We start from the raw sequence: 119,918 nt of genomic DNA, 5'->3' as shown, positions 1-119,918 counted from the left end.
AATGAGAAAGAATTAGTTGTTGAATTGCTGCCATCTGCAGTTCCTAGGGAGACTGGAAGCCTTCTGCTGGTGAATGCATTTTGCCTCATCCAAAGGGCACAGAGCAGCAGGGGCTTCTTGTGCCTGGGTACAGTCTTCTCAATCTCTCTTTGGCTCATTTTTTTCCACCAGGTCCCAAAACAAGAACTAAATGGAAGTTTATCCTTCCATTTCCACTCTCCTACAGAGCCACCTACCTAACAGTCCATAAAATGAGGGCAGAAATTCTAGCCCACAGACTCAGCAGTGTTTCTGAAGCTCAGGCATGCTGTGATGTGTGACACTTGATGTTGAGATTCCCCCTGGCGTCAGATCTTACAAAATCCACCATAAGCATAATTATGGGCTCACTAAGACAATTCCCAGGACGACCAGAGCCCAGGGGCATTTGGTATAAGTGGTTTCCCAAGGAATAGTCTTCTTAATCAGCAAATAATATCCTTAATTCAGCAAATCTTGTCTGTTCTCTGAATGTCTCATACCCTGAGGAAGATTTATCAAAGCAGATCATTGTTTCTTTTCTAAATGGATTCAGACAGATTGTACATTTCACTTCAGGTATGGAGTTCTGTCAAAATAGCACTCCTACCTGCTACCTCAAGATGAATTTAGCAGCTAATCATCCCACATGACCTTTAGTTAACCCAAAGGCTTTTGGTTCTGGCTCTTATCCCTGGCTCCCGCCCTGCGGTAAACTGAAGTCACACAACAATTCTTTATCTGCTCCGCTCTTCTTCTACTAGTAAACTGATGAAACTTGACTTGTTGAGGACATTACACAAAAATGAGGATACACAGAATTATATGACCATACAAATTGATTACTGTGATTGTGTTCCCTCAGCATCTGGTATTGATATTTGTCAGTAAATGTCAAACCCTACAGAAGTTGTATGGTTTCCTATCCTTTCGTGTACATTGTAGAAGCGCATTAATTTGTTGAATGAGACACCCTATTAATAACAGACAGATGGCCTGGTCATAGAATTATTTTAGCATGTGAGTGAGCAACCATCCAAGACCAAAACTGACATACTTATTTTTTGATGCTGTGTCATTTGTAGTATTCAACTGCATTTACTCCTTTTGTGGCAAACGGATCATTCTCCATGCTGAAGTCTTAAAGACAAAGTGCAATCACTTCTTTTCATGCTCTACAACTTCTTTTCCCTGCTCTGTTTCCTTAAATCTATTCTTGCTGGCCCAAGATGCAATGGTATGCAGAGGAAGATGAAAAGCAGTTTGCAGTAACTAGTTTTTAAATTTGGCCTTGCCAAAAGGAAGGAAAAGACATAGCAAAATGCCATAAGACCAAGCAAAATTAAATCATACAGGCCCAAAGTGCTCCTGGCCCTACAGGTTGGACTAGATCTGGGTAGAAAGGAAAAGTATGTTTCAACAGAGAAGAAATAATCTCTGTACACAGAAAGGATAGTCTATGATCAACAGCAGGTCAGTAAATTGCAGAGCAAGAGCAAGCTCAGAGAACCAATACTTCAAATATTGCAAAAAAAAGTGTTTTAACAGCACCTTCTTACTTCTTTCTTCTTTCAACTTCTTTCTTCTTTCAATCAGCACAATTTATTCATTAATTTTTACGGAAATACTTGCTAATTACTATGCAAAACTGTCACAGCTACTCGCTAAGGATTTCTTTTGAAGATGGTAGACCATATGAATGTTATGGTCTATGTACCTCGTTTCATTACTAGTCTATTGCACATGAAAAAAAGACTTCCATTCCTTGTTTTGACTACAGTTTCGTCTTGTTTCTCTTGCTGAACTCACAGATTTATCTTCAGTTTTTAAATAAGACTATATGATGGCCCAAGCTCCTAGTACTCAAATGAGCTGTGAATTGCTTCTTAACTTCTCTCTCCATATTCTTTCCTTCATCGCCTCTCAAAAAACATAAACATTATTCAAACCCTAGCAAACATGGTGTGGTGAAAATGATTCTCCTGCACACACAAATGTATGGGAAGAAACAGTGAGACAGAGGAACTTGGTGGGGTACCTCCCAGGACATTTATCATGGAGGACTGTGCTGGCTTGGGCATCTGCACAGCTGTTAACTTAAGACTCTTCTAGTGATGCCAGGATGAGCCTTTCCAAGATGTCCATATCAAAATGAAGATTTGCTGAATTTTGTTCTAAGTGTTAGAAGTCTGATGATACTGGAGTTCTTTCACAACTGGAAATTGCACTTTGAGACACAGTGATGTGTTAAGTGGCACAGTGCACTCCACTGCAAAGGCCAGCATGTGAGACTGTGCTAGGCAGAAAAGGCATTTCAGAACTGATTGCTCACAAATAGAATATTTGTGTGTTTGAAAAAGCACAGAGCTTTGTGGATGCAGTAATTCACAAACTTATAGAATATGCTGAGTTGGAAGGGACCCATCAGGATCATTCTGTCCAGCTCCTGGCCCTGCACACCACCATCCCCAGGAGAATTGTCCAAACCTTTCTTGAACACAAGCTTGGTGCTGTGACCACTTCCCTGGGAGCCTGTTCCAGTGCCCTCTGGGTGAAGAGCTTTTTCTGATAATGCAACCTAAATCTCTCCTGACTCAGCTTCATGCCATTTCCTCATTTCCTGTCACTGGTCATGACAGTCAAGAGATCAGTGCCGGCCCCTTCACTTTGAGGATGTTGAGGTCTCCCCTCAGTCTCCTGCAGGCTGAAGAGAACAAGTGACCTCCAGCTGCTTCACCTTCAGACCCTTCACCAGTTTCATTGCCACCCTTTGAGCATTCTAGAAAAGCTCAATGTCTTTTTTATATTATGTCACCCAGAACAGCCCCCAGCACTCGAGGTGAGGCTGCCCCAGAGCAGAGCAGGACAATCCCCTCCCTTGCCTGGCTGCGATGCTGAGCCTGATGCACCCCAGCACACGGGTGGCCCTTCTGGCTGCCAGGCACTGCTGGCTCATGTTCAGTCAGGACCCCCAGGTCCCCTTCCATGGAGCTACTCTCCAGCCTCTAATTCCAACAGGGTTACCATGTCCCAGGCACAGAATCAGGCACTTTCCCTCATTGAACTTCATATAGGGGATGCCTGTCCAGCCCTCTCATTTGTCCAGGTTTCTCTGCAAGGCCTCTGAGGGAGTAGACAGCTTTCCCAATTTAGTGTTTGCTTTTGTTGTGGTTCATGTTTGTTTTAGTTTATTGTTTAATGGTTTGTTCTGTTGTACCCCTATGTTCTCCCCAAAGTTGGTTCACCCCTGATTTGTACCATCCCTCAAAGCTGTCCCTCATGCCTTTCTCCGCCCTTTGTTTCCAGCTTCTTCCCTTGCCTGTCAAGGCAACCCAGTCCCTTTTTCCAGAACCTTCTCTGTCACTCTCCCCTTGGGCCAATCCCTGATCATGACACCCTCTGGAATTCCCCTAAACCTGGACACCCCATTGGCCCATGTGACCTACCCTCTCCTCCCATGAGTCCTGATGGGTCCCAAACCAGGGATGTATTCCCCTCACTCTGCCCCTGAAGATACCCCGTTGGATGATTGTTTGTAACCACCCCCTAAATCGAGACTGATTAAAAAGCTGTGCAGAATGGTGCTTGGGGCTCTCTTACCTTACTCCCTTTACTGGTAATAAACTCTTCCCTGTGGAACCTCAAGAGAAGGGCCTCCTCCTTTCTCCACCACCCGCTCCCTGTCACTGTCTCTGTCTGCACTGGAAAGCAAGTGGCTCTTCAGGTTCAGCCGTGGGCAGACCCCAAGCCCTGCCTGTTCCCCACTCCTGGTGCAGCGCCAGAGCTCTAAGAGCTAGCCCAGGCTCCAGTGGGCCCGTGTGAAGTGTTGTTGGCAAACTTACTTAGTATCCCTTCCAGTCTTGTGTCCAGGTCATTTGTGAAGCTGTTGAAGAGCACAGGGCTGAGGCTGGAGCCCTGTGGAACCCCACCAGTGACAGGTCACCAGTCTGATGTCACCCCATTGACTGACCCATGAGCCAGTTGCTCACCCATCATGTGATGTGTTCACCCCGGTGTGTGCTGGATGTTTTGTCCAGAAGGATGCTGTGAGAGCCAGTATGGAAAGCTTTACTGGAACCCAAAAAGATTACATTACCCAGCTTCCCTTGGTCAGGTAGGTGGGTTATGTTTCTGTAGAAGGAAATCAGGTTCAACAAGCCGGACTTTCCCCTCATGAAGCTGTGCTGGCTGTGACTGATGACTGGGTCATCCTCCAAGTGTTTTTCAGTACTCCTAGAATAATCTTTTCCACAATTTTACCTGACAGTGAAGTAAGACTTCACTGTAGTTTCAGGAGGTTCCTTCTTTTCCTTCTTGAAAACCATGATAATGTTCACCAACTTCCAATCATCTGGACCTCTCCAAATTCCCAAGACTACTAAAAATCCATGGAGAGAGGCTTTGTGATGACATCAACTAGCTCTTTGAGGATTCCTGGATGAATCTCATCAGGCCCCACAGATTTGCAGGGATCCAGATGGAAAAGATCCTGCACAAGTTCAGGTTCAAAAGGAAATGGATCTTTCTCACAGTCATGGTCCTCCAGCTCAGGGCACTGAAACCCCCTTGGGTGTCCATCATCCCTGGCCCATTATCTGTGCTAAAGACAGGGCAAAGAATGCATTTAACACCTCTGCCTTGCCCCTGTCCCTGTTCATGAGGTGACCTTGCTCATCCTGTAACAGGCTGATTACACTACCTTTTGCAATTAATACATTGGAATAGACTGTTTTTATTGTCCCCATTTCTGGCCAGCTTCCACTCCAGTTGAGCTTTGGCTGCATATTTTCTCACTACAGTGGGAAGCAGCATCTCTGCATTCTCCCCATGTTACCTGACCTTACTTCCTGGGCATATACCTTACTTTTTGCCTTATTTCCGAGAGAAGATGCCTCCTCAGCCAAGCTGGCCTCCTGCCTCACCTGCCTGACTTCCAACATTTAGGAATTGCCTGTTACTGTGCCCCTAGGTGATGTTTAAAAAGTGACCAGCACTGATGGACCCCAGCATCTGCCTAAACATTTTCCCAGAGGATTTTACTGTCTAGTTCCTTGAACAGTCTGCTCTCCTCATGTCCAGAGCTGAGGTTTTGCTGGGATTTTCTCTCATATCAATGAAGATTTTAACCACTTTGTGGTCACTGTGGCCAAGATGGAGCCAATCTCCATGCATGAGATCCTCTCTGTTTACAAACAGAGGTCAAGGAGGGAATCTTTTCCAGCTGGCTCCCTTTGCTTCTGTAAAGCTCTTACAAGCTTTTTAAGAATGTTATGACCTGGGTTGTACCGGGTGTGTGATGGCTCCCAGTGTATTTCTGGCAAGTTGAACTCCCCTATAAAGACAAGGGCAGTTGATTTGGAAGTGTATCCTAGTTCCTCAAAGAACCACAGATAAGGGAAGATCCTTATGCTGTTAAATAAATACATCTACACCTACCAAGGTTAGCAAAGGCCAGAATTAGACAAAAACTGCAGCAATGCCACTGCTCCTGAAAAGCCAAGCCTGTCTATTGCACATATAAGACTTTTCTTCAGCATGCTGTCATTCCTGAATCAGTTGATAAGCACTGTGAGCATGCAAATTACAAATTTGCAAGGCAAATCAATTGCAAGGAAATACCACATCTAGAAGTCAGATGGTTATGTGCACTGCAGTGTGAGAAGGAGGGTTACAGCAGACACACCAGACAGACAAACTAGAGCTGTCAGCTGTAGTTGAAAGCAAGAAAGGAAAACAGAACCACAAAAGAGTACACAGGATGAGGTATCTGGTGGCAGTGATATGATTTACTAGAAGTTAGCAACAGAAATTGTCAGGTAATTAATGAGAATGCCAGGAGACTCCCAAGGAGTGGTAACACAGGATTCTGAGCAAAGACAGACACTGCACAGGCTGAGGAAGAGACTGAAATGCTGTGACACAAAGGTGGGGAGCAGAGACCAGATGAGGAGAGAGAAGCAGGGCAATTCGGCTCTTAGGCTAGGACTGGTCATGGCCAAACTACTGATGATGCTGGAAGCTGCTCTGCAATATACTCGTGCAAAAAATGTGACTTTGCAAGTATCTGAGCTCAAAGGTATCAAAGATTGATACCTTTCTCTTTTCCAGCATCTCCCAAATATAAAAGGTATGTGTGTGAACCTGCATAAGGATTCTCAAAAGTATGAATTAATCTTCAAATGTGTCTGAGTACCTAGAACACCTGCTATAGATGCAGCTATTAAATGTCCTATGTTAATGTAAACCTCTTAAAAAACTACATCTGTCAACTTAGTTTACATTATCTTAAAACCAAAATCACACAATTCCTTTTTTTTTTTTTTCCCCTTTCTTTTTGGTTTTGTTTTACTACCAGTTTCTTGTGTGACCCTGGCTAATGAAACCATTATAATTCAGGATGTATCACCTACTACTGTCAGGGCACTGCAAGTGTAACACATCTCTTCTGCTGATTCACAGTGCAAACAGTATGCCTAAGAAGCACCTTCATCCCTGCAAAGTTTCTTCTGGCTAAGTAAGTAAGATCTTTAGAGCACAGGGCTTTGAGTAAGTTCAATTCTCACACCCTCAGAAATATGGTACAGCATTTCAGATTAGTTTCTGAGGCTCTTTCACCATAAGAATAAAGAAAAAGTTGTGTGCTACAGTTAAGGTGGCAAAACACCTACAACACAAGTGTCTGTTGCCAGTAACATTTCAATTTGCATAATGATGCACAGAAATACGCCCAGTAATAAAAGAAAACCATACACTTCTCAAAGAAAGAACAGGACAAAATTGTGTAAGTGTACATCATACATTTATTACTGAACAACTCTCTCAACTCCAAAATTGGGCACAGGGATTAAAAATAAAAATTCATTGCACTACCTAGTAAAGCATTACTAGTAACTCTCATAAAAAATGTACAAATTTTGTTAAAAATTTATCAAGCCTTCAAATGATTTGGTTACAGATATTTATAATACATTTAAAACTACATGTTAAATGATACAATAGCATATGATTTAAAGAAAACACAACAAAATATGATTCCAACAAAAACCATAAGCTTTCATAATAATTAGCAAGTCTGAAACACAAGTAGCAAAATGAGGTAACAATGTACCAAAGGAAAAAACCACAGCTTTTACAAAGGCCCAAAGATAACTCAGTAGAAACTGTTTTCTACAATTAAGATTAAAACAGTTGGTAAGTCTCATCCCAAGTATTATGCATTGTATTAAGAGCTGTGAAGTCACATTCAAGAGCCTTTACAAAATGACGTACAACACATGGCCTTACTTCTTTTTCTAAAGAAAGCCAAAAAATGAGACACTGGAATTATCTGTAGGCCTTGATATCCACCAAAATGTCAAATTAAATTGACAGTTTATGCAAAAAAACACAGCAGTGCCAATATGATAAAGCAAACATATTGGAGGTTGTATATTTTTGTTTTTTTGGAGAAGAAAAGAGTAACTGGATGGCAGAAAGGCAATGAACATAAAGAAGTGTTGCTGAATTCAGGTGCTGTCAGGCACCACGGCAGCTGTGCATAATACATGGCAGTTAAGAGCTGAACATAAATCCCCTGCCCTTGACAGCCACCACAGAAGATGTGGTTGAAGCCTGTCTGAGCTGATTCAAAACATTAAGCATGTGTGCTCTTTGTACACACTGACCATGAGAAGCCAAGTCCCCATTCATCCAAGCAAACCGAAGAACCATTCCAGAAGAGATGAGCCATAAGAGTGCAACAATTAATTGCAGGATTTTACCAACTTAGACTCTCCATCTCCTAGACCCCCCATCGTCTCACTGTATTTTAGTGGGGGAAAAGGGACATTTCTCCTGTTCCAGAAAGAGAACTACTTTCCCTCAGCTTCAGAAGTATGTGTCTTGTTCACTTGTATCAAGTTTAGAAAAAGTACCCTCTTTCTATGCTTTGAACTGAATACTAAACACAGAAATGTTAGTCATGTTTAAATCTGTACATGGATTCTTTTTCTTTTGCAGTTATATAAAAGAGGCTAAGTTTTGTAAGACATACGTGGCATATGCTTTTTAAACATGATTTTATTTGTTAAAAAAATAAATTTTATTACATGTAATTTAACCTGCTAGGTGCTGTTGTGAAAAGCCTATTCTTTAACTCCACTGGAAGAGAGGAAAAAGAAATTATAGTATTTTGAAGTGGAAATAACAGCATTTTTGTTTATTTAGTGTTCCTAAGTAAGGACAGGTACAGAAGCATCACTGTTTTTGAGAACCACCTGCATAACTAAACAGAGGGAAAAACATTTGAAACAGGGCAAAATTGTGCTTTTATTTAGCTGCACCAAGAGCTGTGACTGGTCTGTAAAATCTTCAAAGAGGAAAACCAGCTTGGAGAACCTCTAACACTGAAATTTTAACTGATACTAAAGCACAGCAGCATACAAAAGCATCAGAAATTATAAAGAATAAACTTAAAGCTGAGACTGGCAGCAAGTTGTAGCAATACTGGTAATTGTGCCACTTGTGCTGCAACTGCAACCAAAGAAATGACACTGAATTTATGAGAAGAGTTTCCTTGCAAAAAGTGCATCCTTTTAATAACTGTGGCATATGCAGACCTAAGTATTTTGCTAGAACACATCACAGACGTTAACAGTGTGAACATTACAAAAAAAGTTCATTTTTTTTCATAGCCCAAATAAAACATTATTCAGAGCACTTGAATAGACATTATCCCCTTTCTTCACAGCACTGTTCTGGAAAGTATTCCAAATTTCTCCTCTAGTGGAGCACTCTGGAAACTTGATTGCAAAAACCTAGGAGTTCCTTCTTCCTATTACACTTATCATGAAATAAGGAAGGGAAAGAAGCAGCATCAGGGCAACTGAGTTCTGCAGGTTATGACCAAAACCTACCTCCTCTTGTGATAGGGTGAAAGAAATATGAAATTCTACTTCTCTGAGAAAACGCTAGAAATGCATTTTATTCATGAAGTCGCAGGAATAAAATTGTAACTTTTTACAAGTTATTTTAGTTACATACCAACTTCCTTGCAGATGACAAAGAATGAAAAGCCAGTGTTTATAAGCTAAAAGATTATGTATTTAGCAAGTACAATGGGCAAAAGTTAAGAGCTTTTCCAAAAGACCAGGACACCCTCAGTGTACTTCCTGCTTCCTTTCATGAAAGAAATACATAACTGGTAAACCCAGGTAGAAAAATTTAAAAGGAAAACAGAAAAACATTGACATATTTCAGCAATTGAAAACATTAATATTGCTAAATGTGATATTGTGACTCTAAATTGATAAAATAACTTGTAAATCAGCCATTTAAAAATCTAGACTTTGTAACATATGATAAAACCCCCAAGGTTACTCATGTATGAAGAATCAATGCATTCTTTAGTGGTACACACTTAAAGCCTCCAGTGAAGGGGAAGCATAACAGCTGTTTGAATAGTAGTAGGTAGAAAGGTCTTTACACCTGTAAGTACGTTGGGGACAAAATACTAAATGTCTGTAATTGCTGCACCCATTGCATTCAGTGTGCAACTGCAAACACAAGGGAAGGAACCAGTGTACAGTACTAGTACTGTTTAAATAACACACAAGATTATACATTGCAGCATAATTATTACTACACACATACGTTCTCAGTACATGCTGGTATATAGGTTCTCAAACACGCAGGCACACCCAGTCACAAGCACGCTTCACTCATCCTCTCTCAGGCAAAAACACACTCATACCATTCATCCCCACTCACAGTATCTGAAGGCTCTATATAAGGTAGATTGCTATATTGTTTGGAGCTACCACTTTTTTTTTCTTTTTCTTTTATATAAAAGCACATGCTAAAAGATCACATCCACAGTAATCTCGCAGCAATACTTGGAATGATCACACGAAACCCAGGGAATGTTAGTGCACACACAAAATTAAGCTAAAAAAAAAAAATCTTTGGAGTTCCAATCACACTTGTTAGTATAACAATCCCGTAACTGTGAAGACTAGTTATAAGCTTTATAATTGATTAAGTCACACAGTGCAAAGTAAGGTCCATTGACCCTTTTGTGTAAAGGGTAGGCTGGAAGCCACATGGGTAGCTAAGTTCAATAGAGAGTTCATATATACATGTGACCAGAAACACCCAAACCAGATTTGTGCTCTTAGATTGGTCATTCTGAATCACGATGCACTTCTGAAGCATCAGCTCTACAAATTGGGCAGGTGCGATTTGCCTGTAAAACCAGAAAAACAAAACAGGGTTAACCAGACTGACAAATACATTGTTAAAGTAATGTGTACCTGACACTGACATCTGTGACTGCTGAACAGCAATTCAAGAGAAGACAGAATGTGCTTATGTCTTTTCTTGTTTTGTTATGTTTGAATGGTGTGGTGAGTTTGCAAATTCAAAATTACATTTACCAAAAAATAATTGTGCCTTTTACCTTTAAAGCCAAAACAAGACAACAAATAAGGCTCTAGCTAAGTGATGGTGGTTTCATTAAAGCAGATTCACAATTAAGAGTGTATTGCAGTCAGATGGATATAACTAACAACCTGTACTGTACGATGAAGAGAAAACCACCAAAACAAACTGAGACACCTTCGGCTCAAATAAACATTTTGTGTGAGAATGTCATATTGTCACAAACTGTACTGATAAGGAATAACACCATACTTCGTTCATTTGGTTATCATCACAGAAAAACATCAGACAGACTTGCTCAAAGCTGAAAGCAAACAGGGGGAAAAGGGAGGGGCTTTTAGTAAAGGGGAAGGGGAATGAAATAAAGAAAGAAAAGATGACCCGACCAAGCAGATATTCAAGTAACACACCTCAGCAGGCTTATATTTAGCTCTTTAGTAAAGTACATATTGAAAATATGTCCTGTGACTCATTTATTTTTCTAGCTTCCTTAAAAAGTAAGGCAGATAAGAAGTAATGATCCTTAAGCTACTGTGAAAGTATTTCTGCCTTCTCATTCCCCTTTTCAAACAGTGGCTACTTTCATTTTAGCAAGCAATGAGAAAAAGGCCCAGAAAAATATATAACACCTATGAGTCAATACTTCCCTTGCAAAGGGAAGAGTGAAGAGAGCTCTTCCCTGTAACAAATTTCTATTTCATAGTTACCAAAACTGCAAGACCAACTACTGTACTCCAAGTCTTCTAAGGCAACCAGATTTTTCAATGAAAATACAAGTGAAGAGTATCAAGAAGCATGACTCTGTAGGCCAGAATTCAGAATTCTTTGTCGAATATTTTAAATAAAAAAAATAACCAATCCTATGAAAGTACTGTGTTATTTTTTACTGAAAAGCATTATTCAGTAATGGAAATTAAAGTTACAGTATATTTTTTCCTGTCCGTTTTCCTGCTGCCAACTGTTAGCACTGTCCATAAATTTTATTGCTTTGTAATTTTTGTAAATCATGGATTGGACTATCAATTAAACTTATATTTCTTGCTTTTTCACTAGCAGTTTCAAAATGTCCTTAGTCAGTCATTTAATTTCATTTAATGTGCCTGATTCTAAATATAGCCTGGCTGATATAATGTTTAAAATAAAAAGGCATGTTCTAAACATGGAGTTCAGTGCATTAATGAATCAAACCTATTTGCTTAGGTTGGTACTGAAGTAACAACCACTTGCACTACAGAACAGCATTCAGTAGGAGTAACTTCCTGACAGGAATTGCAGACATAGACCTACTCTGCCAGGATAACATGAATACTCATGGACACCAAACCACTGCTTTTAAAGTAACTTTTCAAGATTCTACATGAATATCTGCTTTAAATTTAGTTACATTCTTGTCTTTCATTAAATTAATTTCCCCCTCCTGGCACTTTATATGACACTTTGACACCAAAAGAGGAGTGAGTAGGACATAACATTGTAATATGATCTTCTAACTTGCCACTCTTCCAGGCAGAATTAATTTTGTGCTGTAACTATAGAGTGCTGCACAATTAATTGATTTTTTAAAAATATTCTATAGAAATTTATAGTTAAAGTGAACTGCATTTAGAATAATGAAACTATAGGGCTACTAGAATCCTCTAAAAACCACTGCACTGCTTTGGTGTTAGTCTATCAGAAATAAGTTGAAGTATAGTTACAGTTTATCTTTTCTTATATATAATACAGCATTTCCTAGTAGGTTAAATATAAGGGCAGGTTGTCCTCTTAACATTGTTCTCAACCCTCAAGGTGAAGATAGATCATGGTGTCAAGTACTCTTTTGGAATTATGATTTTTATTGTATAGAAGAACACATTTCTCATGTGTTCATACATGACTAGAGGATATAGGGTAAGAAGGAGCCAAATACTGTGAAACATGGGAACTAGGAATACTACAAAAAGTGAAAGGATAACCTCTCTCCTTTTAATTATTTTGTTTCCTCCACTGTGTTATATCTTCTCTTGTTATGTCTTTAAGTTTGCTTAAATAGGAAAGTATTTTAGCTGAAGTGGGCAACTTAATGCACTGTTATAGAACATGTCATCTTACTTGCTCGCCACCTAAAAAGATAGTGTTGTCACATATTCCATGCATACAAGCCACTATCTAAAAATGTTTTAGACAGTTTTTTTACTTTGCCATCATCACCAACAGGCAACCCAAGAGTATTTTTAAAGTACTCAGATTGAATCACTAATCTTTTACTTGTATCTTTCACTGAAGTGGCATATGATGGAGCTTAAAAAAAATTAATTTGACTCCACAGTTCTAGAAATAGTCCTAGATAACAAATACACTCTTCAAAGAAATTAAATTAAATCAGTAAAAAATAGTGACTAACTGATAATATTTTTCTTTGTCTACTTCATGGAATAACATTACAAGTATTGAAAGATAGAATTTTAACTTTCCCTTGTAGAATTTATGATGTTGGCTGGATGATGTGAATTAGGCAGATGTGGACATAATTACACAATCAAGATACATTAAACAAAGCTCTCAAAGTCATAAACAAATGGACAGAAGCAAAACTAAAGCACAAAATATTTTCCAGTTATTATCACTTCCAGATATTAGCTTCTTAACTGTAACCAAGTTTGGACAGAGGCAGTAACTAAAACAGACTGGTGGTACAGATAATTTGTTACAGCTTCCAAAGCAAAATAGTCTTTATTTGCAAATATCATCTTCATACCACTGCAACTGAGCCCACATGGTATAAAAGTATTGTCTTAGCGAACTTACACTAGAATGGTTTAAAGTTCTCTATCTTATTTTGCACTCAGGTCTGCAACTTCTATTAGGTTTAACTGCACCCCTCTACATTTTGATTGCATATCTTGCACCTCATTCTAAGGACAACCTTTAGAAAATACTACAGGTGAAGATCTGTTAGAAAATGCAGATTCTATGATGGGACAGGAACATCAGCAAAACTATTTCACTACTAGAACAATACACTACGATTATGAAAACAGACTAAACTAAAATCTTTGCAGTTCCAAATTCTATTGCCATTTTCAATTGAAAGGACTAACCCTTTAACTTTTAAAGTAACATACTGAGTCCAAAAGAGACTAGCTCCACATGCTTGTCTAACTCCTGAGTGGGATGTCAGGTAAGGAAAGAGCAATAAGATAAACATGTATGATACTTTCCTGACATGTTCCTCTAACTTCCAGAAATCTGCAGATCAGGGGTTCTATGGATCAGAGATATATATTTTTTTTTGCATTAACAGCCTGGAATGAACTGTCTTTAAAAAAATCCACATAATAAACCTATAGCATCCACTATCACACAAGCTATGTCAAGTGACATTTTCTTTTTTTTTTTCTTTCTTTCCATAAAGTGGAGAGAATACCATCCCTGGATTCTCACTGTCCCCACCACAACTGACTTACAGAGTTTCATGCAATGAAAGACTGACACATATAGTGTGGATGCTGATTGAGAAGAGAAGGGGAACACTGAAGAACACCACTTTGATACATACAGACTCTAGTCTTAATTTGTACTAAGTGAATAAAACTTCATACATCTAGCAGAGAAAAACTAATAATATTATGTGGAGTGTGTGCATGCTGCCTCTTAGTATGACAAAAAAAACAACCAGGTGTTTTGATTACTCTTGCTCATTTTTGTGCACATATGTGAATTCAAACACTTTTGAACCATTTATACCAAAAAAGTAAGAGCATTACAAACAGTTACACTGACCCTAGATTTTGTAGGAGCTTTAGACTTAGACTACTATGGGTACTGTAGCTAAAGGGCAATTTGACATCCCATTTTTTCAAATCCTTCTCATTATTCTTGGTATCTTCTTAGGAAAAAAAATACTGTCAATAGTGACTTGATTTTTTTCATTCTCTGCACTGCATAATTTAGCACTTGCCTAAGATATGATGCCATATTTATCATGCCATAAAGGCAAGGGAGTTTTATTTCTTTTTCCAAAACAACAAACACCATCTGTAATTTTCTAGGGACCATATCAAGAGAGGATCACTGCAGTTTCCAATGTTCCACATGACAGACTAAATGGATTAAAGCTGAATAGAATAAAATAGTCAAAAAACTGAGGCAAGATCGGAATCAATACCTTGCTAGCAGTAGATCTGGCTCAATGTAGCCTGTAGAAATGTCTGCCATAATCTACTTGTATTTCTTGTTCTTCTCACCTTCTGCACAGCTGCTATTTAATAAGTACTCTTCCTGGCTGGTCCTGACTCTTGAGCCTTTCTATTTTGCTCAAATCCTCTTGGATGGGTAAATTATTTTGTAAAACTGTAGCTTCTATTTGTATATATCACATTTATTTATATATACATACACATAAATGTACATATGTAACCCACTTTATTTGCCCCAGAAACCAACATTAACAGCAAAGTGGGGAAGGAAATCTGTTGGTACTCATTCTTGCTATGTAAAACAGTTGAAGCCACCATCATCACCAAACTCTGTATCATATCTCCTATATTATTTACTTTTTCTCAAGTCTTCTTTAATGTGTAATACTCAAATGCACAGTTACTGTTTTAAGCAAATGGAAGACAGTAAGAGCTGTCAATGGAACAACTGTATTCATATTAATTTTCCACTGTGCCAAATATTATGAAGAAACAGTCTTCATCAATTATTAGAATAATATAATACCTAGGCAGTGATTCCATTCTGCTGGCTTCTTAAGTATCAGAAACACAAAACAAGATGAAATTAAGCATAACAGCAAAATATCCCCACTCTCTCCTACAAAACTACATAATCAATTTCATCTAAGATAGGATTATATTTTCTTACCTTCAGCCATTTATCAACACACTTGGCATGGAACTCGTGGTTACAGGGTAAGACTCTAAGTAGCTGCCTTGACTCAAAATCACACATGCACACCACACATCTAAAAAAGACAATGAAGTTCAAATGTATCTGGTATATAAGAACAACAAATACGCATTCCATATAAAACCTTAGAGGTATGATTGCAACACAGTAGCTATTTTATTCCTTCAGTAGCTACAGTGATCTACATCTGACAATGGAAACTGAGAACTGACTGAGGGATTCTACGGGTGTTTTCTTTTTTTTTTTTAATTTACTGTGCTTTCACATCACAAATCAGGTATTCTTGCTCTTCTACCTTGCTGTGACTGCAAGTTAAAGAAATTAAAATCAGGCCACCTAAATTATGGAACCTTGAAAGAGATCACTGTATACTTACAATGTCTGTTCTGACTGGTGATTGTTTGGATTGAATCTGTAGGATGGAAGCTGCTCAATGTCAGCTTTTGTTAATCCCCGTGGTTTGGCTTCTCCCAGACGTTCTGCCAAATTCAGCAGTGCCTGCAAAACATGGAAATCAGACATATAAAAATTCACTGATCAATCAGGCTCTGTTTCCATTAGTGTTGGGCACTACCATCACATCTGACTACAACAGCTGCTAGCACAAAACACCCTGCTATCAATAAATGTTTAGAACCTTAGTTCTCCCACACAATACAAGCTCCTTAGAAAGTCTTTCAGAGCTTAACCGTCCTTGTAATGATGTAAGATATTTTCTCTGGGATTTCAAAACCCACCCTCCCAAGAGGATGTGGTTTTGAAATCCCATCCCAGAGGGATTGAGATTCATCCAAGAACCCAATTTTCAATTAGTCCTGTGACTGAATAAATAATTCACTTCTGAGGGATCACCTCACCCTGCTATGAAATTAACAGTGCTGGTAATTGTCAGAAAGAAACTGTCAACTAATTTCCTTCATTAGAATATGTGAATTTGGTCTTGTGAGAGAAACCATAAATTTAATGGGACAGTTTATGATTCCCATTCTGTGTCTTGGGCTAGTTGAATTAAAATATGGAGACTTTAGCCTCAATCTGGAAAACAAATACATATCATCAAACTTTAGGCGCTATTTTGGCTGCTCATTTTTATGTTAATTTTCTGTAAGTCAACGATTGCAACTAAAATCCTTTCATATATATAATTTGAAATCTGTCATGTATTTAACTCACACTCCTTCATGAGGGGCATAGGAAACAACATCAGTGTAACAGACAATCAACTGAGGAAAAAGATACCATGAAAGCTGCAAATGGTATTGATTTCTTACACTACTGAACCTAGGGCCCAAATTCTCAGAAGAGACTGCTGTTTCTGAATCACCACAGAAGTTATTAAAGAAGCACTCATTGTTAAACTGAAGATGTGCAACTACACAGATATCTTAATGAGAGCACAGGCAAAGAGATGCAAAAGTCAGGGTTAACAATGACTAACTCAAGAGAAATCAAATGGAATCCATTAGCTTCAGAACCAGCAAAGAAACAACAGTCGGAACAGCCCCATAATTATCTAGGATATTGAAGAGGGTTCTGCATCTCTAGATGTGAATTACCATCCCCTCCAGAGGGCGAGATGAAAAGGCAGTAAGGTAATTTTATAAATATGTTTAGATTAATTATTCCTATGATATTAAAACTACTCTGAAAGTTACACTCATAAAACCAGTAACTTACCCTTTTCTTTTGAAAGTGCTTCACTTCTGTTTGGTATTTAAAATCAATTAAATTTTGAAAGGAGAAGAGTAGCATGGAGAACATAAAAGTTGAACAATTTAATGATTACTAGCCTGGAAAGGTGAAATCTGAGAGAAACAGACAAGAAAGAAAGCTAAACGCTTCTAATATTCAGTATTACAAAAAAAATCTGAAAGGACCATTTTTGGATTCTGTCTTCATAGTCACTACATTTATTTGAAAAGCAAAACCAGGATTAAAAGCAAAATATAATAAAAATGTTATCTATTGCTTGAGCTAACATCTGTTCTTTAAAGACAGTTGTAGTTCACACACCAACCTCATAGTTTTCTACCTCTCCATCTTCCACATCCAACTCAAAGCTGAAAGCTGGTCCAACTGCCGGTGGCACTGGGAGCATTGATCTACCATGAGAGCAAACAAGGATAAGATTCAGCATCTTGCTGAAGGAAAGCACAGAAACATCTGGCAGAGGTAAAGTAACCTTTCTGATGCCTCTCAAATCAACATGTTCTCAGAACTGGCAAAAATGTTGTGTTTGAAGTCAAGACCAGACATTTGAAGTGAAAGAGTCACAGAAAAATGCTTTTTTTGCTAACTTACTGATATTGGGAGTGCTTTTTAACTGCATGCGTGCTTTGCTTGACGCTTTTAACCAAGCTCAGCTTTATTACAAAAACGCATCTCTTTTAATTATCACAGACTATGGAGACCTAAAACTGACAAAAAATTGACATTCTGCTTTTAAATATGCTTTATTTCCTTAAGTGGATAAAAGACCATCAAAGAGGAATACTAAGTCCATTTAGATCTCCAACATAAAAGTCTTGCAACTTCTGCAAGCCTAAACCACAAAAGTGAAGATAAATAGGATTTGTACCAGACAAACCCATCCTGAAGGCAAGCACAAATGCACTTTCTCATGTACTGTGATGTTGGTAAAAGCAGAATCCCTTCAGACTGAGAGATCAGAGAGATGTTTTTCTGGTTGTATATTCAGTAAGTCTTTTTACCCCTCCCTCAAGGTAGTACAATGGGTCAAAACTTCATCCACAGACATGGAAATCACAAATTCAAAGCACTAATATAGTAGAATCAGGAATTACTATGCCACATCATGTCCTCAATGAATAGGCAAGAAGCTATGACACTACTCAGATTACAAGACGAAAAGTTGAACAACTTTGCTGAATCAGATTTCTGGAGCCATTCTCATGCCACGTTTGACATTGCACAGAGAGAATCTACAGATCTGGTGCGAGTGCTTGATTATTTCCTTGTCAGTGTCACCTCTGCCACCAGAAACTTAATCTTTTTTTTCCAAACATTTAATTCTTACTTCCAATACAGAACACAGAAGACTAATACATGTCATAGACCTAAACTCTCTTCCAGAGTCTACCATAACACACTACAGATAATTCCTAAATGTTAATTGTCTCACATCTTTTCCAGAAACAGCTACTCAGAGGCAGAACAGAAATGTGACAGCTGTGACAGAGTAGCACTCAAGCCAATAAAGAACAATAAATCACAGAAGTCCCCACTCTTGTGTTTTACAATCAAGAACCAAACCAAATTAATTTATTCCATAAATGAAGACTCCTATAACTTGATCCTACAGTGTAACTATGCCTCTGTAAGAGTATCATAGAACTATGATTTAAAATCTGTTGAAGATTTTACCAAGAGTTCAGAAACAAGAGGCTGCTGCACCTCAAAATACCTACAAAACTACATTGGACGAAACTGTTCACTTAAATCTTTTCTTGCTCAGTGGTGTTGGTTATTAAAAGTAGGCTGAAAAGTTTACACATAAATCAAAGTTTTCCTCTGGTCTCTGGTAGAGTCCAACCATAAAAAGTGCCAAGATGCTTTCTGACTTCTTAATAGCCTACATGGAAGCAAACAAATGTACTTTTCACTTACAGCACATAAGGTAATAGGCTGGGATGATAAGGGTGTGGTGGTATTGGCTGCTGTGATCGGTATCTGCTGCGCCCTGTGAGTCTTCGAGGCATAAAAGGTGGATAAGGCTGCAAGAAAGAAGAAAATAAGCTTCAACTCCAACCTGCAGAACTGGAACTTGTGTCCAGTTCTGGGCTCCCCAGCACAAGACAGACCTGGACATACTGGGGAGAGTCCAACAAAGGTCACTAAGATGGGACTGAAGGATTTCATGTGTGCAAGAAGGCTGAAACAGCTGAGCCTGTTCAGCCTGGAGAAGAGAGGGCTCGTTGGGGGGATCCTGTCAATGTATCTAAATACCTGAAAGGAGGGTGCAAAGAAGGCAGAGCCAGGCTCTTTTCAGTGGTGCCCAGTGGCAGGACCAGAGACACTGGGCACAGACTGAAACACAGGAGGCTCCGTGTGAACATCAGGAAACACTTTACTCTGAGGGTCGCTGAGTACTGACACAGGTTGCTGAGGGAGATGGTGGAGTCTGCCTTCCTGGAGATGCTCAAAAGCTGGCTGGACATAGTCCTGGACACCCAGTTTTAGGTGGCCCTGCTTGACCAGATGACCTGCCTTCCAACCTTATCCAGCCTGTAAGCATATCATTCTACATTTTCTATTCTTAATCAATAATGAAATAATGACATTCAGTTTCAATAAAGCATTATTTAAAAAATTTTGCCTCTGCTAAAATCCAACAGAATCTCAGCCTCAATTTGAAATTACTATTCCCATCTATAATATACAATCATATCAATTAATGTGAAAAAGTGGTAATATACAACAAAAATCCCTACAAGTTTTTGTGTGTTTAGTCTACAGTCAGTACAGTTTGGGAAACAGGACATGAATTGCTGAAGCTCTTCTAAATATAAAAAGCTCAGGTGCTAAGGGCTGTGCATAAGCAGTTGAGTAAAGAAGCCCTTAAAAAACTCTTTAAAAATGAGAATTTTAAAAAAATCTCTTTTAAAAATATATAACTTTTAAGCAGTGGTATATACTTATATTTAGGCTTAAAGGCTTGAAGCTTTTCAGGTGCATGTAGAAGCTTTAATCAGTACAACTTCTGCAGCTGAACCACACACAGAGAGGCACTCGAGCCCAAAGTTTCCATGCATTCATTCTATGGATAAATCAGGGCACTTTTTGTCATCTTTTACTAAAATCTTTTACTAAAAACTGGTTTTGTATTTTCTACAATTAATGTTTTTGAATTTTTTCAAAATTCATGTATCCCTATTAAATTCATATTTGAGGGCCTTAAGACTTTTTTTTTGAAACAAAGAACACTCTAAGCCTTTACAAACACATTTGTCTTTCTTAATGTTTGAAATTTGAAAGCACAAGAGCCCAGCACTCCCAATGATTAACCTAAAATCCCCTAATTTTAAAACAGAAACATTATAATTAGGTAGCCATGGTCATACATAAAATTAATGTATGAATATGAACATATGAATATAAGAACAATACAAAAGAGCCAGGTTCCTTTTGGTTGGAGTCTCAAACTAGACATACGAAATATTAATTTTACTGCTTTGTGAATTCTACAATCCGAAAACATATTTAGAAACTATTGTGTTCACTGAATGAAGAAGAATCAGAAATGCATCTATTCCATTCTAATGTCAATGCAAATAAAGCTTTGTAAAAATGTAGTATTACTTTATAAAAGGTCACACGGTTACTTGCAATATGTCTCTATTCTACTCCTTCGCAATAAACAACACAGAGTTGAAGCATCAGTGAGGACAAATGCTACGATCTGCAGAAAATGGTAACTATGTTTCCTATCTGATTTAACAACCAAACTCAAAAATTAAAAGGTCTGACTCCAAGCAAAACATGTATGATTAATTAATTAATCTAACAAGCACACTGAATAAAATACAAACAGTTTATAGAAACTTTCAAGTGTCCTGGACTTCAGAGTGTCTCATAGTGCATGAAGACTTCATTGAAAATCTGTACACCTTTAGATTAGGAGAAGTTGATCACTTTTTGAAATGGTGGGCATTTACTTGAACCTTTATGAAAACTGCAAGCAACCATTTGATTAGGTTCTGTGATTTCAAGAAGAATAATTGAAGACAAAGTATCTGTAGATTCTGCAGCTGCAGGGCCTAAAATTTAATAAGTATTTAAAATTTAAATAACAATATGGCCCATAAACCACTGACAACTTGATGAATGTGTCAGACAATAAAAATTTCAGCACCTAAACTTGGGATCTAGCTATTTCTCCCAGCACCACACAGGCAGGAGAGGTGGTATTTTGGATTTTTTAAAGAAGTGATCCACACAAAACCACAACAACAAAACCATGACAAATCTCAAGACTAGTATAATTGCAAATTGAAGTACAAGACAAAGATCCTAGAAGTAGCACCACTGGACACACCAAAGAAGCACATGATTCAAGAAAATTCAACATAGACTTTATCCTGCACCCCTTTTAATTTTATTTTGTACTGCTGCAGTTGAACTACCTGTTGATCCCCTGAAAGCTGAGTTAAATCAGGCTTTAGAACGTGGCTATCTTTATAATATATGGTGTAGTCTAAATTATGGAAGCACTCTACAACTGCTTAAACAGAACTGTTTTTAAAGCATTCTGGCTTTCCTGAGCTGTGCAAACTCAACATATGATGAAGAATTAACTAAAAGTGGTAACAATTTTTCTGAACTGTACTAACCTATACCTGCAGTAGAAATCCTGGACTATGTGAAGACATGGAAAGTTTTCTAAGTAAATGCTGCTGCACTCTGCAGATAATGTTACTGGAAATAATTTGCTGGTCTCATTAAATTACTCTTAACTTGATTAACTTAGGCTTAAAGAGAATACCAAAATATACAGCTATTCCAATAATGGAATATGATTGCAAAAGCATGACTTTTCAACAAAATGTACTACAGAATAAAGATCAAGAATGTCAATACAGTGTGAAAGAGAATGTAGCATAGAAAACAATACTTACTACCCCAAATGACACCTCCTGGTGTAATGGATCATGGGCTAAGAATTGAAGAGGAGCTGAGGGAGGCAACGTTGGTGGATGGGCTGAGGGAGGGTATGTAAAACCTCCTACAGGAAGATGTTCTCCAAGCAATTCTACATCATTTTCTATCCTTTGAAGTGGCTACAAAAAAAACAGAGATAGTCTTTGTTGCAATAACAGGGATGAAATTTTCTCCCGAATAAAGAACTGCAGTCCCAGCTGTATATTCTGTGCTGCCATGATCAATTTAATAGTAACTCTGTGAGCAATTCCTAGGTCATTAATACTACCCAAAATAGCAAAGACAACACTACACATTTGATATAAATTCACCTTTTCCAGCTAGCCATGCTTATAGGCCAGGAATTTATGCGATCTAGCAAATATAGGAGTGGCTGTAATTTCCTGTATCTTGCATTTTTCAGGACAAATATTTGTTCTCCTTCTTGCCAGGCTGCTCTCACTGTATAACAATGCGAGAGAAAAAAATAAACAACCATAGACAAGAACTGAAATTGTGCCAGAAAAACTGAAAAGTGGAGGGGAATCATGGTGGTTCCAGCAGATGAAACTGATAATGATATCCAGAAAGCAAGCAGATGCTTTCCTAGGAGGGTCATGCAAGCAGTGCTAACAAGCAGTCCTGAAGTTTCAGAAGCACGGGATTCCAGATTGGTTTTGTTGCTGGTCAAATCTAGTTAAAATGCCCAAGAAACAACTAGGAATTCTTACTGTTTCACAAACACACCATTCTGTTATTGATACTGAATTTCACCATTTCAAGAAATTCAGCTAAGAAAGCCACCTTGTGGAACCAAAGGAATTTACTATTTTTCTGCTATATAGAACAAAATATTCTTAAATCACTATGATGCAAGCTTTTTGGCAAAGCTGAAAGCAGACAGGCAAGCCTTGTTAAAAATCTAAGTAAGCAACTCAAGGTAAAACCTGAGTCCATAAATTTTCTAAAGCTAAGTCTCGCAAAGATTTCTACCACAAAGAACCATTTTGTTAGGATGATGGAAACTGTTCTCCCATCGCTGTAATGAGGTGATTACAATCCTATCCGCACCAGAGTCATGGCATGAAGGAGTCTCATCAATGTTTGCAATAATAAAGCTATATCCTATTTCTGTGTTACTGAAATATCTGTATCTTCTACTCACCGGGGCAAACAAATGGATAAGTACTCAGATAACCACACAGAAAGAGTGGCAGGCCAGAACTGTAAACCTGATTTCCCTCTAAATCCAAAACAGGGTCACATTTTTTCCATGTCTGCATAGTCCATTTCATGAACCCAAATCTGCTTAAGCAACATCAGTAATTTTCGTAAGTGTAAAGAAAATGTCCTAGGGAAAGGACTGGTTATTTAAAAATTAATCATGAAGTAATGCAAAAGAAACTAAAATAAAAGCAACATTGTGCTTTTTTCTCTGCTAAGCTTTTCTGAGATGCCTACTACGCTCTCACAACCTCCTCTGGATTCTAGTCTGCTTCCTGGGAAAGAAATATCTAATGGTGAAGGAATTACCCATCTTTCTGAGAGAAGTAAAAGCATATGGACAAACAGCACAGGCAATGACGAAACCTGAAGTGAAACTCTGAACTTCAGAAGTATTTTTTCATCTTCACACCAAGCGGCTACAATTTGAAAGAAAATCCTTGTCTCCTCAATCAGGTATCAGTACTATGTGCCCATCCAGCCCACCAGTTCTACTGAGAGTGGGGTAAGAAGCATTACTTACCGACCGTGACTGTTGTGCTTGGAAAGGAACAAATTGTCCTGGAGGAGGTAAGTGAGGAGGGTGGTGTGTAGAGATATGAGGAGGATGCAAAAGGAATGGGTCACTAGAAATGAGGGGTGGAAATGCTGCATATGGGACAGGTAGGTGCTGGACTGAGCAGGCCTGAAGCATCTGAAATACAATGAAAACAATACATTTTTGTGACACAAACATTACCTACACAATGTTCCATATTCTATGTATTTATTATGGAAAGATATAATTGTAACAGAACAGTTCTTTACCCTTGTTGAAAAAACCTCCAAAATACACATAAATAAGATTTCATTCAAATACCCAAGGAACAGCGATTACTACAGAACAGGCTCTTGGAAGTCGCATAGTACAATATCTGCTAGGTGCTCATGGGATCGCCAGAAGACTGGATTTTCCATACTCCAGGACCAGACAAGCTCCTAAGTGATGAACAGATACAGCTATCCTAGTAATTTTATTTTCCCCACATATCATCATCAAAACAACATGCCAAAGCAATGGTCTTGTAAGCACTATAAGCTCTAGATGCAGATGAGGGAATCAGCTGTCAGACTGTGCCTAAAAACCTGTTGCCTCATATACTATGAATAATTCACATGTCTGCTTTCTTTTGCACTTTTGGGTGAATCCTATGCTCTGAAAGCAGCTCCCTAGTGACAGATACTACAGAAAATAGCTCTTTTTCTCTCCTCCTTTAAATACCTGACAAAAAAGCAACTTTCAGCATTAACATTTGAACAATAAAATGCTGAAAGCACAGCAGGGAAACAGGAAGGTACTTTGTGGCATTGTTCAGTTTTACTTCCACCTTTATATATGGAGGAGCAAGGAACCTGTAATCTCCTTTTTATTGCACTTTGAACTGTTATGAGAATGCCAGGCATTTCTTTTACACTTTTAACAATTACAACAACATTTAATTAAGATATTCATTATCAAATCTTGAAAAATCACCCAGTTTTGATCTCTCACTTTTTTTTTTTATTAGTCATATCACACAGCAAACATTTACATATTGACTCTAATAGCATAAAATGGTAAAAGGAATTAATTTAAAATTAGATTTCAGTAGCGGAGGTGAAACTATCATCTCAATTTGCTGTGATCCTGACCAAACATAAACCTCCAAATGCACCAGAATACTAGTAGATTAATTTGATCCAACTACTATTTTTAATTTAAATGCTGACTATACTTTTCCCTCAGTTACTACATCATTTTTCTAAAAAATAAATACCATAAACAAATGTTTCTATGCTTTTAATAACCTTTTTTTTAAAATTGAAAACTGTCCTCTGAAATAGCTGAAGATAAATTTGCACATAGAACATCTCACAGTCTTCTTCAAAACATGAGATTCTTTGGGAAACACTGAAATACGATTCTACATGGTAGAGATTACCATAGCTCCTATACAGCTTTGCAAATGTTTGATTTGTGCTATGCCCATGTCACTTTTTAAAGCTAGAGCAAATGAGGTGACTCTAACTTCAAAGCAGAAAGAACTGAAAATTACCTTTTTATTCATTCAAGCTTTAGAAAACTTCTTCAGTTTGAACATATTGTAGAATGACCTGGGTTGGAAGGCACCTTAAAGATAATTTTGTTCCAAACCCCCTGCCATGGGCAGGGACACCATTCATTAGACGTGGTTGCTCAAAGTTTCATCCAACCTGGCCTTGAACACTTTCAAGGATGTGGCATCCATAACTTTTCTGGGCAACCTGTTCCAGTGCCATACCATCCTCACAGTAAAGAGCTTTTTTTTCCTGACATATAATTTAAACCTACTCTTTTTCAGTTTAAAGCCATTCTGCATCTTGCTCTGTCACTACATGCCTTTGTAAGAAGTCTTAGTCCACCATACTTTTAGGTTGCCTTCAAGTATCTGAATTAGGGTACCCCAAAGCCTTCTCTTTTCCAGGCTGAACAAACCAAATTCTTTCAGCCTTTCCCCACAGGAGAGGTGCCATCTTAGTGGCCCTCCTCTGGACTCACTCCAGCAGTTCCATGTCCTCCCTGTGCTGGGAGCCCAGAGCTGGATGCAGGTTCCAGGTGGGCTCTCCCCAGAGCAGAGCAGAGGGGCAGAATCCCCTCCCTGCCCTGCTGCCCACGCTGCTCTGGATGCAGCCCAGGACACGTTTGGCTCTCTGGGCTGGGAGTGCCCATGGCTGGCTCATGTCCAGCCTCTCACCCACCAGCACCCCCAAGTCCTTCTCACAGGGCTGCTCTCCATCTGCTCATGCCCAGCCTGTGTTGGTACAATCCAGGTGCAGCACTTTGTGGTTGGTCTTGTTACACCCCATGAGATTTCATACAGGCCCATTTCTCAAGCTTGTCTATGTCCCTCTGGATGCCATCGTGGTCTCTGAAGAACTTTTAAAACTGATAAAGGTGTTTAATAAATGCCATTTGTTTATTTCATAGTGACACATGCAGTGAGATAGACAAATTTCCCAGTTTCCTTCTGTCACTATGAAATGACAAAAGGAAACTGGGAAATTCACAGATGTAGCTGGGAAGCAAAGTGACATGCTGGAGGGCACGTGCTACCTTGAGATGTATTTTTATAGGCTGGAGAAATTGGCTGACAGGAACTATTTAAAGTTCCAAGGTAAATGTGAAGTCTGGCGCTGGACAAGAGTAACTCCATGGATCAGGACACTCTGAGACTAATTGGTTGCAGTCAGATTTGCAGCAAAAAAGTGAAGTTGTCGTGGACACATACATAATACCCATAGTGTTCTTACCCAAAAAGGCCTATGGCATGCATGGCTAAGAAAGCAACTGGTGAAACTAGTAAAGTGATTCTGCTCTTCCATTCAGAAACTGTAACATTTATCTCAATTCCTGGGCCCAGTTTTGGGCATGTCAGTGCCAAATACAATGACAACATGATGATCAGGTCTTAGTGAAAGTCATGATGACCAGTGACTTGGAGAGAACTGCATAAAAGAGGTGGCAGAACTAGACTTGTTCTTCTTTAAAAAGAGAAAAGTAAGCCAATACCTTACCCCTGTGTCTAACTACTTCCTGAGAGTGGACAGGAAGAATCCAAGACCTCCTCAAGAAGCAAAGTGAAAGAGCACAAGACCAATGGGACCAAGATGCAACAAAGAAAACTCAACCAGACATCCAGAGGAAGTTCTTCATCACAAGGACAGTCAAACACTGAAGCAGAAACTTACAGGTTCTGTGAAATCTCCATACTTGGAAGCTCGTACTGCAGCAGGTGACCACCAGACAACCTCCAGAGTCCTCTCTTAACTTAAAACTATTCCTCAATTTTATGCTTTAACAGAAGAATACATAAAGTCTGCCTGCTGATGCTACAGAAACCTACCTGTTTATATTCATTTGTACTGGATCTATTCTCTCAATACACTTGATTAACTGTTGTACATTGAAAACAAAAACCAGAGCTTTACTCCTATATGTATTAAAAGGAAAACTGCATTGTTGAATTAGAAAACTTTTTATGAATTACACAGGTAATATATCTATTCAAAGCATAGGGTAAGATTATTAGTATGCGTTGGATGGATTTCCCTAATTTTCAGATTTTTCTCTGTTGTTTCTTAGGATATGTTCCTTCTTTCCTTGCTGAATTTACTAAGAATTGTTCCAGTCTCTGGGTAGATACTTATTCTGAGATTGCTTTGTTCCACTACCACCACCACTAAACAGAAGAAAAAGCCTGTCTCTCATGCTGCCTCAGGGAAATACATCAGCTTATGTAACAGATTTTCACCAATTTGACAGGAAAGGAACTGATTCTCACAAATAATCCAGACTTGCCAGTATCATGCTGCAGACCTTGTTGCCTCTGATGGGGATAAATGGTACCTGGGCATGATAAACACAAACTATCCTTACTCTTCAATGGGCAGCCTAAAGAAATAGATGGGTCATATCAAGGGTTTTGTTTCAGTGCAACACAGGCTTACTCTTTTCACAGAAAGCACCACAGCAAAGTTACACACTGCTGGCAGAGACCAACATTATACCAACATCAAAAGTCTACACTAGACGCTGTATATTGTACTGCATATGACATTTTAGATTTGTACTAGAAAAACAGACTGAAGCTGATGTAGTTAGAGAGACCTACTTACTGGGGGAGGCACACTGCAAACTGGAAGGTGCTGGCCACTGAAAACCACTGAGCAACCTGGGACCTGCTGCGTGCTGCAGGCTGGAATGTGCTGGCCTGTGCAAAGTGGTATCCCATGTGGAGCCACAGTTGTCACTGTGTATGAAACAGGAACTGTGCCCTGATGGATCTGCAGCAAAAGGAAAAGAAAATGTATTTAATAACTTACTGTAAAGTCTTAACACTCTTGTACAGCACAATAAGACAAGCTTTTATTTACACATCAGAAAAATAATACATTCACAAAGGAAGTGTAATAGGAGGTGCATGGTTGTAATTTCTGTTCATTAAAATGTTTTAATCAATGGAATGTTATTTACTGATAAAATTCAGAATTTCTGGGCAAGAGGGAGCTCTCAGCTTAACATGTTAAAACTTCAGTCGCACCTCAGTCACTCAGAAGCATGTCAGACCATTAAACCTGCCTACCCTCCCTTCTCTCCCCAAGTTAATTATGAAATTAACCTTCTTATGAAATAAGAAGGTGGTAACTCCCACATAAAAAGCTAATCTACCAGCAGCTCAAGAATTTTCTCAGTTCTGAAGGGACTGATTCAGTACTAATTCAAGAGATTTGTATCTTTAAACAACAAAACAATTTTCCAGATTTTCTTTCTTCCTAAGAGACCACTCTCTTGATTCATTTTCAAGCCAGCATTTAAGCTAAATTCCTAACTTAACTAACAGAACAGCTAACTAGAAAGCTGAAAAGGAGAAGTTAACAAGACTAAGAGGCAGCAGACCCTAACTGTCCAGACTCATATTAGGAAACCACATAACCAAATTTTCCAACTAGTGGCAATCCATAAAATTTAATCATCAAACCAAGATCCAAAGGTAATCTGCACCTAGAAACCACATGGGATGTTTGTTTGTTTGAAATTTTGTTGGATTCTTATAACACTGAACGATCTTTTAATATTTTCATGCTCTAATAAAACTGAAAAGGTTTAAGAGTCAGGAAGCACAGATTAATTGAAAGTATTTCAAAGTACTCTCTTCCTTCATGATCAGGCAAAATAGAACCTTCTTATTTAAAACAGAACAAGAACAGCTCCTCATGAAGGTGAGAAGGAGCAAAGAGAGCTAAACTATCAAACTGGTAGTGTACAGCCAAATAAAGAAACCAAAATAGAACACAGATCACTGAACACAGGTTAAAATCTCAAACATCAATAACGACAGAAACCAGGTTCAGGAAAGACACTGAACGTGAACCAATTCTGGCTCTGCTATGAAAAGCTGGGCCTAAGTGCAATGCTATATGTGATCCTGGAATGTTTGTTGCTCATAATAATAATAAAGAAATCACTTCTCAAAATGTTCATGCCCCTAATTGGAAAGTAGCACCATGGAAGACTTCAGTCAGTCTGGAAATACATCTAATCACAGATGGTGTTTGGCAGTGGAATGGAAAACTGTTCAGCCAGACTTGTAATGAGCTTACAACATAAAGCAAGAGCATTTTCAGACCTCCAGCAGAAGAACTCCTAAAAATATAAGTTTGTGAGATGCTAGAATGGCACTGGCACCTATCCTTTCACTTGGTCCCAAATGCAAATACTTCCCTGCTGAGAACTGCTCTGCACACATAGTGTGACACACTAGCGCTATGCATCTGCACTGAATGCCAACCAGCTTTTAAGCACAGATGTTACAGCTGCATTCTGTGCATGTGCAGCTCCCGATGTGGACATCTTGGATCTACTCGCAGCTATGTAGCAAGCAGTGTTCTTGTGCTAGGGCCTCTTAATTTAGTAGACAACAACAAAGGTTACCTCAACAGGATAACAGAACCGTTTAGGCTGGAAAAGACCACTGAGCTGCTCAAGTCCAACCATTAACTCAGCACTGCCACCCCTAAATCATGTCTGTAATTGCCACACCTACATGTCTTTGAAATACCACCAGGCATGGTGACTCCACCACCTCCCTGGGAAGCCAGATCCAATGCTTGACCACCCTTTCAGTAATTTTTTGTAATATCCAGTCTACACTACCATTGTCCAACTTCCTCCTGTCCTGTCACTTGTTACTTGGGAAACCAATGCCCAGGTTACAACCTCCGTTCAGGTACTTTTAGAGATTGGTAAAGTCTTCCCAGAGCCTCCTTTTCTCCAGGGTAAACACACAGCTCCCTCAGCAACTCCTCATATGATCTGTGCTCCAGATCCTTCACCAGTTCCACTGCTCTTCCAAGGACATGCTCCATCAATGCAATGTCCCTATTGTAGTGAGAGGCCCAAAACCTCTTTTACAGGTTCTCAATTACAGAATTCTATACAAAGTGCTGTCGCGGAGAGGAATTATTTACTTTCTGGACCAACTTGAATATAACTTTTTCATATAATTTAAGGAGGAGTTGATTAGGCTTGGAGAGTTGATTTAGTTATGCAACAAAACTATTGTGATTCCTGCTGCTACATAGACAACCAACTATAGGCATTGTAATTCTACCTCTAAATAATACATTCTAACCGTATTATTTTGTGACTCCTAAGCTAAGGTGAAGCCTTTCATGTGAAATAGAATACATAATTAATAAGTATCATACTACATCTTTCTTGCAAGAAACTAATTACAAAAGCAAAATAACTGCATTTCAAAGGTTTGAGACAGAGACGTAGAGAAATATGCCAATTTATGTACTGACAAATTGTTAAGTATGAATTGTTAAGTATCAATCTTCTTTATTAAAAGTGTGAATGTTGGAGTTTATTTTTTTCACTGCCTACTGCAATGCTTCATACACATAATATTCAACAAAAACCACCACTCTGTAAGAAGTCAAACAGAAATTAGTGCTCTGTGACTTTCATTGTCAACCATGAAACGAAATGATTTGGTGAGGAGAGGGATCTTGAAGATGGTGGGAAAACCCCCTAAAACCAAACACCACCTCTCGAACAGCCTTCTCATTGTGCTGTAAAAATTTTACCTGATCATGAATGTCAACCATCACTGCATTCTGCTGTGGTGGGTGAGCAGCTGGGTGCAACATACGAGGAGATACATTCGGTGGGCGAAAAGCTCGAGGCTCTTCTATTGCTTGCTGCTGTCCATAGGAGAGATGGTGATAGTTTTCATCCTGGCTAATAGAATTATGTCTAGACAAACGATCTCTCCTTGTTCTCTGACGTCGAACCGGAGGACTGGAAATGCATTAAAAAAATTAGAGGTTACATAAATGACATAAATCCTTCTTACTAACTAAAACCTCAAGAAAATCAAATATCCAGGAATTTTTTGAACTGGAAAATTTTACTAGAACAAGTTTAGTAGATTGGAATAATTTTTTTTTTGCTGACAGAACTTCTAGAATCCTTATAAATGACACTTTTTTCAGTATGGAAATGCTTAGCAAAGCATAACTTAGTGCTGTTAGGGAAACCAAGAGGAGAACTGCAATGTAAATATTACCTTATTAAAAAAATAACACTTGGATTGCCACAGCAGTACTCAAAAGTCAAGACAGCAATCTTCATGATATTCCCATGCCTTTATTCTATCTAAGTAAAAATCCTTCATTAAATAAACAGATTTCCCCAGGGTCTATGTTTCAACCACACCACATATTGATTGCTTGCTTAGTGACAGCAGACAAAACAGCAAACTTCTTTGAAGAAACAAATTAATTTTTCAGCTCTCACATAATCACACTGCATAACTTGAGTGCATTCTAAAATTCTCTCCAGGAGGTCCCACAAAATTATGATTGTGGAATTGTTTCTTTTCCAGAGTGGAGAACTTCTGTAGACAGACTTAGACCACAGCACATACCTGTTAGAGCAACCAATCTACAGGTGCAGGATTTGATTATGTATTCTTACATAATTGTGCACAAGTTCTGAGTAGAGCTGCAACTATCTTGAGCTAAAAGTTCTAGAAATCAAAGACCACTGGCTCAGGTTCAGCACCCAGAAAATGATGCACACAGATATGATAAACTCACTATGACAAGTTTTGAACAAGTCATTTCTCATTTATTTGGAAAGGGGAAAGCACTGAGAGCACAAAATGATCTTGCAGTACTTTCAGCACATGCCTTCCAATCTCCACCACACACTCAAGTTACAGGTCCCAGAAGCAACAGCATATTAAAGCCACATAGGGTGAAATGGTTTCCAATTTATGAAACAGGCTAAAGGACCTAAACTGCAGAGAAGAGACAAAAAGAATCTGTGACCATTACTAGAACATGTCCTCTCCAACTGCATGGAACAGAATTTCTGCTATTATGAAATAAAAATCATATCAACCTGCAACCTGTTGGCAAATCCCACATACTTCTCAGGCTGAGTCCAACTTTTGTGCTGCATGAAACCGACACACTCGGGGAAAGTGAGACCACATCAACAGCTACCCAGATGCAACTGTAAGCATATGATACAATGTCTCAAGCCACTCTTTTCCTACCCTACCTCACAAAGATTTTTGACACTATTGCCTCTCTTAGAACTGAAACAAATGGTAATTCTCAACAGGTCAGGCAGAAGGCCTAAGGCCAGGCTGTAACACAGCAAAGAAAAAAACAAATTTTAAAATGCATAACCACCTTTATTTTTATAAACAACCAAGGCAGAACATACAAACTGTGTTTTCTTCTAACCACTGAGAAACCTAAACTTTAGTTCTTACTAGTGTATTTTAAACCCAGTTTTCTTTCCTGAAGTGTCTGCTGCATGCTGCATTGCTTTATTACTAATATGGTATAACTGCTACATTCTCCTTAGGTAAAACTGCATATATAATTTCTAATCATGGAACTAGTAATGCAGAAGATGTTCTACTGCTTGGAGTACTCAGTTGTTTTGAATTTGCTATATCCCGCTATGAAACAGAAATGGTCTGAATAATTTAACATAAAAATACCTATGTGAGGATTTTTCTTTGGAAAAGCTCCAAAAATAGAGAAAAGTTACAAAAGATAGCGCAGCTGCTTCAGAAGAACAAAATTCTCTTAAGTGCCACCAGCACTTAGACAAGGTGGCTTCTTAGACAAGGTAGTAGTTCTCATAAAACTAGTCTTGCCTCTGTCTTAGTTAAAAGGCCTGGCTTTACTTTTCCATGAACCCAGAATTATGAAAAAGCCAAAAAAGGCTGGCAAAAATTCTGGAGTATCTTTTAAAATTAATGAATATGTAGCATTCTCTGGAAAAAAGCAAAGCTGTATTTTTTTCCTGTGCAGAATTATAAATATACTATCCTTTCAGTCAGCAAAATTCAGAATATCTGGATACATGGCTTTATTAGCTTCTGAATTATTGGAAATTACTTCAGAATAATTGTCAAGACATGGGTCTAAACTATTAATAAACTTCAGTAATGAATTTGGGCTTGAAGTCTTTAAAAACAGCCACAAAAAATCCTCTGTTACTACATGCACACTACAAACATGGCAAATGCCAGGTTAAAACAAAGAGACAGGATGAAAATCATTAAAAAGTTGTAGGAATTCCTACCCTCAGGTAAGAACAGCCATCAAAAGGTACCCATAACTGCAGAGTTAGTATGTGCAGAACTTAGTATTTGTAACAAGGGTAATTTCTTTGCAGTAAGACATTCTTGAATCCCTTTAGTTCAGAATTACATTCAAGACAAGGAGGAAAGGAAGCACAGATGAAAGGTAAGGCACAGCAATGGTACAGTTACCCCCATTTCACAATGACCGATAAATTGGAATGGCCTTCTCTGTTTCACACCGGCATGCATTATGCTCTTACATTCGTAGTTTAGCTGTACTATATATAAGTATCTAGACAAAAATAATCTTTCTGCAAATTCACACCAGAAGGCTATCTTTATTAATGCAGTATTTGTTTGCTTACACGAATCAGAATAAAAAACCACAACAAATCGGGGCACTCTTGTGTTAGGCACAGTACAAAATCGGTGTTACCAAGAGGAAAGGTCAAAATAGCAAGGTAGGTAATAAAAAAAAACAAAACTCCAGGTAATAAAAATACCCAAGACAGACTGTCCTGATCAACAGGAGTCAACTGGTAGGATAAAGGAGTTAATGCTGATGATACTAGGGCAGTGATGTCCACACTAGACACACTTCAAAGGTTTTGCCTGCACTTGCCCTAGCCTGCTTCCTTGAGCTCAGTGACCATTTGCTGCTGGAGTTCACCTTTCATCTTATCTTAAACCTGAAAGCCTGCCAAACTCTGAAACCATTCTGCAATGAGAAGAGAAAACAAAGCAGGGAAAACAAAAAAAATTGCTTCAAAAGCATAAGCATAACCTCACCTAAAGCATTAATAACAGATGCACTCATAATGATCTTAAAGATGCAAGCTTTTGATCTATGAGAATGGCTATTAGTTCTGGTATGACTCCAGAGCACTCTTAAGACTCAGAAAGACTCCTGCAAAACAAGAAACATGTATGTATTGTTCTCCCTAAAAACGCTGGTTGTAGAAGAAACTAGGTGCACTGTTATTGTGGAACTGACCTGAAGCTAGCTCAAATGCAACACTGCACCCAAACTAAAAAATGAACTGACCCAAGTGCAGGGAAACAAACTACTGATACATTCAGGTGTCTCTGATTAGAGCAAAATCTTGTGTTATTACCCAGGAGCAGGTGAGCTGGCTCTAGAAAGAGTAATGTTTGTGTTCATAAAGCTGCAGCCAACCTAACAGTTCCTGTCAGACTGAAGACGGCTTGGCAATGAGGTGTCTCCCTCTTTGCAAGTGGCTTACTTGCAAAAAGCCACAGGCTACTACTTCATTAGCACTTGACTGCATCTGAACAGGAAGACACTTGTCCTGTGCATATTCAGCCCTTACACATTTCCGCTCTTATCCTTCATCCCATGGTATATCCAAACTGTCTAGATTCTGCTGTCTAGCATTCAGCCAGACAACTAGACAGATAGTTAGTTAAGCACTATCTTAAGTTAGTTAAGCACTGTTTAACTCTGCAGATGTTAATGAACACTGCAAAGAAATTTGTGTAAGCTGACTGGACACCAAACAAAAATGACTGAATACACATAAGCTAGGCATCTCAGCTCAAAACATTTGAGGTCAAGATCATTTTGTGGGCCAAATGCCCCTAACAGAGCATCCTTGTACCAAACTATATGAAAGGTCTGATCTTCTGTCTTCACAACAACCCTTTTAAGTTCACAATTTAATCTCTTTCCTAAGTCTGACAAGCTGCATTGAGAGCTGCACATTTTACATGCCACTGACTGAGGGTTTTCAAATTCATGAAGTTGAAGCAAAGATACAAAAATAGCATGCTTTAAGCTCTCTCCTGCTGCAAAACTACTGGGTGACCATTGTTGACAAATTTGATTTGTGGAATCTGAAGAAAACTAGCTAAATAGATCTTAAGCCTAAATTTAATATTAATGAAAAAGGGCAGACATGTTTGGTTTTTTTTTTTAGTACAAACCAAGCTAAAATATTTCTTAGAAGCCAACAGAGACAGTGTGTTTTAGCTTGCATAAGATGACTCAGTATATTTGAATGTGAGGCAATGAAAGCTTCTGTTTTGGATAATTTAACTAGAATAGCAAAAAAAATCTGTGAGTTCATATTTTGCTAGAGTGTCATCCATCCAGGTCCCAGTTCCAATTTCTCTCTTCCATGACCACTAGAACTTATTCCAAAATCTCTGCTTTGAGAAGTTAATGAGCCACAAGCTAAAACCAACATGAAAATCTAATTACTACTACATGTGAATCACTCACCTCAGCAAACATGTGACACTATGCTAACCTTCTCATCTCCCCAGCTGGTGTCTCTAATCTTTATTTTGATTGGTTTTAAGTACAATAATAATTGTGACTGTAGTGAAAATGATGGTATTACATGAGCAATTCTTAACACCTTTAAAAGTACCCTGATGAGAAACATTTTTCCTTGCACTTTTCTACATTTTTTTTACCTCAGCACAGAGTAATAGAGAATTATGTTCATAATAAAAAACGTTTGGAGCACTCTTTTCCTCAAGCGGACTTTTCAGGTAAGAAGATGCACAAGCCTGAAATACTTCCAGTAGCCTTTTAGTCACAACTGCATTATATTACAGCTCAAAGGAAATGTTAGCATGTTTACCATGTGTAATCTAGTCAGTGTACCCAAAACACACTTTCCTTGAGCTAAACTCAGAAAGAATAAGAACTTTTTTCCCAAGCTACCCAGCTTGCTTACCTCCTCCTGTTTCGTGCAGGTGTGTTGCATCGTTCCCCTGAGAAGTGGTGTTGGTTGGGTCGAGCCAAAGGAGGTTGCCTGTTTGATGTCATCTCCCATGGTCGCATTGGTGGTGATGGGGCTGGTGATGCTGCTGTGTAGTCAAAGACGGAATGGGAAAGGCGTTGTCGCTTGGGACTAGGACTGTCTTCGCTCTATGCCAGTGCAAAGAAAACAAAAACAAAACAAAAACAAAACCAACCTCCAGATGAGTGAATTGCAAACCATACTTCAGTATTGCTTTGCACCTAGCATTACAAGTGACTCCTTGAAAATTGAAGACATCATGAAATTTAGCACCTACAAGCATTCATCTTTATATTTTGTTTATAAATGCTGATTTTTTTTATGGTTCCCTAACCTCTAGAAAAATTAAATTCCAACATCCATGCAAAATCAAAACTCTATCAGTAAAGAGTAACATGAAGAAAGTAAACTATCATCTATTTTACATTCCTCCTGCAATAGCACTTACAGGCTACAGAAGCATGGGAAGATGTATAAACACACTCTTCACAGCAATGGAATCAGTAAGCAGCTGGTATACAGAGCTTACTCTCTGCACTGGACCTCCTTCCTATCAGGTCTGTACCTAGCTAATCTGACATTTGCTCTGTACTGCAGCCTATTTTACTTCTGCTAACTCAGCACAGAGATGCTTCATCCTTCTAGTTATTCCTGTAATCATAACCATTCATACACCTAACCTGAAAAAAAAATTATCAATCTCCAGTTAAAACTTAATTTTAACTCCACAAGGCCTATTCCTTCATAGTGCCTGAAATTTCCAGGGCTGATGCGAAGGTCATTCACCTCCAAGCAATGTTTTCCCAGTTGGCTACGAACACAACTTCCACTGTGTGTCCATGCTATTGAACAGAGCTGTCATTCTTTTCAGAAGCTCCCACCAATGCCTATGAAGCCAGCATAAAATGCAATAAACATCCCTCCCCTCCAACTCACTATTCTGCCAAAATTAAAATACATCATGCTGTTAATAGACACGACAACTGCAAATACAGAAAACTACACATCAAACTGCAGAGATCAGCAACTGAACAAAAAACTAAAACCACATGAACTACCAGTGGAACTACCCTTGAGTCCAAGCATCACGTGAACTTCTCTGTCAGAATTCCTAGTGCAAGCAAACTTCTAGTATTTAGTTGGCCTCTAGCTTGTCCAGTCACTCCACCACTTCTGTTTTAGTCCATCACTGCACTATTTCAATCACATCTGCATGTAATTGCAGATAGCTGAAGCAGAGAAAACAACTTGCCTGCAATGGCTTTGTGTTCCAGAACTGCCCTCTCACCCTAGATTGTTAGAGGCCTCACTTCACACTTATCTGCAGACTGGATTCTGGACCTCTCCTGCCTCTTAGCTTTATAAGAGCATTTTGTTTTCTGAACAGTATTTAGTTGCTTCTTGGTAGGTTTCCATCAACATACAGTTTATACTCCAGCATTCTTTGCAGTGCAAGGACACTCCTTTAAGAATGAGAAGTTTTGTTCAAGTGTTCAAGAGACAAAAGGTATTTTTCCTCTCTTTGACTTGTGGCCATTTTTTACAAAATTTTAGAGTTTTTCAGTCTCTTGTCTTCAAATACTTTAACACAGATTGTAGTTTTTCCCTACTGTATCTTATCTAAAACAGTCACCTTCCTTAGAGAACTATCTGGATAACCCATGCATCTGCTTGTTGCTCAATCTCTTTTGAACTCCTTAACCAACTGCACTTTAATTTTTTAGAGAAAAGTAGGTTAAAAGGCAGGTATGCACCTGATAGTTCATGACAGTAGATGTCCAGGTAAAGGGTGACTCTTCCAGAAGGTTGCTAACCCTGAGAAGCTCAACACCAAAAAAAAATACAACTGGAAGAGATACCCAGTAAGTGCCTTGAGAGCACGGCTTCTGTGAAAACACATATTTTATCAGATTTCAGAGAACACTGCCAAAGGACAAATTTTACAGCAAATGTGCTACAAGAGTGAGAGAAGGATGATTTGTGGTCCAACTTCTTCACCATGATGACTAAGTCTATTCAAAGAGAAAGACAGGTAATAAAAGTGCTGGTAAATTAGGTATGCTGGGATTTTGTGAGTGCAGAAGAAAATGGCAAATGGAGGAAGAAAAAAAAGTGGATTTAGTGAAGCTGGCAGAAAACAAAATCTTGAAAGAATACAATAACCACTTCTATCCTAATACAATCTATACGTGCCGCTGGCTGGGGATCTCTCACTGGTACTGCCCTAATTTAAATGTGACACCCTTCCCAAGCATTAACACTAATATACCCTGCCCCATAGAAAGACGGCTCCTCTATTATTATTTTTTTTTCCTTTTGCATCATGAGTGCAACACTTCAAACACTGTGGAGATGTAAACTGCTAAGCAGTTGCCTTCATCACCACTCCAGATTACTAACGCTCACAGATATTTCAAACTCTCTAAGTGCTAACTGCCCTCTGCAGTAAGCAACAGTAATTTTACTCAAAATTGTTTCCCATTAGAACGAAAATAAAGGTAAAATAATTTTTTGGAACTACATGTACAGAGATTTAAAATGTAATTGTGTCTTTTTCTGTACTGAAAAAGAAGTAACCTAAAGCTAAGCTCAACTTATTTGCAAACAGATTCTATAAAAACCGCAATATAGACCTAATTAATTGAAGATCCCATGTTTTGTCTTAGATTTTATTAAGAAACCAATTCTCATGTGGTAATTGTATCAATACTAGCATGCATGAAAGTACAAGGAGCTAATAAAAGACACATATCCTGTATAATTTTGTTTTCATATTATTTTCAATCAGCGTGTGGAATAACTATATATTGACAGTATTTCAGACAGTTGTTTCAGCCTACCTTATTATTATTCACCACTAAGTTTAGTAGTTTATTTGTGGAATATACGACACTTTCCAAAATGACAAGTCTCCAAATCCCAAATGGCTCTTATTATTGTTTTTTGTTCGTACTCAAAATATTTCCTGGCACCATTCCTAATTTTTTCAACCATACAGTATACAGGGTCCAACATGCAACAAGAACAGACTGATGGCAGTTATCAAGAACATTCTACCTAGCATTTAACTAACAAGATAAACTCACTGCCCTTCTTTAAAATACACTGAACCAAAAGAGCATGAAGAACAGGAATATAGATTACTTCGTATTTAAAGAAAGCAGTACCAGGACAAAATCATCAAACTTTTACTAGTAAAAGAAGCAGCAAGACCACTAAAATACACAATCCCATCCCTAAAAGTGGGCATTCCACTGACATTCCCAAAAGTTATCATTTCACTGACATACGTAGTATAGTTGTCTCATACTCATCTGTGCACCCCATAAACTCTCATTACTGTAATGGTACTAAAGGTGAATACAGAGTTTGCCTGTTTGTAAAACACTGTTTAAAAGTGTTCGTTCTGGTTCTGTATAGGTTTATTGCAGTAATGTTTTATCTGAAAGCTTTTCCATTTTATTTGGGGAAAAACAAGGTATTTTCACCAAGGCAACACCCTTTGAGGTGTGTTTTTGCCACTGTCCTTTTCCAGTAAAATTATAAATACTGCAGCCACACACTGATTATTAACCATCACAGAATGGAATTATTAGCAAAGCCATTACTGCAAATATCTGAAAATAATTTTCCTCTCCAACTCCTATATATTTCTATTTACTGGTCCTGCAAAACACAAGAAACTAGTCCATACCCTCCATCTCAAATTCAGAGAATAAACTACATCTATCCTGTAGCCCACAAAAACACCTGTATTTTAAAAGCAAACTAATACTTCAGGAATATTCTCATGCATAGCCCATAGAAGGCTTTACATAAGGATAATCTGATGGGCATGCCCCATAAAACCCTACCACAGGCTGACCAGGAATCATCAGCTGCATGTTTTCTCTTCATGACTGCATACTGAAAAGGAAAGTATTTTTACCCATGACACTGAAGCCCTAAGTTTTAGCTTTAATATTTTTCAGATTCTGTGCTGCCTAGGTGTGTAGTTCTGAGCTTCATATCAAGTGTTGGCAAGCTCTCTTCACAGAGTAGGTAGACAAAACAATTCTTTTTCTAGCTTGGGACCAAGGACAACCATTAACAAGTTTATGCCCAAGAGCATAAACAAGGGTGAATTGTAGAGAGAAAACAAGAAGAATGGGACTTCATAATCTGAAGGTATAATTGGGCAATTAACCCCAATATGCAAACAGACCAAAATTTAAGGAAGTATGGGACCTTGTAACTGGTCATCCGTTTGGTGATCAGTCTGGGTTTATCTTGGATGTAGCCCTGGCCAGGCTCTTACACTGCCCAAGGTGTATTCTTTATAACTTTTAACATATACCTACTTTATTGTTTAACTCTGTCTAGCCTCTGTTCTAGGTCAGCTTTCTCAAGGCATCAATACAAGTTGGTAAACATCAACATTTATAAGCATTTTCAAATTTAACTATAGGCATCTAATAAACTGAGTATTCTGCATATCCTATCTGCTCCAACAATTCTAACAACTGTAATATGAATTACATTTCAACACTTCGGTTAGTCTGATGGTACCTACAGTAACAGTAAGTTCTTGGGCTGAACAGACAGTTACATCCAAATGCAGTGGCTTGTTCATAATCCAAGACCAAACTAATCCTAAGTACATTTTTTGGCCAAGGTCGAATAAGCTCTGCCCACAACCCTAAAACCAAGGCAAGGGAAATCACTTATGTGACAGATGAAGCCATTTCAGGCCAGATGGCTTTGTAAGCATTACTGTCTTCTTCCATCTCTTCCACAGAAACAAGAAGCTCCAGAAGTTTAACTTTGGTGTGGCATTACAACGCAGAGTTTACAAGCTCACGCAACTCCCCTGTAGCTGTCACTGTAGATACAAATTCTGTAGGAAACCAACAAAATAATTCAGATAGCTACAGTCCCTCCAGCTCCTGCCACCAAGAACCTCACTCACTTCTACCACTGGCAATGCAGACCTGGCTGTTGCCAACATCTCCAGAGGGATTCCAGCTGCTGGCCTAGTTTCTACTCAAGCTGGTCTCACCTAGCCCCTGCAGCACTCACACACATGGTACAGAAAGTGAAATTACACAGAGAGGCAGTTAAGAAGAGATCTAATAAAACAGGACAGACTGCAGAGGTCAGGCACAGGGCTCAGCCAAACAACAGTAAAGACTAGCCACAGTTCATCTGTATCGGCCCTTTTTCTGTCTGGCCTCATTTTGTCCCTTTTCCAACTCCCTTCCCTTGCAAATCACCTTTTCAGATGGTATAGTCTCACTGACCTGCCCCAATATCCTAGACTCTCAGGTTCGCATCCTGATAAATCACAGAACCCTTGTTTGTGCACACACAAGGTTTTGTTTCTTATGTTTGTCTCCATTAAGTCTGCTTGGCAGGTTTGTGACTCTCTCCATAAGCTGTTTACGACTCTCTCCTTTCTCTCATAGTGCCATGCAATGAGGTCTACAATCAAATAATCTCACTGAATTAAACATGGCTACATTCCACATACCCTCTTCAATTAGTGACTGATCAGGTTTGGTCCTTTTATCTACCTCCCTTATTTTTTGGTTCAAGAGATTTGTGCCAAAAAACGTTCCTATTTATTACTCCTTTTCTTTTTATCCCCTTATGGCATTCAAATGTTCCTTGACCAGACACAACTTACACGAGCTGATGGGTCTCTCCTTCCATGTTCCCTTACAGACCACAAAACTCTTTCATGAACAATACAGAGCACAACTGTAATCACTTGGTCAGTCCAGGAAGAGTGAAATAAAGATTACTTCTGAAAACAGTAAAAACTAAGAATATGGGAATAAACAACAGCCCTTCACCCTCGCCCTAAACAGGAATATTTAATGAAAATCAAAGGGTTGGTGTAGGGGACGAGATGAATTTGTTATGGTAAATCAGGAAAGTTTGTCTCTTCCATCCAGGTATGCAAAGTCCAAAGGACGTTTTATCTTTTTTCCATGATAACCCAGGATAGTTTACACACCCCTATCTGTATGTACTTCAATACACGACAGATGCCAGCTGCAGATCTTGGAATTCAGAGAGCAGCACATGCACTCATCAGCCAGGTCCCTAATGAGCAAAACAGGACACTGCATATTCATTGTGTACTAATAAGCACAGGTTTTATCATCCTTCCCTGCTGTGCTTTCCCTTGAGCTTCACTCCAAATCAGGTCCCCATTCGATAAGCAGTGGTGTCCCAGGGCTTCCACAGTGGTGACTCAGCTCTCATGAAAGCGAAAGCTTTCACATGCTCATTGTCCTGCCTTGTTCCTGAAGGATCCACATCTACATTTGGTATAACAGTGAGGGGGGGGAAAAAAGAATAGGATGAAAAAGTGGCATCTTATTAACTTGTAAGCTGGCAGATGAAAAAAAACTCTTGCGGATCATGAAGTTTGACATTACCTTTTAATATATTCTTAAAATTCTAGCTTTAAAAAAAAACAGAAAGGAGCAACTATAAGAAACAACGGTGGGGCAGGAAATTAAAAGCCCTGTGCCACAAAACCGGCAAAAATTAACAGATTTTATGAAAAAGTGGACTACTTCCAAGCCTAACTGGTGTGCTTTTTTTCAAGACAAAATAAACAAGGATTATCCAGTTGGACTTAAAGCTGCACGACAAAGGACCTGTCCGCGTATGAAGATTTGCCGGCAGAATCATACTGTAATGACACACGTCTTTCACTGGCAAAAGCTCTTTAGAGGAACTTCAGCCGACAAAATAAACACCAGGAATAAGAATCTTTTGCTAGTATAATTGGATTTGCCCAAAGTATTTTGCTGGCTTAGCTGCATTGGCCAACACAGTGATATTTATCATTCTGGCAACTGTGTGCCAGTCCAATTAGAGCATGTAACACTGCTCGTTCAACTTCTGCAGGGTAGCGAGCATTCAGAACCCTTGCTTCAACTCACCACCATTCACATAACCATTATACCTCTTTTCATGAATAAGAGAACATCTGAACAGATACAGTGACCTCTCCAGTAAGAAATGCAAACTGTTACAGCTGTTGATGATGAGAACAATCTTGGTATAACACAGTCATGAAGTCAAGGTAAATGGGTACATGGTGAGAAAATAAAAATTCTAATATTGATGTCCATGCATCTAATACTGACACCCTGCATCTGCCAAGCACTAGACAGAAATCCTAGAATGTAAAAAATGCTTCATGTGTTTGGGTTTTTTTAATAATTCAAATTTTACCTAAAAACCTCATTATAAGTAAGTAATATTCAGAGCAATTTTTTTTCTAGTTAAGCTTTTATTTCAGAGTTGTGACCAGGATAAAACTTGGAAACTTGATTGACTGGGCACATGCTAGACAACTTCTTGATGAAAGATCAGTAAGGAAAATCTGAATTTGGTCTAATAAAAAGTTGGCAAAGAAATGCAGACCTTCCCAAATCTGCAAACGGTTTCAATAAAAGCAGATGACTGAAAGGAAGGCCAAAATGAGCCAACTCTTGCAGAAGTCCTAGGGGACAGCATCTGGAGGACTGTGTGCAGTTCTGGGCTCCCCACCACAAGAGAAACACTGACATACTGGAGACACCACTAAAGGGTCAAAGAGATGATGAAGCGCCTAGAGCACCCTTTGTGCAAAAAAAAGGCTGAGACAGCCTTGGACTGACTGATGAGCTTAGAAAAGAGAAGGCTCAGGGCTACCTCATCAGAGACATCGCAGGCTCCATGTGAACATGAGTAACTTGACTAAGCACCAGCACAGGTTTCATGGAGGCTGTGGAGCCTCTCTCCCTGGATCATCTCAAAAGCCATGGTCCTCGGCACTTAGCTCTACCTAAACCTGTTTCAGTAGAAGAGCTCGACCAGATGACCTCCAGAAGTCCCTTCCAACTCCAGCCGCTGTGATTCGGCAGATGCTAAACCAAAGGCTTTTGGAAGCCTTTTTCCTGTGAAAGAAGCAAAGTGCAACTCATGTGGGACTTCAGGGTACTTCAAGATGTACCCTTGAGGTGTGAAGTATTCCTGTATCTACAGTTCCCCACTGAACACTAGATACATGTGAGTATTCAAAAAGGAAGATAATTTCTTTCTGCACTTCAGAACTTTTTTCTTAATTTTTTGTCTTAATTCTCACACTCTCAAGAATTAAGAAAATGAATCTGTAACTAACACTTGGGATGAAAATTCCACAGAGAACAAAAACACTAAGCATGACACTGTTTCCTATAGCCACAGCAAAATCTAAAAAAAAAAAAAAAAAAAAAAGGCAATTAAAAAACTTCATGCTCCTGGTGATATTTCTGTTGATTTATGAAGAAAGTATATCAGTTTGGACAGAACAGTGCTTAGCAAGGCACATCATTCTGAAATGAAGCCTACAATATTTTCTTTAACTTGCTTCTGAGTATGTGGTAAGAAGAAAACTAGCACTACACCTTAAAATGGAAACCAAAGTTCAATAGCCATGTGTCAGGCTGCTGGTACAAAATCTTCTGTAGCAGTTTTATATATATATCAGGTTTCTAAGTAATTTTTCTGAATTAAAGAGCCCTTCTGAGAGTGGAACAGCAGAACTTTCCACAATATTTAGTAAAAGGAACACAATTTGTGAAACAAGAGCAACGTTACCAGATGCGGTAAAAAGAAGTGCAAATTCATCTCTTTTTTTTTGTCTTTCAAGGCTATGATGGTATGTATAAATTATAGCTGTAACAACTGTACCAAGAACATGCCTCAGTAATCTTTCTGGCCATCCATAATTCATTTCTGGCTAACAAGATTAATTCATTATTTACTGACAGTGGGCACAAAAGCCAATTTGTTCTTCAGCAATCAGAACTGACAAGGAATACTTCATGCAAAGTTTATCTGTGAAGATCTGAGGCATGCAATAGCAAACCACATAGCAATCTACAGAACTGTTTAAAAAAAAAAAAACAGGTGACTGAAAGAAAGGCCAAAATGAGATAATTCTTGCAAAAGTCCTAGGAGATAGCATCTGGAGTACTGTGTGCAGTTCTGGGCTCCTACTAAAAAAAAAAAAAGAAACACTGACACACAGGACAGCCAATAAAGACTTGCTTTACTTATGGTCAAAACACCATTAATAAGCTGCATTTTTGATTTGTTGCTTATTCTACATCAGACTGACACTTCTGTGTTTTTCCAGTGTTTTCTCCATTTTTTCTCTGAAATGCATTTCTCACTTAAGTGAGTATTTAGGATATACAAAAATCAACATTAAGAGACAACTACATCTGAACTGCTGAAGTTTCACACAGTAAGTACTTGAAACAGCCCTAAGAATTTGATTATTAGATACTGAATTTTCATTCCAAACACTGGAATATTACTTTGCTGCACATGAATTTAAAACACACAAAGGCATTAGAAAAATGTAAAAATATTAGCATCATATTTAGCACTACAGAACTAAACAGCATTAAAAAAAAGTGTTTTAATATGACGACATGTTTCTCATATTCAAGCCCTCTTGCTCATACAAAATGGACAGTAAAACCCATATATCACAACTGTAGCACCTCCTTTTCTAACAGTGAAGCAGGTTTAAGGAATGAGGCAGCACATAACCATCTCAAAGATCTTCAAATATTAAATTTAATTAGTATTTGTAACTGCTTGCAGTACTTGCTGCATGCAAACAATCCTTTGAAATATGAAAAGGTTTTGCAATCATCTTTTGCAGGAATGAATCAAAGCACTTTAAATGCTCCAAACTCACAAAGATGTTAGCAAGTATTTATTTTTGTATCACATCATCGTATTTCTTCTGAATGGGAATCTTTAACTCTCAATCCAAAAATACCAACCAAATGTCAATATGGGAGGAAACCTCAGCTACACCTCCCTATTGTATAAAATCCAATTGCTGGAAGAATATTAAATTTACCTTAAAATCTCAATTTATGGTTGCAGTTTTCAACTTTGTCAGTGATACGTGTGCTAGAAAATGGAAAAAAAATTGTGCTATTTCTGCAGATGTTCCGTGCAATTAGTATGTACTATGATAGCAAACATTTCAAGCTTTCTTAAAACTGAAAATTGAAAGAGTTATGTAACAAACAGTACTGGTATCCAAAAAGACTTTAAAAAAATATTTTCCATTGATAATTTCTATCAGTCAATCTCCAAAATGCCTACTAAGATCTGAGGTAAAGTGTCCATGTTTTGACATCTGCACCATCTTACACAATACAGAAAGTGTTATTTCAGGTGATGATGTTAAAATCTTTCTCTGGGCCTCCACAGAGTCCTGATCCACTCTTGCATATGTAAGCAGAAGACAAATTTTATACTACAGAATTACACATCATTATCATCATCATCACTATCATTTTCCTATATATAAAGCTGAAACACATAAAACTTTGCACATGTACCATTAAAATGTATTCATTGCTGTAAAATAATTTCTTTAAATGTCATAAAATGTGCTGAAATTGACATACTTAAAATAAATGCCAGGGCAAGAGTGAAGTGGGGAAATCAAGACAAGGTGCTCAGGTATAGGCACATCTGAAAGAGATCACCTTTTCAATTTTAAACACAATTCTGCTCTTCCTGCTTTGAAGGGACCAGGGATCTGAAGAGAATCTGGCTCAAAATTGCTTAATAGCCAAGTCTACTCTACACATAGTTTGCATATTCAGTGTGTATTCACTAATGATTTTGCCATTTAGACATGTGAAATTAACAATACAGGTATCTCAGTGGAGACAGGTTAATTAGGACGTTCATTACAAGTTAAAAAACCAAAATCATATCTTTCCACTTTTAAGATTTTTCCCTATATTAAACTACAGATATATAGATGCACACTGGTATGCACACACATATATGAAACACAGCATAAGTAAATGGACAAGCTATCACTTGAGCACCGAAGACCAACACCTTTTATTTGTTTTAATGGATGTTATGCTGACCATATTTGTTGACATAGTATCAAAAGAAGAACATCCAAACATTTACACCAATGGTAACATTACTCACACTATTATAACTGACATTTGCAATAGGCACAACGATCAGTCAGCATTTGAAATCTGTTCCTAGTGAGAGGACTAATGGCATAATAACTCAACCTCTATTGCGACAACACATATTTACACTTGCCTGCCTTCACTGTTGCTTGTCATCACAATACTGACCTGCATTACAGGAAGATGGAAGTATCTGGTCAGCACACCATACTGTTAAAAATTTCTGTGCGTAATGTAGTTTATGTGTTCTCAGTTCATACCACAATTTTCTCTCTACGTTGCTTCAGTCTCTCTCTATTGTTAGAAATTTGAAGCCCCAACAAATACTCTTCATCTGTTTTAGAAACTACACAATGAATCCACAAAACCCTACCTACCTAATCAGTACAAGCAAACTGTCACGTTAACAACAGAATGCTCTTCAATATACTCACATTGGTATTAGGGGGGGAAAAAAAATCAAAAAACCAAGAGAAGCAATTCTTAAAGGATACAGCTTAGAAGAGTTGTATTTAAACACAGGCTTGAAAATTCAAAGGTCAAGATACTTAATTATAAGAATAAGGCATGCTAAGTTCAACCTTCCTCAAATTCCTTTCTCTATGGGGAGACGCCAGTGAGCAAGGGAGAAAACACATCCCAAATGGCGCAAAGCACAACTACAACCCTTGTCCTTAACGGTCACAGCAACCTCCAACACCAAACCTCTCACCCTGCGCATCAGTTCTGACCTTCTATTTATGATGTTTAATTTATTATTTCCTTATTCTACAGAAATTTACACACAAAAGCAAATTTTCACAGGTGAAATAAATACCAAGGCTTAACTCTGCCCTTCACACAGTTTAGGACAAGTAAACTCTTCATCACCTATGGCTGGACACAGCGGGTCACCACGCACAATGTGATAATATTTTGTTAAACTTTTTTAAAAAATTAATTTATTTACACTACAGAATGTTGATACACAGCAGAAATAGCCCCAATAACAGCACAGTCTCCAGGTCATGGCAGCTCATGACTTAGAGAGATGTCCTCTTTCCTTGGTAAAGAACGGGCTGAATGGCCCGGCCTAGAAAATCGTGGTGAATGGAATTATATCCAGCTGGTGTCTGGTGACAAGTGGTGTTCCACAGGACTCAGTACTGGGGCCAGACCTGCATAACATCTCTATTAACAAACTGGACAAGGCGATCAAATGACTCCTCAGTGAGTTTGCAGAGGACATTAAGTTGGGCAGAAGTTGACCTGCTGTAGGGTAAGAAGGCTCTGCGGATGTATCTGGACAGGATGTACCAAAGGTCAAAGGATGCACTGAGGTCAAAGTTCACAAGGTCAAGTGGTGGGTCCTGCCCTTGCATCACAACAACCCCATGCAGTTCCTAAGGCTGGGACAGCGTCTGGAAAGTGCCCAGCAAAAAAGGATCTGGGGCTGCTGGCTGACAAACACTGAACACAAGCCAGGAGTATGCCCAGGTGGTCAAGAAAGCCAGTGGCACCTAGCCTGTGTCATCAATAGTGCGGCCAGCAGGACTTGGCACTGGTGAGGGCACATCTCGAGTGCTGTGTCCAGTTCTGGGCCCCTCACAACAAGACGGTTCCAGCACTGAGGTGCTGGAACATGGTGGGTCTGGAGCAGAAGTCTTATGAGGAGTGGCTGAAGAGGCTGGGGTTGTTTAACCTGAAGGAAAGGAGACTCAGAGGAGACCTTGTCTCTCTCCACAGCTACCTGAAAAAACAGGCAGCAGCAAGGTGGCAGTTGATCTGTTTTCCAAGTGACAAGAAGAAATGACCTCAGCTTGCAACAGAAATGGCTTAAATCAGGTATTAGGAAAATTTTCCTCACAAAAAGGATTGTCAAGCATTGGAACAGGCAAGGGAAGCAGTTGAGTCACCATCTCTGGAGGCAATAAAAAGACAGACATAGGGAGGTCATTTAGTGCTAGACTTGACAGTACGAGGTTAATGGCTGGACTTGATCATCTATCTTATGGGTCCTTTTCAATCTAAATGATTCTTTTACTCTTTTCAAAGCTCATCCGATTTAGACAATGTGCTACATAATAGAGTCTACTTGATTTAAATATATACACATAATTTAGTTTTTATTAACAGCTTGGATAAATTAGTAAGACTTGCTTTAAAAAGCTTAGGGGGAAAAAAACGTTCTTCTCTAGAGCTCCGATTTATACACACCTTTTACTCTTAGTAGCTTGCAGAACTTCCTTTTTTACATGTGTCAGACCCAGTAAAGGCCCTGTAAACATATTAACTACTGCAGCAGTGGCTGGTTCCTCTGCCCCTGCAAAACACACATGTTGGGAGGCTGCCATCAAACAGGTCATGTAATGGGTAAAGAATTCACTCCTCAATATAAGCAACAAATTATTTGAGATGACAAAACCAAGAAAGAATTGGCATTTTCTGCTAAATTAACAAGGAACACAGGAGGAAACACTGCAGGTTCTCAACTTCAAAAAAGCAGACCCAAAGAATACAAGAACTATACTAGGTCTCTGTATTTTAATTTGAGAAAAAGTACTCTGGCTGTTCTCCGATACAGTAAGGAAATTAAATAAAAGAGGAAGAAAGCATCACATATGATCTGTAACCTATGCTCAGTAGAGCTTCACATACAAAATGACTAAATGCCTATTGGTCTTATCAGGTCCTTTGTGCCCGTCTCTGAATGTTTTTCTCAAAGCCACTTGGAATTCACTTGCCTTCCAAATGCTATTTTAAATGAATTTTCTAGTCTTTTATGTCTCCCATCTCTTCATTTCCCATCTTGCTTTGTATTCAGTTCTGATGTTTTACCAAGACACAAACATAGAAGACAGATCAAAAATGCTCTCCCCTCAGTATTTGCAAACAAAACATTCTTGCAAGAGATTAATTTCCAAGACTTAGATTTTCAAAATGAGGTTTATCAAAAATATTCAGCACACCACAAATTTTTTAAAGAACAGTCCCAACAGGTCATCTAATAAGGTCACCTGAATAAGGAAGAAAAGTCCCCAATTTTTGTCTAAAATTCATCTCCTAAAGCTTTCAGGAAGACTGACAGAGCATCTGCTCAGCAGCGCCATAAATTGTGCGATGAATGTTCCCATCCCTTCTCACACAATTTACAGTTACTGCACTGTGACAAAAAAAATAAATACCCACTTCCGTCAGAAATAAACAAAGCTGGCAAAGACAGACCACAAGGCTAAGGTAAGAGGTTCTGTAGAGAGAATGTACCTGACTTAATGCAATTTCTGAATTTTTTTAGAATGGAGGTGTTCACAGATTTTGCAAAGGAACAAAACTGCAAGACTGACGAGATGAAACAGCTACTTAAACAGAAAGTAAGCAAAGCAGAGCCTATGTAATGGTGCTCACATGAAGCACTGGTTATTTTTTGTAGTAACTGAGGTACTAGCGGGAAATACAAAAAAAAGCAAAGTTATCAAAAATAAACAAGAAGATAAAAAATTCTAAGACAGCAAACCCAGAATGTATTTACTGAGAACCAGGAACTGCATACATTAAAGGAAGAATGTCCCTATTTTCGTGAGAGGAGAAAAGCAAATCAGCCTTTCTACAGCTACAATGCCAACAGAAGACAGTAGCAAGTCAGACGTCTGCTGCTTACCTACTTTTCTAGCAGGTGAGGTACAGTTCCAATGCAATCTGGTTGGAAGGCAAACAGCAAAACACTCGAGGTGTAAAAGGGCTTCTTTTCTCTTTTCCCCCCTCCCAGTGCTTTTAAAGGGCAGCTGTTGCTGCCCTTTAATAGCATGCACTGCTATTAAAGGCCAAAACCAGCACCAGTTTTCAATGTTCTGACAAAGGCATCAGTAGAGGGCACCAAAAAGCAAAACAAGTTTCCTGATCTTTAAAGAACTTATTAAAAGAGGAATCTACCCACTCCCATGCGAAGCTGAAGAGTAAAAAATATTAAAACCATCCTGTTAAATCACAGATGTCATCATGTTCTGCCCACAGCAGAATTTAAATATTCTGTATTAGATAATTTAACTTGATATAAACTCTTATATAGAAAAGGAAACCACAAGTTCTACTTCCATATGAACTGATTAATTCAAGCCTGTATCTTCTTCCACAAGTTTTAAGAATCACTCTTCCCACAGGCAAAACAACTTTCTGACTAAAATTAGGAAAAAAGAAGTTCTATACACTTCCTCTACCCTTATTTCCACCTTTCCCATCCTTCTGAAGCAAGGTGGGGATGGTAAAATAACACAAAGACTACCTGAGAACATTGTAACTCAAAGACCTGCTCTGTACAGATTCTCATTAGATCCCCAGCAATTCAGACCACGTAGTCTCTACAAACAAACACGTATGACAAATTTGACTTATGACAAGACCAATTTCATAGTACAAGACTACAATTCAACAGCAGGCAGATCTGAAGAAGTAACTTCCCTCCCTCACCACACAATTTTTATATTTTAGGAAGATGTTACATAAAAACCATCACAACTCTTAAAGACTTTTTAAGCAAAAAGTTGAAAAAATAACTTGACTTCCTCAACAGTCCACTTTAAATCATAAAAATTATATCTTATTATAATGTCAGTAAGCCATATTAAAAAAACATTTAGAACAGCTGATACATAAACCTGACAAATCACAACAGTAAGTGATTCAACTAATGTAAGCTTCTGAGCCAAATCCTTGTATTGCAGAAGTCAATTATATACTGTTACTTCAACACCAGTGCAGGTACAAAGCAAGGACTTAACAACATGCAACTTCAATTCAGTATTTATTATACTTTGGTTAATTATAAAAACCCCACAAAGTGAACCAGGTAAGAATCAAATGAAGTTTAACCTACTCTGTAAATCCATGAGATAACAAAGTAAGATTTACAAAGGAGATCATTAAATCTTTACTTTTTAAGACCCTTTTATTTACATACAATTTTTCACAATTGACCCTTTTCACAAGTAGCGTAACTCCAAGTTACAATTCCCTGAAAACTTTCTTCATGTTACTCTATGTATGCATATAGCTCATTTTTGCCCAGAGATTTGGTGAGTAAGGATTATGAACTATCACCAGCCATGAAACCTGCCACAAAACCTATCCGCTCTTCCATCTCAGACTTCATAGTGCATAGACTGCACCTTTCCTTCTCTTACTTCACACATTAGTATCCAAAAGGAGTTTTTTCTTCTCTCAGAGCAATGAGTCTCTAAAACCACAGCCACAATACCCCCTTGAAGGTAAGAAAGGTAATGTTATATAATGCTGCAAAGCAGTTAAGGAGTCTGTTGGGTCAGCAGACAGCAAGATCCCCAGGATGTGGATAAATAGCATGAATTTGGCAAATGAAACCAAAGCAGTTGCTTCAGTGAATGACATTTAAGAACAAGCACACCATCAGCAACACCGAATTAAATATTAATGTAATTCAGTACTTGAATATGGCAGACTTCTATTAATCCTGTTCACCTTACCATTCTGCTTGCCCCACTCCACATGTGAAGAACTTACCAGAAAATACAGGTCTTCTTCAAATACCACCCTCAAAAATCTCTTTCAAAATGTAAATACTATACATTCATAAACATCGTCATGACTTCCAGTTCAATGAACTTCTGTGTAAATAATAACTAAGCTACTTGCTCTGAACAGTTACAATTTGAAATGGGTGTCCCCACTTAAGATCTCAATGCACAGGACGTTTAAAAACACACTTCGTAAGGATAAAAGATATAACTTTACAGTTCAAGCATTAAAAAAAAAGAAATTCCGTTTGTGTTGCTTAGGAATTAAGTCACGTGCACTAAAAAAATACCGAATGCCCTAACATTTATGCTTGCTAAATCAGTGTTCCCTTAAACAGCTGTTCTTTCGACTAATTTAAGAGGATTACAGACACCTAGAGACGTCATTTTACTACACGGATGGGAGGACGTTCAGTGCTTCAGAAACACTTGCTACCGCCTTGCACATTAACCTGCATGTCCTGAAGACAGCACACAGCAGTTCAGTCCCAGAAAGCCGGGTGATTTTCAGGTTCCAGTTCTGCCTTTTGCCAAAGCAGATAAAACAGCTTTAACAACGTCAGACAATTACACCCCTTCCCCAGCTCTCGTCCACCTCGCGGGCCGCCCACGTGGAAGGAGCTCGGGCTCCCCGTCGGCCCACGCCACACGGCCTCCTTCACCCTCTACCTGTACGGGGGGCGGCCGGCGCCGCCGGGACATCGCGCCTTCCCCCGCCCGGCTGACGAGCCGCGGGCACCGGGCGGCGCCGCCGAGGCCCCGCCCCCCGCCGCTCCCCGCGCCGGCACCTGCGGCCCCGCCGGTACCTGCGGCCCCGCCGCCTCGGCCGCGGCTCCCGCGGGGCTGCCCCGCCTCAACCTCGGGGCCGCCGCGGCCGCCCCGGGCCGGGCCCGACCCTTCCGCCAGCGCTTCCGGGAGCGCGGCCCCCGCCCCCCGGGCTGGTGACATCATTCTCCGCTGGTCGATGACGCCACACCACGGCCGGCGCGAGGCGTTCTTTGTCTGCGCCCGGTGCGGCCGCGGGCCCAACGCGCCTGCGCGCCGCGGTGACGGCGCGGCCCCCCTGCCCGGCCCCGCTTTAGTTTCGGTTTCACAGGATCGAGAGCGGAGAGCGCCGGGAGAGACCTCCGAGACTAGCCTGGCGCCGATCTTCATCTTGCCAACCAGACCGTGGCAATGGGTGCCACGTCCAGTGTTTCCTTAAACATCTTCCGCGACGGCGACCCCAGCGCCTCCCCGGGCAGCCCGTTCCAGTGTCTGACCACCCGCTGAAGAAATCCTTCCTCACGTCCAGCCCGAGGCCTTGAGCTTGAGGTCACCTCCGCTTCTGTCGATTGAGGAGACCGACCGTCACCTAACTCTCGAGAGTCACTGGATAAACAGGATTTGCTGACGGTGCCACACGCGTGCCGGCTCGGGATGCAGCCCTGATCAATAAATGCAGCAAACGGAGCCTCACTGAACTGATTTACTCGAGCTGTTCCCCTCAAAAAATACACTACCGCCTTACTTTTCACCTTTCCAAACTCCCTACACTCTCTACCTCAGCGTAATTAAGGTTTTTTCCCAACTCTAAACCAGGAAAACAAACATCTGCTGTAGGTATAAAGAACTAACGTTCTAAAGGAGATGACTCACTAGGCATGAAAGTGGTTGAAAATTGGTAAATGACATCCTTGCAGCTGCCAAAAGTGAAATGAAAAAGGCATAAAGCTGCTCAATAAACACAGAATGAATTGGGACTAAGTGTGTGTGGGCATGCGGATGTGACAACAATACACCACATGAAGAATGAATCTGACCTGTCCTAATTGGACAAGAAAATTTTCCAGTTTTGAAATTGGAGGGGACAATAAAAATTCCTCCTGATATTCCTATTTTCCTATGTACTCCGCCTCACACATTCCCCACAAGAGGTGCATGTGGTCCTATATAATACATCATATACAAATAAATGTGATGGGTCCTCCAAATACCTGAATTCGTTAATCACTTTTTGTTCAACTATATGTGAATTTCGTAGGCTGCACCACCCAAAGTGGAACAGAAAGCTGCTAATTTTTACTTTAGGATTAGAACTTAAAAATACTTCCCTTCTTGTGAAAACATCTTTTTAATGAGTTGACAGGCCTCTTTATTACAGACTGAGTAGCTCACATCCATGACAATTTTGTTAAGACAGGCAAATGGGAGGAAGTCCATAGAAGCACAGAATTGTTAGGGTTAGAAGGGACCTCTGGAGATCATCCCATCCAATTCCCCTGTCAAGGCAGGATGACCTCAAGCAGGTGACACAAAATGTGTGTGGAAGATGTACCAACTATAGCTAGGAAATTTAAAGGTTAGAAATAGTAAAATAAATTATGTAGCTATGTATTTCAGTCAAAAGTATTAAAAAGAAAAAAAAATTCTTTACATGCTGTGAAAGCAAAATAAATTACAATAAGCTAAAAAGGAGAAAAGCAAAGTATAATTACCAACCCCTTAGTACTAGAAAAAAAAATTCCAGGGGATTTTTTCCCCGAAATTTCCCTGGAAAAAATTCCAGTGATTTTTTTTTTTTTTTCTTTTTTTTTTTCATTACTACTAGGTGGTCAATCTGGTTTTTAACTGTATGGAATAGGTAACTTGATGAGATCTGTGAAAAGGGATGTTGCAAGAGTAGTTAAGGGTTGCATCTTTGGATTTTCTTTTCAAAATGAGTCAGCGTTCTTCAACAGAAGCACACCACTGATGAAACAGCCACCCAAGGGACAAAAAAAGTATTTTAAAAACTAAATAAACTTGGTATAATTGAAAGCCTCTGCAGGATGATATACTTGCAGAGCATATGGAGATATATCTCTAACCTTGTAGGAATCCACTGCTTGAGCATTAAAGTGATATACTAAGGAATACCAGTTCCTTCTTACAAGTACCTTTCCCTAAATGCTGTGCTCAATAAAGAGACTTATTCAGTTTTTATTTAATATTTCTACTTTAAAGCAAAAATCAAAGAAATGAAAAACATGAAAAAACAGTGCCCTGACTCATGCACTGAGGTTTAAAAGCTCCCACCACCAAAGCAACAATTGTTTTAAAATAAATTTTAATTCTATTCACTTTACTACACCAAATAAAATGGGAAATGTATTTTATACTTATGCTATATTAGATTTCTTTGTAATACAAGAAGCACTGCTTTTGACGCTACAAAATGAGACAAGTTCACTTAATGCAGTGAGTCCACACATGAAAAATCTTACACTTTGGTTTTCTGCTGATGTCACTGAACATGAATTCAAGATTCTCATGTGCCAAGTCAACAAAATCAAGTAATTGGACTGGAAGCCTGGGAATTGTTTTCATTAAGATTGCAACATTCCTTTAGCATGTGTGGTGTGGAACTTTTCTCATGCTGTTGTACAGAAAATGACATCTGGGCCTGTGGAGAAAATACTGTAAAATATGTGTGGATTACCAGTCAAATACTAACCTTTACATTTCTTCTAAAATGCAAAAACTGGTTCTGCACAATCAGGCAAAAAGTAGTAAATTACTTTGCTGAAATATGCCTGTTGACTAATCAAATGTATGTCAAACTATTTTAAATGCATGCTTTTCATAAAGTTTCCAGAATGAATATAAAAAGCCCCAACAATTAATACATTTGTAGAAAAATTTATTAAATCCAGCATTTAGTATAGTTTAAATTATATTCATACCAAAATGAACAGGTGGTATCTCTCAGTAATAGCAGAATAAATCAGAACCTGATTTTCAAAGTAATTCACAGTGGAAACTCTGACCAAAACTAACACAAGAATATAGGCATATGTGAATACAAGCAAGGAGTGAGAGGGGATTGCAACTGTGCCCTAGCACAGGCTACTTTAAGGAAGCATTACTTATGATTTAAAAAAAGTCTATCCATATACACAAATCCTTTGGAAAAAAACCAACAAACCCCAATCAGTGGGCATACAAAGGGCAGTGACCAAAAGCTCAGAGTCCCAATGGACATCAGTGCCAAGTTGTGTCCCACAGGGATCTGTACCAGGACCAGTGTTATTCAATACTTTTATTAGTGAAACAGATGAAAGGATCGAGTGCACCCTCATCAAATTTAGGGATGACACCAAGCTGATGTGGTTGACACTCCTGAAAGACAGGATGCCATCCAGAGAGATCTGCACAAGAGGATGGTTCATTGTTTTTCCAAACAAGTGACTATTTTAATCAAGGAATCAACTAGAATTTCCTACAAAATCCATGTCAGACAGCTTCACATATTCTTACAGAAAAATCAAAACCCTTACCAAATAAACCTGACACCTGAGGGAAAAACGTGTCTCTTAAAGAGAGCCAAAACCACATTCTTTCTGCTTTTTATACTGGCCCTACTTAACTAAAGTTTATAGTTGGAAGTTCTTTCTCAATTGGTGCAGAATCAGCCCTAAGGAGAAAGACTGTTTTCTTCCACCATCTCTAAATATGCAAAAAATAACATTTGGTCTAATTCCTCTATTAATATGGAGGCAGGTGGTGTGCCAAACAAACACTCTCCTGAAATTTATACCAGGCAAGCTGCCACACCCTTTCCTACTCCCCTGCCCCCAAACCAGTGAAGCAACTATCAAACAGATTTTCCATCAAGATTTAAACAAGCTTTAATTGCCTTGATGTGACATAAAACTCAGGAAAGGCAATCAGTGTAACACAAGAAATGGTATTCCATGTAATGACTCACAAAAGGAAAATGGTTAGGTTGGTGCACTAGGATGGCTCTGAAATGAAATTTCCCCCACCCCATTCCTCATCCAAGAATCTTCCAGTGCAGAGTATACAAGGCCCAAAAAACAAAGCAGTAAATACTGTTGAATATAGCTAACCAGATTATCAAGTGGAAATTTAAAATAATGTTAGCCATGCTCTAGATAGCATGTTTGATCAGTATCTGTAGGATGAACCAGTAACCAAATCTAGGGTGGTACCTAAAAATAAAATTAAACTAAAACACTAAACCATACCAAAAAAAAAAACCCAAAAACCAACCCAACAAGAAACAAATACACACACTCTAAATAAAAAAACAAACAAAATCCTGAACAAACAAACAAAAAAAATAAAACCAACAAAAACCACCCAAAAACCCACACAAACAAAAAAAATCCCTAAAACACCCACAAACAAAACAAAGAAACAAACAAAACACTCCCCATAAAACTAGAGCAAGGAAAGTGAGAGAGAAAAAAAAAGATAGTAAGGGAGTAGAACAGTAAAAGAAGCTCTTTCTGAAAACAACTCTAGCTCTACAATAAGCTGGAACAACTATATAATTAACTTCTTCCAGAGTTTCAAAGCACAATTATTAGTGTACTTATTAAGGCAGTGCCCCATAGGTTTTTTCATTTCCCAAGAAAAATTATTTAGAATTTGACCAATACCCACCACTTCCCAGACATGTCAAGCCAAGAAATTAGTTTACTATGAACGTGTCATACATGCCTACAGTGTAAGATACATTACATATTGAACTAAAGGTAATCAATTTGCAGTATTTACAGACAATAAAACTTAAGGTAAAACCATCAACATCCAGTCTCACAAGGAGTTCAATGTCAAAACTACTCTTTTCTGCATGCCACACTTACAGTAGTGATCCAAGTATCACTGAACATTTAATACACAGTACTCTACTGACCCCCAAGCAAACTAATCTGCAAATATGCCAGAAAGGGTTAGGGAAACACATGCACACTACTAGACAGGTTTCTATTTTGAAGATGCACGACAGAACAGAAGTCCTAACATGTAAAAGCTTCAATTCTCAATTCAAAAAGAGAAAAATACGGCTACTATGAAAAAAACAAAACAAAACAAAAATCTCTAATCTCTAAAGTCAGAAGAAACAAGACATACTACCTTATCTAGAAATTGGCAAAGCCATTGCCATTATTTATTAACTGAGGGTGTCAATATGGCAAAGAATACAAGCAAAAATAAAAATACAGTACTAAAGACAAATTTCTCATTAACTGTCTAAAAGATTGTCTGGAGAAAAATATGTATCTTACTATGATAGAGACAGTTCAAAAAGTAACTCTGAAAACTGACTGCTATATCTGCAAAACAATAATGTTTGTGTAGTAAAAGCAATATATAAAAACCCTGCAATGCATATTCATCTTGTGAATGAAACATTCACATAAATCTCACCTTGTCACTGTCATCAGTACAAATGTGATCTTGATGGATTGTGTGGCATTGAAACGCTGTACCAATACTACCTGGAAAACAAGGAGGGAAGGGAGAAAAAAAAATAACTAAAATGATAACCCAAATTCTGTGAACACTAAAAATAAAGGTAAATATAGCAAACTTTCTTTTCTCAAGATTTAGTTCTCAAGAAACAGCTAGGTTTGATAACAGAACAAGCATCAGAGACATTTTATAAGTGTGCCAATGTCTTCACATATATTTTTTAAGAATTTTAAACAGAATTAAATTACAGCTAGCTCATCAATCCAAAACAAACAGATGCACTAAAGTACATACAGGCATATAAAAATAAGGAGAAGCTATGCAATTCAAGTTCATATACTGTACTACCTGGTAACCACAAACCAGCAGCCTCATTCCAGCAATAAATTAAGACTAAAAGAGGAGAATTCCAAGGTCAAAGTTTTAATTGTGTACAATTTTCTTGTAGTGGAATTTCTGCCTGCTTAACGTTTCTATACAAGTTTCTTTAAGCCTAGGAACAAAAGGGACAGTACATCCCTACAAAGGCTTACTCCAGTCCTGAGACTTCTGTCCAAAGAATATATGCAAATATTTCACAAAGCTTCTTTCTGACTTACCACTTCAGAAAAAATATTATTTTGCAATAGGAGTCATTGTACTGGCTTGAACAACAGTAATGCATGATCATACTGTGTATTTTTTTGTAGGAAGAGAAGGCAAAGAAGAAATCACTATACAGTTGAAGTTTCAAGGTGAAAAGGGAAAAGAGAACTAGTTTTAAACTGTTCGAAATATGCAGTGCTCCCCTCCCACTTGATTTAGACGTAAGCAAACTGCAAGTGTTTCACTATACGCACTCCACGTGTTTTCTTGAACTGGAATCAGTTCAAGCTCAAAAGCAAAGCAAGCTACAAAACTTAAGAGAACACAGTATTAAAGGTAAAGCTTGATATCTTTCTGACCATTACACCAGAGGCAGAATTGATGTAAAATACAACCTTTTGAATTGGTCTAAAATAAGGAAATAGCCAACAAAAAATAGGTAAATTCAGCCAAATCACAAAAAATACACATAAACTTGTTTCAGGCATCCACACATGTGGATAATGAAAGGAATTTCAAGAGGTTAAATTCCTAAGACTTACTCTCTAACAAATTAAAATTCATAAATATGGACCTTGCATTACAGGCTATATTTTTTACAGACAGGCTTTTCACAAACCGTGATCGCATGCGCCATCATGATGATACGCTGACTTTGTTCTAGCTATAACAGATACCAGCAGAAGCAACATAGCTCCAGTAGCAGAGCTTCCAGTTAGTTAATGCAACATAATACACCAGGGCAGCTCATCAGTTTTCATGATGCTATACCTTAAATTCTAACAATATTCACATTACCAAAAAAAAATTCTAGCTTGGGTTTTATCTACATATTTCAGTCAAACTCAACTATTTTGCAGTTAGCAGAGAACCTGCTAACCAACCGATCTGTTCTGCAGTTAGCAGAGAATATGTCAATGTTTTCCTTTAAATAGCTTTTTTTTTCTCTTAAGGATTTTCATGGCCTTTATGACATATTTGTTTCATTTGCAGTCAACTAATACCCTACAGTACAATAACAAGATATAAGACAATCCCTAACTGCGAGAAGTGAAGGCATTACACACATCCTGGCTGCTTTGCACCAGTGAGCTGGCTGACTTCACCAACAGCCTCACCAAAAGCTGCCTTTGGAAAAGGGTTTACATCAAAGATAGCATTGATAGTACAGTCCCTTGAATGGGCCAGCAGAGGTAACAGATCTGAAGACACTGACACAGCAGACTACCACCTAAAGGCTCTGCTTCATGACAGTGCAATCTATAATGTTGAGTTCAATGGTCAGGAAAGTCCTGTAGGACTTCTCTGATCTTAAAAATATTTTTTACATTTATACGCATAAAATATAAAAGCAGTTTTTAATAACTGAGTTATGTTTTTAAAGCATTGTCTTTCTGTCTGATTGCACTGAGACAAACCTGAAGACAGGTTAATCACATTTCACCTACCTGCAAGGAAGATCACAGTCAGAATCTCAAAAGATGACCTCAGCAGCTCTCTAGTCTGTGCCAAAGACTTTTCAATTGTTGTTTAACCGTTAGAGATGCCCAAGGACTGAAAGGAACAAAAGCCAATTTGCATTGCACCGACTGCAGGGAGTAAATACAAACTCCGTTAAACTGCGTTCATATCCACAAATTGACAGGAATTTCAGACCAACTCAAGACCAACTGCAGTCCAGGGCTAGCTTACCCTAGGGCTACTACAATCAAAGCTTTAATTCTGACTGAAGAATTATCTCTGCAAAGCTGACTGAGAGTGTGGAAAACGCCATCAAGACTCCTATGTAAGGAGCAGAACATAGCACACAGGCCTTCCCAAATGCACTTCCTTGATACTGTGTTCAGGAGATGCAACTGTGAGGTCTAATGCCCATCATTTTCTCAAACCTAATCCTAGTTTGAACTTCCTCTCTCCCACAAAGCAATTTCCATGCTGGCCAAGTAACAGGGCACTTTGTAACAGTCAGCTGGTTTTCTCAGACTCACAGCTTCCAATAACTGGGTGACAAAAGAGTACCCTCAATTTATGCTGAGACACCACCAAAACACAGCAGGCATACGTGAAACATCAGATCAGGCATCCCTTCACCATTACCAGTATCAGACAGGGTAGAGAGTAAAGCGCTTCAATTGATGCACTATATATATATATATATATATATATATATATGTAACCTCTTTAAACACAGTTGAATTCTTTTGCATACCCTTCTTCAAATAAAGTGAGATACCAGCTTAGTACTATGACTTGCCCTCCAGGAAAAATATCCATTCTTTTGGAACAGGCAAGAAAGAAAGACTGCTACACCTCCCAGTTACCATAGGAAAGGGGCTTTTTTTTTTTTTCTAAACTCCCACATTAAACTGAACAGCAAAAAGAATCTTCAGAATTTCATGGTTCTGTCTAACTTCTGCATTGTAATAAAGAGAATCAGTATCAGGTTTGAAGGGCCAGTGTCATGCTTGCCAATTTAAACCATCCAAACACACACAATGCTGGTCCAAGGGAAAAAGAGATGTGAATTCAAATCTTTTAATTCAGAAACTTCAGTGCTACTGGAAGTATCTCACTGCCTAAGTGAATGATGCTGATTAATAAATTCACTGACTCTCCAGCATCAGTCTCATAGGAAATACCTATACTATTAAACCTGCTTTATCTATAGAGGAAATCTCTTCAGTCTTACTAACTTGCATGAATCAGACAAGTTCTGGGCTAAGTGTTTGATTTGCAGACTAGAGTTTGGAAAGTAGGAAATGCATGGAAACAAAGTCTGAATTGGATCAACCTTAGACTCTTAATTAACTGCTCCCTTTAAAAAACCTGTGAGTTGAATGGCGTATATCTGGCGAGGTACAGCCTTGGATGGTTAGTCTATTTGAAAAGATACAAGGAAGGGAGGTTAAGTTATTTGTGATCTTCCTCAACTTCCAACAAAATAATGCAAACCACTTCTGCAGATTATTATAATGTACTAGTCAACAATGTTCCTGTACCTGTGGCATATTATTTAGATTTTAGAAGCACCTTCTAAACCAGTTTGAACCTTTCAAACTGCAATGAAGAACTTACTTAATGGGGTAAACAGAATACTTTGCTGTTACAACAGAAAAGTTAGTGGTGAGTTCAATAAAAGATACAGTTACTGAGGTTGGTCAAGTAGGAACAAGGCTGCAAATTAAGTATATAATACTTTAAAACTTTTTTCTCTAAGTGTGCAAATCTGACCACAAAGAAGAAACACGATACATTTATGCTAGCTGCATAGAATTCATACTAGGATTGCCATTGTTCCCCTCTTCCTTCCACTCCTTCTTTTATAAACTCCAACAAATTGAAATTCCCATGGATTTTCATCCACTTTACCTTAAGTTGATGAAAGAATCTATTACACTGTAGGAAGAGCTAATATTTTCAGTTGCATGGTATGGGACACAACACTGATAATTTAAAGCAACTCCTCAGCATGGAGAATACCTATCTTAGGCGTTGTGATAAAACTCTGGAACACATTCTAGCCAGGAAGCAGCCTAAAGCCACTAAAGCAGAAAAAAAAAAGGTTAAATGCCTCCTGAACTTCTCTCCTTCCTTTTCTCCTGCTTCTTCTACTTGTCAAGAAATCCATGCTCTTGTCAAACTGCAACCAGCATAGGTTTGCTGGTGTTTTCTGAGTTCTGGTGTCCCCTTCCATATCCTGACCAAGTCAACCTTACTGATTTTCCCCACTGTAATTCTCAGCCAAGGAGTGCTGTCCTCAATTCCACACACCCAGTGAAAACTTAAGATATCTAGTAATCATCAGGAAGCATGGTAACACTCTGCAAGAAAAGCTCTCTCAGCTTTTCTTTTTTCTGCAGCTATCAGAGAAACACACAGCATGCTTACTAACCAGCAAGAAAATGGGATGAAAATGACAAAACTGAGAGTTCAAAACAAAATCTGGGCCTACATTAATTGCATATATATTAAGTGTATCTTCCAGTCAAACTTCTGACTGTATGACACCTCCAAGACACTTCTAGAGAAAAGGAGAGCAACCTAAAGGGTTCTTTGTATTTTAAAACCTTGAAGTCCGACAAACAACAATCTCAGAGCTTAAAAAAAGAACAGATAAATTTACTTTAGTACAGCAAAAAGCCTGAATATGAGGCAGGCCTCAGCTTCATAAACAAAACTCGTCTAAAAATCAGAACTGAAGAAAACTCATCTATAAATCAGAACTGAAGAAAGATCTTTTTACCTCAAGTTTCTGCTGTGTCTCTACAAGACAGCATAAACACTTTTACTTCAAGGAACATCTAATTTAAATTTACAGGTACAAACTGGACAGCTTACTCCAGGAACTGTCCACAAAATGGCCCTTATAGCAGCCATCTGAATATAACCCCATCCACATACCATTTACCTTAGTGTTGAAAATGTTATATTATTTGGAAGTAGGTATCAGTAGCTTGAATTGTTAGGATGCAAGCTGAACTTTATCTGAACTATAAGGCTATGTTGTGTAAGTCAAAGAGGTATTATAGTAAAACCTGGAGCTAAAAATCTGAACATTAATAATAGTTAGTAAAGAGAAACCCAGGGACTTAAATATAATTTTTAAATAAATAGTTAGAGTAGACAGCCCATAGATTGTGGTTTATTAACTGTAACAGCCATATTTCAACACGGACCATAAAACTGACAGAAACCCCCACCAAAACCAACCTAAGACCTAAGGTGTGAAGATGACCACAAGGCAACTACTTGGTAACAATGAACCGGCGAAGAGCAAGATCCCAGACCTTAATACTGCTATTTTTCCAGACTGTCACACAAGACATGCAATAAACTACCTAAGGGAGATGAGAACAAAACTCATCTAAATTTCTTTAACACTATGCTTGCGAACACATTTATAATAAGGGCCCCCTCACCTCATACAAGGAAGTACTGTGGCCTAGCAGTTGCCTTCTTCCTTCTCCACTAACTTTAGCAGCTACATGTTTTTTTAGGGAAGAATGAGGATAACTACACTTCAGATGGCCTGGTAACCCACAGAGTCAACCAGATGGTTTCATCCCCTCCACAGCAGTCTGGGACAAGGAGAGAGGCCACTGCTTTGGCAGCCACCCAACTTCATCTTGCAAGGTCTAAATTCTGAAAATATTTGCATATTTTTAAGGTAAACGCATACCTGCAAAAAAAAAGAGTCACTTTCACACGATTAAGTGTCTGAAGGATTCAAATCACCAGCAACTTGCTTACCCACATACCCTACAGCTCGAGTATCAAGTACATCAAAAGATTTCTTCCTGAACTAATAGTGCAGCATTACCGAATAACCAAAGACTCAATAACCATGAAGTATTCTAAAATTTGAGGTTTCATATCTTTACAGTGCACATAGAAAGGCAAGGAATGTTTTCCATAGGTTTATTGACAGTGCTTTGCTCTGGGGATCATTTTCTCCTGCTTATTCAAGGAGCTGTTCAGCAAGAAATCATCTGGTGAAAAAATTTACAGCATCAATAAACCTTCAGGAAATCAGCTTAATGTAGAAATATTACTACACCCATAAACACAGTACCAATATTTTACTGGTGCTCTTAACACTCAAAAGTCAAGACATGAACTGTACCTGAAGAGGCTACACAGCCAAGCATCAACAAAATGTTAGCAAGGTGTTAAGTCTGCTTCCCAGTAGAAGGTCACAATTGGAGAAAAATAACTACATAAATACAGCAAAAGTACTATTTGTGTCAGATAAGCTAATTTGACGATTCCCTATCTGTTACGTTTGTATACTCCTATTTCTGATGAACTAAGTTCATAAAAATCACACTGTTTCCAGCTGTCTCGTGCAAGTGTCAAACATGAAAGACTGACAATAAATCAGGACCAGGAAATCATTTAAAAACTTTGCAACCAAAAAACCTGCATCAGATGACAGTTCAAGTCCACTGAGAAAATTCACTGCTCATTCATTAGGGTACAAACTAATTTCAAAGAATCATAGAGCCATTTGGATTTTAAGGAACCTTTAAATACCATCTAGTCTAGCTATCATTAGACCAGGTTGCTCAAAACACTGTTCAACCTGCCTTTAATACTTTCTGTGATGGAATTTCTATAACTTCTCCACAAAATCCACACAGACAACCAGCTCCAGTGTTTCTCCACACTCATTGTTAACTTTCTTCCTTCTATCCTCCATATATTCCGAAATCTACCCTCTTTCCATTTAAAACCACAAAGACCACAGAGCTGGATGCAGTACAATAGATGGGGGTCTCAACAGAGTGCAGCAGAAGGAGTAGAATCATCTCTCTTGACCTGCTGGCCATGCTTCTCTTCCAACAGCTGAGGACATGGTTCTAAACCATGACTTGTAAACACACACTGCTGGCTCATGTGAATGTTGCTCCACCAGTACACCCACAGTCTTTCTTTGCAGGGCTGCATTCAGTCAATTCATTCACCAGTCTCCATGGGAATGGGGAATCACACTCACCCAGGGTCAGGACCTTGCATTTGGTCTTGTTAAACCCTCTGAGGTTCACATGGCTCAATGCTGTCTAGTGATGGATGGCATCCCTTTCATCAAGCCTATCAACTGCACCACTCAGCATGGTGTCATCCACAAACTTGCTGAGGCTCTGCTCAATTATTTTATGCAATTGATTAAGGTATCAAAATGTACTTGTCCCAGTAGAGACCCCCAAGAGACACCAGTCATTACTGGTTTCCACATGGATACTGTTGACTGTTGTAAGTTCTCTGTGCTGTCTAGGTGGCCTGGAAAGGCCCAGGGATGGCCTTGAAGAGCCCGGCGCTTCAAAGGACGAGGAGAGACTTCTGATCTTGTCTCGGTCTCGGTGTTTATTAATTGTTTATCTAAAAGATTTTCTTTCAGCCCGACAGAGGTCTGCACAGCAAGTCAGCCATGGGCACACTCTGCAACCCCCCGGGCGGTCACTTATCTTTATACCCGAAGTTACGTGTACAATATTTATAATTTTTCCCCAATACCTTCTACCCTTATTAACCGGTGCACTTTTAGTAATAACCAATCCCAAAGTGCCACCATCACCACAGAAGATGGAGGCCAAGAAGAAGAAGAAGAAGAAGGACAGGACATGCCCCAATTCCTCCATCTTACTTCTTTAGACCCCCCTGTACCAAAATCCTAAACCCTGTGTTTTACACTCTAATTAACTTATCCCTTCACCATTCACCCAGTGAATTCCTCCCAGTCCTCATACAGGTGTCGTCTCCTGTGTAGGATCAAAGCCCTGCCACCAGACACTTCTGGCAACATTCCAGGACTCCCGGGCCCCCCAAGGGTGTTCTCGGCCACTCTGCACCTCCATCCTGGGGTGCTGAGATCCCACAGACTGTAACTCTGGGACACGGCCAGCCAACCTATCTCTTACCCATCACACAGTACATTCATCAGATCCTACTCCCTCCAAATCAGCAACAAGAACACTGTGTGGGACCATACTGTAGGCTTTGCAGAAGTCCAGGGAGATATCTGTAGCTCTTCCCTGGTCTACTTACACAGTCATGATTCCATCATAGAAGGCTGTGAGATTAGTCAGGCATGATTTGCCCTAGGTGAAGCCCTGCTGTCTCCAGGCACCTCCATGTCTTCCTTATGATTTGACATAGCTACCAGCAGCATCTGTTCTGATATTGCTGGGCACAGAGGTGAGGTTCACTGGTCAGTAATTTCAGGGCCCTTTTTTTAACCCTTTTAAAAAGGGTGTGTCCAAAAGAAAGCCTGAAGTGCCTACGGGATTAATGATTTTAGGTACATGAATCTCAACCATCTCAACTGCTCTAAGGACATACAAAAATAACACCTAATATATAAGCCAACTTTTGTGTGGGAAAGGGAACCATTTTCCAAAAACTGACTTAGTCCCACAATCAGTACATGTTTCTTAAGGGGTAATCTACCTGTACACTCTGCAGATTATTCCATGCTGCTGCAGACAAGATGTACAGATTCAGAAGAGATTCCTCCCATGGACATGGCATTCAGGTACTTGAACCAACTGAACAACACCAGTTCCTCCCCCTCTAAGCTCTCATTCTCTTTAGATCTTCTCTCATGACAAAATCATTCTGAGGTGATTTTCTGAAGAACTGACATAAATTTAAGTTTCAACTTGAAATATATGACATTTGCAGCTAAAGCACAAAAACACACTTCCTCTTAATTGCTGTACTGCAGGACTCTTACAATACCCACCTAACAAAGAATACTTGAGATACAAAGCTTGATGCTTTAAAACACAGAGATTAAAGACAAGCAATGTTTTATTTTCCATTCTATTCTCCCCTGTGTACAGTAAGATTCACAGCTCTGGAGTTATCTCTGAGACATAACAAAAACAATTAATAGTTCATTAACAAGTTAAAAGGAAACGCCCTTTCTGCATTAAAATCCTGCAAGAGAAGGACACTATTGCTAAGAAACTCTGAACAACATCTCCAGTTTGTGGTGCCGGTCTCTGTGGCTGCTTTGCTTAGTAGCTAGTCACAGTTTCCTTGCTGTTCCCTGAAGGCTGTTTCATTAGGATTGCTTCTGTGCAAGTGTAGTCTAGTAAAGGATGCTTACAGCCTTCAATGCACAGTTACTGCCATTCCAGAGAGAACGGTAACATTCATTTATAGACAAAGAGTGTAGTGAAACTCATCACAGAAAATAGTACTGAAGGACCAAAATATAGCAGTGCCTTTTCATAAGGAGCCTCTCCTCAAGGACATTCAGTATCTACTTAGAAAGAAGGAAACTTTTTGCCTCTTCTTGTTGTGTTTCAAAAGGAGGCAAACAGCAGTACCATAAGCCCAAAAGGCATCCAAACAGTTACTATAAAGCCTATGTAAACAGCTAGAAAAAGAGATAAAACAGGTATTTCAATAACTCAAGGCTGACTTTTATTGAAAGTAAATCAACTGTAGAACAAAGAATAAAACTGGCAAGCCACAAAGCATTTTAAAAAGATAAAATCTTTTAATCTTGTCCTGGAATTCAGTTTTCATCAACCACTGTGTGGGAGCTGAAGCAAGAGATGCAAATAACAGGCACAACTACACTACATTAAAGGCCCAGTATAAGCATAAAAGATCACACAGATATCCTCTATACTGTTCTATTTCCATCTTTATAGGATTTTGAATTACTGGTTTTGAAGATTCAGTTGTCTTGAATTTCTGTGCCTCCTGAATCGTAGTTATTTTTCACAAGCTACCTGAAATTTCAAGCATTTGTTCTTCTCTATCTGTAACTACATTATTAAACGGATTTTCTTGAAATCAATCTTCTCTTGAGAATTTCATTTAGTCTCTAAAAAATAAAAAACTGCTTACAAAAACTTTCTGGATGCAGTCAATAAAGGGCTTTCTATAGCTTACATTTATTGTTACCAACATAAACCAGCCATCATTACCACAAAAAAACTAAACAGGCATAGAAGCATAATATTAACTCTGAACCTTGCTACCCCCTGCCTGTTTCTTGATGGTATCACTTATGAAATTTAGCATTAATCTGCAGAAAGGCTGTGGTAGTTGTTTGGTTGGAGTTTTCAGTTTTGATCAGGTTTTCCTAATAACAGCCTTAAAGCTCCCATCCAGCCTACCCTGGAGAAGCGAATGCTTCAGTGGTAAAAATAACGTTGGTACCAATTCTTGTAGTCTTTGACACAGATAGGAAAGAACAATGTCAGTGTAATCCCAGAAACAAAGTTTTAAATGCACCTCAATTATTTATTCTTTTGTCTTTTTTTTCACTGTATATTCAATCTAACCATAAAGCGAAGGGTAATAAAGAGGTATTTCCTACTTAGGAACTGAATTTGCAAATATCTGTTTGAAACAGAATTAATTCTGAAAGCATGGTTAAAGGTGCATGATCGAGCAACCTCTAGGAAATTGTTTCAAACAACACAGAGCCAAGCTCCCTCCAAAGACAGCTTATTTAATGAAATGTGAAAACTTCAACACAATCAAAACTGGTCTAAGAGAGAATCCAGAGAAGTGAGAGTTTAACAGTGCTCTGTTACTGTGTATGAGCTCTCCACATCCCTCACCTCCCTGCAGCCCATTAAGTGCTTACAACTGCAACTTACATTAGTAATCAGTAAGGAATTACTTGCCCCAACAAAATGAAAAAGTTAATTTACATTTGACAGGCCATGAAATAACTTTCTCTCTTCCTGTCTTTCTTGGTTTTGCTCCAATTAGTAAGCATTTGTCTCAGTCTTGTTTCAAAGAAAACTATGTTAACAATCAACACTTTATGTCTTTTTCTCATACATGCAGACTATAAGGCCATCAGAAGCCTGAGACACCACACCAACTTCTCAAAAAACTAATAGAAAATATTTAGTAATATTTCTGTCCCCTGAACAAAGCAAGCTATGACAATAACATAGAAGATACTTTGGAGGAAAAGACCAGAAGGTCAACAGAACTCCTCTTTTAACCTAGCGCTGCTTGTGGTAAATTATAATAGGGATTTTTTTCCAGGCAACTTTCTCCGGGCAAAAACAGACAGAACAAGAGGACACAGTCTCAAGCTGCGCCAAGGGAGATACAGGGTAGAATTAAGGAGGAAGTTTTTCACAGAAAGAGTGGTCAAATGCTGGAATCATCTGCCCAGGGAGGTGGTGGAGTCACCATCCCTCGAAGAGTTTAAAAAAAGACTGGATGTGGCACTTGGTGCCATGATCTAGTTGAGGTGTTAGAACATGGGTTGGACTCAATGATCTTAAAGGTCTCTTCCAACGTAGAAATTCTGTGATCCTGTGTTTTCAATCCCACAATATCACAGTTTTCCTCCCTTTCTGAATGCGTCCTGTCTCAAGCTGACAAGGCTTTTCTGAAGATAGAAACATTCTGAGGAACCTCAACTTGGTTTATCACAAGCAGCAGCATCATTATCATCAATAAGAAAAAGCTTCTGAGAAAATAAGAATAAAATTTGATATTTACATATCATCAAATGATTAATGTTTCTCTGAAAAAGCAGATTCTAAGTCTTTGGAGTAACATTCAGTAAGTAAATTACATTAAGCTTTACAGAATAACAATTCTGTGCTAATTCTGTCATGGGGAACTCTTTGCAACTTGTTTTTGTGTACTCTGGCTTTTAAAACCAAGATACACTACTGCTTACTATGTTCAATCTTGATATTCCTTTCCCAAGATGCCTAGGCATCTCCACAGCTCTCCCTCCCTGTCATCACCTGTATCTCACTTGCCTTTGTCCACACTCTATGCTTATTTTCAAAACCTTTTTCTTCTGCACTGCCTATCCTGAGGAAGGATATCAACTGGTATATAATCCCCAGTTTTAGTTCTGGTGCAAATGTCAGAGACAGTTATTAGAGGCATAACCAACAGGTAAAACTACAAGTAATTCAGCCAGCAATCAGGTATGCAGAAAGCATCATGTTTCTTGCTTTCAGTTCCCAGCCTTTCAGAAATCTGGTTTTTATTTTGATGATTTTGAGTTTTAAAGGTTAATTTAAAAGGACATCCATAAGGAGAGTAAATCAGAACACTGGCATAATGTTCAGTGAACAGGAGGTCAAGCCTGTGCCAAGTTTTAAATCTGAAAGGCATATTAGGTAACTAGAAATTTTTCAGTGAAGAAGTACTCTGACAAACTTACAGTTAAAACCTTTGCTCCCTGTCCTGTCACTACAAGCCTTGGCAGTAAATCTCTGTTCATACTTTTGAAAGGTCACAGTAAGGTCTTCCTGGAGGACTTCTCCAGACTGAACAAGCCCAACTCTCAGGCTCTCCTCCAAGGAGAGGTGCTTCAGCCCCCGACCATTTTTGTGGCTGACCTCTGGACCCATTTCAATAGGTCCATGCCTTTTGTGTATGGAGGTCCCCAGAACTGGGTGCAGAATTCCCACTGGGGTTCATAAGAGCAGAGAAGAGGGGCAAAATCACTTCAGGATACAGTTCACTTCTTGAGCCAAAATGCATTTCTCTCTGTCCTGGACCCTGGAGATTGCAGAATGTATCTTCTATAGTCCTCCCAAATTTAACACAGGAAAAATTCTTTAGTTTTTCCAGCAATACCAGCAGACAAAAAAACTCTTCTGAAAACAACCATATGCCCTAGGATAGAGGTGAAAACTTTCCAGGGTTAAATATGCTTATTTTTCAGTGTAAGAAGAACACCCACACTCCCCTATTGAGTATTTTTACCAAATAGGGCAACTTTTCACTATGGCTGGATCAGTCATTATCATAAGTCATTTATTGCACAACGTTGGCTTTTCTCTTTTAAAAACAAAGAAATTGGTCTATCTACATTCCACAGGCTACCATGTCTCAGCAAGATCATTAAATGTTAACATAAGCATTCTTCTGGTACATATTCAACATTCAGATTAGAAACCTGCCAGCCATGGAATGAGTTAAATTTGTAAATAGGAGCAAATGTTTACATTTATTTTACCTTTGTTAGACATTAATAACTCTAGAAAAGAAACTCTGGAAGCTTTGATACTTCAGAATAAATGAATAATCTTGTTGCAGTACTGGTCAATAGCAATTCCGTCTGGAGAGAGCACAGAAGATAGCACTTCATTTTTCCATCTGGCATAGCCAAATATCAACATCAACAAAAAAAGCTCAAAATAAACAATAGTTCTGGGACCCTGGATCTGCAGGTTGCATCTGCTGACAAGTGAAAAGTGACAGATCCATCCCTCACAAATTTGAGCTATTCTCAGTCCTCTACTTTTCATAACTAATTTAAACTCCATTAAGTTTTTCACTTCTGATAATCCTTGCATTTTCTAAAACTCATCGAAGGTTCTCAACAAAAAAGAATCTTTTCTTCTTGGAAAGAGCATATTAACAAAATTAACTCCAACTAACATGCTATTTTGAAATCACTGCAGGTAATATCCATTACAAAGGTAATTTACCTTTCTGTCAATTATCTATTCAAGCAACACAAGCTGGATTGCACCCATCTGTCTGTGTTAAATATTTGGAATCAAATGGCCTAATATAGCGAACATCAAAACTAACAGCATGAGTAATACCAGAGGTAAAGGTTAGCTCCCTTTGGCTCTATAAAATATGCAGCATACAGGCGATTTCTCATTAATTCACAGCATACAGAATACACATACAAAAAGATTCTTCTACCTGGAGGTCCACTGAGATAGCCACACAGACCCATTTTTTGGAAAGTACATTCTACTTGTCAGTATTTTAAAACATAAGATTACTGAGAAGTTCTCAGAAGACCATTTCTATTCCAAACCCTTTCACAACAAAGGGCAAAAAATGCAGAAAAATTGAATGCCATAGTAATATGCTGTCTAAGAAAAATCATGATGGGCCAATACAGAAATTGTATGCACAACCTTGATTACAATCTTTGATCCAAGGAAGTCTTTGAATATTGGAAACCAGCAGGTAAAAAAATACATAAATTTAAATTAAGATACTGAATTTAAACTCAATCAAAGCTATTTTCAAATGTACTAGAAATTCAAACCTAAGTTGTCTAGAACAAAAACCAAAAGGTAATAAAATACTTCAGACAGTGAAATTAGTCCTGAACTTTTAGGATCAGTCAAGTCTCTGAAGGAAGTTCTTGGCCAGTCAAATGAAGTCAGAGATGTTTAGGGTTTTCTTTCAGAAGTTGATGCCTTTTGTTCCTCTTCCCATTGAAAAGAGTTTAATAGCTTGCTCATTCAAAGTTAGGAAATTTATTACAAATTATAGGAGAAAACAGTCTAATTTTTACATACCAGAAAAAGAAGGCAAAGTGCAAGTGAATGCTAAATCGCTAGTTCTACAAATACTACCAATCAAAAAAAAAAGCTTAAATTTGCATCTTTTCCAAATCATTTTGTTTCTACTTTCCTGATTTCTCAAAGCCACTTTATTTTCAGCATACTGACAAAACACATCTGCCTTTCAAGACTGTTTTAACAAGCTTGTTGTCAAAATATAATTCATGTTTCTATTAAATAGAAGCCATCATCAAATAAGAAATAAAAATTAATCTTATCAAGGAAAACAAAGTAAACCATACAATTTTTCAAAAGCCTAAAACACAGAACATAAGAAGCCAATATAATGTGCAGTTATATAAATTCCTTAAATGCGCCTGTAAGTTACCTCCTTTCCTCACAAAATTTAGCAAATAAGGTTTCAAATGTTATGTTCAATAGGAAATACACTTATTGACTACTAAGATTCCAGTTTTCTCTACATGAATGCTCCAAGTTAAACTGAAAACCATGAATCAAAGAAGTATCCTAATTGGCAATTTAAATAAATTAAAACCAGCCTAACTCAGTTTCCCTGTGAAGCCATTTTTGTGGCAGCCTATGGGTTTTGCTTCAGGCATTTTTCCTCCCATGTTAAAGGTAAACAGAAAGCATGCACAACCTTTATGAATTCAAAAGCAGCAAAATGTAAGGCATACTAGCATAAACATATGCTAAGTAAAACCAACAACAAAGTAAGGGACATCATATCTTGACTTACAACAGCATTTGTTTTCAAGGTATGAAGCTGCAAAACCTAAGTAGATTGTTTCTCTGAAATGTAAAGCAAATTGCTGGTTTGTTACTGAGGTTTGGTAGTTGCTGGAAGTACTACTACAGATAAACAAAAGACCTTGAATGGAACAATTATGAAACCACAATATAAATTATTTTAAAATAACTACAGGATGATTATTAAAAATGGTTCTGTAAAAATGTTTGAACTGTTAACTGTATCAGATATTTAACCCATAGATGTTTGACATTTGAGATGCCTTCCAATTACCAGGCTCCTCTCATACAGCTTGTCAATCCTACAGCACCTACATTCATTGCCAGGCACCACACATGTGCTGAGCCTTTCTTTGCTACTTCACTACTTCTTCAGCCAACAGCAAAAGCAGCCTGGGTCACACACAATGAGGAGAGAGATCCATGACCAAGAATGTGCACAGGAAGTCCAGGATCTTGCAGCTAGTTTCCCTGATCAGTCTCCAACAGACCTGCTCAGTGACTCCTGACACAACAGTAGAAATATTCCTCTGAATGCATCCAGTCTTCTCAGACATCCTTTAATTCCATGCTCCGAAGTCACTAACTGACCAAGAGGGGTGCTACCTGAAAAGCTGGCATAACACTACCAAGCTCAATTGTGAATGGGACATCTGGAGTGACTTGGACCAAAGTTGCCGCAGTGCAACTCTCTGCTATGAGCAGAAGTACATCCCCTTGCCCTCCTACTATAAACAGAGGTGTAGCATGAGAAGAATAACTTAAACTACTGCTCATTTTTAAGCATCAAAAGCATAATGGATATAAAGAAATTTTTTCTTTCTACCCTAAGGATTGCATCTACTTTAAGTCTATAACCTAGAGAAACTGCCTAACAAAAGTTTCCCAATGCAGAACTGTCCTCTATCATAATTGAAACAGTCTTGTCACTTCATTATACCTAGGAAAAATAAGGGAACAGAAAATCAAGAAGCCATAAATGCTCCATTCACAAAAACAAGCAATGCACAGTTTGCTTGTGAATCCTCCCCAGTGCTGTTCCACCTGGTGTTGCAGGGTAACTAAAACTCAGTAAAACTAGGTATGGTTTTGAACTGGACAGACGTTAGGCTGAGAGCAAAGTGCCTTCGGCTACCATACAAATGAACTAAAATCCTAAATGAAGCAGAGGGAGGCTCATGTTTTTCTTTCTTTCAATGTGTGTGTGTAGCTATACCTGCCCATTTGATAGTTTGTAAAATCTGTGAGATGCCTCAACACATGTCAATAAAGTTAAAATTAGTGGGACACAAATTTTAACTTTATTACTTTAACATCAGCTTTAAAAGGCCAAGGCAATACACATAAACATGAACATAATTTAAAAGTAATATACACTACTTCATTTCAAAAGCAATCCTAGGTTGAAGATAAAAATTATCTATGAGACAGTTTTTCATAACTTAAATTGAGGCAGTTTTTCCCAGCAAAATATGCTTTTGCCAATTTGAACTGCCTCAGAGCTGCAACCTTGGTTTTCTAAACACACCAGTAAACTTGTTCTAGCTAAATGTCATACAACACCCCCACAACTCACTACAAAATGAATTATTGTTTAAAATCCTACTCAAACTCTCTCTCCACAACCTACACATGGTAGGCCACTTACGGGTACAAAAGGTTCACCTGCACTTCTCCAAAACATTAGAAGCTAGCAAACAAAAACTAGAATTTGATGCAGAGCTACCTACCATTATACAGTAAACATCTGCTGAACAGGCTTCTCTCAAAAACACCCTCTTGCAAAGTAATTCACAAATAGAGACCTCCTTTTAATCACCTGCTCAAATCACTGGGTCACTACACAATGACTGCAGCAAGAAGGACTGTAAAGAATGAAGAGCAATCAGAAATGTGCATGCACTCAGATGGCAGGAGACGCAGCCCAGGAAGGCAAAGCTATGCTATCAGTCTAACTGGAATCAGTTCAGAGCACTCACAGGCAAACTGAAGTTGCTCAAGTCACAGCTCTGTTTCTCCCGCTCCAACAAACTGTGTGTGTGCATGGTGTGTTCGTGTGTTTATAGGGAAACATGAAAATGTATTCAAATGGATATTTAAAAAAACCCCAATACATTCTCAATATAAGCTTTACTGTTAGTTAACAGTAAACATTCAAGTTCAATTTTAACACTGTGTGCATAACAAATTAGATCACATTATTAATTACCCAGCAATTTGTATACAAACAGAATATAGCTGCAGGAACTATAAACACCAGCCAAATCCACAAAACCTCTACTACTCAGAGTCTTTCAAATCAAAAGGAAATTATGTTTTTAAATTAAAAAAGGAACAAAGAAACCAAACATTAGCGTTTACTTGGACTCAGGCCAGGAATGCCAAATTCTATTGCCTGAAGTATGTTTTCACTGCAAAGTGATAAATCCTGCCACAGAAGAGATTATAGTATGAGCAGCAATCTCTAATACAACCCTAATAACAGGAACAGCCTTTAGCACATTTCATAAAACTGTTAATTCTTTTTGAGATTTGAAGTTGGTTACCAAACTCTCTTCCTTTTCCTCACTTCCTTTTCTTGAACAATCTTTAAAAAAACCAAAAACCAAACCAAACCAAACCCACCGAACAACCCAAAAACTCACAAATTAACACACAAGATTTTGACAGAGGAGGTACCAGTGTTTGCACCAGGCAGAAGATAGTCAGTGTGAATGGATATTATGCTCTCCACTTACTTCTTTGCACAGCAGCATCAGTCAAGGCAATACATCAATTTTTACCAGCCAAGTTACTTTCAAATTCACATTATCTCCAACTAGGAAGGGACGCTCACAGATAAGTGAAGAACTGGGAAGTAGCAGTAGAAAGAATAAAGGACCCTGAGCAACAAGAAAAAGAGGCACTTAAGCAGCAACACTACAGGCTGAAGGGGCCCCTGTCTGAAGTGTACATGTAACACATGCAGTCTGAAAACACACAGAAGGAGGAACAAGAGCTCTGCATCCAGTCACCATACAACGTGACTGGAATAATTGAGATCTGGCAGGAATGACAGAGCTGTGATGGACAAACAGATGCTATTCAGAAAATGTAGACAGGGAAGATGAATGTAAAGGGTGCCTTTATGCAAAAGATCAGTGTGGATTTATGAAGCTCTTTTAGTGGACAACAGGTGGATAAGGGTTTATGGAGCCACATCAGAAAAGATGTCAGGAAACGTGGCATCATGATAAAAGCCATTTTTACAGACCTCCCACATAGACAGGGCACCCTAAACAACTTGAGGGTTGCTTTTGATCACAACCTTGGTTCTTGTGAATGATTTTAATATCCTTGAAAAAGCAACAGAGCAGGTGGGGACAGGGAAGGTTCTGGGAAGGGAAGGCTCTGGGAAGGTTCTGGGAAGGTTCTGGGAAGGGAAGGTTCTGGGAAGGTTCTGGGAAGGTTCTGGGAAGGTTCTGGGAAGGTTCTGGGAAGGTTCTGGGAAGGGAAGGGAAGGTTCTGGGAAGGGAAGGGAAGGGAAGGGAAGGGAAGGGAAGGGAAGGGAAGGGAAGGGAAGGGAAGGGAAGGGAAGGGAAGGGAAGGGAAGGGAAGGGAAGGGAAGGGAAGGGAAGGGAAGGGAAGGGAAGGGAAGGGAAGGGAAGGGAAGGGAAGGGAAGGGAAGGGAAGGGAAGGGAAGGGAAGGGAAGGGAAGGGATAGAATTTCTATTCCAATTAAGAAGTATCTCCTTAATACAGGTACTATACAGGCTAACCCGGGCTGGTGTACAGCTAAGCACATCTGCGATTCACTAGCTGGGAAGTACCAATTAAGGATACAAAAATGACTGGCAGCCTCAGTGGTAATGCCCATGACATAGGGGAATTCTAAACCCTGGGGGCAGAGAGGAAGTGAGCAGTGGAGTACAGACCATGGACTTTTGGAAAGCCAATTTGGGGACTGGTAGCTATGATCCCACTGAAAGCTGCAATGATGGTAAAGCATCACAATAAAGCAAGCAGGTCAAAGGACATTCTCTGAGCACAGAACAGTCCAGCCCAATAATGTGAAGTACACATATCAGAAGACCAGCTCAGCCAAAGAACTTATGGTGGAACTCCATGACTAAAAGGCAGTATACAGGAGGTGAAAGCAAAGTTAGACTACAAAGGAAACATTTACATACATTGCCTGGGCATGCAGGAATGGCATTAGTAAAGGAAAAGCTCACCAGCAATAAGACCTGCAAGCATCAGAAGAACAACAGGAAGACTACCATTGGAAGCCCACAAAAGTCTCAAGCTTTTAGGACAGAAACTGCCTTTTTAAATGCCAAATTGTCAGTATTATTGCAAGCCACTCTTTGCCACTGAAATCCACCAATACAGAAACCCCAACACACCTTCTTAAATAGTATGAATGGGCTTTCTTTTTCAAAAAGAGGAATATTTGCAAGTGTTCCTGAAAATTACTGTCTCTGGCAGCTGTAGGTAGCTCTGAAGAACTCAGCTGGAACTGAGATGCCCTCAGCATCAGCATCCTCCCAATTTTCAAAGCACAACATAGCAGCACCCCTTGTGTTCTGACACAGATCACCGCTCAGACAGAAGAGGCTTGCATTCTACAAATGCAAGCTTCTCCCTCATTACAATATTATTGTCCAGAAACATTCACTAAAAAGCTTTTGAGCAATTTGCAGCGTCACACAGATCCTCTCTCATTCTTCATCTACATTGTTCTGGTTGTGTATCATACCTGGCTTAAAATTACTTACTGAAAACCCATGCTCATGTAACAGAATCTGTGGTGCAATATCCTTCCTAAAGTCTCTTCCTTCCTCATACCAAGGCCTCTTGGAGGCTTGACTCTGAGAAAGGAAAAACTGAGAATGAATGAAAACAACCATCTCATCTCAAAAATATTGTGAGCACATGGTTGGTTATTTTTCATTGGTTTGTTGGGTTTTTTTTGCCCCCACTGTTCAAAGGTTGGATGTAAATGTGAGAGGGGACAAAGTAAAAATGACCAGAAAAAGTTCAGAGGCTACCTAGTGAAAGTAAAGTTTGGTATTTTGTCTCACATAGACTTCATGGGACAATGAAGCACACAAAGATGATTTTTCTAGTAACTGTGACATGTAAAGAGATCTCCTGGTATACTCAAGAGCTAGCAGGAAAACACTGTAACCCTGTATAGGGCAAGAGAAAACTCTGCTGTGAGGACCCAAGTTAGCCCAGCTCTCCTCATCAAGTATGCAGTCAGGAACACTTATTGTTGCTACAGTAGGCTGGGACAGTTTGCTTCCCATTATGCCCAGACCAGTTATACAGAGCCTCAAGGATGTTTTATTTCCTCACAGTGACCCCCCATAGTTCACCCACCCCATCGGCACATACCCTTGCACCGCTTCCCATGATGGAGGCCAGCTGCAGATCTCAGAATCCAAACAAAAGCATATGCACATCTTGGATCAAGCCTCTCAAGATCTGAAGCCAACTTTGCAATTTTTGTTGTTGTCAGTCAGTAGATGTAGATCATAACTAGACAGCTCTGATTAAGCAATTGCATTGTGAACATTATATGCTTGGCTAGTGCTTGTTTTAGGGAGAAGGAAAGGCAGTCCCAAGATGAATGGCCTGTCTGGATGAGAGCCACCAGGAGTAAGCTCAGGACTGAGCAGTAACTGGGGGAGAGGTAGTTCCAGCAGTGGCCACCAACTCAGTGACCACCTACTCCAACCAGACCCCGGAGTCAGACAGAGGGAAGAACTGCACCGGCAGACTAATTAGCATGGCAAATAGGGGGTTGAGCACTAATTAATGAAAGTCACGTAATCTGTAAGCAATGAATGCTGATGTTTGTTTGTTAAAATGTACAAATCGTGTAAAGTTTTGATGACTGGGGAGCCAGTCTTTCGTGGGCTACCACCCTGCTCCCTCCTTTGCACAAACCAGAATAAGAGGTAGAAATACCTCGCCTGGGTGTGTGCGTTGGTGCTGCAAACTGGGAAAGGAGCCCACAGCTGGCACAAGTTTTTGGTAACCCAAGTGGGACAGACAGGGTGCCTTGCCCAGGTTGACTGGCCACTCCAAGCAAACAGGCTCAGTTGGACAAATTCCAATGCACACCAACCTTCTCACTGGGGACTTCAGGAAACCAACCCCAAACTTAGGACAACTAGTACAACACTTTAAAGACGTATATCATCAGTAGAGGGAGGTGACTGGGAACTGATAAAGAGGCAGGAAGATTTTTGGCTGAGGCTCTGGAGGAGCTGCAGGAGCAAATATTTCGTTTCTGCACTTCGCACATACATTTTCACACTTGTTGGAAATGTGAAAACTTGTTTTAAGGTGTGTGCATTTGAACAGTTTATGAAACATTGGGAATTTTAGTACTGAAACGGGCTCCTCTGCTTCTACAAAAAAATTGCTCTAATTTGCTCTGCCTCTGGATGCATCTTAAAGAATAGGAGTAAATTTCAGAGTGAGCCCATGACTCAAGAGAAATTGAAAAGATACTGAAATCAATGGTGGCCTTAATGTGAAATAGATGATGGTGAAAAATGGCCATAAAAATGGGTCTCTGAAATATAATATGATTTTACAGTTGATGTTATTTTGTAGAAGGTAAACTAAATGAGATTAGGCCTATTATGTAGTTTTGTTTTTTTGCTTTTACAAATAATTGGGATGTAAGAAAACCACATCCACACCTGCTTTTCATGAGGAAAATTTCAAAATTATGTATCTTCATCAGGCTGATAAACTTTCTTAGTTCTTATGCCTTAACCTTTTAAACCAAGTGCAAATAATATTTTCATCATCTTATAGACAAGAAAGGAGGCCCAAGATGAAGGTCCTCATGTTATCATACAGACCAAAGAAAAAAACTAGTACAGTAGATCCAGCACAGACGTATTAATCAGAGAAATAAACTGGATGTCTAAACACAAAACTAAACCTTGGTGTATTGCAGCTTCAGTAGACTACATGCAATGAACCATTCTTACCACCCTGGCTTACTCAGAAAAGCTGAATGAAACTCAGCAAACATTCAAACCTTAAAATGACAACACTCCCACAACTCCTCATGTTAAACCAAATATAAAAGAAATGACAAAATTATATACAGGTAAAAATAGAAAGGTCTTTCCCAGCAATGTACAGAACTCCTGTTAGGCTTTGACTATTACAGTGTTTAAATCACATTTTTCAGTGATTAACTGTACGTCAGGAAATCCCACACACACACACAAATATTGTTGCATGCAGGACATGATGACCCTCAATATGATTTTTAATTATAACATTTGATGGACAATTATAAAATCACAAACTGCGTAGAATATTTTACTGGGTTTCCTAAAGACCGGAAATCTAACAATCAACCTAACCTTTAGCTAGTAAAAAACACTCTATAAGGAAGCTAAATTGTATTTCCAGATTATTCCAAATTATGTGGAAAGGCAGAGAATCACTTACATAAATTAGCTAATATGGTGACTGAAACTAGCATATACAACATCCAGGGACAACACTGTGGGTAGTGCTTGGCTGTGTTTAGGGGAGGTACTTGCTTTAGCCAGGAATTTCTCAATCCAAATGCCACCAGCATTCGGAATTGTTTTTCAAGGCTTTCACTTCTTCCAAGTTTCCCTTAGCCAAAGACAATCCAAAGACATCTTCACTGTATAGCTTACTGGTATTCTACTCAGCAGGAACAGCAAGACTGAAAGCCACACACACGGATACACACACACAATCTGAGTACAGCCCAACTCCCAAATAAGCAAGGAATCATGACAACATAGCTAAAAAACGAGGATAGAAACACAACTGAATGCAGTACACAGACAAGCAAAGGGCAGTCAGAGAGATTATGTCCAGATGCAGAAATCCACTGAAAAAGCTACACCAGCAGTAGTTTTGTCTCTCGGTACCAGTCTAAAAGACCATCTAGCATGTGACAGGAGCCTGAAGAAACGTGTAACAATAATTTGGCTACCAGGTTTATTTCTAAGATATTCTCTTGAGGATTCAGTTCTGGAAATTCCTTTCTATGTTAATAACATGAAACAGATAAAACAAAGTAAGTGAATGCAGCACCATTACTAAATCACACCCTAATTCCTTCAACATTCTACAACCAGGACAGAATAGTCACACTTCTTTCTGAAAGGCTGAGAAAACTGGAATTGTTCAGCTGGGAAAAGGGAGGCTTAGGGGTGACCTGTTTGGAGTCTTCCAGCACCTCAAAGGAGTCTTCCAAGACAGATGAAAAGAAACTATTTATGAAGGTGTGTAATGACAGAACAAAGGGCAACACCTTGAAATTCAAAGGCAGCAGATTTAGATGAGATATTAGGAAGAAAATCTTTATTGTGAGGGTGATGTGGCACAGTTTGCCCAGAAAAGTTGTGCATGCCCCATCCCTGTTCAAGGCCATGCTGGACAGAGCTCTCAACAACCTTGTCTAGCGGAAGTTGTCTCTATTCACAATAGGGTTGGAACTACATGTTCTTAATCTACATTGGGAATAACCTAATACAAGCTCTCTTTTCTCATCCCAACAGCATTCAAGTAAGTATATACATAGCCTCCATTTAGAAAGCTGTGCCACGTTTATTTAGTCTCCTTGGGTGAAAAATGTCCTCCTGCAATTGCCATTGAAGGGTCTAAGGGTTCCCAGCCCTCACAATGCTACCCGCTGTGTATACAAGCAGCAGCCTCTCTGCTGGCAGGCACCTGTTGGTAGGCTGATAACATCAGTAAATGGGCTGCAGTGACATGCACACTTGACACACAACTCAGGCAGCACTCAGGCACATTGTAGTTCTTTATAATTCCTTTTTCAAACCTAGAAAATGTCAATGAGATCTGTACATTAGGGTCAGCATCCCTTTTGTCTGAGTTAAGCACAAAGCTACACATTTTGTTAGCTCTGTAGGTAGAGAAACAGCAAGGAAGTTTGACTCCCTGACTTTTCAACAGTTAAATGCATTTCGGTTATTAAAACTCACAGATCATACCTCAAGACAGAACTTTTGAGCAAGTTTTAAAAAAACTAGGCCAAATTTGCTATGGAATTGGAGAAAAAAATAGTGAAAAACACTCAGGTTTTATGTATCTACACCAGCTGCTGAGTAGGTTTGTAACTGCACATATAAGCAGAAAAACACCATTCTCCTTGCTTAAATGATACATGAAAGAAACACACAAAAGAGATCACTGGAAAAGATCTGAGGAAGTAGATTAAAGTTTCAAAGAATAAGACTCCATCCGTCAATTGTCATCACGTACTTAAAGTTAACAAATTAGAAAAAACACTCCAAACTCTCCCAACTGCTTTCTAAACTTGTCGATTTTAAATGTTACACATAACAGTTCATTATTACAGTTCATAGAAATAGTGCAAATAAATACAACTTGTAAAGGTCAAAGAAGCAACATCTGCATTCTATCTATATACCACAACAAAGGATACACATGCTTAAGAACAAATTGGAAAGAGTATAAAAGTCTTAACAGTAGTGAAATTTGGGCAAAAAAGCTACCCTTTCTCAGGCTCTTTTCACTAAGAAATGACGTATGAAGGGGTATTATTTGGGGATTTTTGTTTGTGTCTGGAGTATTTTTGGTTGTTTGCTTTGGGAGACATTGTTTTTTAGGTTTTTTTAAGGTGTTTTTTTTTTGGTGTAGGGTTTTGTTGGGTTTTTGTTTGCTTTTTTTTTCATAACGCTGACTGAACTTATTTGGACTACTTGACTTTTATGTAGTTTTTTTCCACCCGAGCTGTGCTGTCACAGAGAGGCCCTGTCTCCACATCAAATTTTACAGTAGTATCTATACTAAAATCAGTTTCATGATCTGGAGATATTAAAAAGAATCCAAGTTCAGCACACTCTCCTGGTCAACGTGTTCTAAATGACCCTGTTTCAGCAAAGAGGTTGGACTAGATGATCTCAAAACATGCCTTCCAACACCAATGCTTTTCTGATCTGTGTACAATGACACAGCTTACTTTTGGCTAACTAGGGAAGCCATCTACTCCAGAAAAGGCTACACCATCCCAAGCAAGTATGTGGTATTTTAAAGCTTGCCACACCACTTTAGAGACAACACTGTATGAAATGCCATTATTAAAAATAATAACAGAATTTCCAAAAAGAGCATAAAAAACTATTATTAAAAATAGTTTGTGGTATTCACCATACTATCTGATTCAATTAATGATCACTCTCTCATTCTCCTGCTCTATGTCCAAGTACAGAGTTGGTACCTGTATTGTAAGCAACTTCTTTATAAATGTAGGCAGACTATTACTACAGATCCCTGCTCTACAGTTGTCTTTCCTCCAAGCCAAACAAGCCTCAGTCTCTCAGCCTCTCCTCGGAGACCACGCACCCCAGATGCTGTGGTACTTCATGGTCCTCTACTGAGCTCAAGACAGTTCTGCATCATTTTTACTCGTACTGGGGCATCAAAAGTGGACGCAGTATTCCAGACGCAATTTAACAAGGGATAACTAAAGAGGAATCGCCTGGTCTGATTTCCTTGTTAGGCTCCTGTTAATACAGCCCAGGATGCTGCTGGCTTTTATCAGCTGCAGAGCACATTCTGTTCATGCATGGCCACCGTCACCCAGGATCCCTAAGAGCTTTTCAGCACAGCAATTCCCCAGCCAGTCAGCTCCTGTCTGAGGCAAACAGCATCTCCTACTGCCTGTGTCTCACCTCAGCTACACAACATGCCTGTTGGTACACTCTTCCAGCCTGTCTGGATTGTTCTGGACGGCAGCCCTTACTTCAAGTGTACAAACTGCAAACCCAGACTGGAGTCATTCACAGATTTTAGTGATGTGCATGACCAACAGCTGAACAAGGAAATGTGAAGATATTAAACAGATTTTAGGACAGACACTTCTCTGGGGGAGCTGGTTCCAGTGTGCAACCACCCTTTGGGTGAAGAAATTTTGCCCAATATCCAACCTAAACCTCCCCTGACACAACTTCAGGCCATTCCCTTGGGTTCTTTCACCAGTCACTACAGAGAGATTATCAGTGCCTGCCCCTCCTCTTCCCCTCATGAGGAAGTGGACACTGCAATGAGGTCACCCCTCAGTCTTCAGTCTGAACAGACCAAGCAACCTCAGTCATTCTTCAGACAGCTTCCTTCAAGAACCTTCACTGTTCTTGTTAATCTCATCTAGTAGTTTTTCATTCATCTAGACTTTACCATCCCAACCCCGTGCAATGATGCCACGGGAGATGCCACAGCAAAAACCTTGCTAAGAATCAAGGCAGATGACAGCCTCTACTCTCCCATCATTCATAGATATTGTAATTTCATCACAGAAGATATTCAGTTTAATGAAACCTCCTACTTAATGTACCCAGAAACTGCTTCAAGAGACTTTATCCCACTTAGAACAATGTAGTTTATGTCTTTCCAAATGGGGACTATTGTGCTGTTCTGTTTCTTTCCTTAACTAATTAAAGAGCCATATCACAAGGAGAGAATGTACTCATTCTCCAGCCAAGGTGAAATGAAAGCTGTAAATATTTTATAAAACTTGTTTGATCATATAAGTAAATTTGTAATAAGCTTGTAGTAAAATAATTTGCTAAGGAGACTCCCCGCCACCGCCTTATAACTTCTAAGCCAGTTCCTCTGACACTTTCACAGAATCCACGTTTGTTGGTGTTGCAGGCTATCTTCTCCTGGTATCTCATACAGACCTTTAATACGATCTTGCTCTGCTTTAGTTTTATCATCTGCATTTAGAAGAGTGAATGCCTGCTTTTGGCCAGGAGACATTGCAAGTGAAGGAATTCACTCACAGCATGGGACAGCAGGGTTCAGTCATTTAATCGCCTCCCACACTGCACACATCTAGAATGTAGGCTTAAAGTAACTCAAACTGCTTTATGGGGCACTTTAAGAATTTTTAAAACTGTCTAATGAAGGACCAGAGCTTACCAACAGCTCTACAGTCCCAGGTAGGTTGCTAATATAACTGCTCTGTAATGAGCAAGATCTCCCTGTACAAGCCAAGACTGGTACAATAACTATGCACTTGACCTCTTCTAGTTTTTGGTCCGCATGGTCTCCAAAGAAAAAGCAACAGTTCTTTGATTTACATAGCTACTACTGTCAAGCATACTTAACTTTTAAACAATTTTGAAAAAGACGTGATTGAGCTCAGCCTCTTCAAACTTCCATGGATCATTCTTTTAAATGTGTTTTGTCCTCAGAGGACAAACAGCTAATAAAAACCAAGACTTCTAATCAATAAAAACAACATACAAACTTAAGCCATTCCAGTACTCAAAAATTACACATAAACCCATGGGGCAGTTACCAGCTTCAGAAGAGTTCCCTTAGCTAGATTTGAATGATATGAAGATTTTCCTGTTTTTGCCAAGTAGAAAACAGTAATCTGAAGAGGGGAGGGGTGGAGGGGGGAGAGGGGAGAGAGACAGAGAGAGAAGGACTTCAGCAAAAAATCTGAAAGTCTTAAAGGGTTGCAAAACAGTGCACCTGACAGAGTAAGAAAGCCGCACATGTTATTTGAGCGACAATGGAAGTCAGTTACTGAAGTCAGTTGTTTGGGCAGACGGAAAGCAGAAGAGCATTAAAGGCAAGAAAACATGAATCATAATTTGAGGGTTAGAAGTAGAGCAGCCTGGGACAAACTCAGCATTATTTAAATTGAAATCTGCCAATCAGTCAAAATCATTCGGATCATTTGGTTTTTACAATGTTTCAGTGAGTTCTGTTTTACCGTTGGGGAAACACCAAGAATTTCTGTGCTTGTGTCTTATTGCTAAACTGGAAGCCCCCTAGGTTGTGTTTGGAGAGTCTCTTTCACTTTTATCAAAGTTGAGAGCACTAGAAAAGGCTTTTCCCTGACACAGACTAGTATCAGAAGCATCTCTAGAGTAATGCAACACATTCACCAACGCTTCAGAAATGCTTACGATATTACACTAACATTCTCGAATAAAATGCACAGACTCTTGCACTGAAAGAAGTGGGGTTTGTGTAGGTAAAGAGCAATAAAATGCTGTACAAATAACTTTAAATCCTTTTAAATAGAAAAGGACACAGCACTAAAAGCTGCTATTCCATGGCAGTAGTCAGTCACTGCACATCAGCTGCGGCATACAAACCTGGCAATTCCACAGCCTGGTAAATCTGTCAGTGAATCTACCATGCAAAGGAGGACACTGGCCATCAGAAACCTAAACTGCTACTAGCAAATCAAAGAGCCATGTATGTGGCATGTCTGTGGTCAGGAAAAATACACAGAGCAGTCTAAAGTGAGCTCAGTCAAGCTTTTGTCACTGCAGTCAGCTGGAGCTCCAGTTTATCCAAAAGCCCACTAATGTTCCTTAACTGTCGATGCAGAATTTTGGTGACATGTTCTTAAAGAGCTCAAAGAAAATACCAGTCCAACAGAATAATGAACCATTTCAGTCTGCTTAATTTCTGCTGGAGTAAATGAGCAGAGTTTGATACAAACCTTCAAAAAGTTGTTGCAAAACATTTGTTTTCTAAGAAGAATAAAAGGCTTTAGATTACTTCTAACATAAATACTACCCTTGTCAACATTTGATTACGTAGGTTAGACAGTTATCAGAAAGTTGGAGCAAAGAACCAGAAGTCCAACAACCACAGACACAAAAAAAATCCCCTATTCTCTCCTCATGTTTTCTGAACAACTTTCACAGTCAGAGTAGCTGCAATGGCCAGTTACCAAACACAGGACATCCAGCTGATATTTTTTTGGCAGCAATGCACAAAACAGCCAGGTCAGAAGTGACCACTGGATTTCCACAGCACACAAAAAGTGTTCCCCTTTTTCAGTAACACCATGTTTGCTAGCCCATGAATTTATTGATGAATTTGTTATGATCTCTGTGGCTGGAAACCATGCAGCTGTTGCAAGGTGTGGGTAATTTTTCTGATGAGCTTCGGTTTTGTCCAGCTGTTCTTTTGCCAGTGTCCTCTGAAAAAATGTCCATCTCTGTACGAAAGCCCTGATGAACAGATTGCTTATACCACCTCCAGATGGCAAACTGCTTCACAGACTGCCAGCCCGCCACCTACCCCCAGTAATTTTTGCTGCTAAAACCTAAAATTCATATATGCGGTACTTAACAAAAACTATGTGGAGAAGTGACAGTTGGTAAAAGTTGCTCAACAGATCTTTTTGTCTTGTACATTACTCTGGAATGACATGAGCTCTTTTTATGGCAGTTCTTCTTTCATATTGAAGGGGAAAGGTTCTTGAAAGGTAAAGTACTACCTCAGCACTTAATTAACGAACACATGAACAAATTTTCAATTATCAGCAATTTTTACTGCTGACACATCTGAATGTGTGCCTTGGTTGGACTACCTCACCTATTTGGCACTCCAGAGGCAGAATACAGATTTTCACTTTAAGATTCATAAGAAATACCTCATTTTTCAAATAACTTCTTTTTTTTCTTCTTTCCTAAAATCTCCTTTTATCAACACACAAAACTAAAGAGCTTCAAGACCTTATCATCTCAATGGGATAATAAGCATATGACCTTGCCCTCAAAAAGACTGTCATAACAAAACAAGATGTTTTGCAATAAAGCCAGGTGATTTGTTTTGCCTTTGGTTTTTTTTGTTTGTTTGGGGGTCTTTTGTTTGGGTTTTTTGTTCATTTGTACTTTGTTTTGTTTGGGTTATTGTTTTGGGGGTTTTTTTTGGAGCCAGCTAAAAAGGATTGCTTGGAGGGCTGCTGCTGTCCGAGAGAAGTAGTTCTCACTCTCACTGTACAAAACCCTGTGTCACTTCTTTTCTCTTCATGAAGTGGGAATTTTCCCAGTGGGTTACAAGTTAGATTACACTTGCTTACTGACAAAGCTTTCAAGGGCTAATGCTTCTCAGCAACATGAAACGTTATGAACAGGATGACAAATTCAAATCAAAGCTGTTCAGTCAAAGAATACCCCTAACCTTCCTTCATAAAATTCATCTGGTATGTTACAAAACACAGCCACAAAACAGTATTTCCAGTCTCTGAAAAGCTGCCAATTCTTATTTAAATTCAAAATTACTGCAACAGTTGATATTCTTAAAATAATTAAAGTTTAAATTTGTCAAATACATTGCTAAGGTACAAATGCTTTGGCATAAATACGTACTCGCTTCAGGTGTCTCTCTCCTCCAAAGAGTTTACTACAGGAAGATGCCTTCTCCAAAACAGAAGCTGGGATACTCTACTTAAACTGACTTTCCTCTTCAGCCCACAACTAAAACTTAAAAAATATTTGATTTTTACCTTCTGAAGTTAGTATAAATCAATTTCTGGTAAAGTGTTTTAATTTGAAAGGCCTCAAAAGTCACTTCCAAGTATTAGAAAAGGAAGCACTTCTGGAACAAAGATAACATTTTTTGGAGGTACTTCTCATTTCATGCTTCAGAGAAAAATGCTGACAGCTTTTTTAATGTGGAAGAAATAATCTGCCATCATTGATGATTACTATGGAAACAAGTCGGCTGTGAAAAAGACCACTGGAGGCAGTCATCCTGTCCAACCTCCTTGCTCCAGCTGGACTACCCAGAGCAGGCTGCTCAGCACTATGTCCAGATGAGTATCTCCAACATGGGAGACTCCAACATCTCCATGGGCAACTTATTCCAAAGTGCAGTCCCTCTCACAGTTTCCTGATGTTCAGAAGGAAGCTCCTATGTTTCAGTTTGTGCTCACTGCTTCTATTCCTCAATCCCACAACCAGAGCTGTCATAACAGAAGGGAACACAGCTACTACTTTTTCCTTTAAATTTCAGCTATTTTGGCCACTTCTCCAGATAGCATGCAATCCACAATGAGGATGCAAGAACATAATATATTGTCCACTTGATTTAGGGCAAGAATATATTGAGGCCAAAGAAAATGAAATTATAAAATCATACTGCTGTCTGCCTATTCGGAGAACAAGGAAGAAAATCCATTAATTCTTTTTTTTACTTTTCAATGTGCATTTGCAACCTTCTCAGTTGCAACACCAAAATATAAAAAGGCATTTTTATCCTCAGTAGGAGGTAGTATACCAGAGGAAAAGAAACATACAGTAAAAGACCAGTTAGCTACCCAACCCCACATGTTCAAACAATCAAAAGCCATGAATTTAGAAAACATGCTCAATTTAAAAGCTAACTTAGAAAAGTGCAATGCAAGAACTAGAAATGACTATGCCCTAACTCTTTCTTCCTCCTCAAAAAGGCATCATTTGGGAGAAACTTGCTGAGTAGGAGTTCTAAATCCACCATTTTAGCAATGCACAATCAATTAATTCTGTCACATATGTGACAAGAAATAGGAACAGCTACAAACTTTGAACAGGTTCATTAGAGCCTGAAAACCTTTTAAAAGCTTTACATCAAAAGCTCCCTTTTTTCAGCTTGCTGTTTTCTGAGAAGTTTAAGTAAGAGCAGCACAGTTACCAAGAAGAGGACCCTACATAACCGACTACAAAACAAACTGAATGTAGTGCCAAAGCTGTAATTATTGTAAACACAGAATTTACATACTTATCCAAATTGCTCTTACAGTGGAGCATTAAAGCCAATGGCACAATTTATTCGTATTAAGGAAATTCATTACAACACTGTTCACTATCTGTGCTCTCATCTGAAAAAGTTGTAGCACAATACAGTGATCAAAACTATGGACTAACTACTGGAAATAAGCAAATTAAGTTTTTGTACAAAAATGCTTCTCTTCCAAAAAACCAATTATATACATTGGTGGACTCTTGCATTAAAGATTCTGTTTCTTGCAAACTTTACAGTCTGATTAACTTCAAAGAGAAAACCTGAAGATACCATATGCTGAGAGAAGACAAAAGATAAGTTTCCGCACTGCTCAGAGAAGGGAGTCAAGTGCTATTTGTTGCACATACTGATCGCTAGATCAGACTTTCAAAACTTTGTTGTGAGGTGACACATAAGTGACAGAGACCTGGTCTTCACTATTTATTATTACGCAAAATGAGGAAAGAAGTTAAAGTACAATGTGAATTTTGCTTACAGTCAGGACAGTCTTGTATGCTCCAAATGATGATATTTGATACAGAAATGAAGGAACACAAAGAACCCAACTGTACAATCTTTCCAGAATTAATATGCTTTCTGATTCACTCCCTACATGAAAAAACTGTACACTTAATGAAGCTAATTATCAAGGTACTGGGATGAGCACCTTTTTTTGTAACTGGTTATTTGCCTAGTGTTCAGTGCAGCATATCCATGCTAGACAAAGTCTGCTACTCGAAGCTAGGCTGGCTGAGGGCACCAGCTTACCACATTCACTAGGAGGCTACAAGGGCAATGCCAGAGCAAGGCTTAAAAGGATGGGATAGAGTAAGCTGGTAGCAGCAACACAAAGCATATTTTAGTTCCACATTAATATATTTCTCTTCTTCCCCAGCTTTCAGCAACTGAGGTGTGAAGATTATAGGAGAGCTGAATTTATAAAGGAGGCCAAAGCAGAGAAGCAAGAATCAAGGGTTATGCTCAAAGCCAGCAGACAGCATGGAGCAAGAATGATCAGGACATGAAGAGATCATAAAAAGACCACTACATTTTAACTTAGAGAAGAGGTAACTAAAGGACACAACACTTAAGCCCAAAAACATGAAGCCATAGGTTTATGTAACAGTATGAAAGTCAGTGACCAGACAAAGAAGAATATCTCTGAAGACTACAGGAAAGACACATTGAAAGACAAGGCAAAGGTCAAGAGGCATAATGTAAGTTAAGGAGGGCAATTTTGCGAAACTTCTAAAAGAAATTACCCAGAAGGAGCTTTCACACAGGAAAAACTGGAAAAAGCACTAAGTGTATCTCACATGAAACAGAGATCATAGAAGTATAATGTTCAAAGTTAACAAATAATGACAGTGATTTTTGCGATAATCACACATCAGATAATTTTTGGGATAATCACATATTTAACCTGCCATTCCCTAATTTACAGAAGATGTTTTAAAACTTATGGCTTTACAGGGACCAGAAGCTGCACGTGTTGCTCACAGGAGAAAAACAGCAGTAGAAAAACTTCAGGTAGCTGCCTGAATACTGAGGAGCTGAACTGTGATCATTACATAATCTTTTCTAACTCAGAATGGAGAAACAGGGAAGTTGTCCTATGATATGCTTTCATGGCTGTAGCTGAAATTAAACCACACAACACAAGTTTTTTGAGTACCCTTGGAAGCTCATCCTTGAAGCACGCAGGGTTCGGTATCACACATAATTGCTTTAACTGTTCATTTTTCCTTCTCTCTTAACCCCAAATATGTAACAATCATTTGCTTCTCTGACTAGATCTGCTATACTGTTGTACCGAAATATCAAAACATCCATTTCTTCCACTGCAGCAGTTTTAAAAATTTATTTCACTCATCCTCCTTTGTATCTGAGGCATACTGCCAAATAATATAAGACTGACAACATGATATTAAATGTCTAGCCAATAATGTAGACCAACTAGCATGCTAATGACAATGTTCATCTCACCAAAGACTTCTTTTTAATTGAAAGTGTTAATGCTAATCAGAGAGAACACTTCAGCTTCCTCATCTATCAGAAGACTCAAATATTCACTTGTTTCTTAAGTTGGACAGCAAGCAGATGTTATGTATCAGAAAGCTTAGAACTCCAATCAAAGCTTATTTGGAAAACATGAAGGACATGGCTGGCACATGAAGTACAGCAACTCCCCAGGGCGAATCCTTCTGCCATTTCTCTTCCCACCAGCTCAGCTGCAGATGCAAAATATAAATACTGCCTCCAGCATTTGGACTACTGCAAAAGCCCATACAAGCTTAGTCCATTCTTCTTTTGTGACACTACTTCAATGAGAAGTGAATATATTTACAGGAACGTTTTCAGAACATAGTTCACTTTGTCTCTAAAAAACAGACTTCTAAGAACAGGGAGACTGTCCTAGGTGTACTACTACCAGTCAATAGTATTACTAACTACTAGTAGTACTAATACTAGTAACTAGCCAGTTATATTCAGGACATTTTTTTTCCTCAATTGCATTGCTCAAATCTTACTTAAGAAATTTACAGTTATTTACCCTGCAGCGTAATTACCATTTTTCTTCTCTGATTAGAACACAAACAAAGCAGACATGAGGCATACTTTTTGGTACTGCTAATTTCAAGGAAGCAACAAGTTGATTTAGCTAGTGGACAGAACCCAGACTTCTAAAGCAGGTGCAAAAACACAATCTAAAATTGGAATACAGTAACAGCTGGAAGCGCTCCTTAAAAAAAAAAACATTAGGTTTGTAGGGGTTTTGTAAGATCTTCCAAACTCCATCCCACTCTAGTGCAATTACAGCTTTGTACACTCTGACTTAACAGCAAGATTTTCTATTAAGATATCTCTTAGGAATGACATGGAAAAAAGGCAATCCCAGCAGTGGAATGTGGAGTGAACACATTGCCAGAAAGCAGAGGATGGAGAGATCAGAAGATTCGCTAAGTCATCCTGAAGAAGCAGTGATGGGTTACTGTAAAAGCTTCCAAATTTTTCAAAGCAATTAAAAATCAAGGCTGTTGACCCAGTTACTTATCATTTTAAAGAGGAAAAATCAAATTTAAGTAACTTCATAAGTAGAAGCAGGGAGAGGGCCAAAAAATACCTTTAAGGAGATGAAAGGAGGAGCAAGAAGACAAAATCATTATTGAAATCAGAGGGAGTTACTCTGTGCAACCTTTGTTCCCACTGCCAGGGCATGGCCTCCACATTTCCAGAATATCCTCAGGACATCTCTATTCAGGAGCAAGCAGAGCAGCACACTGCTAGTAAAGTCAATGTGGAAGACATGACCCAGCCAGTTCCACAGACAGGCAAATATGCTTGATTAAGTGTGGGCAGAATTGTTCAACTAAGGAGTGTTTATCCTCATCCGTCTAACATGGCTCTGCAATTAATGGACAAGGCCTTCAAAGTTTCAAAGCAATCCATTTCAAAGCAATTCTCATTTCCTAGTCTATTAAAATCAGCAACAGGCATGACCTGGGGTCAAATGGAAGAAAAATATACAACAGAATTATATGACAGTATATAACAATAGCAAGCGAGGAGCAAATAAAGTGACTGATGAAATACAGTGCCAGTAACTAAAAATGAGTCCACACAAGGAGAAAGATCATTCCAGCTACACTTGTGAACCAAAACCTTCCTTTTGCCTTCTCCCCTTCTGTAGTCCCGTTAAGACTACAGAATGAGACTGAAAAATACCTCAGGGTTTTCCAGTACCTTGATAACTACATTCTTAAGAACCTGTAATTAGTCCGAGAACACTGATTAAATAGATGAGTGTGGGGAAAAGCAAGAAGACAGCACACAGACCTGGACTCTTCAGCTTTTAAATTGCTTGAGTGAGTATAATACTGCCAAAAAGAATGTTGATGAAGAACACTCACTGTGCCTCAAAAAAAGTCCAGCCCACTGAACACAATATGCTTGGCAGAACTTCCCCCTCTGGAAGTCCCTGACCAGGATTCTTGAAGCTTGGTAATATGATGGTACAGGTACAGTCAGCTTGTATTTGTCAGATACTGGCTTATGACTAGCCAGTATCTGATGAAACAAGAACAATTTGCTCCAAAAGCCATTGTTCACGTTCTACAAACATTCCCTTCCAGACTTGTAAGGCCAGCTGTAGACAGGTTCCAGGTTTTGGAAACCTCTTCAGTACTTTTGTGTGGTATCAGTAAAGCGGCAAGACAGAACAGGACACCATCAACAGGACTGACAGCAGTCCTTTTCAGAAGAAACCCATTAACAGACATTGTGTAATTACTCAGCAGCTGAGGTTGACATTTACCAGGCTGCAAACTTACGCTTTGCAATATTATTTAGGGTCAGGCAGGAAGGATCAGTACCTCAAATTGAGAGGTCTCTAGCTTCAATCACCTGGTATGTGAGGATTATTCAAAATTGCAGTTACAGACTGCATAAGCTATTGACTTTGATTCATGAACCATCTGGCTTTTCTTCCTGAAAAAACAAGTTTACTCTCTTTTTCTCTTCCTCCCAAGTTCTCAAGTATATGTAGTTCATCACTGAAGCTATCTCTATCACTATTTCCACATGGTGAATTTTTTAAATAGCCAAAAATTTAAAAAATCAATGCCATCACTATTTATATACTTTTACAAAGCATTCATTTGTGTTTACTATGTATATCCTAGTAGCCCTTTAAAAAGTATCAAATGGATTGTAATAGGTACAATGAATGATGAAAGGAGGAAACAAATACCACCTGGAAGTTACTACAGAGGCAGAAAAAAAGTGGTTGCAATCTCTTTGCTTTCTTTTCTTGATCCCATATTAGAGCAGCACTACCAATGAGGGAAACACTTCCAGATGTAGGTATGTATCTGTCAGAAAACCCAGTGGACCTGGGCAATGGTTTACCTCAGTTAACACCTACTGCTAGTGTTAAATTGCAGCAGTAGGTTCTAAAGTGGTCAGAAGCCACGTGATAATGTGCAGCTATTTCTGCTATTCCTAGCTGCACCTTAAAAATACATAAAGCTATTACCCTAGAAACACAGTTTTTGGGATATTTCTTGTATTGATTCTACATAGCTAATAAAAAGGTAGATCCCTGATGACATGAAGTAGAGAAAACATACATGCACAAGCCAAATGCTTTATGAACTCTGAAAAGACCAAGGCTGTCCTTATCTCCCTTGAGCACCCAAGGCCAACCTAACACACCACCCAAACCAGCTCTTGCACATGTCTTGATTTTGCCTTATTCCTTTGTTTGTCCCAGAGGTCCACAGTATCACACTCAATAAAAGGAAACACTGAAGCACTTCTAGCAATGGGTTCAGATGGTGTTCTTTAAAGAGACTGCTGCATCATCACAATGAAAGATTCACAGAGGGACAGTCTACCTAAGGAGCTCCTGGAGAGGCCCCATACCCACTCATTCTGTGAAAAACAGATCCCTTCAAACGCAAATCAGAAAATTTTCTTTAAACAATACAGATGTCTTCGATCACTTTGGAAAGGCTAGAAATGGGCACATTTTCACCACAGTACAAAATACAAGCTGGGTCAGCTACAGCAACACCAGCTGATACTTTCAAATACCAGTTTTTCCTTGGTATGCAAACCAAATGCTACTGGGAAAGGAGCACTTCCTTACACGCACTAGGACAGCAGTCATTTCCCTTTTCTCCTTACTCATAAACCCATGCACTCTTCCAGAAACATAGTTTCACTGCTGAGTAAAGCTTATTATGCTCCATTCCTGTCAACAACCTTGCTGACCTCTGTCCTTACATGAAAATATATTATCAAAGCTCCCTCCATTCTTGTGATGGATGCAACTGCTTTCTGAAGTTTACTCTGAACATCACAGCCACTGACATTTTACCAGAGGATGGGTATCAGATAGACATAATCCACCTGGAAGATAGTTGCAAAAAAACGCTCAAAAATCTAGGTACCAGATTTACCAAGACAACAGAAAAAGTGCAAAGATTTCAATCAAATGGCAAAGCAGCAGGTCAGTCATAAGTAGATTTTACTGAAAATCACAGATTAGTCTGAACACTACTGTTTCCATTCCATTTATACAGCTGGATTATTTCTGCAGCTTTGTTGGCTCTGCAGTTGCTTTCTCTCCAGAGGCGGGTAGGGAGGGTGGGGAACCAACACACAGACACACACACACCAAAAAAAAACCCAAACCAAACCAAACAAACGAACAAACCCCAACACATAAACACCACCACAAAGCCCCCACAATTTTTTGAAAGCCTCCAATCTTAAGTTGAAAATTCAAAATCCCCAAAAAGCTAAGAAAAAGACATGACACATGAATCTCTATCTACATCAAAAAGTTGTGGTTTAGCATTTCAATTGGAATTTCATTATTTTATTTTTTAATAAAAATTAAAACCACTCCCCATAGGCAAACTTACAAGTATAAAGAGCATCTTTATTTCTGACAAGTGAGTAATCTAGTAGGATTCACAGCCTTTATCTAGCTCCTTCTGTATATTTATACTTCTTTTTTCAACATAATGGCTGCAATGCAGTTCACTTTCAATTTTAAATGCAAGGTGCAGAATGTGAAACCCAGAAAAACCTGCCTTTAGGGCCAACTACATTACCCTTTTCAGCTGTAGGACTTTTCTGGGCAGAAAACTGTTTAAGTCATAAGCAATCACAAACCAGAAAATAAAACATGCTGAATTCACTCTACTTCCCTGCATTACCCTTTTCACCCAATTCATCATATAACTCATCTTGCTCCAGGACACCCTATGGAAATAAGTTGTGTTTCCTTCTTCAAGCAACTGTCTTGGAGCTGGATAAATCATGACATCAAAATCATTGCGTAGACAAAGGTCAGACAACACATACATACAGGCAATGTCTGTCTGCACTGGTTACTTATGTGGATAATAAGAAATTTTTTTCAGACCATCTTGTGTGGCAAGGTTTTGGTGGCTGGCTACATGGTAACATCCATCAGACAATGTCAGAAGCTTCCTCTATGTACAAGAGCCAGTGCAGCCAGCTCCAAAACAGAACCACCACTGGCCAAGGCCAAGCCCATCGGTGACAGTGACTGCGCCTCTAAGAGAACATCCTTAAGAAGAGGAAAAACTGCTGCACAACAACAGCGAAGTAGACCTCAAGGTCAGTGAAAATTCTGCTTCAGGCACTGGAGCAGAAATTGTTCTGCAGCCATAGTGCTGAGGACTATGATGAGGCAGGCTATCCCCTCTGCAGCCCACTGAGGTCCATGGTGCAGCAGAGATCACCTGCAGCCCACGGAGGCCTCCACACCTGAGCAGGCGCCTGATGGAGGCTGTAACCATGCTGGAAGACACACTAGCGCAGTTCATGAAGAACTGCAGTCCATGGGGAGGACTCATGCTAGAAGAGTTGGGAGAGACCTCACAGAAAGTACCTGAGGAGGGAGGAGCAGCAGAGACAAGTGTGACAAACTGACCACAGCTCCCATCCCCCATCTTGCTGAGCCACTCGGAAGAGAAGAACAATCTGGAGCTGAAGTTGAACCTGGGAAGAAGGGAGGGGTGGGTGAAAGATGTTTTAAGGTTTGTATTTATTTCTTATTATCCTTCTCTGGCTTCTCATTGGCAGTTAATTAAATTAATTTCTCTGAACCAAGTCTGGTTTGCAGTGACCATACTTGCTGAACCTTCTGTCATACTTTTTCTTCACCATCCAGATGAGGAAGGTAAGTGATTAGAGCAGCTTTGGTGGGCACCTTGTGTTCAAAGTTATCTCATCACAACATAACCTTCTTTCCCCACTGAATTTTACTTTAGTTTCTATATTGTCTTATATGTTCTGCAGAAATGAACTATACTCTGAGATTTGCTTCATACCTCCTAATTCAGTTACATGCTACAGAGACAATGTGGATTTAGTATTTCCTTCTCTGTAGTTGCCAATTCTCAGCTTGTGATATCCTCTTTGACTTAGTAAGGTAAAGCATCTCATTGCTGGGTGATCTCGCCTGGCTAGTTATCACCCATTCTCACTCTATTCCATCAGGAATTCCCACAACCCCATCACACTCTTACCTTTCTCAAGTAAACAAGACCCAGCTCTCCCAAACTCTCCTACTACCATAGCTCCTTGTGCTCCAACTGATACTCATGGTAACATCTGAAAGCAAAAGCAGCAACACAGATGCACGTCAGCCAGTACCTGTGACATATCCACATAGCTCAGCAGTTTTCAGTTGTTTGTCCAGCAGCTTAGCAGCCAAAATACCCCTTTGACATGAAAACTTTGAGAAAGAGGACTAGTTACTGCAGTCATATCCAGGTCATTTTAAGAGACTAACTTCTTTTGGTGGGGATTGTTATCACCAGTATTTTTATACCGCTGAACAAACTACCACTGTTGCTCTTAATGAAGGCATACCTCCCTCCAGTCCAGAACACAGGGCTCCAACATTTACACAAAAACTATATTCACATATTCGAAGACACATATATTGTATGGTTTTCTTTTAAGCATATTTCAGCTGCACACAAGATCTCAGTAACCAGCATATAGAACTGGAAAAGAAGTTTCAAAGTAACTGGGTCACCCAGTCCCAACAGCAAATTATTAGCTATAGTACTGCATACTGTAGACAAGTTTCACAAAAAAATCCCTGAAAGTTTACAATGCAGTTAACACACATTAATTCTAGGAAACCACAGAGCCAGTTTCAGCAAATCTTTTTTTTTATACCTTACATAATGCACTGAGGCAATTAGAAGTAAAGGACAGTGGCCACTACCAAATGGCAGATATTCTTAGAGATACAGAGATTACTGTTTATATATATGAGGTATCTAAGTTTGTGTATCCGTCTGTGAGCATTTCCACATGCATGTGCTGTTTGTCTCTAGAAGCAAACAAAGTATGCATGTCAAAAGAAAAAGTGTTAGACCTTAAGACGCTGGATTTAACATCAGTCATCTCATTCACCAGTTTTGAACTCTCAAGCCTTCTTTAAGATTACCAGAATGTTAATGAAATTAATAGCCAGTGGAAAAATAGAGACTAGTCAACAGAAATATTTATGTAGTGGTGAGTTCAAATGAGTAACAACCTTGTGACTTGAGAAGTATCAATTTTTTGTTTCAGCACACTACCCTTTTCAATTTCAACAGCTTCTGGGTTATCTTCAAAGCAAAACAAAGATTTCTAATAGCGTCTCTATAGTAATGAAGATCAGCCACTGGACTTCTGGAAGAACTTTTCTTGCCCTTCTCTTTACAAATACAGACTTTAGAGTACAATAGCACATGACTTGTTAAACATCAGCATAAAGAGTGAAATCAACACAGACCAGTAGATCAGACATTAACTCATGATACTTGATTTGCAAAGTTGAAGCATGACTATTTGTGGTTGATGCTGAGAATTATGTCTACACGTCCGAAGGCAATAGAGCAAATCTGCTTCTCAAAACCTGCCTCCATCTGCTCTGTTTCACAATGCTTTCTGGAAAGCAACATCTGCAGTGCTTGGGTGAGTAAATTTAGTATTTAAGCTTTCACTGCCCAAGTATTTCCAAAACAAAATATGCTACAGCAAGAGCAGAACTCTGCAAGTTCAGATTTAACCAGAGATCAGACTGCCACATTACTTTTAAATGCATACAACAACCAAAGTCTACTTCCCCTTCTCTAATAACACAGTCGTAACAACAGCAGCTTGCTGCATGTGCAAAAGTGTTTCTTGGTAACACCGTAAAAAGAAAGTTCTAAGCCCAGTTTTGCAGTTCATATAAAATCCTCACAAGGAATCCGAGCAGTTGAAACAAGACAGCATTTTGTTTACCAGCGCTGAGAATCATTTTCATATCCCAGAAATGTGTCTCCCAGGACATGATTCTTCACCTCAGCCTGCTAACTGTATTTTCCATTGAGCACTCTGGGCAGCCCTGGAGAATACGTAACCACATGTCCTGGTCTCCCTTCTCTTAAGACTTTGTGATAGCTCTTCTCTTTTGATGTCACTGCTCCAATGATAACATAAAAAGCTTCAGTGGTCACAAGAATGCTGAATGTAATAATCTGCAAGTGGTGCAATTCAGCCCACTAGTGAAAGATTTTTCACTGCACTTTTAAATTTGTTCCTCCAGCAATAGCCTTGAAATAGACAAGCTTAATCTGCCAAGGAGGTAGCAAAAGCAAAGAAAATGCCTGGACAGCCGTAAGAACGATCCAGGACATTCCAGCATGACTCTTCAAAAGAGCTGAGGGGTGCACAAAGTTTTTAAACACAGGAGCAGCAAACCCAAGACACCAAGAGCTAGGCAAGCAAGGTAAAGGCTTAAAACACAGACGTTTTATAGGAAATCATCTCTTCAATTCATCACATGGACTGACTGCAAGGAAGAGGCAGCTGACACCCACTCTCCAAAGAGGCACCACATAGGCCCCAACATGGCTGAAAATTAGTTTTCAGTACCACACACAGCTGTTAGGAACTTGAAATTTCAAGCATCTATAAGCTGATAGTCTATATAAGAGAACACACAAGTGTATTTGTTAACCACAATTTTCCAGATGCACTGTGTATACAACCCAAGAACAATGGCGTTATCAGACCAAAATGGTCGTACTGATGAGTTACCTTGTTTCTCAAAATAGGACAAACTCTGCCAGAATGAGCATTTTAAAGTCCCTTTTATGTCTGAGAAAACCATCCTTGCCCCTTCAGATACACTGATTGAGTTAGCACAGAGTAAGTTTCTAGCACCCTAATCAGTAACTCCAAAGATACTGCATGATAAATATCAAAGCATGTCAGTATGCCGATACTCAACAACAGTCATATCAACTGCACTAACCAGTATTAAAGTATTCTCACCTACTGCTCTCTAGAGAGATCATAAGATCTTTAATGGTTATGCTAGACCTTCTTCTTAAAGAGATGCAGTAAACCTTAGACAACATTTCTTCTTCAAATTGTGTAAATTTAAGATCTTTAGAAGATCAAAATTAAAACCACTCCAGAAGGCAATCATTAGGGCATCTCTTTTCTGGATAATCAACCCTATTTTGAAAATCCACAGAGACAAAAAAGGCCATAGTTACATATGGTGCCTTGAAAACAAAGCTCTTTTACAGCATTTTACAGTGGTAGAATGATCTATGTCTTGTTTGCTAATCCAAACTATTTGACTCTTTCTTTACCTCTCTTGCTACCTGAGACCAAAAAACTCCAAGGGGCTAAAGTAGCAGAAAATGGAGAAACACACAAGTGCACAAGAACTAACTTCTAGAAACAGTTACCTCTCTATGACATCAGCCGCAAACAGAAAATGCAGCGTTCAAAAAATGCCTGATAATTAAGAAAACAAAAACTTGATGTAATGCAGAAATGTAACACTACAGAATAATAAATGAAACAATTGACACTACTCTTTTTTAAAAAATGCTCTAAAACCACTTTTGCCCCAACCTAGCTGAAGACTTGGTAACTCCAGAACACTCTGGCATCATCGTTTTGCTTCACTACCCACCCTGCCACACAGCCTCCACAAGCTCATAAACAAGAGATACAATGATGCTTCAGTTAATTCACAGTAAACAAGTCCATAACAATATGGGCAACTCACTTGCTTTAAAAATTCTCTTTTATGGCACAGATGTTTTAAGAGTGATCCTCAAAAGAAATCAGTTGTTACATAAACATCAGAAATAATGAAAATCTGCGTTAGTGGAATTTTGTTGCATACTTTTATGTTTTCTCCAGCAGTAAAACGTTTTGCGTCCAAATCCTTACAATTCCCATTCACTGCAATTCCTTTGGTTTCCCAAGCTCTCAAGATCCTCCTTTATTTCCTGCGTCCTTGTCAGAGAGACCACACACTGCAGCTGTTTGGAAGCAAAATACTGTCCAACTGCCCAACAACTACCTGTGTCCACAGATCAATAAGTCACACAAAACAGCATCAGATCTCTTCAAGCTGTTTGCTTGAGAGAGCAGACTAATTTTTCTGGTACTTAACCAGTGATTTACTATAAGTTGTTTCAAAACGCTAAAAAGCCTCCCTCAAGTTTGAAGCTATTTACAGAGAAACAGGACTAAGGGAACAAGTATGACAGCTTTACTTAAGAATGCCCATTTCACTTTTGCATGGTAAGGCAGCCCGAGGAGGTCATATACCATGATTTTTCACTCTTTTCTTACCTTTTGCTGCGTTCATATTTTATCTTATTGACTAAATTCTTGTCTGTACCGTTCTCCCTTAAAAATACTATAAAAACACTAGGAGAGTCATCATATTACAAACACTGGTTTGATAAAGACTAACAAAAAAGGGTAAGAATACATCAGTGAATATATTTTTATATTTTTTTACATACCATCCAAGCTTGGGAAGAAAAATCCCTCTCATTGCTGAACACATCTCTCGATTAATTTATCTGGCACTTTCTGAGAGTTGTACCAGGAAAGACAGAACCCAACATCCCCTACACTTCTTGGACCCAAAAATAAAGAATTGAAGCGCATATTTTTGTCTGTCAGATGAAAACAGACTGTTTGTACATTAACCAGCAAGTAAGTTACGAAAAGGGATGAGAGGGAGAAGTATAGCTCTGCTTTAAATACAAACAGCTGTTGATGCTTCACCCAGAAGCATTTATATATTAAATACCCATAACAGAGGGATTTTGAGTGTGTGAGGAGGAAGCATGTGAAAAAATCGAGGTTGAAAAAAAAGCAGTCTCACAAGATTGAGGTGACACTCAGCAAACTGAGTTCTCACCATCACTTCTGACCGTGCACAACTAAACCAGTCCCAAATTGCTGCTCCTTCTCTACTTGAAATGCCTGAAGCAGGTATCCCCAGGCTAATGATAACATGCTCACTACACAGTAACAAAGTTTTTCAGGCTGCAACAGACTGCTGGATCTCCAATAATTCAATCCCTCTGCTCAGACCAGGTCAATTTAGAGCAGTGCCTTGCCTGGCAAAGTTCTGAATCTCTCCAAAGTTGTAAGGTCCATAATGTCCACAGTTCTCTGCTTCAGAGTGAAGAAAGATTCTTCCTAAAATTATCTGCCAGATATTTAGGAATTTCTGCCTGAGCCCTATTCCCAGTGACTCGCCTTACCAGCATATGCAAAAGTCTGGCACTATCTTTTCTTCATGCGCCATAAGAGAACAGATGCCAGTGGGATCTCTCGGTTGGGATCTAGCCTGGGCCATCTCTTCACCATGCTGCGCACACATCCTAGTGTCCTCCACCTCTCCTCACAGCCTGGGCCATCTCTTCACCATGCTGTGCAATCCTGGTGTCCTCCACGTCTCCTCACAGCCTGGGCCATCTCTTCACCATGCTGTCCAATCCTGGTGTCCTCCACCTCTCCTCACAGCCTGGGCCATCTCTTCAGCCATGCTGTGCAATCCTGGTGTCCTCCACCTCTCCTCACAGCCTGGGCCATCTCTTCACCATGCTGTGCAATCCTGGTGTCCTCCACCTCTCCTCACAGCCTGGGCCATCTCTTCACCATGCTGTCCAATCCTGGTGTCCTCCACCTCTCCTCACAGCCTGGGCCATCTCTTCACCATGCTGTGCAATCCTGGTGTCCTCTACCTCTCCTCACAGCCTGGGCCATCTCTTCACCATGCTGTCCAATCCTGGTGTCCTCCACCTCTCCTCACAGCCTGGGCCATCTCTTCAGCCATGCTGTGCAATCCTGGTGTCCTCCACCTCTCCTCACAGCCTGGGCCATCTCTTCACCATGCTGTCCAATCCTGGTGTCCTCCACCTCTCCTCACAGCCTGGGCCATCTCTTCACCATGCTGTGCAATCCTGGTGTCCTCTACCTCTCCTCACAGCCAGGGCCATCTCTTCACCATGCTGTGCAATCCTGGTGTCCTCTACCTCTCCTCACAGCCAGGGCCATCTCTTCACCATGCTGTGCAATCCTGGTGTCCTCTACCTCTCCTCACAGGTCCCACGCTACAGCCCCTACATCAGCTTGCTGCCCTTGAGCAAGCAAGCTCCACCACTATGTCAGGAACTGCTATCCTTGAATGGCTGCCACCCACCCAATAATTTTTACCATATTTACAACTTTCATAGCTTTTCCCCAATCCTTCATGTTCAGAATGCCTCATAAAATAAAAAGCTGACAAAATGTAACAAATTCTTTAAGTTATTTTTCCTCAGTGTCCAAATTCTTCATTATTAATATTTTCTGGTATCTCAGTGCATAAAAGCAGAATCAATACCGTACAGGCACAAGAGACTGCCAGTGTTATAAAAATTAAATTAAAAGTTTTAATAAAGAAAAGAGTATTTTTCTATCTCATTCACTTTTTCCAACTCAACAGGGCCTTGTGACAAACAACATCAAATACATCTTGACTCTAACTTTTTGAAATACATCCCTGCAGTGTGTACCTCAGTTTGCTCATCTTTACAAGCATAATCACATATTTCTTAAGTTTGAAGACACTTTGTCTTCAATGATAAAACCAGGACACAGTTGTCATACTGCTGGCTAAAAGCTTTCACTTCCAAGCCTCCAAAAATCAAAATGCATTTCTGAAACAGCTGAGAAGTCTAACCTGTAGCAAACCTCCAAAATAAGCTGTAAAAGCAAATTTCAGATCATATCATAAACACTTTATGTAAACTTGCTCAAAACCACACACAAATCACAACAATTACAGACTCACAGGGTTTCTGTGCCAAAAGGCTCGATATCCTACTACTAAATCTGCATGATAACTCTTTCCAAAAACTACTGCTTAGTCTGCTTGGCTTTGGGCCATTTCAACTTATAAACAGGAAAAAAGGGATGCCACGGAAAAGATACATACAGAGAGCTTGCACACACTAAAAAAGCAGATGATAGCATTTTTAATGGAAATTCAAAAAATCACTTTAGACTGTTGACTTGTAGGTAGGGAGAAAAAAAATCCACCACAATCCAGATCCCACAAACATTTGCAAAGGCTCTTAATGAAAGCAGAAGTATCCATGTGCCTAAAAGCCAAAACTTCACAGAGCAAGAACTCAATGAGAAAGTAAACATAAATCTCTAATATTTTCACTCCAGATCCTGAATGTACTTTAGGTGCCAAGCAGCAAAAGATAAAGTGGAGATAACTTTCAGCTATGCTGAAAAAACAGGCAGCAAAAGTTTCCAAACTGTATGTTGCTGTTCCATGGTGCAGGTTCAGTCACACGGCACAGGAGCTGTTCCAAGTATTCTCCGATAGACAAAACTGTTCTACACACACAGTCAATGTTTCTAGCCATACTTCGTGGTTTAATATCCATTCCTTGGGCTCTTGCACAACTACAAGTCATGCAAACAAATACAGTGCATGGCTTTTAGTGCTATTTAGACTATTTAAGGGGAGTGTTCCTAACAGGGATTTTTCCAGGCATGCAGATTATGAAGTTTAATAAAATTCACAGAATTCATACTTTACTCCTCCATAGGCTGGCAGAAAATTTATAACCTCATTACCTTCCTTGTACCCTCCTTCCAGAAAAACATGCATAAGCACAAATAACTTTTTTTGGAAGTAGAGATTGATAGTATCATAGGAAGAAATGCAATTCCTATTATTAAAGGATATCAGAAACAATCATAAACACCCTCTAACAATTTAAGCAATATTCTTTACTGATACTGGCTGCACACCATTGTGCTACACGTGTGAATCTTACACAGATGAACAGAAATTCAGTTAAAGACTTTAAGCTTTTCAGGGGGTTATTTTGCTGGAATTATCTTCTTGTTGTTTGGGAAAGTTTGGGTTTCATTTGGTTTTAGTAATTGAAATGCTAGAGTAGGTCTCCTTTAATATTTTAATTTCCCATTTGGGGTTGTCCTAGAAGCTGGTGACCAAGCCCACATGCTTAGAGATGTGAGCTTTGAAATATTACAGTGAAGGCTGGTTATTATAACAGTCCATAGTCAAGAAAACCACACCAGCTGCCAGACAATGCAACAAGCAACACAGATTATTTGTCTGGATGCAGAACCCCAGTCATTACAAAAGACATTAGAGAAACATCTTGATGACACACTTTCCCACCCTGAGACTGACAACAGATGCTACTTTTTCATGCACTGTGGTGGCAAAGGGCTTGCATGAGAGGGATGCTGCAGAGACTCAACCTCAACACAGTGCCAGAGACAATAGGAACAGCAACTCAGGAGCTTAGGGCTGGGATGCCAGGCTCTCCACTGAGAAAATCTAAAGAAGAGTGTTTTTAGAAGGAACATTTGGAGCATGTGTGTGCATTTCAGAAGCTCAGAAAACACTGTATGTCATGCCTGCTTAAAATAGTTGTGAAAATACCTATGACTTACTATTTAAAACACTTCCTGCATCTTTCTTTAAGTGAAGTATGCATTCTTTGCCCTACATTACACATCAAGCAACCTCCTGAAAGAAGCTTTAAGTCATGAAAATACAAGAATAGGACTATTTTTCCTAGCAAGAATGGAGGATCTTTTCTTTATGCAAGGAATTCTAACAACCAAGCACTTACTGTACTTCACATACACAAACAAGAAAAGAAAGGTTTAGAACAAGCATAAAAGAATGCAGCAAGAAGGTGTAAAGAAAAAAAAAGGCACTAAAAAGGTATAACATAACAAAACAAAACCCAGTAAAACAAAGGCGGGGAAAAGTACTACCTTACTGAAATATTCATGTAAAGGGAGCTCTCAGTGTGCCATGACTACAGCCCTGACTAGGTACCAGCAGCAGCTCTCCACCACTCTCCCCCTTTGCCAGTGGGATGCCAAATGGGATGTGAGTGAGAATCAGGAAAGGTAAAACTCATGTCTTGAGATAAGACTAGTTTAGTAATTGAAATAAAATAAAACACCAAATCAACATTAATGATATAATTATAATCAATAGGGAGATGAGGGGGTGAGGGGAAGGGGTAACCCAGGAATAAAACCCAAGAGAAAAAAATGATGCACAATACCACCATCACCACACACTGCCTGAAGCCCAAAGTGCCTGCCAGGAAGAAAATTAACTCTATTCCACCAAAAACCAAGACCCTGAAAAGTTTGTAACATTCTCTTATTCTGGTACTGTACCTTCCTGTTAACCCATCCACATCCTGCATCACATTAACAGTGACAACCCTTATGTTCAGATGACACATCTCCATTTGAACTTCTAATATGAAGCAGATGCCATACGAGATCATTTAAAATACCTAGGGTGCAAGAACCAACAAAAAAACTGCAAAGCGATCCACTGAAAAAGATTTAAAGCCTATCTTTCTCAGGAAATAAAAAAAAATTGGTTAAAAAGGTTCTGTCTGCATGTGGATTTCATTTTGCCAAGATAATTTGTGGGTGAAAAAAGGGCTGTATAAGCAGCAAAACTAAACATTAAAAGGCAAAGAAAAAACTCCGAACCCCACCATTATTTTTTAATTGAACACAGCTTTTCCAAGAATTTACAGTGTTCTCAATCATGCCCATTAATATTCTTTAAAACAGTTTTTCATTTTAACCTTTCTGTGACAAAGCAAATATAATTCTCAAGCTCAATATTTTGATGACTTAGACCAAAAGGATAATTTAGATTATTTCATAAGCAGATGTTACAAAGCAAAGCATGCATTTCCAAATTAAAGACATATCTCTGGTCTTCTTGCTATTAATAAACTGAAATTTGTACTTTAGAGAATATTCTGAATTTTTAATTTCCATGCTTTTGCACATTTTACATCTAAAATATACCGGATTAGACAACAATCAAGTTGTTCATATTCTGTGAAATACAATCAAACGAACTGTATATTAATTTTATATTCTATATTTTCTTTTAAAAAATTTTGTTTCAGCCTCACTTTATCCTTAAATATTTCTGTTGGGGCCAGGGTATGGCAGTATATTAACACTTGCTAGCATCCACTTGAGCTGCCTTGATGCTCGCACCTAAAAGGCACACCTCCAAAGAACAATTTCAGACCATAAAATCAAAATTTCCAGATTCTGTAAGTACTACAGGTTAAAAGAGAAATAAAAATAAAAAAGTGATGGTCACAGAGCATGGCTTAAAATCATTACACCTTATCTGAAAATAATTGTTAAGGAAATACATTTGTATTTATTTCCCAAATAAATCCAATAAATATGCAGATCATATATCTTATAACTAACCTCTTGAAACAAACATTTATCATATGTCTGCTAACATTAAATCTGTAATTACTATAATCTATTTAAAAAGTACAACTAATTTATGTGAAGACATAGCCTCCTATCTTCCTTTATAATTCGAAAATAGCAGAACTAACATACCACCATTATAATAAACAATTCTGGTATGCTAAAGGTAATTGCAATCTCATGTGCAAAACAGAATATGTTCAAACACACAAAGTTACAGATTTACAACACTGTGGTAATTCCAACCAAGAAGTGCCATCAAGCCATTTTTTTACATCACACTTTGACCAAATTAAAATGGAGATGCTCTAATGATACTTTCTAGTTTCAGTGGGAGGTTTTTTGTTTGTTTATTTTTCCTTTAATCTATCAAAATCAATTATAACTCTTGAGAAGTCTCCACATACTGAATATGCTTCACCTGTTCCAACCAAGAAGCTGTTTTTCCATCTCACTTTATTTTATATGGTTATAAGGCTGTGAAGGCATCACCATGTCATAAATAAAAAAACTAGCGTCTATCACCAGGCATGCCAGAATTAAATGTGACTCTCACTGTAAAGCCACACCAACTGCTCTCCAGTTTGAGAACAAAACCACAAATACCACACAGAGATGGTATAACTATGCACAACTGCTAAAAGCACAAAAATTTATGTGCCACTATGAACATACAATTCTAGTTCAACTGCTCAGCATATACAGAATTAAGCAGAATCACTGATAATTCTGCTTTCTACTGCATTTAACTGACACTTCATATGATCTTCACAAGAAGTCCAACTCCTCACATTCTTACAATCAGCTAGGCTTGAAAACTGAGATTAATCCTTTCAACAGAAGTTTCAGCTTCTTCACACTGAAAGACTTAGCAAACACGGTTATCTGCCAAAATAAGCACCTTCCATTACCCCTGTTAATATAGGACTTAACTTAGTGGGTACCTTAAAAACCAATTAAACTAACTAAAGACTTAACCACAGAAGGAGAAAAAGCAGTATTAAGAAGACATAGCAAAGTTCATCAAATGACATCCAAAGAGCTGACATGAGTAACAAAGATGTTTAAGAGAAAAGCTGTTTTCGCCAGTTATGGACATAACACCAAATGTTAGATACAGCACAACTTCCAGAAGCCATCTTTCCTTCCAGAAATGAGAATGTCAATTCAGACCTAAGAAACAAAAAACAAATGAAAAGGCAAAACCTAAACAAATAAACATACAAAAAAAAAAAAAAAAAGAATTTCCACTACAGACATACTTTTCCTAGCTGACAACCTTTCCTCTAGGTGAATTACTTTTTTTCACCAAGGAGACGCAGGTACCCCACTGGAGGCAAATTACTTCATGGACAGTGAAATGCCTTTTAAGATCAGGATCAATTTTCTAAATGAAGTAAAGAATCATCAGCATTTCTAGTCCAATATCCTTTCACATTTGACAGCCATGAATGGAGATGCTCCATTCTGTTGACACATATTGGGAAAAAAACACAAAAGAAACAACACCAAAAGAGACCCAACTACCACTGCACATTTTTCTGCTAGGAGAAACAAAATACCAAACATTCTCCTAACCTTGCATGCAAAGTACAGCAATTTCACTGCCCCTCGACATTTGAAGATTAGGTCACAATACAGGTTTTTATCAAAAGTTAATATATTAGGATTAAGACTACAACTAAGAGTATGCTCAGCAAAGCAGTCCAACTTCGGCTCTGCTGCCTGAGTTTAGTTCATCGTTTTTCCCACTGGTGACCAATATTTGACTGAAAAAGATAGACCTCCATGAAGAGTCTTTTCCTTTGGAGAAAAGCAAGCAAAGAAACAGACATTTCTCATGCCCAATCTAGAAATCTCCTGGATTTGTCTTTAAATTATGACACTATTTCAAAATTATAAGATGAATCACATATCACACTATCTGAAAATGTTCTTTATATTTTTCAGACAATGACTAGTAACAAGCATTGACCTGCTACTGTGACTTAAGCACACTGTAAAACTTAATATTTCAATTTGCGCGTCTGCAAGAGCTCTTTTGAGCAAAATCATTCTGGTTATTGCAATTGCCATTTAACACAGGACTTTTAAGGGTTTTTAAACACAGCAACTGTACTAGTGAATACCAAAACTTCAGAACAAACCCCAAAAAAGCCCCTTTCTGGAGAAAAAAAAAAATCCAGTATTCCTTAATCCAACATTAAGGTCTTTGTACTCTAGGCTGTGATGAATATATTATATGGTAAAGGTTATAGTTTTCTCTACCGTGACTTTCCAAATCATGGAAAATACAAAAGCTTTTATCTCCCAACAGTAGCATACTAGGTCAATTTGTCTATAGGATTGCTGAGAGCTTAAGAAGATTAAGAGAGGTTTTGAGATCAGGCATTAAGATAAGGTTACCATCTATACCAGGAATGCCCATGCAATTTTAAAACAAAAAGTTGAATGAAACAGAGTTTCATCAGGTGGAGGCAACCACCATTTCCAAATAATGTATACTGGAAAAATATTTTCTCCCAATATATTTTTTTTGGAAGGCCTGGGAGGGACTAATCTGCCCCATGTACCATGTGTCTCAGGACACAGCAAAAGCTGCTTTTGCACTATATAATACAATGCAAAGGTAAAAATTCAAGTTCTCCCTCAACTTTCCACATTGTAAGTAATCCTTTACTATGTTGTCAGTCACGAATTTCAAGAGGAGCTCGTCTATAAACTCTACCTCATTTCAGAGCAAGATTTCTATCAGTATAAACACCCAACTAAGTGCCCAAGACATAAGCACCACTAAAAATATATTCTAAGAAAAGACTTAATTAGACACCTCATTTTTTCACCCTCCAGGCCCAAAGAACAATGTCTTGTTTTCTGACCTTCTCCCACACCACTTCCTAATTAGTAACTTCATATACGCATAAACAACTTAATTCTGGCTGCCATTCACAAAGAACAGCTTAGGAAAACATCTAAGGCCCTGATCCCAAAACCACACAGACACGCGTTTAAATATAAGCATGTGGGAAACTCCAGCACAGCCTTGGAAGCGGCTATTGTGTTTGACTATAAACAAGCACATCAACCCATATGTTAGGACCACAATCCTGGAAACATCGAAGCTTCAGGAGGAACGAACCACATGTTCGAAACCAGCTCCTCAGAGGGACCCTGCTGCGGAGCGGTTTCTAAGAGGAAATGCAAAAACACGTCTGTGGAACTGACGATGAGAGCCCCGAAGACACTCAGTGGGGGTCTCACAAGGCAAAAGTCTGACTTGCAATCAGCATTTAGGAGCACCACGAAATTACTTGGTATGACCGGTCACTGCGCTCCGTGAATTCCCGCAGTTACCGGCAGCCCGCTGCGAGGGGCGGAGCCTGGCTCCGGGCACGGATACGGACACATCGCCCCCTCCCTCTCTCTCACACACACACTCACACACACAAAAATCCTTCCAGGAGCGGGGCTCAGCCGACAGGCAGCAGAAGGCCGGCGGCCGCTGCGTAACGGAGGCAGGGCGGCAGAACCGCCGAGGCCCTGGCGCTGCCCAGGACACACCAAAGTGCGATAAGACACAGGCACACGGTGCCCCGCACAGCGCAACCCCTGGAGCTGCATGGGCGGGCAGGGGCGCGGGGCTGGGGAGCGCCGGCGGCAGCAACGCCACAGCCTGAGGCGCCCGCCCAAACGCCAGCACTGCAGGCTGCCCGCGCTTCGCACCGCCGCATCCCGACCGACCGTCGGGGAAAGAGCCATCGCCGCGCCGGGCACCGGCTCAAAGGCGGCCCCGAGCACTCCGCTGCTGGCCAGGCGACACATGGCCTGCCGCCAGCTGCCGCCGCGATTCGCCTCGCCGTGTTCAGAACAGCGGGAGTTTGCCCTCCCGTCCCGTCCCGCCTGTGGTGCCCACCCGGGACGGACCCCAGGCGCTGCCGAGGGCAACTCCGCGGCCCTGCGGGCCGGCTGCGCTGCCAGCCGGGGGTGGGACGCCCGGACCCGCTCTCAGTCCCCCGGGGCCCCTCTCCTGCTCACCTGGTGGCGGGGCTCTGGAGCCCGGGGCGCCGCGGGGCGCGCCGTGCCCGGCGGGGCTGCCCCGGCCCTGGCTCCGCGCTCCCGCCTCCGGCAAGCTCGGCCCGTGGAGGGGCGGCGGCGGGCAGAGGGCGGCGGGCGGCGGTAAGCGACCGGAACCGCCGCTCATGGCGAGTCCCGGGAAGCCGGAGCAGGAGCGGACACGGGCGCGGGTCTGGGGGAGTGCCGGGAGAAGGGAAGCAGCCGAGGGGGAGGTGGAGGCGGCGACGGCGGCCCCACCAGCGGGGGAGGAGGCAACGGAGGAGGCGGGGGGCGGCGGAGGGGAGGAGGAGAAGGCAGGCAGGAAGGGGGCGGCGGAAGAAGCCACCCATCTGCCGCGCCGGCCCGCCTCGCCGGCCTGACGGAGGTGCCGCTCGCCGCCGCTCTCCTCGCCGCGCGGAGCGACGCCGCGGTCCCGCTGGCGGGCAGGGGCATGGAAGCCGGCGTCGAGCTGCGCCCCGGGGGCTGCCGAGCGGGCGGCCACCGGCATCGCTGCCCGTTCCGGCCGGCCGGCGGCGGCCGCCGCCCCAGGAGCAGCCCCACCGCGGGGACGGCGGAGCGGTCAGCGCTAGCGGGGACGCGTGGGTGGCATGGGCGGCGTGGGGAGCCTCTGGCCGGGGCGCAGCCCGCCGCCCGGCGGGGGGGCCGGTGCCCAACCGTGCCGGCTGCTCCAGCCGCGCAGCTGCTTACTGCTGCCGCCGAGGAGGAGGAGGAAGTCTCCCCGCCTGCTTCCTCCTTCCCTGCCTCCCTCCTTCCCTCCCTGCCTCTAGCCCCAGCGGCCCGCAGGCAGTCCGGCGCCTCCCCAAGGCCTCTTGCCGCCCGCAGCAGCGCTGTCGCAAAGCGTGACGACCCGCGGGGCGCGCACAGGCGCGGCTGCTCCGCCCTGCGGCGGTGCCTCCTCGGGACAGCGGGAGCGGGGTCCCTGCCGGGACCCCCGGCGGGTCGCAGCCCTCCCCGAGCAACCCTTGCGCCCAGAGCCCGGAACCATCCTCGCCCTGTCCCGCGTTCCGCCGCCGCGGGCAAGGGCACCGCCGCGGGTTTTCGCCCTCGCTGTCCGGCTCGGCGCCCCTCCCCAACTCGGCAAGGCGCTCCGAGGACGACGGCCCGGGGGCAGGGGCAAAGGGTGCCATCGAGGGGTGAGCCAGCCCCCAGAGGCACGTGTAGGGAGCGGGGACCGCCCCATCCAGGCGTCAGCGGGGGGCGGTGGGTACCGATCTCTCGCAGGGACAAACCGCGCCTGCCGGTATATGTGCGAAAGAGTCAAGGATGTCGGTAAAGGGATAGGTTAAGGACAGGGATTTCCTTAAGCTGTCACGGTGACGCCAGTTTCGTTGTCAGACGAACAACATTCGAGCAAATCCATTGGCATGAGAAGACGCCAGGAACGCAGCCATGATGCAGCTAAGAGTTTCTCTGAAAGTGAGGGAAATGCCTCTGTGGTGCGTCCATGCACCTCTGCGATGCGGAGGAACAGCTGCGTGTGTGGAGTGAGCCCAGCGGGTTTGGTTCTCAGAAAGAATGGAATAGTGGGAAAAATGATACATGCATTAACAAAAGAAAATGCTTAGCGAAATTTACTAGCCAGAGGGGTGCACTTGCTGTCTTCAGTGGAACAACAGTAATTCTCTGAGATCTAAACGTGCAGAGAATTTGTTTCATTTTGCACATCACAGCAGTGCTGCCTTCTCCTGTGTCATGCTATGAGTAGGAAATGTTTCCACAAATCCTGCATTTGCCTGCCCCACTGTGCCAGTTTTTTCTGTCACTCCATATCATTTGGTTGAGGTTTTCATCCAATGTGGAAGCAGGTGATCATGACTCCCCAGAGGATTAACAACTCTGGGGTTTGTAGCAGACTATTGATGTGATTCTTATGTCCAAACAATTTTTAAGGTCGTTCAGAACATTTCTTCATTTGTTTGTCTAAGCTTCATGGAGTGTTTCAGGTCTCCAGCCCTGAAATTGGAAACAACTTCAACAGCTCCTATTTCCTGATTATGTGAAACATGAGGGTCTGAATTACTTTCCTTACACTTCACCTTTCCGAGGTGTCTACACTTCTTTCAGATTGCTGCTCTCTGGCATGCACATGCAGCCTGCATGAAACTCTTGGCAGTTCACAGCTGGCAGAAAGTGATGAACAGAGCCACTATTGCTTTTGTGATGATTCATTTTTCACTCACTTCCTGGGGGGAAGTTGCTTTAAAACTACTCCCATGTTGAAGGTAATACCTAAAAGTGCTTTTTGGCACAGACTTCCTTTTTTGTGAGCCCTCCAAAAATGGCAGATTTGAATACTAATTATACCCTACAGGAAAAGGTGTGAAAATAGCACCAGTCCTTCAGCTAAGACAATCTTTCTAATCTTTTTGTATGTAGATTGTCTTCCAGAAATAAGTAAAGAAGAGGTATTTCTGAATTATGAAGTTACTTCAGCTGTTAGTCTAATGCACACTCCAGACTACAGGCTGTCTGGAAGTTCAGGAAAGCTGTTTCTGTGCAATTTGGGGCAGGAGTCTTGCAGACATAACCTGACAGTTGCGGTGCACTGCACTTCATTTGCTTCTGGAGCTTTGGTGTTCCATTTTCCTGTTAGTTCTAAATTTAAATAAAGCTTTTTCAAGATAACATCATTGCAAAAGCTAGATCCAAGCTTTTAATTTTTTTTTTTTCCTGGAGTCATTTTACTCAAGTATGGTAAGAGATACTACCTTTAGTCTAATACCCTGTTAGGGTAAGTGCCATATTTGGAAAATAGGCAAGCTTTTGGCAGTGTACAAAAAGCCTTCAAATCTGCTTACGGTCCTCAGGTACTTAAACATAAGGTTTTGTCTAAGGTTTTAAACAACTGTTAACTCATATTTCTAAATAAACATACTGCTGGCTATCCAGAATTACACTCCTTGGTAGTTTATATTGAACAGATCCAGGGAAAAGTTAAAAAAAGCTTTTTTTCTCCTTTGTTTTGATTTTTGTTATAAAGTTTACAAACTTGCAAACCTGCTTAAAAAAAACAATAAAAAATGGAAGTCTACATGTATGATATTCAGGGTCTTACTGTGATACAATGTTGAAAACTGTGGGATTAGGTATATTGTTTCACTAGAAATTGAAAAAGTTAAATATCCACTGTGCCCAGAGCATCTCTTAAATCTGATAGCCTCTGAAGTGGTGTTTTAAGACTTTGCTTAAACCAGACTTTGCAATGGGATTATTTCTACCATGAATCCTTCATTATCTCTGTTTTGTTTCTGTTGGTGCTGCTGAAGTCCCTGATCATTAGAAAAAGAAAATTACTGCAAGTAATTTGCAAGGCTGGCAAGATTGAAAAAACTGATAACGGACCTTGAAAATTGATGTGATAACTGACCTGTGGAATGCCTCAATGGCCCTGGGGAGTATTTGTCCGAAGAGGGGAGACAATCTGCAGCACAGGTGAACTGCCCCTGCAGCAATGCCCACAGCACGGTAACTGCAACAGCTGGAAACCTCTGTGCAGCTGGAACACCGTGGTCTAATCAGTGCCACTGAGATGTGACTGAGGGACAAACTGCACGGCTGGAGCGCTGCATCAGTGCTATAGGCTGTTCACAAGTGACAGGCAAGGAAGGAGGAGTGGGCAGCAGTGGGGATCATGTTACCCTCTGTGTGGAAAATGGGTGAACTACAGAGAGCTGCCATGGAAAACCAGCAATGAACAGGTGAAATGGGTAAAAATTTATAGGTAAAATTTGGGGTCAAGCCAACAAGGGAAACCTCATGGTTGATGTTTACTACAGGCCACCAGACCTAGGGGAGGTTATTAATGAAGTGTTTTTCCTTCAGCTACAGGAAGATTCACACTCCAGGCTCTGATCCAGATGGGGGATTTCAAATACTCTGACATCTACTGGGAAAGTAGCACAGCAACTTCTGTCTCCCGTAAACACGCCAGGAGACTCCTGGAGTGCTGCACTGAGGTCTTAATCCAGGTGATAGCCCAACCAGAGAAGAAACTTTACCACAATAATAAGAATAATAATGACTCCCACAGGTATGTGGTCAGAAAAGGAGACCAAAGAAAATGTAAGCCTCCAATAAATGAGACAGGACAACTGGTCTAGTACAGAAAACATTTTTTTACCTCAGTTTTTAGTGGTAAACTCTCTTCCCACATTTTTTAAGCCCCTTGTACCTAATCTAAACTAACCCTTCTTTGGTTTAGAGTGACTTTTCTCTGATAAGTTTTGATTTGTAGGGAAAAAATACATGGTTCGAATGAGTATGAGAAATACAATGTGGAAGGGACAGTGCAGTCAAAAGGATAGGTGTTTTCATCATGCATTTTATTTTGTCAGTGGCAGGATGTTTCTCATCCTTTCAGTAGCTGCTGTGGATTAACCCTGACAGTCAGGCTCTATGTAGATTATAAGATTTTTGACCTGTGATGGCACAGGTTTTCCACAAGAAAACCAGGTAAAACAGCTTCAGTCACTCTAAATTTCTTATACTCTAGTCTTCAGATATATTAAAATGCCCATCAAAGAGGAATGTTGTGAAGCTCTTCCATGTTACAGTGGAGAATATGACATTGTTTGTAGTACGTAATGCAGCTTTATCCCACACTGTAAAACACCATTCATGCATCCCTTTGTTTCTGAACAAGCAGTAGCAGAAATACAGACCTGCTTTTTCAAATGACTGTTAGACATGGTGGCTAATATTTAAACCCAATGTGAAGTTTCATGATTGTCATAGCTAGTAATAGTAGAAGAGTGTAGCCAGACTGAAGGGAACATGAAACTGAAGAAAAGTGGACCTGCTATTACAGATTTAAAAGCTAACCTTTAGGCAATTAGATTCCTGGACTATGTTCACTCATCTCCTGCTCAGATTTTAGCTAGTGTGTATTCAGGGGACACTCACGGGTGGTCTCATGGGGAAAGTGGAAAAAGGGGCACCACACCCTTTGACTCACAGTTTGCCTTATGCAAATACATCCCTGGCTGTCAATCTGTTGCGAGCAGCTGCTCCTTTATCCCATAGCAATCTAGTTGACATTTCACGTTGCAAGTTTCCTTCTAATGCTATCCACCTGTGGATTGATGAAAGAATTAGATAATTGAATTTATATTATTTTGAATTTATGTTGATAGAAGAACTGATATATTAATATTATCATAATTGATAAAAGAACTAGAGGTGTGGGGAATTGTTATCAAGTCTCATTGTCCCTGTATAGCTGACGGTAATCTCATGGCACATGGTGACTGCCAGTGGATTACAGAGCCTTGAACAGTGTCCCTGAACTACTCACTGCAGCTGTTCCCAGGAAAAGTGATATAGTTAATATTCTTAATGAATAGGATGCATGTACCGAACAACACCAGCATTATACTTTAAATATCTTGGTGTGATATTCAGGAAATCAGGAGAGGATTCAACACCTATCACTCAAAAAACACAGAGTCACTTTGATGGACTTCAAGGGAAAGGAATAAGGGAAACTGTGAGAATGAAATTAGTCATTATTGAGGCTTGGATACAATCCAAGACTTCTTTCTCCTCCACTAGGAACTGATAAATGAATATGTGAAAGCTGTCATTCGGTTTGCATACTACAGGAAGTAACTGTTTAGAAAGTATACTAAGTGTTCCTTGGAGCTTTATTAATACACTGATGATGAGGTGTTATAACTGGAGACAGTGTTGACAACATCTGAAAAGATAGGAAGCATCATATATCAGACAATAGCTAACCCTTGCATTGAGAAGTCTGATATTCTACATTGTAAACCCACAAAAGTTGGTAAATTCTGCAGACAGTGAGGTCCAAATATCAAAAAGCTCACATCAATGCTGGCAGAATTCTGGACTTCAACTTGGCCTGTAGCCTTAGGACCAATATGGAACACAACATGCTCTCAATTTGAAAAACTAGAAACCTGAAAAAATAGATATGAAAAGGCTATTATGTAACAAAAACAAGTGACTATTGCAATCAGCCATAATACCTGCTAGAATTTTTTGAATCACAAGAGAAATTGAACAAACTGCTGGACATCATTGGTGTGATATTTTTAAGGAATTCACACCATTTGTATCTGGCATATTACATCTTATATGCTATGATTCATTGTAATATTGTGTTCTGTTTTATTAGCTTTTATATTCTTGTTCTGGTATATTTGCATATTGTTTTTCTCTCCATGTCAAAAATATATCACATTTAACACATCAATTTTTAAATGATTACCTGCCAGTGAGAATACTATCTCCTTCCTGATGTTGCATCGTAGTGTCTAAGAAATGTATGTATAATCAATGGAAGACCTGCAAGGAGTACTCTGAAAGCTAGGTTTGTATTTGCTTATTCACTGACAGAGCTTAAGAGCCAGGTTTAAAGAAATAATCAGTATGCAGTCTTGACCTGTGGCCAATTTTTTTTTTTTTTCCACCAAATGCCTTTAAATATCATTGTACCTTCCCTAAAGAATTAAAAGGTATGGGAAAAGAGGGAGGAACGAACAACCATTTGGTTTGGAACAGAGGTGTTATCAATTATAGTGACTGGAGTTTAGTTACAGAGCAAGAAGAGGACAGGCAAGAGTAATAAAGCTTGAGCTAGAGCATTGACAGAATATTAGCACTGGTGTTTTTGTTTATATGTAACAGAATTTATTATCTGCCTTGTTTAATGTTTTCAGGCTTTGTGTGTAGTTTCCCATCAAATGCACACTGAAGTAATTTCTCCTATCCCAGGCTAAAGTTTCTTGGAGGAATAAAACCAGGAATTTAAAAATAGGTTGGAATGACAGAACCCATCATCAGTGACTGTGTGGGTCTGAGGCACAAAGAGAATTTACAAGATGTCTACATTCAGAATTGACAGGCTCTGTCTCTCAGCGCCTCTGGAGGCTGCATTTCACTCTTAGGCATATTTAGCAAGAAGCAGAGAAATTATTTATTCATCCACCAAAACCAGAAAACACAACTATAGAGACACTGATTACTCTGTGATATTTATCTTCTCACTTGACAGAGCTACATATTTCATTGATGTACATGCTTTTTTTTTTTTTTT

At 39.6% G+C, this 119,918-nt stretch overlaps 1 protein-coding gene across 3 annotated transcripts; it reads right to left on the bottom strand.

The window, feature by feature from the left end:
• Window positions 1-6,840: 6,840 nt before the first annotated feature.
• Window positions 6,841-113,345, bottom strand: RNF38 (ring finger protein 38). 3 transcript variants are annotated; one of them, XM_058823528.1, is made up of 12 exons: window positions 112,820-113,345; window positions 58,875-58,945; window positions 36,089-36,282; window positions 30,859-31,072; window positions 27,883-28,050; window positions 23,732-23,902; window positions 21,963-22,124; window positions 18,955-19,061; window positions 17,345-17,429; window positions 15,704-15,825; window positions 15,283-15,382; window positions 6,841-10,240 (listed from the first exon to the last, which is right to left on the bottom strand). In XM_058823528.1, exons 1-12 carry the CDS (start codon window positions 113,343-113,345, stop codon window positions 10,178-10,180), a joined length of 1,983 nt encoding a protein of 660 aa, XP_058679511.1. In that variant the 3' UTR covers window positions 6,841-10,177. The 3 variants fall into 3 exon arrangements, with proteins under 3 accessions (XP_058679511.1, XP_058679513.1, XP_058679512.1); XM_058823530.1 differs by lacking the exons at window positions 58,875-58,945; window positions 112,820-113,345 and adding an exon at window positions 53,483-53,648; XM_058823529.1 differs by lacking the exons at window positions 58,875-58,945; window positions 112,820-113,345 and adding an exon at window positions 53,129-53,284.
• Window positions 113,346-119,918: the final 6,573 nt, after the last annotated feature.

The sequence above is a fragment of the Ammospiza caudacuta genome, chromosome Z, assembly GCF_027887145.1.
Source record: "Ammospiza caudacuta isolate bAmmCau1 chromosome Z, bAmmCau1.pri, whole genome shotgun sequence".
NCBI lineage: Eukaryota > Metazoa > Chordata > Aves > Passeriformes > Passerellidae > Ammospiza > Ammospiza caudacuta.
The sequence above is the reverse complement of the archived record's forward strand: the minus strand, read 5'-3'. Positions and strand labels throughout refer to the sequence as shown.

Coding starts and splice junctions, on each gene's coding strand:
- RNF38 (XM_058823528.1), bottom strand. CDS start 113,345: ATGCCGGTGGCCGCCCGCTCGGCAGCCCCCGGGGCGCAGCTCGACGCC. Junction 31,073..36,088: donor CCTGCACGAAACAGGAGGAG/GTAAGCAAGCTG, acceptor ATGCATTTCCAG/TCCTCCGGTTCGACGTCAGA. Junction 15,383..15,703: donor CACCAGTCAGAACAGACATT/GTAAGTATACAG, acceptor TGTCTTTTTTAG/ATGTGTGGTGTGCATGTGTG.